This window comes from Cryptomeria japonica, chromosome 4, assembly GCF_030272615.1.
Source record: "Cryptomeria japonica chromosome 4, Sugi_1.0, whole genome shotgun sequence".
NCBI classification, from domain to species: Eukaryota; Viridiplantae; Streptophyta; class Pinopsida; order Cupressales; family Cupressaceae; genus Cryptomeria; species Cryptomeria japonica.
In genome coordinates, this window is record NC_081408.1 from 246,478,304 (window position 1) to 246,622,482 (window position 144,179).

The 144,179-nt window shown below is 37.4% G+C and overlaps 1 pseudogene; it reads right to left on the minus strand.

The window, feature by feature from the left end:
- Positions 1–13,237: 13,237 nt before the first annotated feature.
- LOC131875062 (sirohydrochlorin ferrochelatase, chloroplastic-like) lies at positions 13,238–70,572 on the minus strand (annotated as a pseudogene).
- Between the last annotated feature and the right edge of the window lie 73,607 nt (positions 70,573–144,179).

Genomic DNA, 144,179 nt, shown 5'->3' on the forward strand with positions numbered 1-144,179 from the left:
ATGTAGCCTAACTCGGAGACCGTGGCACTTATGGACAATCCGTTTGAACCTATGGGGTCATGTTGTCGCTGCCTACCAAAATCCTATCTTGGATTCGGACTATTCCTACTAGCCCTTCAAATCGGGTAATTCAATAATAACTCAAAACTTTCCCAAAACACTTGGAAAAAAAAATTGCATATTCATATTCAAAATTTGCAAATCAGCCCCATGGACACTTTCATATATAAAATTTGGCATCTTATATAAACTATCAAGCTCATTGTTGTTTATATTTACAAGATTTTGCATCTAAATATGCAAATTACAACTCACTATTTTTTAATACAAAACTTAGCATCTAGATATGCACATTATAACTCATTGTTGTTTTTTTATATAAAATTTAGCATCTAGATATGCACATTACAACTCATTGATGTTTTTATATACAAAATTTGGCATCTGCATATGCACATTATAGCTCATATGCATAATACAACTCATATACATGTAGAGCACATCCAAAAAAGCGAAGTTACAACGTTTCGCAAAAGATATATACAAAATTGTCAAAATTATTCTACCATATTGTAGAATTATTCTTCTAGATGGCCCAAAATCAATCAAGTGAACCTTCTGGATCAGCTCTAACCCTTAGTGTCTCAAGTATTACCTCGTGGTCTGATTCACGAACTTTCCACAAATCCTTGCTAAGAGGTCTACCACGATATTTAATCAAATGAATATTTGTTGCAACAAGAAGGTTTGAGTAATGAAGAATATGTCTATGTGTCTCAAAGTCCTCAAACAACCAGGCATTAGAATTTTTGATAGGGTACCTTCATTTTATAGAAGAATAATGCCAAAATCAATACAATGATTGCTAAATAAATGAGTTTAAGAGGTCTCGATACAACTCGACACAACAACGTGGTACCTTCTAAGCCATGTCCCTGTCACAACAATGGATCCTATTGGGTACTCGATACCCTCTCCATCAACCACTGTAGAAGTCAATTTCTTTTTGGCCTCAACACAACGACACAAAAAGTAATTTGTTCCTTCTTCGTTGTTCTCATCCGTAATAACTGCACTTAAAATTGTAGCAAATTGCAACCCTTTGCCTGGTTCAACTATGTTTGATACATGGTCAAAATCCACTGATGCTTCAATCCAGTTCATTTGTAGTGCTCTATGAAGTTGAAATGTATCTAGGGTTTGCAAAGGTCTACAAGACCATTGGTCAATCCACTCTTTTGATTCACATTCATCCCACAAAAAATGCATACACGAAGAGCAAAAGCATGCAATATATCTAGTATAAATAACTAGTGATGTTGCATTTGAACTTCTAAATGAATGCATGTCACTTGATCCAGTAAGTGTACAACAATCTAGATAGTTTTCAATGTTAGATTCACTTATTAACCAAAAATATCTAGAAACCATAGACTTATCTGCATTACCTGCTCCCATCGTAGAGCTACACCATTGCACAATTGTTTTTGCATCTATTAACATTGCACCACCTTCGTACTTCAATTCCTCTCTGGTAAGAGCTCTTTTCACACATGCTCCCACACCATCATGCTCTCCCTTTCCATGCCCTGCCTCAATGAAATTCCAAAAATGTTGCACACCACTTGTCACATGCATCCCAGTCAACCAGTAGAACATCCTTGCATTCTTGAATTGTGCGGTGTAATTGTCCGACCATATTAAGTGTTGGTTGTATCTTATATCTCTTTCCCTTAAATTATCATAGAAGACTGTAAAGCATCCTTGCACAAACTCTGAAGAATATGTACAATCATCACTGATATAGAAGTGATATTCTCTTATAACCTTTCTGTCCTCCTCGGTGCTATCATGTGCATGCATGAATGCTATGTGTACAAAAATTGTAACTTGTGTAGAGTGGTAATACATAGATTGTACTTCATTTTGCGGCTTTAGTGTATAATTCTCAACAAAATCAACGACAAAGACAATAGTGTCGAGGGGGAAAGTGTCCTTACACAACTTGAATCGCTCATCTAACCATCTAGCTCTATGTGTGTGACCTATGTACTCATATACTAGTTTCTCTTGAAACATTTTCATAAAATCGACTACGCATATATCCCTTTTCACTAACTCACGCCTCTTTAATTATTTTCCATCTTTAACACCATATGTTACTGACTTATATTTTCCAATAGAAACTAGTTCCTTACCAATTTCATGTGTGCTATCCAGATGTAGGCATCTATGCAACTGTTGTAAACCACCACATGTAGGACAAAAACCTCTCAAACACATCATCTTATAATAAATGCACCCGCCATCTCGTCTACATAGTACACTTGAAATAAATTCTCTCGGTGACTTAGGAGGTGCTTGTAGATCACATTCCTGCAAAACATCGTTAGTGTGCAAAGTACAATAGATATAGCGATAAATATCATAATACATGGAAAATTCAACATGGACCCTACAACAACATGTAGTATGTGCATGATTAATCTTAACATAAAATGGTTTTGTCATCTCAAAAAATATTTGACTAATTTTAATCTGAGGAAAGCTTTGAAAAAACCTTTCATAAAATTGTGTTTGAGTTGTATCTAAATGGTGTTTTGGATGTGGCTCATGATTACTAATTCCAATTCGCTTTCTAACAACATCTTCTTTGGTTGGGTGAAACCCTTGTGTTGTCATGCCAAAATCTCTCAATTAATGTTCTTAGTGCATCAACAACAACCTTGTCCTTGCGTGGGAGTCTACCGGAGAATGCCCAAAGAGAATTATTGTTAGGATCCTCAATTTTCTCTTGCCTCTCTAAGGCATAGTGTAATGTGGTTCTACTTATCCTTAATGACTTGCTTGTTTTGCTTATTAAATGAGATCTTTTCATTTCCTTTCCCATTATGGTTGATGTGAGGACACGACGAGTAACATTAGCATCTTTAGCGCGTGATTTTGAACCAATGGCTTGGTATGCATCAAAAAGATTTCTCACAATGGTTCTTTCACTATTATTTTCGAATGTTCTTAACTCCAAAATTTTCATTGTCTCTCTAAATTTCAGATTTTTAATCATTTCAACAACTAATTGGCATCTTCCACTTTGATTTAAGTTTTCAAAATAGTTATTCCAAATTCTTCTAACTGTTCTTCTACAAGTTCTTTCAAAAAATTTATCATGCATTGGCTTCACAATATTTTCATCAATATCTATTAGGAACTTTGGTTTTCTACGAATTATTCTAAGAGGTGTTAAGATTGGTGCATGCTCTTGGTTTTCATTAGGTGCATTATGTGCATTGATCACATCAAATTCAAATGGTAAATCATCTTCAATTTCATTAACATGTGCATTCACCGAATCATTTTCAAATGGTCTATGTTCATTGCATTCATTAGGTGCATTCATCATATGTATTTGAATTGGTGTATGTTGATCATTTTGATTTGGTGCATTAATCATATCAATTTCAATTGTTGAATTTTCATCACTTTCATTAGGTGCATTAGATGACGTACCTTCACGTAATCTCTTCATATGCTCCCTTTGTCTTTCCTTTGTTGCCTCTCTTTGTTCATTTGTTCCTCTCTTATTCTTTCCCATTGTCCTACACATAACATCATGATGACAATCCACAATCAAATAGCAAAAAAAACAACAAATGATCATCATTTTGTTATAATCTAAAGTAACAATAATAAAATAACTTCAAAAAAAACCAAAATACAAGACAAATAAATCATAATCAAGGCAAAAAAATAACAAATGATCATGATTTTGTTATTATCTAAAGTAACAATTATAAAATAACTTAAAAATCAATCATTCCAAAGCAAAAGTGACAAAAGAATATGAAAACCTAACTGTTACTGTCCCGGAAAATCATGTGCAAAAGCGAGTGGCGCCTTCAAACAACTTGCAATGCTGTTTTTTAGGCCGTTGGGACTAAAATATATAAAGATTTTCCCATAACCCGTACAAGTTATGGAAACCTTATATGTCAACGTTCACAATTTCTCATAACCCGTACGGGTTATGTAGAACTAGAAGTTTTGGCCTTAGTTCTACCCGTACGGGCTATGTAGAACTAGGAAAAGGAGAGGGGGAGAGGGAGAGAGGGAGGGAGACGGAGGGAAAAGGAGAGGGGGAGAGGGAGAGAAGGAGAGGGGGGGGAGAGAGGGAGATTGGGGAAAGGAGAGGGGGAGAGGGAGAGAAAGCGAGATTGGGAAAAGGAGAGGGGGAGATGAAGAGAGGGAGGGAGAGGGGGGAAAAAGGAGAGGGGGATAGGGAGAGAGGAAGGGAGACGGAGAGGGAGAGAGAGGGAGATTGGGAAAAGGAGAGGGAGAGAAGGAGAGTGGGAGGGAGAGAGGGAGATTGGGGAAAGGAGAGGGGGAGAGGGAGAGAGAGGGAGATTGGGAAAAGGAGAGGGGGAAAAGGAGAGAGAGGGAGATTGGGAAAAGGAGAGGGGGAAAAGGAGAGGGGAAGAGGGAGAGAGAGGGAGATTGGGAAAAGGAGAGGGAGAGAGGGAGAGAAGGAGAGGGGGAGGGAGAGAGGGAGAGGGGGAGAGAGAGATTGGGAAAAGGAGAAGGGGAGGGAGAGGGAGAGAGAGGGAGATTTGGAAAAGGAGAGGGGGAGAGGGAGAGAAGGAGAGGGGGAGGGAGAGAGGGAGATTGGGGAAAGGAGAGGGGGAGAGGGAGAGGGAGAGAGCGAGATTGGGAAAAGGAGAAGGGGAGAGGGAGAGAGAGGGAGAGAAGGAGAGGGGGAGGGAGAGAGGGAGATTGGGGAAAGAAGAGGGGGAGAGGGAGAGAGGGAGAGAGGGAGATTGGAGAAAGGAGAGGGGGAGAGGGAGAGAGAGGGAGATTGGGGAAAGGAGAGGGAGAGAGGGAGAGGGAGAGAGTGAGATTGGGAAAAGGAGAGGGAGTGGGAGAGAAGGATATTGGAGAAAGGAGAGGGGGAGAGGGAGAGAGAGAGAGAGGGAGGGAGAGAGGGAGATTGGGGAAAGGAGAGGGGGAGAGAGAGAGAGGGAGAGAAGGAGAGGGGGCATGAGAGATGGAGATGGAGAGAGAGAGATTGAGAAAAGGAGAGGGGGAGGGAGAGGGAGAGAGAGGGAGATTGGGAAAAGGAGAGGGGGAGAGGGAGAGAGGGAGATTGGGGAGAGGGAGAGGGGGAGAGGGGGAGGGGGAGAAGGAGAGGGGGAGGGAGAGAGGGAGATTGGGGAAAGGAGAGGGGGGGAGGGAGAGAGAGGGAGATTGGGAAAAGGGAGAGGGAGAGAGGGAGAGAGGGAGAGAAGGAGAGGGGGAGGGAGAGAGGGGGAGGGAGAGAGGGAGATTGTGAAAAGGAGAGGGGGAGGGAGAGGGAGAGAGAGGGAGATTGGGAAAAGGAGAGATTGGGGAAAGGAGAGGGGGAGAGGGAGAGAGAGAGATTGGGAAAAGGAGAGGGGGAGAGGGAGAGGGAGAGAGAGGGAGAGAGAGGGAGATTGGGGAAAGGAGAGAGGGAGAGAAAGCGAGATTGGGAAAAGGAGAGGGGGAGATGAAGAGAGGGAGGGAGAGGGAGGGAAAAGGAGAGGGGGATAGGGAGAGAGGAAGGGAGAGGGAGAGGGAGAGAGGGGGATTGGGAAAAGGAGAGGGAGAGAGGGAGAGAAGGAGAGGGGGGGGAGAGAGGGAGAGAGGGAGATTGGGGAAAGGAGAGGGAGAGAGGGAGAGAAGGAGAGGGGGAGGGAGAGAGGGAGATTGGGGAAAGGAGAGGGGGAGAGGGAGAGAGAGGGAGATTGGGAAAGGAGAGGGGGAGAGGGAGAGAGGGAGAGAGGGAGAGGGAGAGGGAGAGAGAGAGATTGGGAAAAGGAGAGGGGGAGGGAGAGAGAGAGAGAGAGAGGGAGATTGGGAAAAGGAGAGATTGGGGAAAGGAGAGGGGGAGAGGGGGAGAGGGAGAGAAGGAGAGGGGGAGGGAGAGAGGGAGAGGGAGAGAGCGAGATTGGGAAAAGGAGAGGGGGACAGGGACAGGGGGGTGAATTCACAATACTGGTTCCCACTTTTTGACCAACTTTGACACTTAGATGAACATTTTGCAAAAAACCTTCACTTTCGGACACCTATAACTTTTAAATCATTAAGAATTTGAAGATGATGTAAACTAGTGATTTGTAACATCCTATTTGTAGATTCTAAATATTTTTTTTTCAAATTTTTTTGAATAAAATTTTATTGATTTTTCCATCTCCCTCAAAAGTAGTTTTTTACAGGAAACAACATTTTTTAAGAGTGATGTGCATCCCGAAACATATAATTTTTTTTCTATAAATGATAAAAACTTATCTCTTTTAAATTTTGGTTTGTAACATCAATACCCAAGGCATGCAGTTGGTTTGATAGTGATATGTTGAATATTTTTTATTTTATTAAGTTTTGAAGTCCGACTAATTATAATTTAGATATAGGTGTACGTTTGAACACATAACTTGCTCTATATATATCGAAATGAAGTTTTATTTTTTTTGTTAGAAAGAAGACATCAATACCTAGGGCATAGATATTTTTCAGAATTTTTTTGAATTAGTTTGGTATTTTTCCCAATGCATTGAACAAAGAAGTTCATGTTCGGTGAAAAACCTACATTCATAAAAAATAAAATAAAAATATATTAATAAACTTAAATATATTAAAAACTATACTATTTGTAAAGCTTATAATAAGGACTAAATCCTTAAGAAAACAAAACTTCTAAATGAATTCGTTTGACCCCTCAAAAGCTAATGTAAAATTGGTTTTTTATCAGCATTTGATAGATGCAAAGGAGACTCCATTGCAAGTATGATTTAGAAGTAGAGAGGTTCTATCCAAGAAATTTTGATCTAAGAGCCTTTGATCTAACTCTCTTCAATTAATTACTTCAAATGGGACCTCTTAAAGCTTAAATAATTATATTTTCCAAAAAATGTATGATTTCAACAAAAATCAGGATGTACCAAAAAGTGGGAACCAGCTTTGTGAGTTCACCCAGGGAGAGAGAGGGAGATTGGGGAAAGGAGAGGGGGAGAGGGAGAGAAAGCGAGATTGGGAAAAGGAGAGGGGGAGATGAAGAGAGGGAGGGAGAGGGAGGGAGAGAAGGAGAGGGGGAGGGAGAGAGGAAGGGAGAGAGGGAGAGAAGGAGATTGGGGAAAGGAGAGGGGGAGAGGGAGGGAGAGAAGGAGAGGGAGAGGGAGAGAGGAAGGGAGAGAGGGAGAGAAGGAGAGGGGGAGGGAGAGAAGGAGATTGGGGAAAGGAGAGGGGGAGAGGGAGAGAGAGGGAGATTGGGAAAAGGAGAGGGGGAGAGGGAGAGAGGGAGAGAAGGAGAGGGGGAGGGAGAGAGGGAGATCAGGGAAAGGAGAGGGGGAGAGGGAGAGAGAGAGGGAGATTGGGAAAAGGAGAGGGAGAGAGGGAGAGAGGAGTGAAGGAGAGGGGGAGGGAGAGAGGGAGAGGGAGAGAGCGAGATTGGGAAAAGGAGAGGGGGAGGGAGAGGGAGAGAGAGAGGGACATTGGGAAAAAGAGAGATTTGGGAAAGGAGAGGGAGAGAGAGAGAGAGAGAGAGAGAGAGAGAGAGAGAGAGAGAGAGAGAGAGAGATTGGGAAAAGGAGAGGGAGAGAGGGAGAGAAGGAGAGGGGGAGGGAGAGAGGGAGAGGGAGAGAGAGGGAGATTGGGAAAAGGAGATGGGGAGAGGGAGAGAGGGAGGGAGAGGGAGAGAGGGAGGGAGGGGAGAGAGAGGGAGATTGGGAAAAGGAGAGGGGGAGAGAGAGAGGGAGAGAGAGGGAGATTGGGAAAAGGAGAGGGAGAGAGGGAGAGAAGGAGAGGGGGAGGGAGAGAGGGAGATTGGGGAAAGGAGAGGGAGAGAGAGAGAGAGAGGGAGATTGGGAAAAGGAGAGGGGGAGAGGGAGAGAGGAAGGGAGAGGGAGGGCAGAGATAGGGAGAATAGGAGAGAGAGAGAGAGAGAGAGAGAGAGAGAGAGAGAGAGAGAGAGAGAGAGAGGGGGGAGAGGGAGAGGGGGGGGAGAGAAAGAGGGAGAAGGGGGAGAGGGTGAGAATAGGATAGGATAATGTGTGTGTGTGTGTGTGTGAGAGAGAGAGAGAGAGAGAGAGAGAGTAGGAGGAGGAGAGGGTGAGAGACATGAGGTAGAGAGAGAACAAGGAGAAAAGGGTGAGAGAATCAAAAAATAGAGAAGTGTAAGGGGGAGAGAGATGAGATAGAACTCAAGGAAGATAATTAGGGCTCAGAATAGACAAAGACAATGATGGGGGTAGTAAGACGAGAGAGAGAGAGAGAGAGAGAGAGAGAGAGAGAGAGAGGAAAAGAAGAGGTACATGCATGTATACAAACATATATACATATATCTATATAAATATATGTATATATAACTATAGATATGCATATATACATACATAAACACATATTATCTAGGTATGTCTAAAACATGTGTAGTAAATGCTAAGTTTACAAGCATACATTATTATGTCTTCATAACCCGTACAAGTTTTGTGAAACCAAAAAAAATGTTTTTAGTTCTTCATAACCCGTACGGGTTTTGTGAAACAAAAAAAAAAATTCTAGTTCTTCATAACCCGTATGGGTTATGAAGAACTGTGAATAGTACTTTTGGTTCTTCAAAACCCGTGCGGGTTTTGGCTTGGTAAGAGGGTTGGAAAACAACCCTAAGGCTTGCAAGCCCATTTTCCCCCCTTTTTTGTTTCTTTACACGTTTTTTCATCCTCCACCATGATTTATTGACTTCATCATCATCAAGTTTACAAATGATGAAGTGGGTATCTCTAAAATTACCACCATAATCTCACACATCTTAGTTTTCTGACCATATAATTTTTTTAATTTTTGGACAACATTAGCATAGTAAACTTTAATTTTCTTTATCAGTGCCTTGATAGTCCTCACAGACATATGTCTACCTTTTTTTTAATAATTTTTGATATACTTGACCAAATTCAAAATATATTATATATTATTGTTCTACACTAGATTCTATACACTTTTTTTTTTAAATTGCATTTTTTATTATTTTGATGCAAGTTATGCCCAACGTACGAACAGGTACCAAATTTTCAGGATGCGGTCACTTCAAAAAATCATTAAAAAAAAAAAGTGGCCACTTATACCCCCTTTTTGTTCAACATCTTGGTGCACTTACCCATGTCAAGAAAGCTATTATCTTGATATACTCTCTTGTGGAAAGTTATTTCTATTTTGCAAGTTATCTTGGCATGTGCGAGCTCACTATCAAATATTACAACAATGAAAATTTCATACCTTGTATTTTTTCTCTTTATATCAAGCTCACTTTGACCCAATAACTTTATGCAATGATAAATATACAAGGGACAATTTTTAGCACATAGCTTGAGCTTCACCTAGCCCCATCTACATGTATTCATGTGGCCTTACCAAGACTTGTGCAATTTGTGAAAATGAACCCAAAACATTTCAAATTCAAATTCAACATTCTTAGGCTACCCTAATTCTTCAAATTAGTTATTATGCGTCAACTTGAAACATGAAAGGCTACACTTACCACCTTTTGAGTTGAATGTAAGAACTAAATGTAATCTATTTAAATCCTATAGCATCTAAACATCTTGAATCTTTAGTATTAAGCCTTCAAAGAGCAAAAATTGAGCATCTATTCTAGAACTATATGACAACATTTGAGCATTGTGCATGATTATTTGTTATTTTCATTTTTTTCTAGAAGTCATTGCATTGTTATCCTATGGTTATGCCTAAAGGAGAATTAAACCTTGCCTATCAAGCTCTGAAATAGTGCTCCTAAACACTCCTTATTTGCAAATATAGATTTTACAAATGTAGTGAATAAGATCTAAATAGCAAAAAGAAACAATTCAAATGGACATATTCAAATCCATGCACCACGTACTAATTGATTCTACACGTAAAAACTAACCCAAAATGACATAATAAATTTATAGATTCTTGAGCATTCATCTACTTACCCATATTTTCTAAAATCCTAACAAATCAAGTACAAACACCTTGTACTATACTTTTCATCAATTGAACTCTAAAATTCAAATTCAGGATTTTTAGGCTAGCCTAATCCTTCAAATTAGTCATTATGCATCAACCTAAAGAATGGAGTTTACACTTACACCTTTTGAGTTGTATTTAAGAACTAAATGTAATCTATTTAAATGTCTAGATCTAGCATATAAACATCTTGAATCTTTAGGATTTAGCCTTCAAAGAGCGAAAATTGAGCATCTATTCTAGAACTATATGACAACATTTAAGCATTATGCATGATTATTTGTTATTTTCATTTTTTCTAGAAGTCATTACATTGTTATCCTATGTTGTTGACTAAAGGAGTATTAAACTTTGCCTAACAAGCTCCAAAATAGTGTCCCTAAACACTCCTTATTTGCAAATATAGATTATGCAAATGTAATGGACAAGACTTAAATAGCAAAAAGCAACATAGTTCAAATGGACATAAATTCAAATCTACACGTGAAAACTAACCCAAAATGACAATAGATTTTTTGATTCTTAAACATTCATCTACTTAACCATATTTTCTAAAATCCTAACAAATCAATTACAAACACCTTGTACTATACTTTTCATCAATTGAATTCCACCTAAATACAATTTATTTATTTTAATCCCACATTTCTTTCAGTGTATTGCTCCAAATTACTTTATCCTCGCGTAATTATTTGATTATCATTGTTCAATTATTGGTGAGATGTAATTTTATTCTCTTAAAAAATAATAATTAAAAATCAAAATAAGAGAAATCATGGGACAATGGCAGAAGCAAATTGATAGCTTTTATTCTTGAATTAAGATAATAAAAAGGCAAATCACACACATTTGCAACCATTAAAGCAAGATGCAAAAGTACAGTCATCCATTTATAATACTTTCATGACCTGCTTATACAATATAAGCACTGTTCCACGTCAAGGTGATGTCCCCAACATATTGGGGACTTGCAGGGGCAAAAAAGTTAAAATCTCCTAAAAACTTTAAAATATTGTCATTGCAAATGCAGCACATTGTATTTACTTTTTAAAAATTTAAATGCTTTTAATTTAGATTATTTTAATAGTGATCCCCCTGCGGTCACCTTGCCATGCCCAAAATTTCGAAAAATTTACGCCATCCCTGGATGCCCCTACCCCAGGAACTCAGAGAAACGTTGCATATAGTGTTTAATACTTTGTTGACCCCATCTGATTATAATGCATAAACAAATTTCAATTTTGACCTAACATCAAGCATTGGTGTTTATTAATCATTTACTGCAAAAGTACTACATAAGTCAAATATCAACCCAGCACATATTTGAATAACCACAAAATGTTCTCAGATGAATCAAACAGAAAAACGTGTGATCTTGGTGTGCTTGACTAATTTTTCTTTCTCGCTGCAAATCCTTCCAGCTGTGTAATGTCCCCATTTTGAAATAGGATTTAATAATAAATACTAACAATAAAATTAAAATATAAAAGAACAAAAATAAAATTAGAAATAAAATATAAAGAATAAAATTAAAATAATTAAAATTTAGATATGTTTAATGAATGGTCAAAAGGCATGAAATGAAAAGTTGTGACTCCCTCAAACATGAGGTATAAAAGGGAGAAGAGAACTTGATTTGAAGGGGACCTTTTAAATCAACAATCAGAAGTGCAGATCTGATTTGAATGTGTTGATCTGATCTGAATAAGTGCAGATCTGATTTGAATAATAAGACAACAATAATGAGAGATGAGTTGATGACTCTTTAAATGGATGTCTCTGTCCAAAGAGATGTGTCTCCTCCATAAAATAGGACAGTATAAAAGGATATGGAATGGAGGAAGAAAGGAGAAAGGGAACATAGGAATTAAGGAAGGATTAATGGAAGAAGAAAAGAATGAGAGGAAAATAAGGAAGTGACTCATTCAAAGGGGAGACGTGTTGAAGGGTTGTGACTCTTTCAAAGGATGGTAATTGTGAAAGGTTCTGACTATTGCAAAGGGCAGACATGGTGAAGAGGTGTGACTCTTCCTCACATTGGGAGATATAATAAGGGGAAGGTTTCATTTGAGGAGGGCATCCAAGGGAGATCAATTTGGAGAATAATTTTTTATTCTCAAAGACAACAATGAAAAATGGTGACTCAAATCTTATTAAAGGTTATGAACCTTTCACCTAGAAAGTAGAAAGGGGAGATCACTCCTAGCAAAGCTCAATACATCATCACTCATCAATGCATCAAGAATCAAGCAATATATGAATCAGCAAAGGTCAAATCAAACAATCTATCAATTAGCAAAGATCAATCCAAAAAAGTGGATAAAAAAGCAATCAAAACATCATCAATCATAAATTCACATCTTGAAATCAGAAATCAATCATCAAATGTGTTTTAAGGAGTCGATCAATCTATCAAATCAACCAATTCATCATTCAAACATCACTCTATCAAATCAACATTCATAGAATCAATCATTCAACAACAATCCCTCAATCAAGGAAAGCAATTGAATTAGTATTGGTGCTCGTAAAGTGCAGATCAATCCATAATATATCAGCAATCAGGCCATAGATCAGATTAGAATAATATATGTTTAAATATGTATACCTGATGAATACAGCAATATGCTAATATAATATATATGCATTTAACACTCTGTGTATTAGGCATGAGTAGCAATATGATTTCCAAATAAGCAACAACCGATCAAGGCAAGGTGAGTGAGGAAATACAAGGGGAAACAGTTATGAGGTCCTCTCCTAAGCACACCACCTCATGGTGGTGACGGGTAGTCCCATGAGGCCAACAGGGTGCAAGGAGTGCCCCGCCCTTGGGCTTAGAAGGGAAGGATGTTCTGGACACCCTATTGTAGTTTCCCCAAACATCTGCCACGGTTGACCATTAGATTAAGTTACTCCAATCATAAGGAGGAGAATAAGGGTGACAATAAGAGGGGAAAGGCTATGGGATTCCTCACTAGGCACACCCCCTCATATGGATGGCAAAGGGCCACATGATGGCCAAGAGGGATGGTATCATGGTATATCCGCTCTTGGGCGTAGGGTAGAGGATCATTTATGGCACACTAACATGTCTCCTTATCCTAACTCTCTCCTATGGTTGAATTCCCTTAATGAATTAGATATATCATATGACTAAAATACAATTTTAATGAGCTTGGAATTGTGATTTTAGGGCAAAAACTAGGGCATTTACAAAAGGGAGGATTACAAACTGTAACTATTGTACGATTGAATCAATTTATAAAGTACAATCACCATCAGAAAATGTTTAACCACTTTGAAGCTTGTCAAAAGTGAATAGCAAGATTTCAGAATTAGCAATAAATATGTTGGTTCAAGCGTCAATTTTCTTGTGTAATTTCTATGCTGACCGTTGTTGGCATTGTCCACTTCCGGAACACATTTCACACTCACTTGAATCCCCAGCAACTTGACTTAAACAATACTTGATTCGATCTTCAACCACATTCTGCAAAGAAGTAACTTAATGAGAACTAGTGACTGAGTAAAATAAGCATAAGCATAGAAAGTCACAAAGAACTACGCGTAGCCTCAAAGAATTTGAAGCAGCAAACACATATAATCCTCAATTACATTATTTTTAATTCCTCCAAAGTTTTAAATTCTACATGCAGATATTCTTGGCTTACATGGTGAAGCATAATTACAAGGTAATGATATCTAAGGCCTTCACTAACGACCTCAAGGTTGTATCCTTACATGCATCTGCATAATCTGTGAATTATTTCTATTATTCTATCCAATTTAAAAAAATGGAAAAAGTTCTAACTTGTAATATACCACATTTCAATAACAGAGGCCTAAATGTTTGATAGATCTCATTTAGGGTAAAGGTGCCAGTGTTAAATGTAATTAACGGGCATAATTAATTGGAACATTTAACCCAAAAAACTTGTTTCAACCTTGTTTAGATTTTTTAATGTTACAGAATATGTCTGGAGATATGATAAATGTGGCTTATCGGCAGACGTGCTTATTCTAAATGGTGCAGCAATGACCAGCCCTGTTTGTTTATGTTTTGTTGGGAGAATGGAATTGGAGAAACATTATGAATCTACATGAGATTTTAATAAATTTCTAGGGTGCAACTGAAAAGTGATTGCAAGTTTGATGCAGAAACAAGCATTAATGGGTGCACCCAATAATAAATATAACTCCCTCAATAAAAGTCACTCATTGAAAATTAAGCTTCCAAAGAGTAGGGTGTGGTTTTTTTTTATTCATTACTAGCAGAGTTGATCTTTCAACTTACAAGTCAAAAGTGAGGATGCCTTGATATGGTTTAGTTTTTGATGGTCCATGGATCATGTCAATCATGAGCACACACTAGAAAGCATGGCATGAAGAATAGTGGATGTGGATGCCAATTGCACAGATGTTAACCTGGCAATAGTGATGTGATAAGGCCAGTGGTGGATGACATGGCAGATGTCTTCCAACCTGGAATGATTAGTTCGGATGTAATTTTAACAGCTAAACATGACTACAGGAAGGGCAACCATTATGTGGATTAAACCTACTTTGAAATGATCTAGAACGATGTGTCATGTGACTTGCCAAACTGAAAAGATTCTTGGAAGATTGGAGAGTCAAAGAACACTAAAGAAGATATCAGAGAAAGAGGAGGCATCATACGATAAAGAAGGACAAATGTGTAAGAATAATTTAGTGGGGACTGAACCATACTACATACCATTAAGTTACAAGACCTTGAGCTGACCTGTTAAAATATTCATCACTAGCAAATACCTACAGACAATGCACGAACTGAGGGAATGAGATACTGCCATTGGGTTCCTAGATGGACAACTACAACCATGACAAAGATTTTGTCCACAAAAGAAAGGAACAAGACTGTCCCTTATCTCTGGCATGACCTAAGATGGGATACGTTTAGATTTGGGAAAGACACTGAAGCAATAGAAGACAGAAATTGGACTGCAATGCTATTCTTTAGAAGGTTGAAGTTCAGCGAGATATAAGGCTTTCTCTCCATGTGTGTATTATAACTCTGGGTTGTGTGTACATGACGATATTTTGTGTTGGGTGAGTTTCTGATTTAGTGACCTATCAAGTAGGGTGTATATTCGTTGTTGTGTGTATTCTAATTGTCGAAACCCAGTTCAGACTCTAGGGAGATGGTAAATGGTAGTCATTTCTTATTTGTAATTTTGTAGAAATGTAATATGGTCTTCAAGTTGATAGTTCCTTGGTAGCATTCTCTACCTTCAACTGATAGCTCCTGGATGATTTTTTTTATTATTATAATGTTGCCCCTACAAATTTAGTATGACTAGATAGTATAGACCTAAAGGCATCATATTCAAACAGAAGTTACCTTCTAGCGTTGAGCCTAGCATAGAACTGATGTTAAGATAGTGTCAGATGGAGAGGTCCCACAGTCTCTCTGATTTTGCTTCTAGTAGGGTGTCTGTTATAGATGCTTGTAAGAGCGAGGTCATGCAACGAAGCTCAGATTGAATCTTGCAGTATTAAAGAATTTTAAGTCTCTTGATTTCATGGACAAACCAAGTGTGCAAAGGCAAAATATTTAGTATAATAATTGGTTTTGTAATTACTTTTTTAAGTAAAATAATTGGTAGTGTAATTACTTTTGTTCTCATAATCATAAATAAATTGTTAGTATAATAATTGGTAGTGTAATTACTTTTGTTCCCAAAAGATTGTTGGTAGTTGCTGACAGTTGGTAGTCTTAACCAACCACCAGGGTATTATATATACTTTGATTGTTGTATCAGGAAACATTCATGATTGTATACACATTACACTTTGATAATAATAAACAAATCTTTCTATCACGTTATTGTGTTGATTACTGTTATCTAGTGTTATTGTATGGTATGGTTTTTTATCTTGTTTACTTTGTGTATAGGGAGGAAGAAGAGAGGGATACAAGTAGACATCGTACCCTGGCAATTAATGCCCCTGTGACCAAACAAGGAAAGAAAACGTATTGCAAACACTCGGGAGGAGAGAGAGATCAATGAGAAGATCTCTCTGGATCAAGGAATAAAGTGACAGACGGCAGTGATTACGGAGAATAGTTGAGTCCCAGAGTCCAACAACTATCGAGCACTATATATACTTTGATTGTTGTATCGGGAAACATTTATGATTACACACATTATACTTTGGTAATAAAGAACACATTTTTTTGCCATGTTATGGTGTTGATTACTGTTATCTGGAATTATTGTATGGTATGATTTTGTATCTTGTTTACTTTGTGTAATCAATTAAGTTCCTTTCAGGAGTAAACATTTTCGCGTCATTGTCAATTCGAACTTGGAGATCTAAGTGACTAAGAATGACGATAGACAGGATAGCAGAGTAATGGGTCAACCAATTGAACGACCAGATTCAATTAAGGAAGAGGAAGACCCAAGGCAAGACAAGTTGACACAGAATTTGGTATACTTGTGAGAAGCATCCATCAGCCAGTACGTTTGATGGGAAGTTCGTGAAAACGAGGTCCCTAGGAGCAGTGTATAGGACAGCCTGACAGTGAATGGCGTCGTCGATCGTCTCCTTTTTAGATTGACAAGGTTGTTGGCACATAACCTCATTGCTCTCCAAGACTAGCACGAGGACAAAAACCAAAAGTAGCATCAGCAATAGATACTACAACCGTATGAGGAGAGAAACCATAGGGAGGAAGACAAGAGGGATAAGTGCAGACGTCGTACTCCTAGCAATTAATGCCCCTATGACCAAACATGGAAAGAAACACTTGAGAGGATAGAGAGGGATCAATGAGAAGATCTCTTTGGATCAAGGAACAAAGTGATAGATGGCAGCGATTATGGAGAATAGTTGTTGAGGAGTCCCAGAGTCCAACAAAGAGTAAGAGCAAAGTGTTAGCCGAAGCTATAGCTAGGAGAGGCAGAGACCACGAGGTCCCTAGGAGCAGTGTATAGGACAGCCTGACAGTGATGGGAAGTTCGTGAAAACGAGGTCCCTAGGAGCAGTGTATAGGACAGCCTGACAGTGAATGGCGTCGTCGATCGTCTCCTTTTTAGATTGACAAGGTTGTTGGCACATAACCTCATTGCTCTCCAAGACTAGCACGAGGACAAAAACCAAAAGTAGCATCAGCAATAGATACTACAACCGTATGAGGAGAGAAACCATAGGGAGGAAGACAAGAGGGATAAGTGCAGACGTCGTACTCCTAGCAATTAATGCCCCTATGACCAAACATGGAAAGAAACACTTGAGAGGATAGAGAGGGATCAATGAGAAGATCTCTTTGGATCAAGGAACAAAGTGATAGATGGCAGCGATTATGGAGAATAGTTGTTGAGGAGTCCCAGAGTCCAACAAAGAGTAAGAGCAAAGTGTTAGCCGAAGCTATAGCTAGGAGAGGCAGAGACCACGTCCGTGGAGTGAGTGGGCGGAAGTTGCTAGGAACCTACCACTCCCGTACGAAGTAAACGAGGATCTTGCCGACCAAGCAAATAATCAATTTGTACACTCAATGTCGGACGAAGGGACTGACTCCACAGAAAGTAGCCCATCTGTACGGTCTGTACGTGACAAAAATGACAACGAAGGTAGGGACTTCCAAAGCGAGGCTGCTGAAATTTTTGAACACAATTTGCACCGCATTGAGAGCCTATCCATAAGAGAAGAACTAAGAATAGGGGACCCTGAACCAAAGACCTTAGGGAGGAGGGAATCCAAAAATGAGGAAGGTAGCCAAGGTATCGAGGACGCTGACAGTAGACATGTAGAGGGCTCCCACATGGCCGAGAGCATAGTTGAACAACTCAGCAACTTAAAAAATTGATTAAATTTAATAAAGTGCATTTTTTTTGCAAAATTCAATGAGGAGATGCATCCAATGAGTATACAAAAGAAAAAAACTGAGTCTAGATATATTTTATTGATTTAAATGCAAATTGGGTACAAAATGGCATCCCCTTGTGGAATGTTGATGGCTGATAGACTGAAACAAAATGGAATAGAAAATTATTCTTGTAAAACTAAAAGTAAATACTACAAAAAATTTACATCTTCCTCTTCCTAGCTTTAGTGAAAACCAAGGGAGAGATAGAACTAGAGGATCTAGTCCTAGGAGTTTGATGTAGCTTCTCCACCTCGCCAAAATTAGGTTGAGGGTAGCACCCCTCACGGGGGTCTAAGGGTGAGAGAGGGGTAGAGAGATAGGTCTAGATCTTGGGGGAGAGAGGAGAGAGTGAGATAGAGAGTGGTAGAGATAGGGGATAGAGGAAGAGTGATAGGGAGATAGATACGTCTAAAATTTGGGGTAGATAAAGTGAGTTAGATAGAGAGAGCAAGAGAATGTTGATAGGAGCCTGCTGAAAACTGAAATTTGACTGTCTGAAAATTTAAAAGATCTAAAACCTAGAATTTGCATTATAACTCCTGGAGATTTGAAACCACTCTCAAACATCCTGTCAACACATACATGAAATATAACTTAAAATATAAAAAAGGAATAAAACATATACTTAACTGTTATATTAATTGTATGTATTCTGATGAAGAAAATGAGATTGACTTAAAAAAAATTTAGATAATTTTTTTACGTGTTTGGGCCTCTGTTTTTTATGCAGCTGAGTTTTTGCTGAAAACTCACCAAGTTTTTCCCAAAACTCTACGAGTTAATGGCATAAATACTCGACGACCAAAAAAAACACGCTTCAAAACTCCTCGAGTATTCCATCTATCGAGAGTGCAAGCGAAGCACTATAACATGGGCGAGAGCGAAACAATCCTATTATATGGTACATACTGACATAGAATGATGGTCCCCCGATGAGTCCAAGTGTGGAAATGCATAAGCTCCCTAAGTTCATAGGGAACAGATCAGAGGATCCAATATGACACTGTAAGACATATGAGACCATATGGTTGGCTAGCAATCAAGAGGATAAAGATTATTGGCTAAGGTCATTCCCTGCCACATTGCGGGGAATAGCCATTGATTGGTTCACAGACTTGGATGATGAACATACACGATCCTGAGAACAATTGAAGAAGGCATTCCAAGAGGAGTTTAAATTGTTGAGGGATAATGAAATTGTGGCAAAAATTTACAACACTAAGCAAGGGAAAAATGAAAATGTACGAGCTTACAATCGTAGACTCGAGGAGCTATTGGGTAAAATGGAGAACTAGCCAACCGATGGGCTGAAGAAACGGTGGTTCATCGAGGGGTTGATCCCCTTGCTAAGGAAGAAAACGAAGGTGGTACCCCCATCGTTGTACACCGATGCCTACAATCGAGCAATGGACATTGAAAGTGAAAACAAAACATCCTGAGTAAAGAGGAAAGGCAGTGATGATGATAGTACAAAGGAGAGTAGCAGCAACAGTGAAACTAAAACAGTACAAGCCCTCTAATAGGATACACTGAGAATGACGAAGGAATTTGAGGCCGAAAAGGAAAGCTCAAAGGAGAGTAAGGAAATGTGGTGCGCTGACTATAAAGTAGGTCAAACAAAAACCACTTGTCCAAAAAAATTATTTTGCGGCATCTACTAATAATTGGGACATTCCATTAAGGAATACCCGTACAACTTACAAACGAGGAGCACACAAGCGCTCTTTGCCCAAGTGGAACAAGCAACCCAATGACCACACCACCAAAACCACCTACCAATCCTAATGCATCACTTGGCAGGTACCATAATAATAGGCAAGGGAATAATGACAAATTGCTACAATAATAACAATACCCACGAAGAAGAATACAATAAGACGCGAAGAGAAGCATGATCCAGTGCCAAAAATGTAATGAATGGGGTCACTTTGTGCAAAACTGTTAGACGGTCAAAATAACAACACATGTTTTCTATGCAAATGGTATGGACCTGGAAATCACGAAGAGGTCGACTACTCGAAGTAGAAGGGGGTAAATATGATGGCCATGGAAGAGCCAAAGGAGGAAGGATTGGCGATCACCAAGCCACAAACAAAGAAAGCAATATATCTAGATCCCCGTACGAAGAAAGAAAGACTTCAGGTAGCCAAAGCCGATGTAGAATAGGCAATGGCGAATGAAAGCAGAGTCTCAAACGAAGCCGCCAATACTCCATTATAGTCAGAGTCAGAGAAAAACATTGTAGGATAGGTGTTGCAAACCACAATACCCGTAAAGGTAATTGACCTTCTACAAACCATGCCACAACTAAAAATGGCGATTACAAATATAATTAGTGTCGGTGATGACAACTATAGTCATCGGAAACAGTACAAGCCACGAGAGAAACTGACAGAGAAACTGCCATGTGAAGGGGATAGGGTGAGTGACTAAATGTTGTTGACGATGAGCATTGGTAGGAAAACACTGTCATGGAGATGGAAATTAAGGGAATGAAATTAAAAAACACAAACACCATCATCGATGGAGGCTCGAGAGTCAATGTACTACCAGAGGAAACTTCGAAGAGCCTTGGAAAACCTACACTCTGGCCGCCAACCTTCAACTTGGTGGGTGCCAACCAACATGGCATTAAGCCATTGGTGAATTTGATGGCACAGAAGGTAACAATTGGCACATAGTCCTTCCTGGATTTTGTTGTCATCCCATTACAAAAAAAGGCATACGAGGCTCTCCTTTAGAGAGGGTGGTTAATCACTACCATGATAGATCACAACTAGAAGCCGAACACACTCTCAATTGAGAGTCAGGGAAGGAAGTACATCATCAACCTAAGGAATCAGGTGGTGAGTGAAGAACTATCCTCTTTTAACTCAGAGTCTGAAGACAAAGAGTGGAGTATCGAGGAAGGAAAGAAGAGGATGGAACCAAATGATGAAAGGAACTGGAGCTGGAAGATTGCTCGAAGGATGAAACAAGTTCTCTAAGCGGGCTATTTCACTGATAGATGGAGGATTACAAAGTCTTCCACCCAGAGTACGACATGCTACAAATCATGGAGATCGAAGAAATCAATGAAGTTACAGAGAGTGCTACCTTCCATCCGGAGTATGAAGAATATAAGGAGTGGCATGAGTGGATGAAATGCCTACCCATTGTATTGAATAAAGTAATGAAGTATGAAGAGTTGAATGTGTACAAGGTAAACTTGGGTGATGAGGGCAAGCCGAAGGTGATTCTCATCAGTGACGATTGGAACTTGGTACTAAAGGCAATGACATTCAAAATATTCATGGAGTACAAGGACACCTTCATGTGGACATACAAGGACTTAAGGGGATACCACTGAAACTATGCATACACAGAATTCCCCTTGAACTAGGTGCACAACCTGTATAAAAGCGGCCCTACCGGATGAATAAAAACTACGTCGCCAAGGTACACAAGGAGATTGAAAAAATGTTGGAAGCCAACATAATATTTAAGGTGGAAACAAGTGAATGGGTCTCGTCAATTGTTATATCTCTGAAAAAGGAAGCAAACCAAATACTAATCTGTGTGGACTTCAAGTGTCTCAATCCAGTAACAATCAAAAACTCGTTCCCAATCCCATTCACTAACACCATATTGGAGGAAGTAGCAAGCCATGAGATGTACTCCTTCATGGACGGATTCTCCAGATAAAATTAAATAAGCATTATCGAGGAAGATAAACTCAAGAGTACCTTCGTGGTGGACGACAGGATGTATGCATACAACAAGATGTCGTTTAGCTTGTGCAACACCCCCGTCACCTTTTAGCGTATCATTCTACATATCTTTGACAAGATGTCCATAGAGAATTTCAAAGCGTTTCGAGATAATTGGCCAATATACAACAGGAAGGAGACTCATCTCACTGCACTTCGAGAATGCATGGAAAGGTGTTGAAGGGCACATTTGGCATTGAACCTAAAAAAGTGTAGATTCATGGTACCCCAAGGGAAGCTATTTGGCCACATAGTTTGTAAGGCAGGACTAAAGAAAGACCCAAACAAAGTAGGGGTCACTGTACAGATAGAGGCATTGGAAAATGTAGCAAGAGTCAAATCCTTTCTAGGTCACATTGGTTACTCTTGTGACGTACTCACACGTTGCCCCATTGCAAACGGGGACCCCCACTTTTTTCTGCTTTCTAGGATAGTGGTAGAGTCTTTTTCTATTAGCCTTTGGGTTGAAGAAGTGTAATTGGTCAAGAGATAATCAAGTCCAAGTCTCCCTCTCTAGAATAAGTGAGGTCAGTCAGTTGTCAAGGCTTAGGAAATGAATGATCATCTTTTGCTTGCAAAACTAGAGATGAAATGCTAAATTTGGCTAATGTATGAAAATTTCCTTTGATTGCTTGGATCAGCAACCAAGGCATTGACAACACTTCCTTTGCCCAGCCAGGGCATAATCCCTTCCACTTCTCCCAGCACTGCCAGTGGGTTCCCAAACCCGATCACTCCCATTTCCATTCCTCACCTTTGCCATCACCATTTCACCCTTCCATTCTTTCCATATCTCTCCCTCTTCATCTCACAGCCCTTCCATCTTCTCTACTTTCCACTTCCACCCCTCTATGCCTTCACCACATCCCTCACATCTCCCTTTCCACTTCCATTTATTTCCATTCACCCTCACCTTCCCTTCCACCCTTCCATCCCATTCACTTCCTTCCCTCTAACCTCTATCCACCTACCTTCCTACCTACCATCCTACCTTCCCACTCCCCTTCCTACCTTTACCTTTACCTCCACTACTACTTCCATCTCCCTTACCTTCCATCTCCTTCCACTTCCTCTATCCCCTCCCTTCCTACATCCCTTATCTCTCCATCTTCTTTCATCACCTACCCTTCTACCTCACCCTCACCTTCACCTACCTTCACCTATACCTTCACCTACACTTACACCTACCTACCTCTACCTTTGCCTACATCCTAACCTCATCTCATATTCTTTACCCCCACTAACCTCTTACTCCCTTATCTTACGCATTCACTATCTTATTCCCCTACCCACTTCCTACCCTTATCCTATCCTAACCACCGTGAACCCCTTGCTATCCTCTCATAAACCGGTCCCATCCTAGTTTACATCCTACCCCCTACACCCAGCCCCTGACTATTTCCTTATAACTCCTCATCACCCGTCACCTCCCTTATCACCTTCCCCAAACTCCCTTTTCCTAATTCCTAACCCACCGCAGCTCTTAACCTTCTACCCCTTACCGCCTTCCTCACCCCTTTATTCCCTTTCCTAACCCCTTATGTCTCCCTTTTCCCAACATCCTCTACTTCCCTTTCACCCGTGGCCTTTCTTTACCACATTTCTTCATCCCTCTTGGCCAAGCATGCTTGGGCCCCACCGAAACTTTGGAGAGAAGAAAAGTTTTAAGGCATTTAGAAACCAAAAAAAAGAGCAACCACCTCACCATCATGACACATGCTCAAGCCCCTTAAATCCACGATGAAACATAAGGCAATAGGTAGCAGTATTGAATAAGGAAGCTGGCCTTTGAAGTAAAAGATGTGTCACTTAAACAAAACCATTTGGGATTTCAATTCAAAATCAGATCATAGAGAGAGCAGATTGCAAATTCCAGTTACAGCAGTAAAGGGAAGGTCCAAACAATTATTCACAGTATGATGCAAATCAAGACAGATGCAAATACTAGCAGTAGAGGTGAATGTGAAGCAAGGCACTCTGGGTTTTCTACTCCATATTACATGAATCTCCTCAAATTTCCATCATTCTATACACAGCCTCTCCAAAATCTGAAAATGCATTCAGAAGTGAATCAGAGAAGCAGGTTACAGCAAAAATACAAATAAATCATGGCAGATTCTGAGACAAGGATATCAAGTTGCAGAACAAATTAGATTCAATAACAGAGCAGCAGATGTGAATTTTTGCCAGGTTTCAATAAAAGGAGGGGTTTATGAAGAAGTTTGTTAGAAATGATTTTGGGTAGACAATGATGGTCATGAATGTTGTTAAGCTATGAACTAACATTTCTCTTGTCTCAGTTACTTGTATCTTATTTTTATTCTCAAGTTTTGATTCGGGATGTTCTCTTTTGTGTGATACAATGAATACAAGATGATGACAAACTAAGAATGGGAACTCCTCAACACAAGGGAAAAGATCTACATACTCAAGAGGAATTGATTGGTGAATAAAAGAGGAAGGCTATTGCAACATACGGGATTTTCTCAATAAGACAACATGAAGGAAGGACCTCACTAACTTAGTGATACAATCACAACAAGGATTAATCAACAATGCACTAAGGATGTTGGGATTCACAAGCAAAGAGAGGTTTTGTTAAAAACAAAGGTGAAAGATGCCACTTTGTGCAAATAAAGCACAGAACACCGATTTGCCTGAGTGTAATAAGGTGAGCAATATTGGATCAAATAGACTTGCTTCTGCAAATGAAACCCAAAGTACCACCAGCATATAGTGCAAATGAGAGAAGAGCTGATCGAGTGTGCAAAAACAAGTGTGACAATAAAAATTCGGATAAGTGTTGGATCATTTCCTTTGCTCCTTGTAAAGTCTGAAATGACTTCCTTTGCCCTTGGAAAAGTCTGAAATGACTTCAAAATGACTTCCATTGCTACCCAAAAAGTCCGATTGCACTTCTAGTGGCAAGTCCGAAATTGTCCTTTGATCTATAAATCGCGAACTACTTCCTTTGCCAAGCAATGATTTTGACCTTTTCAATCACCGATCTGGCCTAGAATACATTTTTTTTTGACTTTTTAGAGGTCTAATTTGGGCACAAAGAGTTGTTTTGAAGGTAAATTGATAATGGTAAATGGAAGAGCATGAGAGAATGGAGCTAGAGACTTAAACATTTCTTGTGCCTCACCACAAATGCAACCTTTCCTTTGACATGAAAGATTGACATGAGGATTGAAATCAAAGATCGAGTTAAAGAAGGTTGGTAACAAGAAGCGGGAGATAACAATTTGAAATGACTTCCTTTGCCATTTAAAAAGTCCAATGGCACTTCCTTTGCCATTTAAAAAGTCCGATGGCACTTCCATTGACCCCCAAAAAGTACAAATTTTTCCTTTGTTGGGCAAAAAGTACAAATTTCCTCTTGTAAACAGCAATAAAAATGAACATTATCTATTCAACATCAGCAAAGAAAGCTTTCTGGACTGCAAGTTCAACCTCAACATCAGCAATCAGGACTTGGAGGACAATAGCACAATAAAATCAGGTGTGAAGTGTATGATTGCAAGGGAATACAAAGGAAGCATAAGGATGAAGGAGAAACAACAAAGACATGTTCTACACACTCAAGGCAAGAAATTTTCTACATTCCAAGGCGAGTCAACACCATCACAACTTTCAAGGAGGACAAATGCAAGACATTCAAGGAGGAGGATGCAAGAAATTTCATAGGATAACAAGAGGAATCTAAGCTCAAAACAAAGGATTTCACAACTAGACCAAGGAATTCAAGTCAAAGACTATCAATAAGGGAAGATCAATCATCATCACATTGAGAAAACTGAATAATGTTGAGTATCAAGAGATATTACTCAATACTCATTCATGATGATGAATCAAGTCTACAAGTGCAAGTCGAGATGGCATCCTTGTCATCACTCAACCAATCAAAAGGTTCCATGTTAGTATGTCTAGATACAATGCACTTGACTCATCATATGGAGGCACAAACTTTTAGCTACCTACCCTCATATTTCATTGGTTCACATTCAATATTGAACCTAAATGTAATTTTCTCATTGGCCGAAAAGGAGTTGTTCTAACAAACCCTAATTAGGGTTTCCATTTTGTAATCTCGGCCATTGATTGTGAATCAATTTGAGCCACTCATTGTAAAGAGTTGTCTATAAAAGGCTCGAATCTTCTCATTTGTAAAGGTTAATAGCAGAGTTAACAAGAATAGCAAGTTAATGGTTAAATAGTTCAAGAATAGTTTAGTAGCAGATAGCAGCTAGAGTAGAATAGGAAGAGAAGGCGGAAATTGTTGCCAAAGTTGTAAATAAACTTCTTTTTCATTGAAGTTATGGTGCAATGTGTTGTTTTTTATACAATAGCATGACTTATTGTTGGATCATCACGTTAGCTAATGATAATTAGATGAATGAAAGAACTTTGTGCATAATCAATGGTGAAATTCATATATCCATACCACTAACGATTTGTTGATTGTAAGTTTGCCTTGTGTGGTCAAGTGGAATCCTTAAATGAACTTAACTTCAATTACTATTCACACTTTGATATGCATCGCCTTGATGGTATCCTTGTTGTTGATAGTAATTTAAACATCATTTTGCTTTCCTTAGAAGATTGCACTAAGCTTTGTGGAGTTGTTGCTTTGCATGTCAAAGCAAGGCATAGTGGAGTTTCACCAAAGGTTGTCTATTGCTCTTGAATTCTTAGGATTAGATTAGCCTACTCAAACCTTATGTCTTTTGCCCTTTTTATTTCTAAGCAGATAGTTAGAATCTAAGTTCCAGCAACATCCACACATTCAACATTCAAGTATTCAATGTAAGTCCCCTTGGATTACCAGCAATCACATCAACCAATTGAGATATCCACATGTCATGACTTGACTATAGAAACCTTGGAGTCATCTTGGTTGATCACATCATTTAGTATCCAATAAGATTTTGATCAAGAGAGGATAGAATACATTTGGTATTTTATTCTGTGTTCAATTGTGCTATAAAACACATCAATAGTTACTATTGATGGTTTATAAAGAACTTTGCTCAGATTTCATACCTATTGGACATGCTGACCAGGAAAGGACAACCGTTCACATGGGGAAATCGGATGTTGGTCTCTGTGATTTATAAGTCCTATGGTGTCGAGGAGGAAGACTAGGAAGAGAGGCTTATGGGAATAATGTATAAAATTAAGGTGATGATAGGACACACTCCGTTCCAACTAATGTACAAGCAAGAGGCAGTGGTTCTAGTCGAGTACGTGGTTCCAAGTTTGAGGATTGTTGTTGAGAACTGACTCGATGACACAAAGAGTTTGAAGGAGCGCCTGTTAAATTTGAACAAGTTGGATGAGCAATGGGTAATGGCACAGTGGTCAACGGAAGTCATGTAACGCTGGCAAAAGTTATGGCATGATAAGCACCTTCGTAGAATGAACTTTCAGTTGAGATAGTTAGTTCTAAAGTATAATGGTCATAATAGAATCAAGCCCAAAAAGTTCAAAGTTCATTGGCTAAGACCCTATAAAGTGAGGAAAGTTGGACAGAATGGAGCAATCAAACTTGCAACACTCAATGATAAAACAATCAAAGACCCGGTAAATGAATCAAAGTTGAAAGCGTACAAAGGGAGAAGGGAAACTATTGCAGTAAACATCTTAGGTTATGCTATATGAGGAAAAGCCTGCAAACTGTAAGAAGAAGCAACTTGACAAGGAGTTTGTACACAAGGAGCACCTAGTTGTACAGGAAAGACCATATGTGAGCACAAGCGAGCCATACAAAGGTGTTCATAGCATTTGTGGAATCGGGAGGGTCATTTGGAGGTGGAAGTCAAAGATCCGGTGAAGGAAGAACTAGTGGAAGAGAGTCGTGCGGAAGCAAGGACGAGAACAAGGTCAAACTATATAGAGAACCCTACATGGAAAAAAGAAGCGAGGTCATACGCTAAGGTGAAGCAGAGCCGTATGGAAGCATAGGGCTTAATTTCAATATGTTACGAACAAGTTACAGAAACTCTAGCGGTTATCATAATGACCAACCGACAATGAATAAAAGCCGAAAAATTCATTTAGCATCCATTTCAAGCATGGCAACAAGTAACAATAAGGGGAAAAAGACTCGACCTCAAGTGCAAAAGGACGACAGAGTTCCCGTTGAGACGCACGTTTGAGAGCCTGAGAAGTATTGAGTGTTGCACATGGTGACAGGAGACACCTGAAGATAATACCGTCAAGGATTCACTGAGGAAGGCCAAGGTTGACAAGGCAATTCAGATGCCTGTATTCAACGTAAGGGATTTTGAGCCAGTGTTGAAGGCTATGGTAGTAGACTATGATCTCCATTGGAAAAAGTCTACCATAACCTTCCACAAATGTAAAGTTATTATATTGTTTTGGCCGAATGAGTTCACCAAGGTGTTTGGTATCCCCTTGAAAGGTGTCAAGGTAGCCAAACCCTTAGTAAAGATGACCACCAAAGAGAAAAATAGTTTGGTGAAATTGGTGTGTCAAAGTGACATAACACAAAAAAAAATGGGAGAGCGTTTGGAATAGCAGCAACAAAGGGGTTAAAAAGACCATAGCGATGGCTGAATGGAGGTGCCTCATGAATTTGATAAAAAGTTGTCTCACAAGAGCCAGCAGAGCCTCAAATATTTCCATATGGATGATATATGTGATGAACAGGATAATGAACAAGAGGGTTTACAACTGGGCAGTGGTGTTGTCAAACAGGATTCAAGAGTTTTTTAGCCTTGAGCATAAGGCATTTTATATGTCCCACCATGCCATTGGTCTTTTCCTCAAGGCACTCAAAACCTAGGTTCCCATAGATAAATGGGGCCACTTCCAACCCCTCAGCCAAGTGGACCCATCCAAGCCAACCATGTTTTACTGGATGCATTTGGACATGCTCACGGTTGGGAGTAAACACAAGCTATGAGAAAGAAACGGTGGCAAGAGTTGCAAGAAAGTATCAAGCAGAGTGTGGAGGGTGACAACAGTCCGAAGGAGACTATGGAGGTCTCATCCTCTAAGAGCGAGTGTGGAGGACAACATCAAGAAAGGTGGCCCATGAAAGTGATGAGGACAGCATGGAGGAAGTGGAGGAGGTGGTGAGGATCACTAGCACAGAGGCTCAGCCAACAAAGAATGTATCAGAGGAAAACCCATTGCCAACTCCGCTAGCCATGGGAGTAAGAGAGACTCTCATAATAGTTTCGAGAGCAATGGCCGAGAGAATAGTACCACCTCCGTCGAGGGCTGCAATGAGTGGCAGTGTCACATTTGTGCCAGTGATGCTATCCCCTATAGCACACTTAATGGCTCCAAACACGTCACTTCAGATCGCTATGCCACACGAAAAACAAGAAGCCACATGGAGTACAAGAAGCCACACCAGTGGCTATTGTGGCGAAATGGAAGACAATGTTGGCTGTCAAAACTACTACTACCGAACCTACCAATGACGTCGCACCCGCCACTGTCGTCGTGCTTGCCAATACCGCCAATGCTATCACATCAGTCAGTGATACCGCACCTATTGTAGAACCTGACAATGCTCCCATGGGGTTAGTTGAAGAGGTGGCAGCTGCTATAAGGATGGAAACTATGGGAATTGACAATTGGTTGAGCAAATTTGATGTGGCACCCACTGCCCCTCCACCACTATCACCGAGTCCTATGGAGGACACCAAATTTCAACCTAGAGAGGTAGGAGAAGCCACAAAGCCTGGTAAGGAGGAAGAGACTCAGATGGAGAAGAAAACGAGGCCTACCGAGGAGGACCTAGTGGATATTGAGGAATCAGAGCAACACGGAGAGCAGAGTGAGCATGACATTCTACAATCTAGGGCAGCAAGGGAGATGATGCTCAAGAAGGAAAGGTCAAAGGGGTCTAGTAGAGAGGAAGCCTAGGAAAGACACATATAGGTTTCATCCTCGAGATGCTTTAGGACCGGTGCGGAGGTATCTCACGGAGTTGGAGGAGTTCTCCTCAAGGATCCATGAGGTGGTTGAACTGGTACACCAATTGGACATGGATCTAGCACCACCTGAGGTAGAGAGGTTCCTAACCTTTATGCAAACCAACTGCGAGTAGGAGTTCTTCCACTGTCTTACATCTAGAGGGTGGCCTGCCACAAAGACTCCTGAGATGTTGGAAGCATGGCAGCCAGCACAACCGACCTCAGTTGAGGGATAAGGTGGCATACTTTCTACCTTACATGGTATGGAGATTTCCTTTTAGGAGGTATTCTACTGAATGTAGCGGGCAACTCACACATTGGAGGAGGTCAAGGTAGGTAGAGTGGTTGCACTACAAGAAGCAGCAACTACTTGGGAGGAGCTAGCAGTATACATATGCACCTCCCAAGAGCATTTAGCCCAACAGACACAGCTCACTACCCCAAAGAGGGAGCAAAGGATGGTTATGAAAGCCACATTGCCAGAAAAGGAGGGTCACTTGGAGGAGCAAAGGGTGGCCATGGAGGAGAAGGATGGCAAACTAAGGGAAATGGAGGAACACATGGATGGCCTAACTCAGTAGTTGGAACATAAGGAGCAAGATCTCAAGCAAGCATTGTACCTAGTGAAGGGGTTGCAGGAGCGAGACTTAGTAGCAAAATGCGAATTGTAGTTTCATGCAGAGCAGGTGCAACACCTCCGGCAGCAGCTTGTAGCATCTAGAGTCACACAGATTACAATGTCCTCAACTGATCCAAGGATGTCCTCCCACCCTCCCTCATCATAGAATTTTATGTACATATCCCCATTTTGTTTTGTCATCTAGAAGATGACTTCTTTTTGGGGGGGGCTGATGTAGGCAGCAATTATTCCATAATCAAAAATAAATTTTTAGTATAATAATTGGCAGTGTATTTACTTTTGGTTTTGAGAGGTTGGTGGTAGTTGCTGACAGTTAGCAGTCTTAACCAACCGCCAAACACTATATATACTTTGATTGTTGTATTGGAAAACATTCATGATTGTACACACATTACACTTTGATAATAAAGAACACATCTTTCTACCATGTTATTGTGTTGATTATTGTTATCTTGTATTATTGTATGGTATAATTCTATATCTTGTTTACTCTGCGTAATCGATTAAGTTCCTTTCAGGAGTAATCAAATATTCTCGATTGTTGTAGTTGAAGGACTCGTTAAAAATTTAATAGATTGCCGATCAAGGAGAGAGTATTTTTAATATTTGATCGTTGTAGCATATAGGGTTCCAATATTAAAGAAAATTGTGAAGTCTTATGAATAAGACAATTTTCTGATGATGGTAAATATTAATTTCTTATTTAAACTTCTTTTTCCTGACTTCCTAATATATACACAGACCATTTGATCAGAACTGACTTATGTTCCAGATCAGGACTTCATTTACATATCTACTTCTTTCCCCCATATCCTCTTCTCTCTCTTCTTTATACATTTATATATACTTGTGCCACTTCACAAAGTGAGATATCCCTTAGAAAGGAGACAACTGTTTTCAAGTAGTTGCAACCTTTCTTCAAACCCCATTGCTACCCTTGAAAACTTTAGTCTCTGCATTTTAAAACATATAATTCATGCTCTTTAATTACTTCCCTTAATTTTCCATCACTCCCTGTTATCAATCGCTCCACATTAGTTATTTATACACTGTAACTTCGGCACTTAATAAGTTATTTTTGTGGTCAACAAAAGGGTGGTCATCCCAATGTAATGTTATTTAATTTTTCTAACAGCATCAATTCTACAATGAGGGTCAGCCTAAACAAAATGGTGATATCTTAAAGGGTTGGCCTCATTATTTAATTTCTCCCATAATTATTTAGATGTAATATCCATGCTGCAATAACTTGAGTTGGTCATCCTTTGTATTGGTATTTTACCCTTGGCCAGCTCCTAGCAATTTCCCAGGTTTAAAGACTGCAATCTGTATTTATCAAGGCATTGATAATTTACAAGGCTGAAATTTATGTTAGATTGGCAAGGGCATGACACTCTTACAGCAACTGCAAGTGTTTTCTGAGATGATTTGATTTCCTATTGAGGTATTTTGTATTTGAACTTGTCAAATACAATGTTCTATAAAATGATGTATGCAACAAAAAAAAGAAATGAGTTAATTTTGGATTTTGTAATCAGTATCCTTGATTTAAATGATATGATAATGGTTACAGCAGTGGTTATTATATTGCAAAATCATTATTGTCAAATGTGACAAACTTTTTCAAACAAACAACAAAAATAATTCCAAGGGTGTTGCTACAATTTGGACTTGGTGGCAAGGACTTTGCCCCTCAAACCCCCCTGTATTGCAACCCAGAACGCGCTAGGGGTGCTGCCCCTCGACCTAGTTGGGGCATTGCCCCCAAACCCCAAGAAGAGCACTACCCCTTACCCCATTGGGGGTGTTGCCTCCAAACCCCCATGAGGATCACTACCCCTCAACCTCACTAGGAGTGTTGCCCCCAAACCCCCACAAGGAGCGCCGCCCCTTGACCCCACTTAAAGCATTGCCCCTAGACCCCCATAAGGAGTGCTTCCTCTCAACTCCATCGAGGTCTCCACTCCTGACCTGTACTGGTTATTGAGATCTCCTGTGACATAAGAAACTTGATTACAATGAGAAACTTGATTACAATGAAAGGGTCTAAGAGTGAAGATAACTTAGAAAATTATCTTTATGACTATCATAATATCATTGATCAATAATGAAGTATCATATTATCAAACATTCAAATCTCATTATTATTATAAAATATTATATTATATAATATATTTTAAGTTATCGGTTCTGGTACAGGTGCAGATATGGGTATTAGAACCTGGTATGATGGTATGACAAAAAAAAATTCCTTGGGTATGGGTATGGGAGTATATATACATACATTAATGACTATGACAACATGGCTGGCAAAAAGTTGCAGAAAAAATAAACAACCAAAAATTTCTAATAAACAAGAGGATGCACACAAGCGGAAGTAGTAAACAACTCCATCCTATGGCCAACATCAGCAGAAACAAACTACATCAACAAGTTGTATGACTGAACTCAGCAACAACAGACATACAATTAGCCATATGGCTACTGGATGTACAGTAAACTTGGACTTGCCATTGATTACCGGACATAGAGCCAGTTTTCCATTTAGAACAGAGATATCAGGAGTAGAATTTTCCAATTGAACATCTATTGAACAAGTACATATTTCGAGGATAATCAAGTTTTGTTGGAAGTATGAGCTTGTATGGTTTTCATTGATGTCAAACCTGGTTATCTGGACGGATTCTGGTCCAAATATGCTCCTGGTTGTTGCAGTTGTGTTTTGTGTTGCAGATTTAGTTTGGCATTTTGGTGTTGGTTGTGGTACTTCAATTCAAATAGTTATTTATGTTCTCTGGCAGTGTGTCTATTAGACGTCCAAAAATTCTTCAATGGCCTACGGATATGTTGCAGATTGTGTTGTGGTTTAGTGGACTTGATTTTATGGCTTGTGTAGTATTAGCAATATGCTTCTCTGATGGATTCTTTGTTCCGCAAGAGAGATTTGTTGTTTTATGTTTGGAATATCCAGTTGTGTTATGGTTTAGTGTGTCCATTTGGATTATCTTGATTGGATCATATTCCTTTGGTCCAAATATGCATTGGAGGATGTATTAAGGAGTTGTTATGGGTTTCACCATGGCATGTGGAGATCCGTGTGAGATATTTTGCATCGGAAGATGTTCTTTGGCCGACTGATTACTATGTCTACATGTTATGTTTGGTAACGACATTGGAGGATGTGTTAGTGTGTTCAGATCATTGGATTCATCTTGGAAGAATGTATTGTGATGTATTTGGTTTCTCTCTTTGTCTTGGAGTTGACAGCTTTGAGTATTTTAAATTTTTGGTCTAGATGGCTTATTTTGTGTAATAATGTTTATGATTTTCTTGGCCAACCCTAAATTAAGTTTTCAATGATCAATCTCATATTTAAGGAGTATGGTTGAAGAAATTGTTATGATGGATTGTGTGTGAATTGATGAGAAGAATATGTGAATAATGTGCAAGCAGATTTGAGATTGCAAAAGTGCAAAAGTCAGAGCTTTGAAGGTGAGATATTCAGTAAGACAGTGGTGGTTATCAGAGATGTTTGCCATGATGTTGGTCGCTTGATCCAGTTGTTCAAGGACAATTTCATGTTTAGGAGATCCTTCTCAGTTTTAGTTCTACTATTTCCTTTGTTGTTGATTGATAATGAATCCTTCGATAACAGATTATATCTTGCCCTGAAGCAATGAGCCTTAGTTGTGCAAGTCCTTATATCCTGCCCTAAGGCAATGTGCCTTAGCCTTGCAAATCCATCAGGCATTGTTTCTCCTTGGCAATGACCCTAAAACATTGTAATTATTCATATTCATATTGTGAGTTAGATTCACACCGTGGTTTTCCCAGTTTGGGTTTTCCACGTAAATGTGGTTTCCATGTGTTAATGGTTGATGTTCATGTGTTGATGATTGATATGTTGCCACTATGTTATTTGATGATGTTAATAATTAATTTGTTTTAAATTTTCGGACTTATTCCCCCCCCCCCTTAGTCTTGCCATGTGTTTAAGAATTGGTATCAAAGCGTTGGTTCCTCTTTGGAAAGTTTAACCACTTGAGGTAGATCTGGAATGGTGCAGGAACTTCATCTTAAAGCACTGATGTTTGATGGAACAAATTTTCCTTATTGGAAGGACAAAATGGAACCTTGGAAACTTTGCAGAATGGAATCTGGGATATTATCCAAACTAGTTATACACCTCCTCCGAATGAACCTACAACTCCAGATGAACTTATGGCTCAAGCGACAAATGCAAAAGCTAGAACAGTACTTACCAATTGTTTGAGTGATGCGGCATTTGGGAAGCTTAGAAGATTGAACGAAGCTAAGGAGAATTGCAACAAGTTGTGTTATGCATATGAAGGTGATCCTAAGACAAAGCAAGCTAGGTTGATGAATTTGAAACAGAAACATGAATGTTTGAGAGTGACAAATGATAAAGAGTTGGGAACTACATACACAAAGTGAATGATATTGCTAAGGCTATCCAATTTGTTGGTAGAACTTTAGAAGGTGGTGATACAATAAGAAAGATCCTATACACTGACTAAACCCGCCAAACCGAAGAACTGGGTGATTGAAGAATGTCATCATCTGAATAACTATTTGATTCATCAACTCATCAAAAGATTATCTGCATTTGAAATTGAAGAGATAAATGATATAAAAACCTACAAAAAAGAAACTGCATTTAATGTTTAAAAAAAATCAAAAGATGAATCAGAAATAAGTGAAAACTTGGATGAGATTTAAGCAAGCTTTGCAAGAAGATTGAAAAGAGGAACTAGAAAGTACAAAATTTAGTTACCCTTGAAATGCTTTATTTGTGGTAGAATTGGTCATTATGCTTCTAAATGTATGTATAAGGAATAGTACACAAAATCTGATAATAATGAAAAGAAAAGTAGATATAGAAGACATGATTTTAAGAAAAGGATAGATGATAGAGATAAAGGGAAAAGGAGTTTTGTTCCATGGAGACACATTCATTTGAAGATGAAGATGGTGAGGACTCAAATGAAGAATCTTTATTCTTGACTATAAAAGAGAAAAACTAGGATAGGTCCCGAAAACAAGAAGATGTTGAAGATAACAAAAAGATAGAAAGAGAGAAGACTGCATTGCATGATAAGATTGAACTGAGAGTGTGGATCATTGATTTTGGATGTTCAAATCACATGACTAAAGACAAAGATAAGTTCATTAATCTCAAGAAATATGATGGTGGATCAATGAAATTCGCAAGAGAAGAAGCTATACCTATTTGCTGAATTGGGAGTATCTAGATTGATGGAAAGCATAAAACTGATGATGTTTATTATGTTGAAGGTTTGAAACATAGTCTGCTGAGTGTTAGTTAGATGTGCAATAAAGGTTATGAAGTTTTATTTAGTAAGACCAGATGTGTGATTAGAAAAGGAAAACTAGAAGAATGATAACAGAAGGTATTAGAACAAATGGAAATGTTTATTTCATAAAGGTCAAAGAGTGGAAGTGGATGTATTCTGATATGGAGCAGCGAATATTGGTTATGGCAAAAAAAGAATGGGACATCTCAACTTTGATAACATGATAAAGATCAGTAATACTAAAGCAGTGAGAGATTTACCAAAGACTATCAAACGTACTGATACTATGTGCAGGGAATGTCAATTAGGAAGAGAGGTTTCAAAAACAAGGAGTATTCCACTTCAAGACCATTGGAGATGATTTATATAGATCTTTGCAGGCCTACAAGGAGAAAAGGACTTATTGGAGAAAGCTATTTCATATTACTTATTGATGATCATTCTAGGATGACATGAGTTACATTTTTGAAAGAAGAACGTGAATCTTTTGAAAGATTTAAAGTATTCAAATCAATGATAGAAAATCAAATTGAAGCTAAAATGAAGTGTTTAAGATTTGATAGAGGTAGAGAATTTACTTCAAATGAATTTGACAATTTTTGTGAGAAATATGGTATTAGAAGATACTTTTTTGCTCCAAGAACCCCTCAACGGAATGGTACAATAGAAAGGAAGAATAAGATTGTTATTGAGACGGCTAGAACTATGATGAAAGATGCTAACCTGACTAATGTATATTGGAAAGAAGTTGTGCATACTGCTGTTTACATTCTTAATAGGGTACAAATAAGAATAAATCATACTAAGACACCTTATGAGCTATGAAATGGAAGACCTCCTATTGTAAAGCATTTCAAAATCTTTGGGAGTAAGTGTTATATTAGAAGACATGAAGATGATCTTGGAAAGTTTGATACCAAAGAATATGAAGAAATATTCTTGGGATATGCTACAAACAACAAAGCCTACCAGTGTTAGAATAAGAGATTGAACAAAATAGTGGAAAGCACAAATATGAAAGTGTGTGAAGCATGGGATCAGATTGCCCCTAAACCTATAATGGAGACTAATTTGATATTAGTCTTGTTGCAAATGAAAAGACAGATCGAGAAGATAACAATGAGAAAGAGATAGATGAAATTGAAAACAAAAAAGAAGAATCTAAGCAAGTGATTAAGACCCCAACAAAATATGTACAAAAGAACTTCTTAGAAGATTAGATAATTGGAGACAAAAACAAAGAAGTTCAAACAAGAAGAAGTGTTACAAAGGCAAATGAGCAAGCAAACTATAGTTTTCTTCGCTAGTGGAACCTAAATCATATGAAGAAGCAAACAAAGAAGAAAGTTGGGTAAAAGCTATGGAAGAACTAAATCAGATACAAAAGAATCAAACTTGAGAGTTGGCACCCAGAATAGTGGACAATAATGTGATAGGAACTAAGTGGGTGTTTCATAACAAACTAAATGAACAAAGAAAAGTTACAAGGAACAAAGCGAGATTGGTATGTAAAGGCTATCCACAAGTTGAAGGTATTGATTTTGAAGAAACTTTTGCTCCAATAGCTAGGATGAAAGCTATAAGAATGTTTCTTTTTTTTTTGGCTTATAGGAACTTCAAGGTATATCAAATGGATGTTAAGTCAGTGTTTCCAAATGGAGAACTGGAAGAAGAGGTATATATTGAGCAACCAGATGGATTCTGATGCTCTGCAAAAAGGATTAGAAACTCTGTTTGATGTCAACACACACAAGAGCACAAGAAACAAACATTAGTGTTAGCAACAAAAGATTATCCTAAACAGGCATATCAAGAGAGATATTAAGCATGAAATAGAAAGCATATCAACATAGAATAAAATAGCTAATCAAGATGCTCATAGTTGCTCCTCCCTTGTTCCTCTCCTCTCCAAGTCCCAAATGAGTGTAGCTCTCAGCTTTTAGCACTAGCCATGGATGCCATATGGAGATTCAAGATGGTTGAATATGATAAGCAAATGCTATGCAAGTGTAGATAGTGATGCTATGAAAAAGCTCTATGCTAATGCCAGTATAACAACAATACTCTAATGCTTCCTTTTTTTGCTTGAGGAGAAGGGTTCTATTTATAGAAGAAATAGGGAAATGAAGGGTTAAGATTGAATAATCTTAACAAGGGTTAGGATTGAAAGATATTCAATCCATGTGAGACTTTCAACCCAATCCCATGTTGACAAGTGTCACCATGAGGAGGCTTGAGAGGAGAGATAAGGAGCATTAAATGCTTGAGGGGACATGATGGTTATCCTAGTCAAAGAAATAAATGCTTTGAAGAGACACATGGGTTACATGAGGGTTAAGTTAGGGGTCAAAGTCCTTAACCATGGGTGCAAGTGGAATTAACCATTAATGGTCATGTAAGAGCCATAAGTGGTTTGGAAGACTTTAGAGGTTAATTTGTTGAACACACAAATCATTAATTGCTTTTCAAAGACTTTGGAGTCTTTGAGAAGTGACTCCAATTTGCTTAGGAATGTGACAATATTTAGGGGATGGATTAGGTTAATTAGGAAAGGTTTAGAAGAATCTAGGAGGGGTTTAGGCATGCAAGTGGATTTTGTAGGAAAATGCAAGTGGGAGGAATTTTGGTATTTTCAATTAAAATAAAATCATTTATTTCAATTAAATGGTGTAATTTGCATTTGGATAAATATTCAAATAAATATTAATTTATTTAAATGAGAAAAAGGAAGATAAAGCATTAAAATGCTTGAAGACTTTGAGGGAAACCATTAAAGGCTTGAAGACTTTAAGGAAAACCATTAAAGTCTTAAGAAGACTTTAAGGGAAGCCATCAAGTTTGAAGACTTTAAAGCCATCAAGTTTGAAGACTTTAAGGGAAACCATTAAAGGCTTAAGAAGACTATAGAAGGAAGCCATCAAGTTTGAAGACTTTAAGGGAAACCATTAAAGGTTTCAAGTGGGTGAGGATAAATAGGATTTTAAATAAATAATTTATTTAAAATAGTTGTGCAACTTGCATTTGTAGGAAAATGCAAGTGGGTGGAGGATAAAGGTGATTTAAATAAATGATTTATTTAAAATAGTTGTGCAACTTGCTTTTGTAGGAAAATACAAGTGGGTGGAGGATAAAGGTGATTTAAATAAATGTTAATTTATTTAAATGTGAGAGGTGGGATTTTGGGGGATTTAAATAAATATTAATTTATTTAAATGCGAGAGAATATTTAATTTAAACAAATATGATTTATTTATTTAATTAATGGTCTGAATTTGGTTAAGTGAATTAAATCAAATAAATTGAATAATTTATTTAATTAATAGGAGAAGAGGGTTAGGATGAATTAATTAAATATTAATTTAATTAATTATTGATTGATGGTTAAATAATCAAATAAATACTAAATATTCATTTAATTAAGTGGACAGATTTATGTGACTACATTTGCCCCTCTTTGAGACGGTGCAGTTTATCGCATCGTTTCAAAGAAAGAAAAATAGGTGTGTGGGTGGTATGCCCCCTTGAGAGATGGGCCGAATTTTTTTGAAAAATCGGGCGATCTCTCGAAAAAGAATGAAAAGTGGAGGGGAGGTAGAATAGAAGAAATTAGAACTAATGATGAAAGAATGGGAGAAAATGGAGTGAATATGAAGAAACAACAAGCCAACGAGTACCCTGAGGTCATGCAAGAGATACATAGCAGATGTAGTGTGGGGTTTGGATTGATGCTATACAATTGATCAAAATTGGTTGGACAATCTGGTGCAATCAGTTTAATTGCCCCAGTCAAGTCAAAGCGTGACAGTTGATGTCAGTTGGTTGCTTGGACATGATAAAGTCTGAGTAAGTGAATCAAAGTGACCTGATGTGACCTAGACAATTGATATAATTGCCCAATGAAGTCAAGGTATATGAAGCAAAATACTTGTTGAGACGTAGACAATTGATGTAATTGTCCGTTGGATTGTGTTTGATTGGTTGATCAATTGATAGTGTGTGCATGTGATGGATGGTTGTGGGGAATCATGGTAGCCCCGTTGAGACTGGGTCATTATGATAAATGCCTGATGTAGTCTAGGATTACCATGATCGATTACCTGTTGAGACCCAAAGATACTTGATCAGAGTATCTGTTGATAGTCTAGGTGTGTGGGAGTCGATGTATCTATGTAGACAGAGTAACTGGCTTAATTTTGTGGATGAGTGAGGATGGGAAGCGATGAAGGGATTAGGATGATGTTGATGATCAAGATAGGGAGGGTGAGGGGGGATTCGATGTTAGATAGAAGATATGGAGGACTAGGACCGAGTCTTATGGAAGAAGAGGAGTAAAATAGAGTATGCATTATTATGACTATGTATGCATGATATGCAGCTATTATGAATGTATGGATGGGTGGAATGCAACGAAATGCAATATATATATACGAGATGAGATGACGATCCATAGTGCTCTATTTTCATCATTGAGCTTTTAAAATGTTGTAAGAAAATACAAGCAACTTGACATAAAGATTCAAGATGACCAGAGTATTTCTTACATGGATTTGATATAGCAAGTTAATACAAGCAACTCGATATAATGGATCAAGTTGACCTGAGTATTGCTTGCGGAACAAATAAGGATTATCTCCTTTCATGCATGACTTGGAATGTCCTCCTTGATCTTAGACTGATCATATCTTGAGACAAGTGCATACCATACTAAGAGATAAAACCTTTATCCAGTTTGGATGAGGTAGGAGGAACCAAAGAAAGAGCATTGTACCTGCAAACAAACAGTATATACATAAAGAATAAAGAATATGGATCCTTGGTAATGGTTCATGCTCATATGGTCGAGGTATACGCTGTAGTCAGCAAGCCGTAGTGATCTATGACTGAATTTTGCATAAGATCACGTAGCTTAGTGAACTTTCGATGTAGACACCATTAGTACATGCCCTAGAACTTCATCGGAAATAATGCGCAAACGATACAAAACAATGTTGAAAGATCCCGATACAGATAAACAAATGATTGTACTCATAAATCAACCAAGTATTTGATAGCTTAACATAATTTTCTTGTCAAAGAAAATGTCACTTTGTCTTTGTTTTGGTAAGGAAGGATGCATCCTTGTTTAAAGACAATTTCTGATTTGTTGATGTTGATTGTGTGGTTTGATTTGTAAATGGTCATCATGTGAGTATTATGTCAATGTTTGTTTTGTATCTGTGCGGATGAGTATGTACAAAGTGTTGCCATGTTTTTGTGTAATTTTCAATGGTTTTTCGATGTTTTGGATTTTGTGGAATAGTTTTGAATGTTTTTGGATTTTGTGAGACCCTTTTGAATGTTTTTGGATTTTGTGAGACATTTTTGAATGTTTTTGCCAATGAATCATAAGTAATGTAGAATCCACTTCCATCATCTAGATTTTAAGGGTATTGCCCCCAAGTGTAGACATGACTATGAAAAAAAGTGGGATGCAAGACGCATGAAGTACTATCTCTAATTACATATCAAATAACAAGCCATGGTTTGGATGGATGGATGTGTGTATGTATGAATGTGATCGCAATGAGCCTGAAAGATACTGGAGCCATTGTCTTTACGAGTGGCACCTGTTTGCCAGGTTATCACCATCGCACTTACCCAAGGTGCCACCGGAGTGGTTGTTCACTGTTTGGATGTATGATTTTTCTTTAACTTTTTTTTTTTTTTGAATGTTTTTGTATTTCTTCAGGACATTTTTCTGAATGTTTTTGGTATTTTCTGATATGTAGGGGAGTCTAATGCTCTGTACAGCTTATGTGTAAAACCGTTTGAGGTGCATGCTATTGATTGGATCAGCGAGCGGTTCTCCTTCTGATGTAGCCAACTGATATGCCCCGGACCCAAATATAGCAGTGACAACATATGGGCCCAGCCAGTTTGATTCAAACTTGCCCTGATGTTCTTTGTTTGGTTGGTTGTGAGGATTCTCTCGTAGAACAAGATCACCTACCTCAAATATACGATATCTAACTCGGTGATTGTAGCTTCTACTCATGCACTGCTAATAGGCTTTGAGATGATTGTATGCAGCTTGTCGCTTCTCATCTAGTAACTCTAAGTCTTGAAGACGGGATACTCTGTAGGCTTCATCATCTATTAGATTATGCAAGGAAACCCGTAAGGATGGTATCTCGACCTCAATAGGTAAGATAGCTTTAGCACCATAGACCAATGAATAAGGAGTTGCACCTGTAGGGGTTCGAATGCTAGTTCGATATGCCCATAGTGCTGGATTCAATTGAACATGCCAATCACGACCGGCATCATTGACTGTCTTCTTTAGGATTCTTAATATGTTTTTATTGGATGCTTCGGCCTGACCATTGCCTTGTGGGTAATAGGGGGTGGAAAAGCGATGTTGGATATGAAATTTCTCACAAAGTTCATGGACATCCTGATTTTTGAAAGGAAGACCGTTATCTGTGATGATGGACATGGGTACACCATACCGACAGATGATGTAGTTGAGGATGAATGAGGTGATCTGCTTGCTGGTGACTTGGGTAAGTGGAACAACTTCGATCCACTTTGTGAAATATTCGGTGGTGGTAATGATAAATTTATGGCTGTTGGATGAAGATGGATGAATCTTACCCACAAGGTCAAGGCTCCATTGACAAAAAGGCCATGGTGTTGTGATTGGTTGCAGTTCCTGTGCTGGTGCATGTATCAGGTTGCCGTGAACTTGACATTTCTTGCATTTTCTAACAAAGTAGTAGGAATCCTTTTCCATAGATGGCCAATAGTATCCATTGCATAGGAGTTTCTTGGCTAGTGATGGACCACTTGAGTGAGTCCCACAAATTCCTTCATGGACTTCTTCTAAGGCCTTTGTTATCTCATCTTGTTCTAGACATCGAAGGAGAGTACCATCAAGACTGCGTCGGTATAGGGTTTCGGTAATAATGGTATATTGAGCAGTTTGGCGAATGAAGGTTTTACGTTGGTTATTCGATTGGTTGGGAGGAAGGGTGTGATCGCAGAGATAGGTGTAGAACTCACCGTACCATGGGGATTCAGAACCGACAAGGTGACATATCATCTCGGATTTGGGGATATCATAAGCGGGGATCCAAAGCTGTTCTACCAAGAACTCATAGCGTGTTGAATTTTGTGGAAGATCCTGGAGAGATGCGATGGTAGCCATAGCGTCAGCAGCTCGATTCTGATCTCTTGGTATCTGCTCAAAAGTGATAGTAGTAAATGATGTCTTTAGAGTGTCCACCATTTGCTTATATGGCATGAGTTTATCATCTTTGGTCTGATATTCATCTGTTGCTTGTCGAATGACTAGTTGGGAATCGCCATATACTTGCAGTTCTTGTAATTTCCATTGTACGGCTAACTTGAGACCTGTGATCAAGGCCTCATACTCTGCTATGTTGTTGGTGCATGGAAATGTGAGCCTGTAAGACTTTGGGATGCTATCACCTTGAGATGTGATAAACAGAATGCCTGCCCCCGAGCCATGCCTAGTGTAGGAACCATCAAAGTATAGTTTCCAGGGTTGTGTTGTTGTGATCATGAATATCTCTTCATCTAGAAAATTGGAAATGAGAGGATGATCACCTATGAGAGGTGCATCGGGCAATTGATCTGCAATAACTTGACCTTTGATAGCTTTACGGTCCACGTACTCAATGTCAAATTCACTTAGAATCATCACCCATTTGGCCAAGCGACCTGTCAATGCTGCTTTGTTGAGTAAATACTTGAGTGGATCAATCTTTGCAATGAGTTGTACCTTGTGTGTTAATAGATAGTGCCTCAATTTAGTGGCTGCCAGGATTACTGCTAGGCAAGCTCGCTCAATAGGCGTGTAATTGAGTTCATATCTCACCAGTGTGCGAGAGATATAGTAAATAGCACACTCTTTTCCTTCTGTATTATGTTGTGCCAGTAGTAGACCCAATGCTGTACTTGTTGCTGAGATATAGAGTAACAATGGTCTACGTGGATCTAGTGGGATCAGCAATGGTGGATTCATGAGATAGTCTTTAAGTGTCTGAAATTCTTGCTGGCATCGGGCATCCCACTGAAAGCGGATGTTCTTGTGTAGCAGGTGTGTGAATGGGTGACACTTATCAGCCAATTGTGCAATGAATCTTCGGATGGATTGAAGCTGTCCTTGTAATGTCCTTAGCTGACTGATATTCTTTGGAGGTGGCATGTCCATGATTGCTTTTACCTTTGCTGGGTCGACCTCAATACCTTTGCTTGAGACAATGTATCCTAGAAGCTTCCCGGAGGTCACTCCAAAGACACATTTCTTTGGGTTGAGTCGAACATGGTATTATTCCAGTCTATCAAAGATTTTATCTAAGATGTGGAGATGCCCTTCTCTAGTGAGTGATTTTGCTAGTAAGTCATCAACATAATCTTCCATCATAGTATGCATCATGTCATGGAAGATGGTGGTCATTTCTTGTTGATAGGTCGCTCCTGCATTCTTTAGACCAAAAGGCATTACATTCCAGCAATATGTGCCCCATGGACATGTGAAGGCTGTCTTATGTTGATCGTCTGGTGCGATTTTTATCTGATTGTATCCTGAAAAGCCATCCATGAGTGAAAGCATGGCATGTCCTACTGTCAGATCGACTATGATGTCGATATTTGGTAGGGGGAAGTCATCCTTAGGACATGCCTTGTTTAGATCTCTGAAATTAGTACAAATGCGGATGCCCCCTTTTGGTTTGCCGACAGGCACAATATTGGAGATCCATTCTGCATAATCAATTGGTCTAATAAAACCAACATCTAGAAGTTTCTTGAGTTCTGTTTTGACTAGTACTGCAATCTGAGGATGTATCTTACGAAGCTTCTGCTTGACAGGTTTGGCTCCTTCTACTACTGTGAGGTGATGCATGCCTAAATCAGGATCAAGCCCAGGCATGTCTGCATATGACCATGCAAAGTTGATCTGACGCTTCTGGAAGAACGCTATAAACTTAGGCTGTTCCTCTGGAGTGAGAAGAGATGCCAGATGTATGATATGAGGATTTTCAGGAGTCCCCACATTGTATTCTTTGGTTTCCTCGATGAGAATAGTTGATCATTCCTGTTGTGTACTAGCAGGGAGAATGTCAAACCCTCCATCCTCAGGCACCTCAGAGAGGTTTTCACTATCAGATACACTCTTTATTTTTACTTGTGTGGGATCAAACAGTGCCACAGTGTGGTTTTCACTGGAAGATCCATGTTTTATTGTTATATTTTTGCAGCTAAAAGGTTTGGCATCTGCCCCGAAGTATGCTGCGCTATTAAGTTCAATGGCGAATCCAGCTTTGTGATCCCCGCTTGGTAGATTATCCCTTAATTCCAAAAATTCAATGATAGCCTCATCGTTTTGGAAGAAGTCAAGACATGGGGGATTTGGTTGGTTCCATTCAATAAGTTCAGGATGAATAATGGGCATTACTTCATCGATTAGGTTAAGTGTGTTAGATGTATCAGTGAGGGTTAAGACATTATGGTGAAGGTCGTTAATGGTACTCTCCCTGTCAGAATCAGGTGTAGGATGAGACGTAGGGTCTGTGGAAGATGTTTCCAGTTCAGGAACCCAAGTGGTCTTTATCTGTGCTTCTCCATAAACAGGGATGTCTTTGTGTGGCGGAGGTGGTGATGTGTCTTCCTCATCTGAAGTGTTAAGCTATACAGAATCAAATTCCCATTCATGTGAGTCGGTCTCTGAGTCACATTCCAGCATCTGATTACTATACCACACTAAGATGTCCTTGGAGTTAAATACTGCAGGTATGACTGGTTTATGTACCTTTGTAGTGATCGGTGCTGCAGGAAGTGTGATGGGGATCAAGGAATCTGGTACAGGGAGTATCGGTAAGATTGACTCAGTGGCTTTTGCTGATACTGTTGGTGCCATAGATGCTGCTGCGGGTTCTGATACAGTTGTTGTTGCAAATGGTGCTGCTGATGGGATTACTGGTTCGCTTGGTGGGATGATTGGCATTCGTGATAGTTGCATTGGGGTTGTGAGCCTTGATGGGGCAGTTGGGATGGTGCTTGATGCTGCTTTAATGATTAAAGGTGTCCTTTTTGCTGTAGGTTGACATAGTGGTTTGCTGGGTTTTCCTTTGAATTTGAGTTTAGGAAAGATCTCTTTTTCAAAGCCTAGGCCTGTATTGCCTTTGGGCTTTAATTCTGGCAGCAGAGGTTCATGTCGTCCTTGTTTGCAACATCCCAAAGCACTCTGACCATCATATCCCATTCTTTGCATAATGAGGAGACCTTTGCCATACTAATCTGTAGGAAGTTTAACTTGCGGTATATCAGTGGTGATGGGATCTTTATAGATCCATTTCGCTAAGTCCTCATCTTGGGTTTCTTCTTCTTGACTCTTTCCAAGGATGAAAGGCGTCAAAGCACATGCTGACATGATCAGTGGTTGCTGGAGTAACTGCTATGGTTTACCATGTGTTCTAGGAGAAAGGGGCATTTGTCCCACACAAAAGAGTTGACTTAAGTTGTATTCTCCAGGACCTTCCTCTGCCATCTTCATCTTAAGTTTTTCTTGCTTTGGTATAGTGGTGTTCGAACTGGCAAGAGAAGCGAGACTTATATATGATGTGGAGGAAATGGCTTCTCTATTATTAGGAACAGTAATCTCTGGTTGATGGCTGATATTATGGCAAAACGCAAAGGGATTTGCATCGCCCAGGATTGTGATCTCTACACCGTTATGTGGGAACTTGATACATTGATGGTAGGTAGATGGAATGGCTTGCATGGCATGTATCCAAGGTCTCCCTAACAATAGATTGTATGGCAGAGGAAGGTCCAGAACCTGACAGATGATGTGTTTTACCACAGGGCCCACTCAGATTGGGAGTACCACAGCTCCTTTGGATGAACGCTCTGCATCGTCATAGGTTTTGATTGTGATCTTCTTGCGAGGATCCACTGATTCTATTGCATATCCCAATGTTGTGACCAACTGTAGTGTACAAATGTTCAGGCCAGCTCCATTATCAATCAAGACTCGCTTGATCCTATGTTGGTTAATAAATCTTTCGATGTGGAGTGAGGCGTTATGAGGTTGCTGGAAGGAAGAGTTGTCACTTTTGGAAAAAGTGAGACAAGGTGATGACTTTAGACTTCCAACCATGGCTTGAAATTGGTCTATATTCAGGTTCACAGGGATTGATGCCTCTTGGAGTGCTTGATCCAAGATAGTTTTATGAGATGGTGATAGATGTAATAGTTCTAAAATGGATATAAGCGCAGGGGTTTTGTCTAATTGTTCCACAAGATTGTATTGCTTTGGGATGGAGGTGGTGCCTTGTGGAGCTGCCTTTATGGTGACTTTGCCACGACGTGTAACAACATTGCAATTTGAGTTGGGATTTTTGAAGGTTATAGTTGCAACTTGTTTATTGGCATCATACAGATGATTTACAGTGTAATTATATGCAGCCTGTGTATAATCAATGGTATCAGTGCCTCACCTAGAAGTGGAAGGACCCCTTTGATCTTGTGATGGAAGTGGATTTTTGAACATCAGATGATCATTATTGGTTGTTTTTGGGTCATGTCCTTCAATTTCAATTTCTCCTCGATCAATAAGATCCTGAATGAAATCTTTCAATCGGTGACAATTACTTGTCTTGTGTCCTCTTCCTTGATGGAATTCACAGTGTTCAGTATCCCTCCACCATGCCGGTTTGACCTGAGGCTCATAGTTTGATGTTTTAGGTAGAGTGACCAAATTTTGAGAAATGAGTTGTCGCAAGACAGTTTCAATGGGTTCCCCTAAGGGAGTGTATGTGTGTTTCTGTTTTTGCTGACGAGGTCTTGGTTCATCATGAGATGTGATGAGACCTTGATTAGAAGGAACATTTGTGTTGTTCTGAGGTGGAGGATTTTGTCCTGCAAACCGAACCACAAGTTGTGCATTTTGTATAGTCCTGGCATCCACAACCCCATCGTTGACGATATTCTTGTTTTTGTTCCAAAAGCTTGGTTTATCACTATTGAAGCGCGGGCGAGGAGCATCTTTTGGTTCATTAAAGATTTTGATGAGTCCTTTCTTGATGAGTGCCCATTCACATTTTAAACCCTTGGTGATCATATCATTAAAAGAGTCTGTGTCTTTGACATCCAGATGAAATTCCATTTCTTCATTTAAGTTGGAAATGAATATTTCCACTAGTTCTCGTTCAGGTAACTGAAGAGAACGTCTGCTAGACATTTGGTGCCATCGTTGTAGGAATACTGAGAATAGTTCATCTGGTTTTTGTTTAGTGTTGCACAGATCAGCCATGGTGATGTCGCGTTCAATGTTATGAGAGTAATGAGCTAGGAATTTTTGGATGAGTTCCTCAAATGTTGTAATACCACCTGGTAGTTGGGAAAACCATGATGTGGTTGTTCCTCCCAAGCTTTGGGGAAAAAGGCGCATTAGGTATGTGTCTTCATATGCTACTTCGAGACAAGCGGAATGAAATTCTCGGACATGATCGCGGGGATCCCCCTTTCCTCTATATTTTTCAAATTTGGGTGTTTCGAATCCTCGTGGAAAGGGTGGCATATAAAGATTCCTATCAAAAGGATAGGGACAGATGTCGTTAAGTGAGAATTGATTGGTCTTGACACCACTATGAAGTTGTTGGGCGAGATTCTCGACTTGTTGCCGCAACATCTCCATTTCATTTGGAGGAGGAGGTGGTGGGTTACCTCGGGGAATATTATATCTGATGGGATCTCTACCGCTTTCCTCTTCATGGCGACTTTGTATTTCTGATGCTTGTCTTAATTGGGCAAGATCAAAGTCAGAGGGGAGTTTTGCTCCTTCTTGAGCGAGCTTTAAGAAGTGAGCATCCGCATTGCTCCTGAGTATTTCATCAAAAAGTTTGTTAAAGAGAGGTTATGCTGGGCCCTTTCTATTGTTGCAGGAGTAGAGTACTTGGGTTTTCGTCATTCGCATTTCCTCCAAGTGCTTCTTGAAATTCATTCAGATTTCCTCTTCTTCTTCTTCTATTTCGATTTCTCGTTGCCTTGACTGTGATCGGGTTTGAGCCATTTTGCTTGCAAGCTTTTTTTGAAGTTGTGTGAAAATGATGATGATTTGTTGATGAAATGAAAGATGGATGGTTGGTGTTTTTGTGTTGTATATGGATCTCTAGCACTTTGAAGGTAGATGTAACCGAAATTTATTTTTTTGAATTGCTTGCTTGTTTTGATAAGTTTTGATGTGATAAGGTGTAGAGCAATCTGAGATGTGTTACAGATTGAACTACCTAGTAATGAGAGGATTCACTCATGAACTAGTTTTAACCTGCATAGATGTGTCTCTTAGGATGAGCTTATCCTAGATGTAGAAACAGTCTAAAAAGTGATGTGATGCGTTTGATTCAAGCAATATCTAAAAAGAGAACTTGGGACAAGAACCTCTTAATGTTTTGAGAGTTGGAATGGATTGATGATGAAATGATGATGTATGAGTAAGATGATGGATGAAAATGTTTTCAACTTTCAATAAAAACTTTGTGTTACAAATGGGACAAACTCTACCTCTTCCCTTTCGAGTGTTGGTGGTATTTCTCGAGCTGTGTTGTATGTGATACAGACATTTGGGAAGAAGTTGGGATTAATCTTACCTTCTTGGTTTTTGTGATAACTCAGAGCTTTATATTGCATAAAATCTCTGCGGTTCAATGATTCTGAATTAAATTCATTTGTTTTGCCTTGAAGGTAGAGGCGCATGTGACGCAAAAAAACTCCATGGGAGACCAAGATTTGTCTATTTATATAGAAGAATTTCCTCCTTTTGATCAAAGCCTTTGAGCTTAATGGTCTTCTTTTCAAGTTGATATTCTGATGATGCTTCTTCTTTCGCAAGATGTGAAGAATGGTCATAAAATTTTGACTCTTTTTTTTTTTTTTTTTTTTTCTTTTTTTTTGCACTTTGGTTTTTGGTGTGTTTGGTTGGATGAATACTTTGTTTTTGGAAAGTGATTTTCTTTTGGATGTTTCTTTGACAAGAAAACAAAGCAAGCACACAAACACAAAAATGTTGCCCCCAAAGGCACAAATGAGTATGGGTCTAAATCAACCCAATCCTTGGACTTGTATATGACCCTTCCTTTAGATGTGTTTTAAGGTGTATTTCCAAAGCCTAAAGTCGAGTCAATTTGCACTTGGTCTTTAAAACAAACACACTTCAAACACTTTTTATCCCTAAGGTCAAATGGCCAGTTGTGATAAATTTAGCCCACATCCTGATATTTCTTCGACTTTGGTACTACATACCTTATGAATCCCGCCGTGGCAGGTAAGGATGTGATATACTAAGTCTTGCACGAGCATAACAAATAGATGATCCCTATGATGGGGGAGTCACCACTTTTATCAAGCCACAAGTGACTTTTCAAAAAGCTATGTTTCTACTCAAGGAAATATGTATGGTGAGTATCTTGGGAGCAAAACCATCTATGCTCTTGCACTAAATTATATCTCAAATATCCTCAATCAATAGAATGGGTGGGCTACTACTTAAAGGTGTTTAGTCATGTTCGATGTTTTTGGACATAAGTTCATTCTGCAGTGACTCACTTAAGAGCCTTGTAACTGGTGGTGGGGCCCATTTGTCCTTTCGGCCAGTTACACTGTAGGAACAGCTATACCCAAGGCTATAGTTTTCGCTCTCACCTGATTTCTATAGTGGCTCGAAGGATTTACCACTCGAGGTCGTTCCCAAGAGTATCGATCCCTTGGCAGGCCTCTCTTAAAAAGATAAAGTTTGAGTGTTACTAACACTTTTCTCTTGCACCTAGGACCACGAAAGCCAAGGGAGAGGATAGTGTGTGTTAGAGGTAGGACCACTCGACTGACTTTTTGCAGAAGTGTGCCAAGCACAAAAGACACTTGTTCTTTTTAATCCATCATTGCAATGTGATCTAACTATTTGGAGATGTTGCTCCAATAGTCATGGTGTTCTTTTTAACTTCAAAGGCAAAATATTTTGTAAACTAGGAACTTTTGAAATCCTAGTCAACTGAATTGAAAACACATCTTGCTTGAAGTAAAATTGCTTTAAAAAATGAGACAAGTTGATTGTGAATTTTATTTGCACCAAAAATGGACGTGTGGATTGTGAGTTTTATCTTGATACAAGAAATAAAATTTGCCTTATTGATTTTAAGCACCAAAAGAATTTGTTCCTAACTTTGCAAAAAAATAAATTTGCGTGTTTGTGTTTGTGTTTGTGTTTGTGATTCTTTTTAACTTTGAACAAGTGTGATTCTTTTTAGAGCTCTAAATGAAAGATGTGGTTCTTTTTAAAACTCTAAATGAATGTGTAGTTAATTTTAAACCAAAATAAAAAGTGAATTCATTTTTAAAACCAACTTCAAAAACAAGTTAGTAAAAAATATAAATCTACTTTTTAATCTAATTTAAATCTGCACAAAATAGAAAAATAGTTAGTAAAATCTGCCTATTTGGTAGGCTTCTACAAGCCTAATTTTTTTTTTGGTTACAAGGTGATTTGTACAATGTTCTGTTACAATAGCGCTAGTCTGCGTTTGAACAGAGGCACTATTTAACACAAACGCACTAAAAGAAAGGGAAAGACAGAGAAGGAAAAAGTGCTGAAATAGGGGGAATAGCGCCAAAACAATGTCAAACGCGCCAAAACAGTGTCAAAAGTGCAACCTGTGTGACATTTTCAACATTCAAACATGTTATTGGTTAAAAAAAAGTTGATCTTTTTGGTGTTTGGATTCACATCGGGTTCACCAAATGATGCTCTGCAAAAAGGATTAGAAAATCTGTTTGATGTCAACACACACAAGAGCACAAGAAACAAACATTAGTGTTAGCAACAAAAGATTATCCTAAACAGGCATATCAAGAGAGATATTAAGCATGAAATAGAAAGCATATAAACATAGAATAAAATACTAATCAAGATGCTCATAGTTGCTCCTCCCTTGTTCCTCTCCTCTCCAAGTCCCAAATGAGTGTAGCTCTCAGCTTTTAGCACTAGCCATGGATGCCATATGGAGATTCAAGATGGTTGAATATGATAAGCAAATGCTATGCAAGTGTAGATAGTGATGCTATAAGAAAGCTCTATGCTAATGCCAGTATAACAACAATACTCTAATGCTTCCTTTTTTTGCTTGAGGAGAAGGGTTCTATTTATAGAAGAAGTGGGGAAATGAAGGTTTAAGATTGAATAATCTTAACAAGGGTTAGGATTGAAAGATATTCAATCCATGTGAGACTTTCAACCCAATCCCATGTTGACAAGTGTCACCATGAGGAGGCTTGAGAGGAGAGATAAGGAGCATTAAATGCTTGAGGGGACATGATGGTTATCCTAGTCAAAGAAATAAATGCTTTGAAGAGACACATGGGTTACATGAGGGTTAAGTTAGGGGTCAAAGTCCTTAACCATGGGTGCAAGTGGAATTAACCATTAATGGTCATGTAAGAGCCATAAGTGGTTTGGAAGACTTTAGAGGTTAATTTGTTGAACACACAAATCATTAATTGCTTTTCAAAGACTTTGGAGTCTTTGAGAAGTGACTCCAATTTGCTTAGGAATGTGACAATATTTAGGGGATGGATTAGGTTAATTAGGAAAGGTTTAGAAGAATCTAGGAGGGGTTTAGGCATGCAAGTGGATTTTGTAGGAAAATGCAAGTGGGAAGAATTTTGGTATTTTCAATTAAAATAAAATCATTTATTTCAATTAAATGGTGTAATTTGCATTTGGATAAATATTCAAATAAATATTAATTTATTTAAATGAGAAAAAGGAAGATAAAGCATTAAAATGCTTGAAGACTTTGAGGGAAACCATTAAAGGCTTGAAGACTTTAAGGAAAACCATTAAAGTCTTAAGAAGACTTTAAGGGAAGCCATCAAGTTTGAAGACTTTAAGGGAAACCATTAAAGGCTTAAGAAGACTATAGAAGGAAGCCATCAAGTTTGAAGACTTTAAAGCCATCAAGTTTGAAGACTTTAAGGGAAACCATTAAAGGTTTCAAGTGGGTGAGGATAAATAGGATTTTAAATAAATAATTTATTTAAAATAGTTGTGCAACTTGCATTTGTAGGAAAATGCAAGTGGGTGGAGGATAAAGGTGATTTAAATAAATGATTTATTTAAAATAGTTGTGCAACTTGCTTTTGTAGGAAAATACAAGTGGGTGGAGGATAAAGGTGATTTAAATAAATGTTAATTTATTTAAATGTGAGAGGTGAGATTTTGGGGGATTTAAATAAATATTAATTTATTTAAATGTGAGAGAATATTTAATTTAAACAAATATGATTTATTTATTTAATTAATGGTCTGAATTTGGTTAAGTGAATTAAATCAAATAAATTGAATCATTTATTTAATTAATAGGAGAAGAGGGTTAAGATGAATTAATTAAATATTAATTTAATTAATTATTGATTGATGGTTAAATAATCAAATAAATACTAAATATTCATTTAATTAAGTGGACAGATTTATGTGACTACAGATTCAAATTGTCAAAAGATCTGGATGTTGTTTACAATTTAAAGAAGGCATTATATGCACTCAAACAAGCACCCAAAGCTTGGTATGCTAGATTGGACAGATATTTGTTACAGCGAAACTTCACGAAAGGTACTGTAGACAGAAATCTTTATTTTAAGGTTGAAGGTAACAAGTTGTTGATTGTTGTTTTCTATGTTGATGATATTATATTTGGAGGAAGCAATGGTCTATGTAAAGCATTTGTTGAAGAGATGCAAAAGAAATTTGAAATGTCAATAATTGGTGAGATGTAATTTTTCTTGGTCTACAAAATACTCAGTTGGAAGATGGAATCTTTATTTCTCATACTAAATATGTCAATGTCATGTCCCCATATCAAGTTGATGTAATAATAATATTTATTTATTTATATACATTTGATTAATAATGATATTTGATGTACACACACACATATATATATGATTTATAAATAGTTGTTTATTTATTTAATAATTAAAAGGAATAATTGTATTTGATTAGATCGATATCTAAACTAATGCTAAACATGCACTAACTTAAGAGACATGATATTAACTAAGTAGAAATTCTTTCTATGTTATGAAAAGCCAGCAAATATGAATACTTACGATTGTTATGAGGAGACATTTTGAGAAAGACTTGTCTCTAATTCTCAAAGAGACACAACTGCACACATGGGAAAATACATATAAATATTGTCTCATACAAGAAGTAAGGGGGTACGAAAAAGAGGAAGAGAATCAGACTGGAAGTCTAAACCAAACTGGAGATCCATTCACAGAGAATTTTCTGATGTCTTCTGCTTTGGACAGAGGCTGGTATGTTATTCTGTCCTAAGAAATAATACTTCATTTTCTTTATGATTATATTAAGAAATTAAGTTACTGAATTAGTGTTTCATGACTACTTATAATAGTAGTAAGATAGTCATTAAATATGACTGAAATCTTTAAGTATTAGAGAATCTGGGCTGCATTAGAGATGGTATCTGTTGTCACAAAAGTTTGCACCCTTGTTGAGCTATCAACTCGGCAACCTTGTGAAACATGGAAACAACCCTGAAGTGTGGGACCTTGCGCAAGGGGGTTGAATCTCTAGAAAAGGCCGGATTACTTCTCAATCCAAGTGCAGATGTTGAACCAACTCAACACTCCAAATTTTACTTCTAAACCTATCCTAACAGCTTGCAAAGGAAAAGGGAAGAGAGAAATGCTTAAAATGAAAGGAGGTGATGCACCAAGATAAGAGATGTTTCTCTCCCCACCCAAAATGGCACAAAGAATCAACTGAAATACCCAGGAGATGCACAAACTTTAGTTGCATGAATGACCTCAATGCATGTATGGAGGTGATGTGACCTTTTCACACATCGCCCCATTGCTAATGGGGACCCCCTCTTTCCTGCTTTGTGCGTTGTTAGGTTAGGGTTTTTGGCTGCTTAGTGGGCAATTTTGTGTTTCTCGTGCCCGAGTCTCGGAGTTCTAGTCATGCCAAGTGTCGTTTAGGGGTTTGAGGTTATAGGATCAAGTGCGTGAAAATTGATTCCAGTCTGCCTTAGCCGCCAGCACTATGAATAAGGAGCTTGCATTCTATCAATTTGCAACCTTCAAGAAAAGAGAAAGATTCGATCCTGACAAGAAAGTTGGAAGGATCAGGGGAGAGAAGTTCATCCACAAAGTAGACATAGAAGATTATTGGGCCAACTTGATGGATGAGCATGCAGTGAAGAGACGAATGTGGTCCAGAATGTCAATGGATTTCATGAGGAAGTGTGGACTTTTCCTCATACCTGATCAGGTGTTAGATGATAGGGATCGTACGCATCCACAGTATGAGAATGAAATGAAGAAGGCAATCTTATTTCCTAATTGGTCAGAATCAAAAGAGATTAATCAAAATGTATTGATGAGAGAGGTCTTGAGTTTCTCCCGTACATGGGTAAATATTCAGTTGAATAAGTTAGTTGATATGGGTGTTTCCTTCACTTATGAAAAGATGAAGTTGGAAGAGACTACTTCCGAAGATGATCAGAGGACTATCAGTGATGTCAGGATTCATGCAGACGAAGAGAGTCAAGCTCCTAAGAGAAGGAAAAACACGCTAGGAGGAGTCAAGGTCAGAGGGAAGAAGATTGAGGAGGTGAAGAAGAAGAAACAAAAGATTATCATTCCTCCACCTATCATTCCTTCACCACCTCTTAGTGTCTCATCAATTAAAGAAATTGAAATAACATAACAAAATAAGGAAACCCAACAATGTTCCAACACAGTGATAGTACCAGAGAATATTCAGGAGTTACATGCCACAGCGGCATCTGCTCCACCAAATGAGAAAGATGATCAGCCAGGATCCCCTACAGTCCTTTTGGAGGTTAGTTTGGGAAATGAGATATATGATTTGACCAAGAGCAATCCTGATGATGATGATGATGATGTTATCTCGGCATTGAGAGGACTTGATCAAGATATGTGTCTCGATGATGGTATGGAGATGGCTGCTATTCCTAATTGGCTGATGAGAAGTATGGAAAAGAGTAAGAAAATGATAGAGGTATATTCTGTTGATAACATTGATGATTACCTAACTAGGAGCAATAAGGAGAAAGAACCCAAGAGAGTTGAGATTTTGTCGCACATAGCTAGAGATGAGACAAGAATGCGGATTGCACAGGTCGTTGTTCCTATTGGAGGTGTGACAGCAAACATTGCTACTCCTATGGATTTCTAGATTACTTCAATTGCCCTTGGTCGTACATCAAGAGAGCAAGAGTTTCAGGAGGTTGGTGATAACCTTAAGGCGATCAGAGCAAGGTTAGATAGAGAAATTGAAGAGAAGGAGAAGTACAGAGAAGAGAATATCAGACTTAGAGAGTATATTGCGGGGATAAGGCGTGAGAATCCTACCCTTATTTCCCCTATTGTGGTTGATCATGGAATACATTCACACTATGAGATAGCAAGAGATACACTCTTGGAGGTGGAAAAATAGATTGAGAGTGTAAGAAAACAAGCAGATGATTTCCTTACTCAGTTTGTCCAGGCATATGATAGGACAACAAGGCTCGTGTTTAGAATCCAATATTTGGAGGGAGTTTGGGAAGAATTCCGACCTATTCAGGAAAAGACTATTCCACGCCTCAAAGCTTTGAAGAAGATTCCTAACTCCACTTAGATCAGCGAAAGCATTGTGCACAGTGGAGACAAATATGATTTCCATGGTTGGTATTGTTCATTGGCCGTGAAGAGATCAACTTATGAGAACGCCCAGTTGAGTTGTATGGAGATGGAAGGATTGATTCAGGACATTCAAATGAAGATTCTTTCCTCAATTGAGAATTATTGGGTGTCGATGTTAATGATGCTAGTGGTTTACACTTAGCCAAATTGAGAGACAAGATGAAACTTACGTATTTTTATCAATTGGACTCTTTGAAGAAGAGTCAGATAGATGATTTGGTCTCTTTGTTGATTCATGTTCATAGTTTGCAAAAGCTCATGCCAGATTGGGAGAACACTTTGGATGCTTGCTCGGATTCATTGGACGTGATTGATTTGCAGCAGGATACCTTGCCTAGCATTTCCATAGAGGAGTTAGATTCGGTATTGGCTAGATTCTTGGAGTATGCTAAGAGAGAGAGATGCAGGGAGGAATCTTCTAGAAGATTCCCTATTTGATGACTAGGTATCTTTTTATTGGGCCATATGTTGGTGGCACCATTTTTTATGTAAACCCTAATTAGGGCAATTCTAGGGTTTTGTTGGCATGATCTTGGCCGTTGATCTCGTATCAATCTTGGCCATCCATTTTTGTAAGAGACTCTATATATACCTCCTTGTCTCTCATTTGTAAGAGAAAGTTTTTGTAGAATTGTTGGTATATGCTGCAACTGTTTGAATCTAAATCATTGTTCAATTGTTGGTGATTTTGCTCTTCAAATGTTGTCTTTGCATTCATGGTTCTCAATTCCTCCAAGTTAGATTAAAATTTTAGATTAGAATTTGTTTTCATGTTTATTAGATTGAGTGAAAGACTTGTTGAATATATTTGTGTGGAATCCTTAATCCATACCACTAGCCTCTTGCCGCTGGTAAGTGCGCCTTGTGTGGTCGACTAGAGATTTGAGTAAGCTTGACTTCAACTATTATGCGTCCCTTGACAAGCATCAACTTGGATGGTGTCAACGTTTGATGGTGGTAGTCTAAAAATCCTTGAGTATAACTTAGACGATTGCACTAAGCTTGTGTCAATACCTGTTTGTGAGACCTCGCCTAGTTTGATTCCACTAAATTTGTTCATCATTTCCTACATTCCTAGGCCTAGAATAGACTTCCTGAACCCTATTCCTTTTGCCCATTTTTTTAGTAAGAATTAAGTCTGGAACTACATTGCTAAATCTTAAGTTGTCAGCACACCTATTCCGTATATTCCATAATCAAAGAAGATAATCCTAACATTTGTGTAAGTCCCCAAGTGAACATAGCAATTCACATCGACCATTGAGTTACCCACTCGTCAAGACCTGACATGTAGAAACCTTGGAATCATTTTAGTTCATCTTACCCTTAGCATCTGAGGTGATTTTGTTCAAGAGAGGGTAAATTACTTTGGTATTTTATTCTGAAATGTTATGTGCATAAAACACACATCAACAGGAGGTTAGAACTTGTTGAATGTCAAGAGGGGAGAAGGTTTCCCACAAGTCACACCCAGAAACAGGTTAACACAACATATATGTGAAAGAAAGCCACAAACATACACTTACAATGAAGGTAAGAACACATACACAACATGCATTAGTTGAAGTAAGGCAGGAATGATGATTTCAATTCATTATAAGGCCAATGGCCAAACTTACAGTCGCAAAAATGCAAGATAAATACAAGTCTTCAAGAGAAGTGAAAGAGCATAGAATAGCTCAAGCCAACAGGGAGAGAACCCTTTACAATGAGGCTTAATAGCCTTTACATAGAAAATTGGTCACAGAGGAGAGACTATTGGTCAAGGAAGAGAAGCCTTAACCTTGTGTGTGCAGAGTAATGTCAGTCAGGTAAGTGCAGGGAAGTGCACGCACCTGACATGGTGTACATGCAAGCAACCCGACCATACCTTGACAAGGCAATCCCAAAAAGAAAAGTACTTCTAGAAGGTGGATTGCCTGACATTCCAAAGTCAGAGCATGTAGGCATGACATGAAGGTCAACAAGTAACCATAAATAAGCATGTCCTTGTACTCCACCTGATGGAAATCCTGCAAAAATCATTAAATGCTCCCCTGTAGCTCCACAAAAGAAAGTGTACAAGTCGCAAGAGTTGGTGGAGCATTAAGAGCTTTGAGTGTTGATCACGCCATCTAGAAGTGTTGCAAGCTGTCGGAAGTCAAAAGTTGGAAACTTTGGGGTCACGGGATTCGAAAGTCCCAAGGTCAAGGAAAGGCAAAGGCTTGGGAAATTGGGAACTTTGGGGTTCTGAAGTTACAGAGTTCTGGGAAAGGGAAGACTTAGGAACTTAGGAACTTCGGAGTTCCAGAGTTATGGAGTTCCGGGGAAGGGAAGACTTAGGAACTTGGGAACTTCGGGGTTCTGGAGTTACGGAGTTCCAGGGAAGAGATGACTTGGGAACTTGGGAACTTCGGGGTTCCGGAGTTACAGAGTTCCGAGGAATGGAAGACTTAGGAACTTCGGAACTTCGGGAATCTCTTACGGGGTTCCAAGGAATGGAAGACTTAGGAACTTGGGAACTTCGAGGTTCCGGAGTTACAGAGTTCCGAGGAATGGAAGACTTAGGAACTTCAGAACTTCGGGAATCTCTTATGGGGTTCCAAGGAATGGAAGACTTAGGAACTTGGGAACTTCGAGGTTCCAGAGTTACGGAGTTCCGAGGAAGAGAAGACTTGGGAACTTGGGAAGTTCCAGAGTTACGGAGTTCCAAGGAATGGAAGACTTAGGAACTTGAGAGCTTCGGGGTTTCGGAGTTACGGAGTTCCAGGGAAGAGAAGACTTGGGAACCTTCCTTCTGACAAGACAACACTTAAACACTTCACACCTCCATTGGTTTTCTCCTTGATCAACTGGGGCAGCACTAGTCCATGGAACATATCTCTGATCGGTTCTCATTGATGGACCAAGGGTGTCATAAAATGACAACAGTATCATTGCGCCTTAGACAAGCAAGTCTCCCATCCAAGACTACTGTACTATGAGCAACCTAGTTATTTAATATGACAATTAATGTAGCATGATAAATAGTAATGTATGTTTCCCTTTGGGAATTGACAACCTACAAATAGGGGACATTACAGTTAAAGAGATGTTAAAGAAGTTTACTATGGAGAATTGTAAACCAGTTACTACCCCTTTAACTATTGGTTGTAAATTGAGCAAAGATGATACATCACTGGATGTTGATCAGAAAAAGTACAGATCTATGATTGGAGGACTATTATATCTAACTTCCTCTAAAACGGATATTATGCAAGCTGTATGTTTAGTTGCAAAATTTTAGGCTGATCCGAAGCAATCACATGAACAAGCAGTGAAGAGGATATTCAAGTACTTGAAAGGGACTCAAGATTTTGGTCTTTGGTACAAGAAGCATGGAGATTTCATGTCAGAAGCATTGATGACAAAAAAAGTACTAGTGGTGGTGTATTCATTTTGGAAGATAGATTGGTTTCATGGTTAAGTAAAAAACAAGACTCTGTATCATTATCTACTATAGAAGCATAATACATTTTGGCAGCATCATCTTGTTGTACTCAAGTTATGTGGATGAAGCGGACTCTCAAAGATATCAATGTGGTATATGATGAAGCTATTACTATTATGTGTGATAATACCAATGCTATAGGCAATTCAAAGAATCTGGTAATGCATTCAATAACTAAACATATCTCAGTCAGATATCATTTCATAAGAGAGAAAGTTGCAAAAAAAGAAGTCAGACTGGAATACATTTATACAAAAGAACAAATAATAGAGATTTTCACTAAGGTATTGGCGAAAGATACTTTTGAGTTTCTCCAGCAGAAACTAGGGATAATTTCCCCGCCTTTCTCTAACTAGATGCATTATAGATAGTGGTGCATCTTTCCAAGGGGAGATTTCAATGCTTATCCTTTATCTCCTTGATTGATGTTGTTTAGCTCTTAGGGGGAGCAGTGGTATGTGTTGGTCAATACGTCATGCAAATCTCACAACTACTCTCTCCCCCTTTGTCATTGATGTCAAAGGGGGAGAGAGTTGTTGTGAGATTTGTGGAGAGAGTTGTGAGATTTGTTCGAATATTCAAGTGTTGTCATCAATGACAAATGGGGAGATTGTTGGAAGTATGAACTTGTATGGTTGTCATTGATATTTGACCTAGTTATGTGGATGGATTCTGATCCAAATATGCTCCTAGTTATTGCAGTTGTGTTTTGTGTTGCAGATTTAGTTTGGTATTCTAGTGTTGGTTGTGGTATTTTGATTTGGGTAGTTATTTTTGTTCTCTGGTGGTAAGTGTGTCTATCAAATTGGTCCAGAAACTCTTTGGTGACTTTTGGATATGTTGCAAATTGCGTTGTGGTTTAGTGGATGTGATTTTATGGCTCGTGTAGTATTATCCATATGCTTCTATGGTGGATTCTTTGTTACACAAGACAACTTTGTTGTTTATGTTCGGAATATCCAGTTGTGTTATGGTTCGGTGTGTCCGTTTGGTTTATCCTGATTGGATCATATTCCTTTGGTCCGAATATGCATTGAAGGATGTATTAAGGAGTTGTTATGGGCCTCACCATGGCATGTGAAGATCCGCATGAGATATTAGGCATCAGACGATGTTCTTTGGCCGACCAATTGATATGTCTACACGTTATGTTTGATAATGACTTTGGAGGATGTGTTATCATGTGCAGATCATTGGATTCGTCTTGGAAGAATGTATTCATTGTATTGTAATGTATTTGGGTTCCCTCTTTCTCTTGGAGTGGACCGCTTTGAGCATTTTTGGTCCAAGTGGCTTATCTGTGTAATAATGTTTATTTTGTTCTTGGCCGACCCTAAATTAAGTTTTCAATGATCTATCTCATATTTAAGGAGTATGGTTGGAGAATTTGTTATGATGGATTGAGTTTTAATTGATGAGAAGAGTATGTGAGTGATGTGCAAGCAGATTTGAGATTGCAGAAGTGCAAAAGTCAGAGCTTTGAAGGTGATATATTCAATGAGATATTCAATGAGACAGTGGTGCTTATCAGAGATGTTTGCCATGATGTTGGTCGCTTGATCCAATTGTTCAAGGACAATTTCATGTTCAGGAGATCCTTCTCAGTTTTAGTTCTACTATTTCTTGTTGATGTAATACCTAGGTCGGATCCCTTCTAGGACTGACCTAGGACGTGTATGTGACTAATTGGCCCTTGGCCTTAGTCACACCTTATATGCAATAAACACAATGTAACTTGTCATGTGTGGGACTGACCCTATATTGGGCACCAAACTTAAGATATTATATTGTAATTAAATTGCTCTCCTTGAAGGCCGACCTAGGGTGTATTGGAAGGCTAAGGCACATATATATTCAAAGCATCCATCATGCATAACATACATTACATTACACAGCGATCTTACACCAGCAGTGATCAGCGAATATCAATCAAGGTCAGCAAACTTCATTCCAAGGGCAGTGAACTAATTCCAAGGGACAGCGAATCCATTCAGAGGCAACAAACACTCGGTTATCAGCGAATGGTTTTTATGAGTTGTCTTTCTTGATCAGCGAATAAGTACATTGTACTATTGTGCCCTAGTTTGGTTTCATCTATGCATATGCTACTGTTCTAAATTCTTCAAGTGTTGAATCAAGTTTGTAAAGACACCTACTGATTATTGCATAATAAGATCTGAGATTATTGCTGGGTTTTTCATCTCCAAGAGGGAGGTTTTCCTAGGGTATTTTTGGTGTTCCTTGTGTTCATTATTTTGATGCTCTATTATTGCTATCAGTATCTATATCTAACAGTCTGATCTAAAATTAACATTTCCTTCGTTGTTGATTGACAGTGAGTCCTTCAACAGCAGATTATATCTTGCCCTAAAGCCTTAGTTGTGCAAGTCCTTGTATCTAACCCTAAGGCAATGTGCCTTAACCTTGCAAGTCCATCAGGTGTTGCTTCTCCTTGGCAGTGAGCCTAAAACATTGTAATTATTCATATTCCTATTGTGAGTTAAATTCTCACCATGGTTTTTCCCAGTTTGGGTTTTCCACGTAAATTTGGTGTTCATGTGTTGATGATTGATATGTTGCTGCTATGTTATTTGATATTGTTTATAATTAATCTATTTTGAAGTTTCAGACTGATTCACCCCCCTCTCTGTCATGTCGTGTGTTCAATAGTTTCTTATGTGACAAACCTTCATGACGCATGCCATTTTCACAATTTTATCACTTAAGGGTGAAATTATATCAGCCGTACCCAGCCATATTGTACCCACTAGAAAAAAAATTGTCATATTCGCCTACCAAAACCCCTTACCCATACCCACCCCCATAATGAAACCAGCAACTTAGGAATAGTGAGATGAAACACACTAAGCAGTTTTATAAGGCAGTTCTGTAATCTAAATTCCATCAAAAGAGAATAAAAGGAGACATTTCAGAACAGGATATGGGCATCACTAAATATATGTTAGTAACAATCTCGATTCCTTTTCAGTTCAGAATTATCATTCATCTTAAATGCCATTTCTATCTTCTTCAAAAACAGGTTTCAAGAAGTAAGGTTCCAGTCATAGTTGAAAAACTCAGACTCGGCAAGCCCAAATTTTTTTAAAAACTCGAGACTCACCAAAACTCGGCAATACTCGGTAACTTTATCGAACATTTGAAAATACATTTTTTTAAAATATATTATTCAAAAACACACATTTACACCAAATTTGTATAACATATATTGATTTCCATGATACATAAATCAAAGTCTAAGTTAAATACATAGCATAAACCTAAAACAAGTGCAACATGTGAATAAGAGTTCAATACATATCAATGTATCATAGTGACATAGAGTTATAGACCACAAAACAACAAACTCTGAAATTTTGATTACATATCAAGTTCAAGTTTTGGTATCAATGAAAATGAGAAATCATAAATTGCGCCTAGTACGACTAAAACTCAAAACAGATTGTTGTCATTGGGGGGGTGGTGTTGAAGTAATGGCAACATCCTCAATAGGTGCCTCAATAGGTACCTCTGCTGCATGATCAACCTCGCACTCCTCCTCGTCACGTGCTGCCACTTCCGCATCCCATTCCTCTCCCGCCCTCTCCAACTCATCTACCTGCTCATTAGTAAGGAATGGATCCAAATCATTATCAACATCATCGGGAGCAACAACCCATTCTGCTAAATATGGATCAATGTCATCCAAGTCAAGTGCCTCATGTCAATCTTGCCCTTTCACCTTCTTCTCATGCAATCAAAGGTTGTACCGCACATAGACAAGATCATTCAAGCGTTGTTGAGTCAACCTATTGCGCTTTTTTGTGTGGATGGCCTCAAAAACACTCCAGTTGCACTCACATCCAGAAGCACTACAAGGCTGCGATAATATGCGGATGGCAAGCTTTTGAAGATTAGGCATTGTGGCACCATAATCTTCCCACCACAAATCTGCAAGGATAAAAAATGTCATTTATAACCTACAAAGATTTTAATAATCTTAAAGAGAGAAGTAAATGGTAAAATAAAATTAAACATATGTTTTTTTTACCTGGTTGTAGGGTGTCTCCCCTATGTTTGCAATCAGGTGAAGAAAACAATGGCCCTGTGGCCTTCTTATAGCTCTGCAACTCATCAAGTATCAGGTCTCGAAGGTTCTCATCATCAACTAATCTCCGAATGCATGTGTCGAGGCCAAATTTAACCTCTGCATCTACTCTGAAACTCGGGGAGTAGAAAAACTTGGGATTCAAGTAGTAGGCAGCAGCATGAATATGTTGGTGGAGTTGATGGTTCAACCTTCGATCAATTATGCACCATATGGGTTCATACTTGGTCTTGTTTGACCCATACAAGTGTTGAATCGCCTCTTTGGCCTTATCCATGGCCTCATATAGATACCCCATGGAGTTATGATCCCCATCCACCATTCGTAGAACCCTCACCAGCGGTTCCGACACCTAGATATAAAAAAATTTAACAAAATCAGCATATTGTAATATTAGAAAATTAAATAATAAATCATCAATTAAAGTTGCAAAACTTACATTGATGATCTCGTCCACCATCTTGGCAAAATTAGAATCAAAAATGGCAACCACAACCTTCTCTGCTTCAAGCTTCATAGCATAAGGACTCCCCAACCATCTTTCACTCACGAACATCCGCTTCAAGTTGGGCAATGCAGCAAGTATGCTTTGCAAGGTGAGGAAATTGGTAGCAAAGTGTGTGACCCCTGATCGCACAACATCCTTACCATCAGTGTGCTCTCTCATAAGATTCAGGACTCATGTGTGATTGTAGATGTATTTGGTGATATTCCTTCCATCTTCAACCACTTTCTTCACCCAACTTAGTTTCCCTATGTCTTCAAGGAGCAAGTCAAGACAATGGGTAGCACAAGGGCTCCAAAATAATGTCAGATGCCTAGCCATTAGAAGTTTGCCGACTGCCACATATGCAGCTGCATTATCAGTCACAACCTAGATGACATTCTGCACTCCCACATCCATCACCACCTCATCCAACATGTTGCACAAGGTCTCTGCATTCTTCACTTCATTAGAGGCATCAATTGATTTTAAAAATACTAACTGTCCCCCTAAAGCAACTAGAAAGTTAATGAGTGTCCTATTCCTACCATCCGTCCACCCATCAAAAAGAATGGTGCAGCCATTCTTTTCCCAAATACTCCTTTGCTCTTCCACTAATGCATGAATGTTTTGGACCTCATCCTGCAATAACGGCCCACTCATCTCATAACAACTTGGGGACTTGAACCCCTTACTTGCCACAATCAATGCGGTGATCAAATGGTCCCAATATGGACTGAAACAACATTGAACAGAATATCATTGTAGATCCAAAATCTAGCACATGCCACCTTTGCCTGTTGGTGAGCCTCTTTATTCCATGCAGTGCCTTGCAATCCAGGTTATGCACCAGGAGTGTTACGTGGAACAAAGTAGTTTTCCATATGGCTGCCCACACTTCTCGTTCCTCGTATCCATGGCCCAAAGGAAGAACTTGATGCCCCCACATCTGTATCAGTATGTGACCCTAAAGAACTCAAATCTGCCCTTGGGGTTGCCATTGCCTCTGCTGCTCTCTTTTTTGTTGCCTTCCTTTGATCATATGCTTCAAGCGTTGCTATTGCATCCCTTGTAGCCTCTTCAGGACATTTAGCACATGGTCTGATATCTCAGCATTCAATCTTTGCAAGGTGATATTTGAGTCGATTAATGCCACCTTTCATAAGCTTAGTGCAATGGATACAAATGACTTCTCCACGTGTTGGACCTGGTGTCGCATGTTTCCAACAGGGGTCTCTCTTCCTGCCACCACCTCTACCCTCAAAAGCCATTTTCTTTCAAAAAAATAGGAAGATAACCTAGCAAAAGAGAGAGAAGACATTTAGGGAAAATAAAAAATTTGATCATAAACTTATCACACAATGAAGATCTAAATATTGACTGTTAACTGTTTAATTATAAAAAAAAAAAAATTGATCATAAATTATTGACTGTTAACTATTTAATTTACAATCACAGAATCAATATTAACTGTTTGATTATAATTTATATTCTGTATTTTATTATAATTTATAATCTGTATTTATTAAATACAGAATCACAGATTATAAATTATAATTTTCACAAAAATAAATCTGCTGTTGAGTTTTAATCGCCATGTTTTATTTTATTTTTTCAACCTAAAAGAAGCCTCTTGTGCCTATATTTAAAAATTAAAACTACGTTCTAACTTCTGAGACTAAATTTTCTAAGTTAATAATTATTATTTGGTTAATAATTTTATAACAAATTGGGATTTTATGTTGCAAATTACTTTCTCAATATATTGTTTGATGAATATAATATGCCATTCAATATTAAAATTTAAAATCGTATGGATGGTTTTAACTTTTTATTTCAACACTTAAGAAATGTAAGTGCTTATTCCGTTAACTGCGCATAAAGTAAATAAATAAATAACTGTTAATTTTTTATTGAAATATGCTTGCTATTTGCTAAAAACCTAAATCGAAGACTCAAAAGAGTGAAGACTCAAAACCTTACTTGATCGATGAGGACCAAAAACTATGAAATCGTATACTATCGTGCAGGTTTATTTCGCATCCAAAAAAGTCAGAAACATCGTCGCGCAGCAGGAAGGAATAATCGCACACAGTCGCACAGGTTTATTTCACGTCCAAAAATGCTGGAAATATTGTCGCGCGGGGGGAGGGAATGATTAAAATCTTTTAGGTTTTTTGTTTAAGTGAAAAAAAAATTTAAACTGTCGTTTTTATCCCCGAAATGCACGATTTTCAGGCAAGTATTGGCAGTTAAAATCACGGCGAGTCAAGGCAAAACTCATTCACGAGTTTTGGAGTCACTCGCGGCCAATTTCGACCCGCGAGTACTCGCGAGTTTTTAAAAAACTCGCAGAGTTTTTCAAGTAACTTCTAGTAATACCAAATTCTACATAAAGTTACTAATTTTATCGGTTTTAGCAGAGGCCTTTGAGATAATTGGATTCTCTTAGTGATCAACTTGCCCAACCTAGAAATCTGCTACACATGCAATTGTTCAAACCCAAATATCACATTTAGTTGAAAAAGTGTTTGCACTTCAACATAAACTTGCATACATTATTATTATTACCTTAAACATACATTATTTGTCATGACCCATTCCCAGCAATAAATGAAACAACAGATCAAACTATGAAATTGTCTTATGCCAGTAAGACTTCACAATTTCATGATCCTAGGGCACTCTTCACTCAGTCGTAATCAGCAATCCCAATATTAATAAAGGCAGCGAAACATCGTAGGAATGAAGGCATCAATAATCAAATAGTGATAATGATAATTACAGTTCATGCCTTAAAAATTGTTACACCTTGAATAATATCTGATTGTCCCTCCTAATGGCAGCAATTCCCCCAAGCAGCAATAAGTATTAAGAATAGTAAGGTGCGATTTGACTAATGATAAGAAGCGTTTCAAAGTGTTAAATCAGCAATTTATAAGACAGTTTTTAGTTATGAAAGGGAACAGTCATACAAGGAAGAGTCACTCCTCTTTCAAGAAGTTGTAACCGCATAAGGAGACATGATTGTTCACCATCGATGGAAGGTACACGTATCCATTACAAGCATCTATCAAGGGGGCATTGAAGAAGCAATCATCCGGCAGTAGATCTGAAAACAATCTGCAGAACTGAAAAAACATATATTGACCAGCAGAATTTATAATTATTTAACAGAGTGGTATGAAATATAATGCATAATGATTGGTCTGTTATTTTACTCAAAGATGAAAAACTCTTAATCGACAATAAATATTTTGGCCCAAATTTTTTTTTAAATCGGGAATCGGGAAAAAATCGCAATAAATCGGCAAATTTATTGAACATTTGAAAATATATAATTTGTTAAAATATTCAAAAAAAACACACATACATTAAATTTATAGAACATATTAACATATTACTGATTTCCATCATATAGAAACCATAGTTTGACTCAAATACATAGTTAGCAATACATCAGCCAATTATAAAGCAATCATTTTAGAAATGTGTGATTGGTGTAATAAGATATGAACACAAATTCCATCCAAGAAAACCTTAAATTCTCTTCTGTTTGGGTAAATTATAGTTCTCCTAAATCCATTGTTTTAGAGATTGAGAGTCAAGGTTTTTTGGAGGAAGGAATTGAGGCCAAGTTGAAGAGGTATGCCTCTTTACATGTGCAATAGATGGTTAAACCGCAGTAGTTAATAGAACATTGGTGCATCTCTTAAGGAAGTAAACTAGAACGCATCAGGGAACATGCCAATGAAAATTTTGCATTTATATTCAGGAGTCACTTACAATAGAGATACACATATATCGAAGACCTATATTGGCTAAATATCTCCTAATCCTTTCATGTTCTTTTGGGACAGCCAAAAGAGAATTAAAATCATCGATCCCATCGAATATCCACAAACTCATTACCAGGTAGAAAATTAAATCATTGATCCCGTCGAATATACACAAACTCCTGTCGATAGATAATGATCCCTCGAATCCACACTCAATCCACAAATTCCATCGGCTGTCATTCTAGAGAAAACGAAATTGCCGAAATCGTTTTCGTTAAAAAATAAAAACAAACTCGGTTTTTAGGGTTGTGTAAAAAAAACGGCATCGCTTTTTTATTCACGATTTTTTGTTCCATTTCACGCAATTTTATTGTGATTTATTCTATTTAAACATTGCAATTTTTCCAAAAAATACTTCGCGATTTTTTGGAAGATTTAATCGTTTGTAATATAGACTCCCAATAAATCGCGATTTTGCCGATTTTTGGAGGATTTTTTCATCTATGATTTTACTGATCTTTCATTTAATAAGATGTAGAATAATGTATAAATAACATATGAATATTGTTATATCCCTTTCTATGTTTATTATTGTTCTAACTATGATTCTGCATAATAGACTGGTTATTAAGATTCCCCTAAATTTCTCATCCAATCAATCATCTCATTTTGGAGGTGAGACATAGTAGATACGAAGGGTTGCAAGTAGCTAGGAAGCCACGCTGGTAGAGACACCCCAAGTGAGGCTGGGAGACAAGAATGGAGGTTGCTACTCCATACTCCTGGACTGGGTGGAACAGCTCGAGGCGCCTTGTATGGTCAACCAACTGGTACTCCCTAATGATGATGAGTTGGTTGAATGGAATTTCAAGAGGGAAATCAATATGTATGTCGCAGCAGTAAATCTGAACTATAATTGTACAATATTGGTGTTATGTGTTTATTTATTTTGTGAAACAAACCTGTTTGCAGGCCCTATATTAGAATACTGAGATACAACTTCCATTTCCAAGCATTATTTAAATTCTAACTGAAGAATTTTGGGCAGATTTGGTCAAGTCCCAGGAGGGGACATTACATTATTCATTTCTGATGACTAATGTAGTTGTCAACAATATGATGAATTATAGAGTAAAACTGAGTCACGAGAGTGGTTTGATAGATTCCATACAAAAATCAAGAAAACGGAAAAACATTCCCTAGAGAATGATGCGAAAAAATTAGGCTATAAAGAGCAAGTTTATTCTATACCAACTCACCAGAAACAAAGAACAATCTAACAAGGAAAAACGACAAAGTAAGAGAATATTGCACCTCTAGGATATAAATCTTGAGACCATGAAGCCGAATGTAAACATGACAAAACTGTTCTAAAGGGGCATGTGTGCATCTGGATATGTATAACAAACAATTAAAAGGAACTGAAGCTACAATCTTCATTTATGGTTGAACTTGAGACACATAAAAGATGCAATTTTCAGGATGACCAGCTTCACAGCAGTTAGTGAAGATGCAAGAAGGGGCAGTCTTTAGCACAACTTTCATAAATGGTATTCAGTTCTAGTAGAAATGTTAATCAGATGAACACAGAGACATAAAAAAAATAAGAAATGGTGACTCATATTGTCAAAACACCAAGCTAAGGAAGGGGATGCAAAATAACACTTCTGCTTACAAAGCAAAAGAGAAAAATTCTGAAAATTGCATATGCTATAATTATTAAATCATTGCTTACCACCATTAGTTCATGCAGACCAAGTGGTGCTGTGACAATGTATGGGATACCGGGATGCTCCTTTGCTGCCTCTGCAGCCAAAGCTGGGATATCCTGCAAGGATGGTATACCTTTTAATTACATCTTCCATCTCAAGGCTTTTTGCATTAACTCCCGATTATAGTGATATCTCTTTTTTGGATTGGACACAGACTAATGAGTAAATACCCTGCAGAGGTAGTGAATTTTTCATCAATGGATGTGCTTATTCCATGGAAAAATAACCTCTAGAATAGTTGTAAAGAGAAAACAAAATTATTTGTAAAGAGAACCAAAAGTGAAGTCACACCTGTTTCCAGTGGCGTCCAGGAGATAGAAAGTAAGGGCTTATAATAACTCTGGCAGCACCTTGATTCACACGAGTCAAATGCTTCTTTTATTGTTGGCTTTGCTATCTCCTGAAAGCATTTACAACATTAATAACTGCATTTAAATTTTCAAATCAATTGGATATAAACCAAACGTGTAGGTCAAAATCAAAATGTGAACAAGCTCCTTTGGAATATACCAGATATGCCAGTCCAAATGTGGGCTTGAGAATATAAACATTCTCCACTATCATCTGAATTTAGATCATCAGTTTTATTGGGGTTAGCGGGTTTCAAAAGTATTCGTTCAAATTTCTGATGTGTTAAAGATAAAAGACTAGTTTAGCAAATCCTTATGTGTTCAATTGTTAAAATGCGGAAGATGTCATTTTAACCGCAAAAACTGCTATCTCCACACAAAATGGATACATTTTTGTTGGATTTTTTTAAGTTTTAACAACATTGTGAAGGTCGATTATGGGGATTGAAATGGTGAAAACTGTATAAAAATCTGTTTAGTTCTGCAAATTCTAACAGCATTTTTGTGTGGAGATTAGTTATGTAAAGACATTGAAACTTTTTGGCAACAAGTTGGTATGCAAGTGAATGTTATAAAATAAAATAATAATTTTCAAAAGAAAGAAACAAATTAACGTTCTCTTTGAAGACAACCTTTTGGAAGTAGTGGAGGAATAAAGTATCTTGAGCTTGATTTCCACAACAAATTCAATTGATAAACTTGCATAGCAAAAAGAATTCAAGGAGGGTGGAAAGCGTTATACTCTTTGCAAAATAAATGTAGAAATGAAGAGCTATGAGATTAGAAGACCAAAAGAACATCTTTTGGCTTGCTTGTTACTTTGGTGATTCTTTACACCCATGTGAAATTTGGGGCAGCAAAAATGAAGGTAGATAGAAAGAATCCAAAAGCATCCAATCATTGGTAGTCTCAAAATTAAAACTATTGTTTTGTATGAAATCTTAGTGGTTGGAATTGTTCTTTTGGAAGCATCGATGATGGTTCTATTGCTAAGTTACCTAAAGGAGGTTTAAAGTATGGGATACCACTCTTGGCCTAGGTTAAGTATAGAGAAAGAGCTAACAAGAAGAAAGACACATGGATAAAATAGAATGACAAATAGATGAAGAAGTGGGATGTCAATATGCATGATTGTCTGAATATTAACGAGGAAATAAAAAAAATTCATGAGAGGAAATTTTAGGAACGTCATATGGACAAAACAGAAGGACGTAAAAAAATTTACTATATCTAGGAGTTTAACTCTACATGGGACCATGAGGAAAAATCTTATATAGGAACATATACTAAATAGAAAACAAAAATGTTGATAATTCAATTAAGGACTAGTTCACATCATTTTAGATGTAAGATGGGCACGTGGATGATACCTAAAGAAGAGTTGGAAAAGAGAATATGTTAATTTTGCAACAAGGGGGTAGTGGAGATAGAATGGCAATTTGTCATGGAATGCTCGGCATACAAAGACATATGTATCAGGTATGAAGACACCTTGAAAATTGTATCTAAGCACTATGTTTGAGAAGGCAAAGTTGGACAAACGTGTTAACTTCCTTATTGAAATTCATTGGAAAAGGTTAGTTCTTGTGAGGAGTTTGAAAACTTTATAAGGTTGTTGTATTGAGGGGTTGTGTTAATCTTGGTTCCCATAGTTTGATTTGGCCTTGTAGACGTTATTAAAAATCGTTCATTCATTCCCTAAATTCCTCATTTAAACACATTTGATAAGTTTTTTTATATTTGTGAATGAATAGATCTATATATTTGTACAAGTGCTTGAATAAAATTTTATTTAAGTTATTTAGATATATACATAAATAACAATTAATTTAAATTAGTTTAATGATAGATTATATATAGATATAAGAAAGAAAAATTTGTAAGTATAGAAAGTAAGTGCAATAAATGAAAGTGTTAAGTTTTGTATTGGAAGAAGATGAATAATTTTGTTAATTCTCTATATATCTCAAGATTAGAAATGGAATGTGGCATTATGTAATTTGTTCTAGTTTCTAAACTATCAATCTACACTATAAAGGGTCAAATCTACACTCACACAGAAAACCCTACAACCAGATGAATCATCTAGTAGTCTGCTCACTTTTTATTCTTGGTGTGTCTAATTTGCATTCACTTCTTTTATCCAAAGTGAAAGTGTTGAAGAATACCTTAGAAAATTGTTATAATATTGTAAGGAGGCATGTTCACCTAGGTCAACCCAAAATACAAGTCTTAGTTGTACAAACACTACTAAGATGGTTGTAGAATCTAGATTTGTTTTAGAGCACCAAATCCAAGTGTTTCCTTAAATACAAATTTAATATACAAATAATGTTGGGAAGATGATGAGATTCCTTGGATATGAAATGAATACAATTGAATACCTTTCTAATACAATAATATAACAATAAATTGAGAAAATATGCCTTAAGTCAACCCTTGGCAAGAAAGGAATGGGTGGGAGTTGATCAAATTATGAATTTGAATTATAAAATTTTGAAGGTCAAATACCCAACCATGTGGTCAACCCCATGCGTTGCATGACTTTTCCCCAAAGTGAAATAATGTTATTTTTCCATGAAATAACCCATTCAAATTGGAAGGGAGATAGAAAAATAAAGGAAATTATGTGTATTTGGTTACAATGAACATTAATAAAGATCATTTATATAAATCATTTAAAAGGATAATAATCATTATATTTATTTAAATAATAGTAAAACATTTGTGAAAAGGTGTGGTGATCTGAAAAACACCCCCTAGGGCTTCTAAAAAGCATTCATGTGAGACTTGGAAAGGGACATGGAGATCACTCAAAAATAAATTTGTTTGGTGGACTATGGGCATTGGAGAAGGGGGCAAACTTATAAAAAGTATTCATGTGAGACTTTGAAAGGGACATTGAGATCACTCAAAAAAGAAATTTGTTTGGTGGACTACGGGCATTGAAGAAGGGGGCACACATAGTGTGTCCAACTCAAGGTATAAAGTACACTTGAGGTTGTATTGGTCACAACTATGATGTGTAAGCATGGTGCAAGTAGGCACATGTTACGTTTTACATAAATTCTTCAAAATTTGCCATAACTACGAGGGTTAAGACCATTGTAATCTTCTTAGGGTGAGAATGATCATTTCAAGTGCTTTGATAGATAAGTATTAAACTTACTATTACTCAAATATGTTTTGAATTATAAATAAATGAGATATAGAGTTGATTTAATTAAATCTTTAAAGATTTTATTCATTTCCTTTTGATAATATTCATAGTATTGGAAGTAACTTTATGTATTAATGATGACATTTTGATGAACAATCGTCTTTATAATTTTTTCTAAATTATAGATATACTTTATGATCTTTAAACTCAAATAATAATAATAATAATAATAATATTCACATATAAAATGAACTCTAATATATATATTATCTATTTAATTTTATACCATGCATCATAAAATTATAGTTCCCATGGAAATGGTCAAATTGAGTGAATAGAAAAATGTATAGTGATATGTGTATAAGTAAGTATGAAATTGAGGCAATATTTAGGTGAATGTATCAAAATATGTGTGGGTATAGATAAGGTATGAATAAATGTATTGGGATAAGCATAAGTGGATAAGTAAATAAGATGCAAGAAGGGACCTACCTTTGCACAAGACTGCACTATTTGTGAATGTGTAAATGCATCAAGACACTCTCCTCAAAATGGGAACAAAGTGAAATGGAAATGACATGGGTGTGCAAATTTCACTATTAAAGGTTTCCCCCAATTTGAGGTGCACTTAAATCCTAAAATTATCATGCATCTCCAAAATATGTAAGAATCACAAATATTCATGTAAAATATTTAGACAAAAAAAGGTACAAAGGAGTCTATGTAAAATAATGGACCCTTTAATATGTCATGATGTAGTTTTGGTTTTATATTGTACTCTTTGTAGGAACTTGTAAACACAAAGGAACAATATACAATGAGTAGCTTTAGTAGAGTAAGTAGGAACAACTACAAAATCATTTTGAATGTCAATAATCATAAGATAAATAGGAGAAATGACACCTATGTGGAAAGTGGAAATGATCTTCCTCACTTGGTAGTTGATGGGTGCTAAGCATGTCACATACTAAAGATGAGTATAATTTGTAAGTACTTATAATATCCATGAAATTCAACATGAGATGTTACCAATGGAATACTCCCCCTCCTAAAATCGATTACATCTATGGGATAAAATGAATTGTAGGTTAGGGAAAAAATACATGAAAATTTTATGTTAGATAAGCATATAAAGTAATAATTATAAAGAAATTTATCATGTGAAAATCATGTAAAATAGGTTGAATAAAAATTATAGTAAGCTCATCAATTAGAGTTGATATCAAGGAATTGAATTTACTCTAACGTGGATATGTAAAAATAGTGATGTGACCTTTGGTAGCCAATAACACACACAAGGTGTATAAAACACTAGAAAAGGTATATACCCTTGGTGCTACAGTATGAGGTTTTAATAATTAGAAGTTAAATGAAAATATAACATATAAATTTCCTCAAATTCTGATCTAAGAAAGTAGTTTTAACATTATCTCAATCTCAAAATCATAAGATACAACAATTTATAAAAATAAGATTTAATAGAAGACACATTAGCAACAAGAGATAAAATTTTACTAAAGCCAGTACTATCTTTCTAAGAGTACCCTTGGTCACCAATTTGGCCTTATACAATTCAAACTTATCATTTACATCAAATTTTTGCAACCAATGGGCTTTCTTCCCTCATGTAAAATAATAAGATCCTAGGTGTCAAAATTTTTTAAGGTCATCATCTCCTTTGTGTGACATTCATCCAAGACTCACTATACTCCAAAGAAAAAGCCTTTCTAAAAGAGATAGGTTCATCATCAATACTCAAAAAAAAATACACAACAAAATATTGGCAAGATATGCATGCAACTAGATTTTGTTCTCTTGTAGGTCTCCTCAAGGTAGTGCAAACACCTAAAATTGACCACTTTTGGTCAATTTACTCTTATGTCGTCTAATTCCCACTTATCTAATTTAATTAAATAATATCCCATTTTTTAATTAGCATTATCCATTTTCTTTTAATTTTCCTAAGTCCTAACCTAAGGTAAATAATTACCTTTAATCATTTACCCTCATATTTAGTCCCCCTTATTCAAACAATTAAATAAATAAATCCTATTTATTTAATTAACCTCCTCACATTCACATCCTCAATCACTTGTTATTATCTCCTAATCTTCACTTAACCCTTCCACTAGTAATTTGCACATTCCCTAATCCTAATTTAGTGGAGTTGACCCACTTCAAATCACTACACAATCTCCTCCCATCACATCAGACACATGGACCCCTTACATAAGCACATGTGCTTGTCCCCTCGAGTACCCTATCCATCTTGTCAATCTTGCATCTCTCTCTCAACTCACCTTATGGAACCACTTGGCACCATCCCATGAGGAGAGAGGACCAATCCATCCTCTACCATAGATATTCATTCTCCAATCTCAACCATCCCATCTTTTATCATCCTCAACCTATATATCCAACCTTTAACAATTTTTATCTCTCACTCCTTTTTCATTTGAGCATCATTATGCTACCAAAATTTTATTAGAGCACACATCCATTGATCATAATGGTAGAATGAACTTAGTGGGAGACTTAACATAGTTTGATTTCGTTAAATTATATGCTTGTTTGACCTATTTTGCCTAATCTTGATTATTGCATTGTTTTGCATTTTTGAGTTGTTTTTAATGCTAAATCAATTCCTTTGAAATTCACATTTCACTGCACATAGGTAGGAGTATTGGTATGTGGTTTCTTCTATTTTCTTATCTTAGACATGATCATTTAAAATCTCATTTGAACCTTCTTCTTCTCCATCCTTTGATTTATCAAATTGGTCTTCCACATGTGCATCTTCTTTATTTTTTATTTATATTCTATATTTTTCCAGATACTACTATCCTTGAGAAATGAGCTGTGTGAGATGATGATAAGCGGATTCACACTTAACCTTGAATTCATGCAACAACTTCTCTTGGTCATCTACTCTATCTTTCTCGTATTTTTCTCTCAGTTTCTCAGCATGACTGCTCAATGAACTAATCAACATTTTGCATTTATCTGCATTGGGGGTGTCCAGATCTAGCTGATACTCTAGCATTGCAGTGTGGAGTGATGCCAACATATTCTCAACAATCTTATCCTTTTTCCAAAAATCATGTTTTGCATATGAAAGAGACGCCTCTCTAATTTCAAGCTTCTCAACTGAATCAATATTAGAAAAATTAACATATTGTATAGAAGAAGTGAGAGGTTGAATAACTAAGGGTACATAAAATAGTTTCTTCCAAGTATCTTTAGTAGTACCGTAGCTAGTACCAACTATTGTCACTAATCCATGTACACACTCACTAGACCCTTTAACTGGATTAACTACCTTATCAACCAATGAAACCTTGGTCTTAGATTCATTCATTTTAGGCTCAACAGACACTTGCTCAACATGACCTTTATCAACAAAATCTTCAATTTCTTTGCATTTAGTAGACTCAAAATTAATCGGAGGAACCTCATAAATTCTAAGAATATCCATAACATTGTCCATATCATTACCCATAGCAGATGAATCATCAACTAGGTTATCATCAGTATTGTCAATATGGGTATTAACAAGATTAATTGACACATTTTCAAGCATGTCGATAGAAGTACGGGAGTCAATAGGAGGGAAAAAACCAAGGTTATTAGCATATGTCATTACAGTCTCCATGATTTCACCTTGAAGTTTTTCTTTAGCATTAGCTTCTCCTAACATGAGACTACCTAAACTCTTCTTGGTTCTTAATTCGGTTTTGCATGCTTCAATGAGAGTAGCCTTGTTATTTTGGGAAAGTGTGGAACCAAATAACTCAAAGACTTGGTCCTTAATGGATTGTTCTTCTTCCCTATAAATTTGTCTGATTCTAATCAATTTATCATATAGATCTTTTGGAATATCATTCCTAAACTGATTAGTTGTTGCTTCAAACTTCACACAATATAACAAAAATACTTTAATTATGCTATTTTGACCCTCAAAATTTGCTTTAGAATAAAGATGGCCTACCTCATTTGGACTTTTACCCTGAGTCAGAGCTTCACACAGGCTCTCTGCATCGAGTGACATCTTGACTTTCTTTCCTTTATACTTTCAAACATGTATCTGGTATTTCTCTGCATCTTCATGTTCTTCAAATTCAAGAACTGTTGTCTTTCTTTTGGTTTATGCTAGTTTCTTTGGGGAACTAGAAGAGAGAAGCTCCTTCTGAGCAACCTTAGATGCTCTAGATGCATTGGCAAGCCTTTTGAAACATCTAAATTCAATATTATCTTCCTTAATCAACTTAGCCTTATCCAAGGACTCCTGAATAACTTTCTTCACAACCTTTTCATGATCCTTCTGGGTGTTTTCCATGTGGACCTTCAAGGACTTTTCATCTATTTTCACCAAGCATTCTTGAGACTCATCAACCAAACTCTATAATAGGACTTGTGCTACACCTTCAAGCATATCCTAAGTAGCTTCATATCCGAACAGAGGGATCCAAACCTTTCTCAGCACAACAATCTCCATGAAGCATTTATTAGCTGTGAGTACAAATATAATGTCATTCTTGTATTTGACAATTACCTCCTTTGGGATCCTATCCCTTCTCTGCATTTTCACCTGAAGGACGGTGAAGAAGGATGCAAATGCTCCCTCTCTAGCATTATCATTGACGAACCTTTTTAACCTATTTGCAATCTGATGAGCCACAGGGGTATTCAGAGACCGGAAAACCCTACCTCATTTGAGTAACTCTTATAGAAAGTAAAATAGAATACACAGTGCTACGGTTCTAAATTTGAAATAATGCTTCTTCTTCCTTCATTGTGCAAGATTCTCTAGGAACTGTTGACATAAGATCTCATAGAGATCAAAAAATTTGTTCAATTATGCCATTTGTGTATTGCCATATTGATCGTCATGGCCGAAATAGAATTTTCCCTATTAGTGAAACAAACCTTGTTTTCAATCATCATTGATAAATACTTAATCTCCAGATTTTGGATGGAATCAATTGCCAGAGAACATTTGTTGAATGTCACACCAGTTAGTTCCATGACTTATTTGTTCTTGGTGGATTTCAAAGTTGGAATACTTCTAGAATCACTCAAACCCATAATGAATTTCATTACATCTTTTGTAATGAGGCGAGTTTGCTCCAACCAAAGGAATTCATCATGATAATTTCTCATAGCTATCCTAATCCATCTTTCATCATATGTCTAGAAAATCATTCCATGTGTCAAGTTTACTCTCAGCTAGATTAGCAAATTCAGGTCTTACTTGGCAATGCTCATTGATCATCTTCTTAGTCCACAATTCTAACATTTTCTTGTGATGATTGAATTCTTCTAGCTTCACATGGATGAAGGACCAAATGTCCTCTACTAAAACTACACCAATGGGAATATTTGAGAAAGCTCCATCCAGATTAGTTTCCATTGCCTTGTATAGAGTCTTCTTGAATACAGGGTGAGGCTCAGATGCAACATCAACTACAGTTGAGGTAGCCATGATCATTGATTTAATAGATTGATAGCTTTGAATAAATTCACCAAAGAAACACTAGGTACTCTAATTTCCTCAACAATACTCTTAACGCTTCTTTAAATTGTAGTGAAATAAATTTTATCGAAGTGTTGTCCTTATATTCCTTCATGTAATGTTTTGCATTAAATGTGTGTGATCCATCTTCCACTTTCTCAAGTTTCACAACATCATACTGAATCTTGTGATGAGTTATGACTATGATAGCCAGACTTCTTCATATTTTTCTCTGTCAGTAGTACAGCCTCACATTCTTTGGTAGGGGATAAGGATATATCTTTTTTATTTCTCCCCTGGGCCAAAGCCACAGATTCTTTAGTTTCTGAATGAAGTGCTTGTAGTGAAGCTAGGTGTTGATGCGTCTACAATCTCTTTCTTTCTCCAGATCTTCTTCATCTTTGCTTTCACATCCTCCACATTGATCTTCTTTGCCAATTTGATTGGATTTTGATCTCATTTCTTCTGCACTCTCTTGCCATATGTCCAAATTTGTTGTAGTTGTAACACCTTATGTTCGCCAGATTTTGTCTTGACCTTTCACTGGTTAGCTTTGTGTCCAAAAATATTGCATGTATAACATCTTCCTCTAAAATGATTATACGTACTTTGATTTATAATCAAATTTCTACTTTGATTAGTGTATGTGAGAATTAGTGTAATCAGTATATCACAATTAAAACTAGAAACTAACATACCAATGAAACTTTTGAGTATAAAGACTAACTAAGCTTAAACTAATTTAAACAAGTTAATCCCCAATATGTGTCTCATTATTCTCTATCTCACGGGATTCTTCAAGTCAATGGTTTCTCTCAAATCATTGAGCAACTAACTTTTGGAATGACAACTTCAAGAATGAGTGATAGTGAATGATAATGATTTGTATGCAATGCATTCTAGATCTATATGGATTATTATGAGATAACTAAGATATGATATTATGCTATGATAAAGAAACTAATTATCTATGCTAACATGATTCATGAGTAAAATTCTATGTTAATGTGCTCCTAAATGATTAAAATGCTATTATCAAAGAGAGGCTAAAATATTTGTTAAAATTTAGACTATAATGTAGATGCATGAAAACTTGGATGATGAAAAATGAGAGAAATGAGGCCTATTTATAGAAGAAATGCGCAATTGGATGGTTAAGATTGAGTAATCTTAACAAGGGCTAGGATTGAATGATCTTCAATCCATGTTTATAATTTTCACCAATGAAATGGTGACAATTGTCAACATGCGATGACTTGAGAGGAGAGAGAAGAGGCATTAAATGCCTAAGAAGACATGAGGGTCACCCTAGGAGGTTTGGTTAGGGTTGAGTTATTGGATAATCCTTTTACCCAAAGGATAAACTCTCGTGCAAGGGTTCATAGGATAACTTAGGTCAAAGCAATGAGTGCTTGAAGAGACCCATGGGCTAGATAAGGGTTAAGTTAGATAGAAAGTCTCTAACCAAGGGTTGAAGTTGAGTCAACCATTAATGGTTATGAAGACTTTGAGGGTTAGCTTGTTGAAGACATAAAGCCTTTAATGGTTCATGAAGACTCTGAGAGTTTTTGAGAAGTGACCCTTTTCTTAAGGAATGTGCAAATGTTTAAGGGGAATGATGGTTTAGAAGAATCTAGAAGGGGTTTAGACATGCAAGTGGATTTGTTAGGAGAATGCAAGTGGGAGGATATTTTTGGATTTAAGTTTGAAATAAAATGATTTATTTCAAAAAGGTGGATGACAACTTGCTTTGGAAAGATATTTAAATAAATTTGATTTATTTAAATAGGATAATAAAGACTTTAATTAAATGTAAATTTAATTAAAATAGGAAATGGGGATTTTAATTAAATAAAGGTAATTTATTTAATTTAAGGCTAGACAGTGGCTAGATGAATTAAATTAAATAAATTGAATAATTTATTTAATCAATAGAGGACTGTGGGGGGAATTAATTAAATATGATTTAATTAATAAAGGAATTGATTTTAATGGATTAAATAAACATTAAATATTTATTTAATTAGATGGTCAGATTTATACATCTACATTTTGCACCTCTTTGAAGTGATGTGTGTGCGCACATTAGTTCAAAGAAAAATCGCTCGATATATTAAAAAAATGATTTTTCCCTAGATGTTGATTTGATGTACTGATAATGTAATGATGCTCCCTTAGGAGATGAATTGGGGATTTTTTTATTTTTGAGAATTTTTTCGTCAATTTTTTATTTTTTCAATTTTTGGATTATGTTGATGACGTTGATGATGTGAAATTGTTGGATGTTCATAGATTGATTCATCTCTCGAAAAAAAAATTGATATTGGTTAGAGAGTGGCTAGATGAATTAAATTAAATAAATTGAATAATTTATTTAATCAATAGAGGACTGTGGGGGGTCCAAGGGGTTGAGCTTAACTAGTTAAAACACTAGGTTCTCACTGTGGAGACCCAAGTTCAATTCCCAATAGGGACATCTGAAGTGGAATTCTAAGTTGTGACTCTTGGCCTTCCATAGGATGGGGAAGGTCTTGGGGTCAATCTAATCAAACATAATAATAATAATAATTCAAAGATATGTAATGGGGATGGGGCCCCCTACTGTGTCCCCATTGGTTCATAGCTCCAGTCAAAAGCTATTCAGGCTTCGGCCAATTACCGATCAAAAAATAAAAATAAAAAACAAAATAGAGGATTGTGGGGGGAATTAATTAAATATGATTTAATTAATAAAGGAATTGATTTTAATGGATTAAATAAACATTAAATATTTATTTAATTAGATGGTCAGATTTATATGTCTACATTTTGCCCCTCTTTGAAGTGATGTGTGTGCGCACATTAGTTCAAAGAAAAATCGCTCGATATATAAAAAAAATGATTTTTCCCCAGATGTTGATTTGATGTACTGATAATGTAATGATGCTCCCTCAGGAGATGAATTGGGGATTTTTTTATTTTTGAGAATTTTTTCGTCAATTTTTTATTTTTTCAATTTTTGGATTATGTTGATGACATTGATGATGTGAAATTGTTGGATGTTCATAGATTGATTCATCTCTTGAAAAAAAAAATTGATATTGGTTAGGTGAATAATCATGAAAAAAATGGAAAATACATTCCCACTTATTTACCCTCCCTTTTACCCCCTTAAAAAGGTAAAAAGTGAAAAAGAAGATTCATTTGTACACTTGTCTTCTTGTGATTGGTGATTTTGAGCTTTGACAAGAAGATGTCAATTTTGTACCACACTCATCGATTCGAGCACGTCAGGCGGTACCAACGACCTGCCACATATGGACCATTGGTAAAAGACCGAAATCCACACGTTTTTGTACGATTTTGTTAATTTTTGTCACGTTTTTCATGTTTTGAGTGCGGAATTTCATGTTTTAGCGCTTAGGTTTGAACTCTTAGTGCATACGCAATGATATTTAGCACATAACAAACTAGGGTTTTAGTTTAGCACATTGGCTTGATAGGATAGCACATCACCTTGATAGTTTAGCGCATAGAGTCAAAATAGCATATACGGAAAGGATATTAGCACGTTCCCCTTTTCTGTTAGGGCGTGATGGTATTTTAATGCATTTAGGCCATACTTTAGGGCTTTGGATTAAAATTTTAGCGCATAGTTTGGTTTTAGCATGTCCGTCGTAGTTTTTAGCACATTTGATTAAAATATTAGCGCTTATGGGGCAGTATAGCACTTTTGAGGTGTGTTTTAGTGCATCCAAGTTGTAAGATGTGAAATTTGCTTTATTGGGGTGATTTTTGATTTGGATGAAATTGGAAATGATTGGTGTAGATTTGTTTGATGTTGATATGGGGTTGATTGCTTAAATTTCCTGTTATGAGTCACAAGATGGGATTTTATTCTTGATTGCTTGATATGGGTCTTATATGAGTTACGATATGGTTTTTTGATATGATTCCTAATATGGGTCACGATATGGTTCTCTAATATGATTCTTGATATGATTGTTCTAGAGATTGATCAGATTGAATTAATGTGTGCTCTTTAATCGTAATTGATTCTCGATATGATGCTAATCTTGAGGATTGATAGTTGGATTCTAATATTAATTTTTTGATGCGATTGATATGTTCTTGATTGATCAGACAAACTTGTTTTGATATTTTTTATTTGATTGATGACTGATGGTGGATTTTGGTAATCGGTCTATGGGATCTTGATATGGTGCTTGTTGATTTTGATATGGTATTAGATTCTGATACGGTATTGTTTTGATTTTGTGATGGAGATGATCTTGATTGATAGATTTGATTTGATAAATGTAATTGGATCAATGATTTGTTTAACTTGATATGGTTTCAATATGCAGGCAAGATTAGGTGTCCTTTAGTCTCGGGAGTGATTCTTGAAGACATGGAGACTGATCTCCCAGTTGTCACAAGAAGATAGAGATATTATCAAGAGATGTGGATTATCATCTCTATTGGATATACCCTGATATATGATTAACAAGGGTCTACTGACAGCTTTGGCAGAGAGGTGGCATAGCGACACCAACACCTTCCATCTGGTGATAGGGGAGATGATGATGACACCTGAGGATGTGTATAGGATCTTGCGGATTCTTATTTTTGGTGACCTTATTCCATATGAGCATACTGAGGAGGGTAGTACTGAGGCTTTGCGATGGGTATTCCAAGATGAGCAGATTAGTGTATGAGATCCCATGGTAGGAGATAGCAAATAGTTATGCACCACTGCCTTCTATTCTTGCAGGTTTTATTGGAGGAGTCTTGTGTCCCGACCATAGGTCAAAGGGACTGGCAGTGGGATGGGGATTAGTGCTAGAGTACAGGATGATAGAGGGTAGGATATTTGCTTGGGGATCATGCATGCTAGCTCATTTGTATAGAGAGCTCCATCAGGTGGTGTACCTCGAGTACACGAGCTTATCAACAGGGGTTACACTGCTACATGTATTGGCTTGGGAACATATAATAGTTACGCAGTCGCTAGCAGACATTGACAGACTAGTCAGCTGCCCTTATGTTTTTTAATACATAGGTGTTGTTGTCCAGCGTAACCTGGGAAAACTATAGTATTGGCATCGAGTATTAATTGATTTTGATATAGTCATCTGGAGGCCATATATGGAATGTGAGGCCTAGCCCAAGGATGCACGAGAGATGCTATATGCTTTTACGTCATAGTATTTGATTGGTCGGATGCCCTTCATCATTGAGAGGTTCTTACATAGTCGGGTATACCAACAGTATGGCCGATAGAAGGGTATGCCACAGGGAGCTTGCTTATATGCTAGTTGCCAGTAGGATGTTGCAGAGTGGGGTCCTACCATCTCTTTTGGTGTAGCAGTTGCATAGTATCTAAGTCTTGGTGTACAAACTTGGGATTATGTCATTACGGTTATTGATGTTGGTATGATAGAAGAGTTTTCACATTTTTGGATATCCCATGCAGTGCCATGGTTGTCCAATCGAGCTAAGAAAGTGCTAACCTTTGATTATGAGGATGAGGATAGACCACATGGCAATGGAGGGCAAAGATGCAAAGATGATGATGCTGGAGATGAGGAGGAGGAGGAGGAGGAGGAGGAGGAGGAGGAGGAGGGCGGTGATGGTGGTGGTGGTGGTGGTGGTATGAGGGTTAGCCGAGAGGTAAGGAGGGCAAAGATGCAAAGATGATGATGCTGGAAATGAGGAGGAGGAGGAGGAGGAGAGCGGTGATGGTGGTGGTGTGAGGGTTAGCCAAGAGGCAAGGAGAGTAGTTCAGAGGAGGAGATAAAAGATCCTCCCTCCACCAGTTCAATAGACAGGGGCAGTAGGTACCTCTTCTCAAGCTCCTAGTTAGATTTGAGTGCCCATGCAGTAGTAAGATGCACAAATAAAGGCATTACAGGTCTCTTTTCAATGGTTATAGGAATAGGTGACACAATAGCAGAGCTAGATTGTAGCACAACAAAGACAGATTGCCCAACTATAGACACAGAGGGATACTACACTTGAGCAATGGGGTCAAGCAGAGGCCTTGGCTGATAGCTTAGATAGAGCAGCAACAAGAGCCCCTCTTAGAGATACTTTGAGAAAGATCCAATACTCGGCCAAAGAGGTCAAGTACTACAAGCGATTATATGAGGATCTGGTCCCTAGAGAGTGGAGAGCACCAAGCTTCATGATTGTGGCTGCTACGAGATCAGGAAAGAGTCACACTAGGACTAATAGTAGGGCTATGACAGGGCCATTACAACGAGACCCACCTGACAAAGATCCTAGGGAAAGGACATCTGGTGGTGATATTGGTGTTGCGAGACCTTTCGCATCTGGAGGTAGTCATGCCCGATTGTACCATTTGTGATAGATATCATTCTTTTTTATGCATCTCATATACAAACATGATATCATTTGTATACTTGACTTTGATTTGAGATTTATATAAGAGGAGACAATGATTTTTCTTGGTTCCACATGTGATGCTTATACATGATGATGTGTGTTTTATATGATAATTCTTATGGATGTCATGATTTCTATTTATATGCTTACAGATGTCTATATGTGATGATTCTTGTTCATGAATGCATATGATGTTGTGACTAATTTGATGATGATCGTACATGGTCTTTTTAATATATGTATGATGATGCATGATCTGATGTATATATTGATGATGATTTTTAGATGTTTTATGTGCACATCTAAAGGATTTTTATGGTTATGGATGCAGATGGTGCTTAATGTGGTGTGTGCTTTATATTTAATAAGTGATTTTATGATGATGTGATCTATATGTTTTGAAGGTGATATATCCTTTTATGATGAGTTTATGATGTATTTATGATGATGCATGATGTGATGTATTTTCCCATGGATGAATGCTTATGTGTTTTGATGTGATGAATGGATGTATGATGATGTTATGATGCAAATGCCCCTAATGTTATGGATAAATGATGTTTGTGTACTAATGTGATGATGGATGTGCATTTATGTGAATGAATGCATATGTGGCTAAAATGATAATGGATAAGTGTTTATGAATGATAAATGCAATCTATATGGTATGGAATGAAATGAAATGTTATTAATGATACGATATGTTAAATGCAATGATTTGAAATGATATGCAATGAATGTAATGTTTAAAATGATATGCAACTAAATGCAAAGATAAAAATGATATGCAACTAAATGCCAAGATAATGATATGCAATCTATATTAATGCAACTAAGTACAATTTTTGAGCAATTAAATGCATTAATGATAATGCATGTAACTAAATGTACTAAGGATAATGATCGTTGCAAGTCTAATTGTGCCACGTTGTCATTCTGTCAGTCAATTGTTTGTTCCTTTTTATCATCATTGAGATTTTAAAATGTTGAAAGTTAATACAAACATCAATGGTATAATTGAACCATGATGACCTAAGTATAACTTACATGAATTTGGCAAATGCGTGCATTATGGCCAACATTTCCTTATCATAAATGCTAAAACTATGCTTCGGTCCTCTGAGCTTCCTGCTCTCAAATGCAATAGGGTTCTTATCCTACATAAGCACTGCTCCAATTCCCTCACCAGATGCATCACATTCAAGCTCAAATGGTTTATTAAAGTCTAGTAAAACTAGGACTAGGCATGATGTCATTAATTGTTTGAATTTATCAAAACACTCCGACGCCTCAGGAGTCTATATAAATGTGCCCTTCTTCATCAAATTTGTCAAGGGTGCTGCATGACATGAATACCCATTAACAAATATATGGTAGAACCCACACAAACCAAGAAACCCTCTCAATTGTCTCAGGGTCTCTGGAGTAGGCCACTCAATGATGACACAAATCTTTTGAGGATCCATATGTACACCCTCCGCACTGATAATGTGACCCAAATATAGTAATTTTGTCATATCCAAATCACATTTTGATTCGTTAGCATACAATGAATCCTTATCTAGATTGCCCAACACTATGTCCAAGTGTACCAAATACCCATCCCATGATTTACTATATACTAAGATATCATCTAAGAAAACCAATACATACCACCTCAACTGTGCCTGAAATAACCTATTCATCATGGACTATAAATTACTAGGTGCATTGGTTAGCCCAAATGGCACAACCACAAACTCAAAGTGTCCACAGTGGCATCTGAATGCAGTCTTTTCTATATCTTACTCTTTGACCTGGATTTGGTGATAGCCAAATCTCAAATCAATCTTTGAGAAGTAATAGGCATGAATCAACTCATGAATTTGTGGGATAGGATATCTATTTTTTATGGTCCTCTTATTTAGGACCCTGTAATCAATGAACATACATAAGGTACCATCTTTTTTCTTCACTAATACAACTGATGAGGCAAATGGCAACTTACTTGGCCTAATGTGTCCCATAACAAGCAACTCCTTATTTTTTTTTCTATCTCATCTTTTTGTTGCTTTGGGTGTCGGTAAGGGGTAATCATCATGGGTTTTGCACCCTCCTCCAACTCTATAATGTGCTCGATGCCCCTATTTGGAGGTCTACCAAGTGGAATGTCACTTAATACCTTCTCATTCTTAACTCTCAACTCTTGTATATCTGGATAGTATACTGGTTTATGTTGCTCCCCCTGTGATGGCATCAACATACACTCTACTGCCCATTCAACCATGTCATGGCACATAAGTATCTCCATCCTCCTAGATGATATCATCTTGAATTTGTTGTCTCTGATGGCTTTCAACACATGGGTTATCCCATCAACCGTGAACCTCATCTCCATCTCTTGAAGGTTGAGAGTGAAGATTCCTATGTCATGAAGCCATCTCATTCTGAAAACTACATCTATATCTCCCATAGTCACAACATAAAAATCTGCCTTAAAATCATAATTATTTTTACACATAGGGAGTCCTAAAATCATCCTATCACACTTAAGAGTGTAACCATTTGCCACTCTCACCCTTATGCCTTCAAATTATTTAGTTTGTATGCCACACCTCTCCACCAATCTAGCATCAATGAAATTGTGTGTAGCTCCTTTGTCCAACAAAGTGATAACCTTTTGTCCAGCCAACACCCCACGCATCCTAAAAGAGCCCTCATGTTGAATGCTTGTGAGGCGTGCCTCCTTAAACTTAACATCCTCTTCATGTGCATCCCTTTTTTCCAATTTTTCAGGCTCAGATTCAACCTTCTCTGCATCAAATTCTTCTTGATCAGTGTTCTAGTCAGAATTTTCAGATTCAAAATCCTCATAAAAAGCCCACATAGTATGGTTATCCTTGCCCTTAGGCCTCAAAGGAAAATCATGGTTAGCATCATAAGGACCCTTGCAGTAAAAACACAACTTTTTATTTCTCAAATCATTAAGAGTTTCCCTATCAAAAGGAGATACTTATTTCCCTTTTTGATTACCCTTAGAATCTGATTTCCCGTGTTTCTTAGGGAAAAACTTGTTGTCCCTAGATGAAGAAGATCCCTTAGATGTGAAGTTGCATTGTGGTGCTACGAGTTCCATAATCCTAGCTTTCCTCATGGCTTTCTTTGGTCTTGGTGGGTCAAATGCCTTCACCCAACCTCTCAAAGGTTCCAAAAGGCCCTTAATAAACAGTACAACTAGTCTCTTCTTGGAAATATTGGAAACCATGACTGATAGCTGCTGAAAATCTCCAATATAACTCTCTAGGCTCCCAACTTGTTTAAGCTGAGCAAGTTCCCTAAAGAACTCCAGATCTTTCTTATGAAATCATTCAACCAAACAATCAAAAAACTCCTAATATGTAATGATGAGATTATGTTGCAGGGTGACCATTCCATTATGCCACCAATCATTGGCCACTCCACAAGATGCAATGTAGCAAATTTGATTGCATCTCCTTCTGTCATAGGTTGTAAATGAAAATAGGTGTCCAAATTATGTATCCATGACCATGTTGTGACCTTTCCACTTCCATCAAATAGGGGTATGGTCAATTTACTAGTAGCATATTATAGATCCCTATTTTGATTTCATGGCCATCTATCCTGCCTAGCTCTAGCATGCTCCCTCTTCTGAGTCAAGAACCTATCAAAGTTTAAATTTTCTCTTACATCATGGGGTAGTAAGCTCCACTCATCATGCACTATCATGATATTGTCCACAATCATAGTGCATCATCTTCCCCTATGCCTCCTTCTTTTGGCTTATTCCTCGGGAAAGTAGGCCTAGTAGGTTGATCAACCGTATGTTTAGGAGTTCTATGGGCCTTGGGAGTTCTAACCACATTCCTATTATCTTCCTACTCATGATTCTGCCTTATAGGATTAGCCAACTATTGTATATCCATGATGAGTTGTTGCAATGTCTCTTCTATACGCTATTGCCCATCCTATAATCCTCTCATGGTTTCCCTTATTTCTCTAGCCTCGTCACGTGGTAGACTATTCTCTCTTCTATCACCCATGGTATCCTGTCAAATGTCTAAATTATGATATCTTTGTAGTAATGCCCTTTTGCATGTATAATACCTGTGAGGACCAACTTCTTGGGGCTACATGCAAAGCCTTTAACCCTCTAGGATGGTAGGATCAAGGCTTTGATACCACTGTGAAGATCCCTTTGCCCTCTGTGTCGGTTACTGTTGTTTTGTTTGTTGTTGAAGGTTTGTTTGGTTTTGAATTTTCTGATTTTTATTTACTTTTTTGAGAATTTTTAGATACAATGAATGTGGAATATAGACAAATGCTCAAATACATCAAACTTCAACTAGATGCATATATAATTACATTAAATTCATAGATATAGTATAAAACTAACTTTTGAAACCCTTTGAACTAATTGGAATAAAAAAACAATTACAATGGAATAATAGGTACTTGAAATGCTGATTCGAAATGTTGCATAAACTTTCTTAAACTCCCAAAGGCTACATTTTATTTCCTATAGTAAGTCGCTGCCCCCATAATTATTTCATAATTTTTGAATGCCTCCTTATACAAAATCGCCCAATCCCTAGATGGTATGGATAGGTAAGTAGTACGATTGGGCTGAGAGGGAATTGTATAGCCTATAGTAACTGCAAATGATTGCAAATATTCATATTTTGATTCAGCTATTTTTTCAATACCTTCTCAATCTTTCAATCGTTGAAAACTTGAAGAAATATCCTGAAATTTGAGCACAATTAGAACTCCCGAGTGAAGCCCTCCTGAAAACCAATTTCAATGGGTATTCCACCACTTCAATTGGCTGCACATTGAAGATTTTCCCGCTCTCCAATGGTTGTTGAAATCCTAGAACCCTTGTTCTTTGTTCATAGAAAATAGATGCAACAACAATGACTCGAACTTCTCATTTCAAGCTTATATATTCTCCAAGGAGGAGTTTGAACCTCTTCCAAAAAAAACCTTTTAACATTAAAATGTAATAATGTTTCATTGGCATCATTAATGAAATAAAATTTGGGTTATGTTCTCACAAATAATTAATAAATTTGCTACCCTCCTCATGATGACTAGACCCTTAAAATATAAAGTTTGCCTTATTTAATGATTTATTATTAATTTGGCCACATATACATATCTCTCAAAATACTTAATAATTTGCTATACCATTTGAAACGTAAGTCCACCCTGCTATTCCCCATGTGACCATATGCTCCTACTAAAAATAGAAAGGGTCCTTCTCGAACATCCCAAGACTTACTATAAATAGTAAGTATAGAAAATGAAGTCCAAATTTACTATAAATAGTAAGTTTAGCTGTATGCCAAGAAGTGTGGAATCCTGCAAATGAGAAACAATTCAAGCACACCAATGAAATATTATATTAGAGGTTAGAATGATAAACAAGTTAGTGAAACAAAATCTCTAAATCCGTCTCATTGTTCTCTATCTCCAAGGATCCTTCAAATCAAGGTGGCTCTTAGCTTGGAAGAGCACTTGATCTCTAGGATGACTACCTAAAGAACGAGGGATATGTGATAAAAGATCTAAATGTAAATGCAACTAAGATCTTAGCATGTGAATGGATATTGAAACTAAAAAATGATATGGTGCAAGATGATGAGATTGATATGAAGCTAAACTAACGTAAAAATGATATTAAGATGAAGCTAATATGATATGCTATCCTAACATGATGATTCTATGATAATACTAAGATATGATAAAGAAACTAACATGCTATGAAAATGTGATTGTTATCTAAAATTCTTAAGCTTATGAGAGAGGCAAATGCAAATTCTTGATAACCTAGATGCATAAAAACTTGGATATGTAAAATGGAGGAAATGGAGCTCTATTTAGAGAAGAACTAGTCAAATGGATGGCCAAGATTGAATTGTCTTGAGAAGGGTTAGGATTGAAAGTTATTAATCCATGTGGGGCTTTACATCAAATCTCAAGTTGACCAATGCCACCATGAGGAGGGTTGAGACGATGTTAAGTAAGCATTGGATGCTTATTAAGCTTGGGGGATTAACCTTAAGAGGATGAGCCATTGGATAAAACTATTATCCAAGGAGAAGGTTATTGTCCAAGCGTTAAACTCTTGTGCAAAGTTGAAAGATGGTCAAAGGGACAAACCATCATGGGTTAGCATGATGAAGAGATGATGTCTTGTAAGAACAGTAAAGGCTCTTTGAAGACTTTGGAGATTTAGCTTGTGTGAAGGGAGAAACCTTCAAGGTTTTGTAATAACCTTTAATGGTTTGGAAGACTTTGGAGACAAATTTGTAAGAGCCTTACAAATTTGGGGAACTCAACAAGTTAAGTTGTTGAAAAGGATAAAGCCTTTAATGCATTTAGAAGACTTTCTTCCAAATTTGGAGAAGTGACTTCCCCAAATTTAGGGATGTGACATGATTAGAAGAATTAAGGCTAGTTAAGTGGGATTATAGGGATCCTAGAAGGATGCTTAGGATGCAAGTAGATATTGTAGGAGGATGCAAGTGGGAGATACTGGGATTTTAATTAAAATAAAAAAATTTATTTCAATCAAAGTGAATGCAACTTGCATTTGTGGGAAAGTGCAAGTTGGGGGGGGGTTATAAAAAAAATTGATTTATTTATATACAAGAAATGATTTTAATTAAATGTAAATTCAATTAAAATATGGAAAGAAAATTTAATTAAATAAATATAATTTATTCAATTAATGGAAAAAGGGGGATTTAATCAAATGTTGTATTTAATTAATGGCTAGATAAAAGAAAAGGGGATATTAATTAAACCTTAGTTTAACTAATAGGTGAATAAAAAATAATTAAACAAAAAAAATTCATTTAATTAGATGCACAAGTTTTAGGCATCTACATTTTGCACCTCTTTGAAGTGACGTATGAACACATGTTGATTCAAAGAAAAACCATTCGATATGTCGCCAAAATTTCTGATTTTGTTGTCGTAGCTAAAATTTTCAATATGATGCCCCAAATATGGATATTGATATTGATATGACATTGATATGATAATGATGCCCCCTCAGGAGATGAATTGAGAAAAAATTGTCGCTCAGGGCGATTTTGTTGATTTTTATGATTTTTGGAATTTTGTAAAGAAATTTCCGTTTTTTGGATTTTAATTTTTTTTCTTTTTAAATTTTTTTCAATTTTTAAATTTTTTCGATTTTTTTTTTAAATTTTCGTTTTTTGGATTTTTTTTAACTTTTTTTTGATTTTTTTAATTTTTTTTAAAAATTTTCGATATTGATCTGCTGATAAAAGTTATTTAAAATGGTGAAAATACGGTATGAGCATAGCGCGAACATGCCCCACACGTCCATCTAGGCAACACACCCTACTAACATCACCATGTGCTATATAAGCCTCCAAGGGTCCCATTCCAGCTCATTTGTGCACTTGGCATTTGGAGATTGGAGCTTTGGAGAGGAGAAAAGAAGAGAGAGCAAGATGGCGCCACCCTATTAGACCACAAATTCGAGTGACTTTGATGTTATGAGAGGCCAGCAACGCATGGACCTCTGATAAGTGGATTTTCTAACCTCTTTTGTTTTATTTTTGAGCATTTTTGATGGATTTTTCAAGATTTTTAGTCGTTTTTGGCCTGTTTTTATGCCCTAGCTTTTCAGTTTGTGGTTTAGCGCATTTGAATTTTTTTGAAGCGCATATGATTTTTTATGTAGCGCATTTGATTTTTATCATAGTGCATAAGATAGTTAGTGTAGCGCATGTGATGTTTAAATAGTTAGTGTAGCGCATGTGATGTTTAAATTAGCGCATTTGATAGATGGATTATCACATTTGATAGTTGGATTAGTGCATGTGCTGACTATTGTGGTGCATATGATAAGTTATGTAGTGCATACGATAAATTATGTAGCGCATACGATAAATTATGTAGCACATATGTTTTTAGCACATTTAACACAGTGAGAAATGTTTGATATTTTTCAAAAATTTTGAAGTTGGCAAATTTGATATTTGGGATGTAGATGATGTTTGTTACGTAGTTTGATGATCAGTTTGTCATGTTTGTGTTTGATTTTGCAAGGATGTTAAATTTTTAATATGGATAAGACTGGATAAAGTGTCTGTTTGTGTTTGGATAGATAGAGTTTATGATCGAATCTCTACATTGATAGTGTGACTTTCGTCACTGATAGGAGAGATTTGCTTGAGAGTGTATGATCAACACTCTAGTAGTGGATAAGTGTGAGTCACTGATAGGATAGGTTGAGTTGAACCTTCTCTTGTTGATAAGAGTTTAAGATTGAAACTCTAGAATGATAGTGCGACACTCGTCACTAATATGGGTCAACTTCATTGGTGTTATGGGACAACTGGATTTCGATATGGAATCATAATGGGTTTGTGGATTTGATATGAGTCATTGATGTCGATATGGGTCCCTTGAGTCGATAGGAGATAACTTTGTGTTTGATATGGGATAATTGTGATTTGATATAGGTCACTTGTATGTCGATATGAGTCATTTTGTTACTGATATGGGTTGACTAAATGTGATAGGATAGGCTAAGATGAACCCACCTGACCGATGAAAATTTTTATTATTGAAACTCCTGAATGATAGTGTAACTGATGCCATTGATTGATTATAAGAGTGGTTGATTGTTGCATGTCGATTGATCGATTTGATAGATAGAATTGATATGGTGTTTGATATTGTGATGTAGGCTCGACGTGGTGTGTTGATGCTTCGGGAGCGATACCCGAAGACATTGGCCATGCGGGGAGCTTTGATTGATGATGACAGGGTTGTTATTGGTGTATGTGGTTTTTCACATATTTTGCACATGCCTTCCTATCAGAAGAACATATCTCTACTGACTACATTAGCGGAGAGGTGGCACAATGAGCATAACACCTTCCATTTTCCAACTAGAGAGATCACTGTGACACCAGAGGACATCTATAGGATCTTGTAGATTTCGATTATTGGTGAGATAGTTCAATATGATGTGGAGGAGCAAGGCGAGACTTCTGCATTGCTGGAGGTTTTTGTTGATCCACAACTCAGTGGTTATTCAGTGGCATGGGCAAACATGGTAGATCAATATGCCCCATTGCCCTCTATATTAGCAGGTTTGATTAGTGGCTTCCTCTATCCAGATAGGAGGTCTCATGGATTTTCAATTGGATGGGGCCAGATATTACGACAAATGATTAGACAGAGGATCCAATATGCATGGGGTATCTATGTTTTGGCCCATTTGTACCACGAGCTACACGAAGTTGTTTATGATGAGGGTGCGAGCTTAGCAATAGGTGTCATACTTCTACAGATCGGGCATGGGAGGACATAGTAGTGACTTGTCCAGTGGTGGAGAGATCACGATTGATAGGGTTACCTTATTTATTTATGTACCGACAGACAACTTCCTATCCCATGCTTGGGAAGTTGGATTACTGGAGACAGATTATAGATGACATGGATTTAGTGATATGGAGATCGTACATGTACTGTGAGGCCTGGGCCGAGGATGCTATAGAGATCCCAGTGCTATTTCAGAGCAGGTACTTGATAGGGAGGACTCCATATATTATTGAGAGATACATTTTGACACGTGTGTACCGACAATTTGTTTGTACCCAGGGGATACCTCAGGGTGTGACCATAGCTTGAGTGCACAAGGAGAGAGCAGACTGGGGCCCTACATTGGATTTTGATATAGCACATGCAAAGTTTGAGGCACTGCCATGGGTATAGTGGGAGATGCGGATAGGGCTAGCAGATGCAGGTATGACTGAGAAATATGCTTATTATTTTGCGGAGCATCCCTTCCCATGACTAACAAGACCTAGGGAGCCAATACCACCCTTGGAGGATGTAGATGATGATAATGAGGGAGGGCCTGGAGGTCAGAGAGGTGGGAGACAAGGGAGGGGCAAAGGGAGAGGTAGGAGAGGTGGTGGTGTGGGCAAAGCTTGAGGTCAGATTGGCCAAGGCAAATAGGGTGGAGGAGGTGATGGTGGGTAAGGTCACAAGGTTATTGAAAGAGGAGGAGGATGGCAAGAGGACATTTGTCATGGAAGGCCTTTGCAGCTAGAGGAGGCGGTAGGGGGGAGGATTCTGAGGAGGAGGATGGTTCATCCGAGGAGACTGAGTTGGAGGAGTTGGGGGAGGAGGTGATGTATGGGATGGGTGGTATGGATGAGGAGGAGGAGGAGGAGGAGGAGGATGTGCAGTTCTTGATCAGGCGAAGGAGAGTAGATATGCCTCCACCTGCTACCCTAGTACAGGTTACGGTAGCATAGGTTGGTCAAGATCCACAACCTTTATAGCTACCCGCAGTTCAAATTACCATGCCACCAACAATAGGCACATATAGCTGCTCTTCATTCCATGGTACAGAGCTTATGAGCACAGTTGGTTTAGGCACAGGGATGGATAACATAGTTATAGGGTGTACAGGGTTAGCTAGTGCAGGCTCAAGCACAGATTGCCTAGCTATAGGGGTAGGTTGCTTAGTTACACATACAAGTCTCTCAATTGACAGTTGAGCGTGATACAAAGATAGAGTGATAGGGCCATGTAGAGAATCATGTACAGATCGTCCAATAGACTGCTTCTTGGGGGTTAACTAGTGATAACATTAGGGATCTTATGTAGTAGTCGGAGAGGGTCGAGCACTATAAGAGCTTATATCATCAGGCCATGCCACCCGAGCGATGAGCACCATCATTTGTACCTAGCTTGCGACTTTGGGGCTCTCAGAGATGAGAGGGCAGCCAGGGAGCTACGTGGCCTAGGAGAGATCCTAGAGGTGATGGTATAGGTGTAGGTCCTACAGGTGGAGGTGATCCCAATGCCCAACCGACAGATTAAGGTGGCAGACACTCTTAGATTTATCTCTGATGATGTATTTTGCTCATGTGGATGACACGATGCACGTTTTGATATCCTTTTGATCATTTGATATGATGTACCTATTGATGTATATTGATCTGTGGATAGTGATGATCCCGAGCCCTTGTTGATGCACATTTATTGTTTGATATGATATGCAGGGACATTTGGAGATTATTCTTTTCATTGATTTATCTTGACATGTATCAATTCTTTCTTTGGATTGATATGGGTCACGCATGCATGATGATATGATACTAACATGCTTAGACATGATATGGATGCATTTATTTTGATGATCTAGATGCTTTGATATGCAAATCTACATGATTTTGTTGCAATGGTTTCTTTTTATGTGATGTGTGTGATGATATGATTTTTGATGAGATAATCTATATGTTTTGAAGGTGATATATGCCTATATGATGATTTCTTATTGAGATGTTTATGATATGCAAATGATAATGTAGATGTGTACATGTGTTGAATAAATGTCCTATTGTGAAATACAGATGTGATGTTGATATAATGATGCTTTTTACATGTTTTGTGAATGTTTTAAATGATATGATAAATGCTTTGATATGGTACTAAATGACAATGATGTTAAATGAAATGTTTTAAATGGAAATGATGCTAATGATTAATGACACGTAAATGAGGATAATGTAAAGTTAAAATGATATGATAATGAAAAATGACACTAATGCAATGTTAAAATGATATGATAATGAAACTAAATGCAATGAGATGAAATAATATTAAAACTAAATGCAATGATATGAATTATAATGAAACTAAATGATATAAAATGCAACTAAATGTAATTGCAAATGATATGATATGAATGATAATGTACCTAAGGATATGGAATTCCACTAAAATGATTAATGATATGAAATGCACTTTAAATGATATGTTTAAAATGACAATGATAATGCAACTAAATGCAACCCTTTTAAATGATATGAAAAATGACAATGCACTTAAATGCAAATTTTTAAATGATATGAAATGATAATGCACCTAAATGCAAATTTTTAAATGATATGAAATGATAATGCACCTAAATGCAAATGTGAAATGATATGTAAATGATAATGAGATGTATCTTGAAAATGAGATGCAAAATGATACTAGTGCAACATTTAAATGAGATGAATTGATTAATGATATGCAGCTAAGTGGTAATGACTAATGAATGCAACTAAATGATCCCTCATTGCTGATATACTCATCCTTTCAATCAATTTTTATCGTGCTTCCTTTTTGTCATCATTGAGCCTTTGATATGTTGAAAGTTGATACAATCATCATGGTATAATTGAACCATAATGAAACAAGTATAACTTACATGGAGTTTGATATTGCAAGATGACACAAGGGTCGAGGTATAATTGAACCAAGATGACCTGAGTGTTCCTTGCATAAAAACAGACAAGAGTTAACCTTTTCCCTATACAAATCCAAAATTTCCTCAGTGATATGTTACCCAACTATGTTGTAAGAAAAACTTGCATAGTAAAAAGGCTTCACTCTCAAACAATAGACAAAGAAAATATCACACTCCTTCCTTGGTTCTCTAGTTTCAAGACATCCTTGAGTTGCTTAGGAGATATGATAACAAAAATAAAAAATCACCATAGGTAAACATGCATGCTATTTTATGGATTGTGTCAGATAAAACATCTTGCAAGTAGATCTGTGTTTAGTTTGTTCAGTTCTTGGTTTTTGAAGTCTACCATTGATAGTCATGATCTTTGTTTTTGTTCAAAATGTCTCTGTTTTGATTGTTATCTATTTTGTTTAAACCTCTAAAAGGAGAGATGCCCCCAGTTACAGTCAAGATTTTTGCCCCTAGCTATGAACACTTATTTTGATATGGATATTCATTGATCACCAAGCCATGGTGAGATATGATGCGGATAACTATTTGGATAATCAAGGACAGTGACTATGCTAAGTGTGTCCAAGATTGTGCTGCATATTACAAAGCTTTGTGATGGCCATAGGATTAGTTCAAATGTAAGAAAAAAGATATGATATGGGTAAATATAGATGGAAGAGTTGATCTATCACAAATAGCACCTGTTGCCAAGTTTTCACTACTTCTATTTATTGAACTTTTTGATATTTTTCCCTTATCCCTGCATTGGAAAACTCATGTATAGAACTTTTTGAGATGCATACTTTTGATAGGTTTGTCAAATAGGCCCCCTTCTGATGTAGATAAATGATATTCTCCCGATCCATAAACAGATATGATGACAAAAGGACCTAGCCAATTTGGTTCAAACTTGCCCTTCTTTTCCTGATCCTATTGATTGCAAGGATTTTCATTTAGTACCAAATCACCAATTTGAAATGCTCTTGGTTTTACCTTGTGATTGTAGGTCTGACACATGCGTTGCCGATATGCTTTGAGGTTATCAAAAGCACGTTGTCGGTGCTAATCTGGCAGCTCTAACTCTTGCAGTTTGTTTACCTGATACTCCTCATCTAGAATGAGTCCTTTCAATGATACTTTGAGTGATGGAATCTCAACCTTAATAGGTAGAATAACCTCTGATCCATACACAAGTGAGTATGGTGTTTCTCCTATAGGTGTGCAGATGCTAGTTCTGTAGGACCATAATGCTAGGTTGAGTTGAACATGCCAATCACGACTAGCTTCGTTCACTATCTTCTTGAGGATTTTCAAGATGGTTTTATTAGAGGCCTCTAGTTGGCCATTCCCTTGTGGGTATTAAGGTATGGAGAAATGATGTTGGATATGGAATCATTCACACAGTTCTTTCACATCTTGATTCTTTAATGGTCTTCCATTATCCGTGATAATGAAACTAGGAATGCCATACTGACAAATGAGATAATTCAGGATAAAAGAGGATATTTGCTTGTCGGTAACAATAGTTAATGGGACGACTTGTATCCACTTTGTAAAATACTCTGTGGTTGTGATGATAAACTTATGTCCATTTGATGAGGAAGGATGAATCTTGCCCACTAGGTCAAGTCCCTATTGACAAAATAGCCATGATGTAGTGAACGGTTGTAGCTCCTGAGCTGATGTATGTATAAGATTGCCATGAATTTGGCATTTTGGGCATTTTCTGGAAAACTGGTATGATTCCTTTTCCATGGTTGGCCAATAATATCCCATCCTTAGAAGTTTCTTGGTGAGAGTAGGACCACTTGAATGTGTACCACAAATACCTTTGTGAAGTTCTTGCAAGGCAGTTTGAGATTCATTACAATCAAGAAACCAAAGAAGAGTACCATCGAGACCTCAATGGTAAAGTGTGTCAATGGTTAGGGTATATCAGGCTTCTTGGTGAATAAATCTGCATTTTTGGTTTCGAGATAGATCTAGTGGAAGGATATTGTCTTTTAGGTAGGCGTAGATCTTTCCATAGAGGGGTGAGTCAAAACCGACTATGTGGTAGATGACTTGGGATTAAGAATTATCATAGGAAGGGTAAAACAATTGTTCCACTAGGATCTCATAATGATTTTGTTTGCTTGGTATTTGTAGGAGTGAGGCAATGGTTGTCATGGCATCAACAACTTTGTTGTCCAACCTTGGAATCTGCTTAAATTTGATGTCCATGAAGTATTTCTTAAAGTCATCCACCATTCTCTTTTAGGGCATCAACTTGTCATCCTTCGTCTAATAGTCATCATTAACTTGATTAATGACTAATTGTGAGTTTCCAAAGACTTTCAACTCTGTGATCTTCCACTCTACGACCATCTTGATGCCTGTTACCAGAGCTTCATATTCAACAATGTTATTTGTGAAAGGAAACATCAACCCATAAGATCTTGGAATAGTGTGTCCTTCTGGAGTTATGAATAGGATGCCGACACCTGATCCATGCTCTGTGTATGATCCATCAAAGTAAAAGACCCATGGTTTTGTTGATATTGTGAGAATACCTATATCTAGAAATTCAACTTAGATTGGATGACTGTCTTGTAATGGTGCTTCTGCCAACTGATCAGTGATAGCTTGACCTTTGATAGCCTTTATGTCTATGTACTATATGTCAAACTCACTTAGAATCATTACCCATTTAGCTAACCTCCCTGAGAGAGTGACTTTGTTGAGTAGATATTTTAATGGGTCGATTTTTGCTACCAGCTTGATTGTGTGAACTTACATATAGTGGTGAAACTTTTGAGAAGCAAAAACCACAACCAAACCAACTTTTTCAATGAATGTGTAGTTGAGCTCGTATCCATTCATTGATCTACTGATGTATTATATTTCCCTTTCCTTGTCCGCTAAATCCTCTTGTGCTAACAATTCTCCTAATGATACCTCTATAGCTGCTATGTAAAGAATGAGAGGTTTGCCTGCTATTGGTGGTACTAGGATAGGTGGATTCATCAGATATTGCTTGAGTTGGTGGAATGATTCTACACATCGATCTTCCCATCTAAAAGGGACATTCTTGTGGAGTAGATGAGTGAATGAAAGACACTTGTCAGCTAGTTGAGAAATAAATTTTCTATGGATTGTAGTCGTCCTTGTACAGATCTTAACTAACTAATATTTATAGGAGGTGGAATCTCCATGATTGCTTGTACCTTTGTGGGGTCCACCTCAATTCCCTTTTCTAAAACTATGTATCCCAAGAGTTTGTTGGATGTTACACTGAAAAACACACTTTTTAGGATTTAGTCATACATTGAATTGTTCTAGCCTCTGAAATTTTTTGTCCAAAATATCCAGGTGTCCTTCTCTTGTAAATGATTTGGCCAATAGGTCATCTACATAGTCCTCCATGAATGTGTGTATCATGTCATGAAAGATTGTGGTCATTGCTCGTTAGTAGGTCGCTCCTGCATTCTTCAAGCCTGTAATGTCCCCTTTTTAGCAGTTATCAGATGATTTGTCGTTAGGCCTTTTTGTCATGATCCAGAGGGATAAGCAAGACCTTGTAGGGATCTATGTTGGATTTGGCCTAGACAAATATAGTTTCGAGCCAAACAGAATTGATTTGACAGGGTTTCCAAGAACTTACTATTTATAGTAAGTTAGTTTGGGCACAGTGTTGGGAAATTTTTTTGTGCGATTTTGGTCAACTTCATTTTGGTGTACTAATATTTTAAAATATTAAAAGTAGCCCTTCTTTTGGAGACATAAGGGGATACCAATATTTTAATCTATTTTAAATTTATCCCACATTCGTGATGCATTGGGATTGGAGCCAAAATGAAGTAATAAATGAGAGCATTGAAGGCTGGAAAAAGGCATCTTGGGAATTGAATATTTGAAGTTTGGAAAATGTGGAGATTTTCTCTATTGGAGGACAAAATCCCTCTCTTGCAACACTTTCCACACCTGTGTAAGATCAAGCCTGAAAGGTTCATAAAATAAATCAGATTTGAGAAGGAATCTCAGTGGGAATGAAGAGGATGTTTGGGAATGGATATGTATTTCTCTCAGTATAATTTTGCTTGCCCAATATTGGTAGAAGACTGAAATAAGAGGTTTGGCAGACATTTTAGATGTCATGGTTATTAGCAGCAAAGAACTGAAATATTCTACATAGCTTGAACCTATCTAATTGCTAGACGTGGGAAATATCACTACTGGTGGAGTTAATTGGTGTAGGCGAAATAAGCTTGAACTGCTAGGCATAATTTTTATCATCTGTTGGACACAAAGTCACCTTCAACAGAAAGAACTGTACCACAAAAATGGATGGGAAGAAATCCTTGGCTGGTCGTAGTTGCCAGTAATGCTAAACAATAAGTTGTTGCAGCTGAGCGTGTTTGGAGACACTTACTAATTTTGTTTTCACGGTGTGCTGGGCGTAACATTCCTTGTGGCTGAGTGTATACACTTTGTGGCTGGGCTAAAGACATTTTCTGGCTAGGAGTGAGTGATTCAATTTATGTTGGGCGTGAATACTTCTATTGGAAGCCATGATACTCCTCACTATATGAGTCACCAATCCACCTATGCGTGAAATACAATGCTTGTTGTGTTAGCTGGTGTGGTGTAGGAGCAACTCCAACATTGTAGTGTGGGACTAAGAAGTTGCAAAATTAATGAAGGAGAAGAGAGTTGCTGGAACATGGAGACTCAAATAATTACACAATGAATCAACCATTATCCCAAGTTCTCAGTTTACTTACCTACAAACCATAGTTGGTTAGTGAATCGTATTAAACTTAAGTATTGTGCTCATGTGAAATGGTAACCCTATATTGTTGGTAATAAGAAACATTTCAATTTATTCTATTGAATGCTCTGTTTTAGTACAACAGTGTTGTAAGGTGAATTCTCAATATACTTTGGAAGTGTTTGTTGTCAATTATCTATACATATGACTATGTGGATAAATGAATGAATTCAAAGATATATGAAACAAATGCACCAAGTTACAACGAAACTTGAGTAAACTCAAAAAAAGGAAAAAATTGAATGCTTGCAAACTGTTCGAATTAATTCCAACAACAGGGCTAATAGGGAAATTATGACAAATCATTGATCAGGGACATGTCAGGGCCTTGGCAGCAACCTTACACACATCATTACAACACTAAGAGAAGAGCTTTATTGAATACAGGTACAACAAAACAAGGAGGACCAAAGATTCCAGTTTATCCATTAGATCACGGTAATACAGGCGAACAACCAGCTAACAATATGGGTGAGAGAAGAGACCCAAGGGAAGAGAGGTTCTTACAACAGCTGTTAGACACTCTAGTACAGGGTCAACAACTATCAGAGCAGTTAGATGGGTTTAAATGTGATTAATCTAGGAGGTGGTATGACTGGAAATAATCCTCTAGGAGGTGCTAACAATCAGCCAGGAGATAATAATGGTCAACCTAGGAACAATAATAGAGGTAATAATGGTGGGGTAATGGAAATGGAGGAGGACATATGGCATATAATTTTGGACATGTAACGTAGCCCATTAGGACAACGAGTTCTAGACCTCTTATAATATCTGTAGACAAATAAAATTTGCCATCTTAATCTTGGGTGAATCCACCTCATTTTTCATGCATTATTCCACCTATTGTCATTTATTCATCATTTATCCATTATTAATATTATCATTAATATTATCATTAATATTATTATTATTATTATTATTCATCGTTTATCCATTATTAATATTATCATTAATTATTATTATTTATCATTTAATTATTATCTATCACCTATATATTTTATAATAATATCATTTATCTATTTTCACAAATACATGCATTTGCATTTATACTTTCTCCTCTACCCACTTACATTCACCTCACACATGTGGGATCAAACTCTCAAGTCCAATCTTTTATCCCACATTCATCACATAACTTGGATTATCTCTTGTCTATGCTCCAAAATTTTGGTGTAAAATTTATGCACTTTCAAACAACAACACATGCCTCATCTATCACCTATATATTTTATAATAATATCATTTATCTATTTTCACAAATACATGCATTTGCATTTATACTTTCTCCTCTACCCACTTACATTCACCTCGCACAAGTGGGATCAAACTCTCAAGTCCAATCTTTTATCCCACATTCATCACATCTCTTGTCTATGCTCCACAATTTTGGTGTAAAATTTCTGCACTTTCAAACAACAACACTTGCCTCATCTTTGCTGTAATTTTTTTTTTCAGTTATAAGCACTTCACATACCTTGTTTGTGTCTAATCTTGTTTGCATTCAAAATCTGAAAATAGTCCCCACGTATTGCATTCTTTTCTAAAAGTAGTGGAGAGATGGTTTTAGAAAAAAGTTTTTGTTTTAATTTTTTGCTTTTGATTCTTTCTTTAAAAGTAGTTTTATTTTTTAGTTTTGAATGTGATTTTTGTTTTTTCAATTAGTTTTTAGTTTTTAGTTGTAATTTTTAGTTTTCTTTTCTTTTTAAGATTAGTTTTAGTTTTTTTGTTTGGTTTTAAATTAGTAATTAATTTTTATTTTATTTAGTTTACTTTTAATTTTTTAATTAGTTTTTGGATTTTGATTTAGATTTGTTAATTTAGATTAAGTTTCACTGGTTGCAACGCTAATGTGTTCTTCTTCATCAAAATGATTAAGGTTGTCTGCATCTTGAAATAGATGATTTTGAAACATTTTGATTCTCGAGTTAGGAGACATAAGTGATTGTTATGATCTTTGACCTAAGGTTTATGTATATGACAATGAATGAGACTCAAGGTATGATGAAAACCCTAATGTGCAAAGGGGGAACTATATGATATGAGTGAGATTGGGATGAAACTAAGGATCAATGTAAAGATGCAATCTATGTGATATGACTACTAAAGGATTTATGCAAAAATGCGATCTATATGATAGGAAAGTGACTTGCAGCTAAACCTTAAATGGGATATGAGGTTGAATGATGTTTGATGCAAGGACTAAGGATACTCTAGGTCTGAAAATATTAAATTAGTTTGGATTTTGATTTAGGTTTGCTAATTTAGATTCAATTTTAGATTAGTTTATTGTTAAATCAGATTAATTTGTGTTAATTTAGATTAATTTTGTTATTATAGATTGGTATTATTAATTAGTATTTTTGGTTTCTTAGAAAGTTAGTGTTTTTTAATTTTTTGTTTTAGTAGTTTTATTCAATCTTATTGTGTCTTTGTTGTGGGTCTTTAGTTTGTTTTAGTGTGAGTAGTCTTGTCAGTTAGTTTTTAAAAAAAAATTTGAGACTAATCTTATAGGGCTAACGATTTGTGCAGGGCATCCATCCATTGCTTGTCAAAGATCACATTTTGAAACTACTAACTTGTGTGATGCTGGATGCTTGTTGAAGAATTTATGATTTGAAACAGATTATCTGATTTTTTAGCTTAGATCACATTTTGAATTGGTGCTTTTAAATTAACCAATGTCTTTTGTGGCTTCAGCAATAGGCTCTTTTTGTTTTACCTTTTAGAGGGCCTGCCTCTCAAGAAGCCCTTAAGGCTCGGTGAGAAGGAATGAACCAAGTGGCAACGAGATAAAGCCAATCTCTTTCGAGCCACTATAATCAAACATGTTTGTGACGAAAGTTGCAAGCAACGGGTGCTGGAATGGCATAATGATGATTAAATTTGCTAGATCTATGCCCACCCGAATGGATGCCCTTACTAGACACCTTTTATGTTAGAAACTAAAAACCTTCTAGTTATTGATGCAGGAGGTCAAAGTAGAGATATAAATTTTTCCATGGGGGGTTTTCGTAGGGACTGGTGCTTGGCTGCCTTGGAGAAGTGAATGTCGAGGGTGGAGCCATTGGGGTCAAGCATCTAGGTATCTGCTCTGAATTGCGTAGCTCAGGGTAACCCCCAAGTGATATTCAACAACTATTGTCTTGGTCAACCTTAGGATTTTGCTTGAATGTGTTTTTATTGCAAAATCAAATAAACATTATGTTTGCCATGTTTTTTAAGTGTGTGCAAAACAAACAAGAAAATTTCACAATCAACACCACACTTGAAATTGAAACACTTTACAAAAACCTTGGTCTAAATTTTCAAGTATCAATCCACGTTGTAAAAACAAAAACATTGCAAAACAACATTGTCCTTGAAACATTGAACCTATGTTGTCAAAACAATCATTTCAAATCTCTTGAGACATCACTTTTGGAGTTATGATATTTTAGGTCCTCACATAGTCACATCATTCTAGCTTGCCATACCTTTTAGCTCCTTGCATAGTCTTCACCTAGTTGCACCTTTCATCATTTTATATCTCATTTAATTATATGTAGTCCTTTGCATACCACCCTTAGATCAAACCTTTGCATAGCACCTTTAGATCAAACCTTTCCATACCACCATTAGGTTATACCCTTGCATAATTCCCTTAGATCATACCTATAATCTTTGCATAGCCTTCTATCATTCCTTTAAGAAATAGTCTTAAACCTTGCATAAGTGCCTTAGGTCATTTCATCATTGGTCCTAGCATTTCATTATTATTTGCATGCCAAAATCGAAAAAAAGAAATTAAAAAAAATCAAAATCATTGCTTGCACTTAGGATTTCTCGTCTTAGGTCTGACATCAACTTTTGATAATAAATTACCATTATCACTTGAAGTGCATATTCCTTGAGTTATAGAACCTATCAATGTCTTTGAGTTGGTATTTTGCTTGGAGTTCATCATCTCCTATCATAGTATGCACTCTCTTTGATCACTTATCCTCGTGTCTATCCATCATAGCACAAGTCAAACCTCACATTGCAAATATTTTCAGACCTAGAGTATCCTTAGTCCTTGCATCAAACATCATTCAACCTCATATCCCATTTAAGGTTTAGCTGCACATCACTTTCCTATCATATAGATCGCATTTTTGCATAGATCCTTTAGTAGTCATATCACATAGATTGCATCTTTACATTGATCCTTAGTTGCATCCCAATCTCACTCATATCATATAGTTCCCCCTTTGCACATTAGGGTTTTCATCATACCTTGAGTCTCATTCATTATCATATACATAAACCTTAGGTCAAAGATCATAACAATCACTTATGTCTCCTAACTCGAGAATCAAAATGTTTCAACATCATTTATTTCAAGATGGAGACAACCTTATTCATTTTGATGAAGAAGAACACATTAGCATTGCAACCAATGAAACTAGTGACACAAGGGAAACAAGTGATGAAGAAATAACTCAATCCATCATTGATGAAGCATTTCACGATCATAGATTTACTAGACTTCTTAAAGAGGTGGTTAAGTGTGATCCACGAGCATACTTCAAAGCCCTTGTTGATGAGGGAATTAAATTGCCACCTAATTTTGACATATCATTGCTCATAGTTAAGGACAAACTAAGAGTTAGTAAATTTAAACCTGCAAGAACAAACAATGAGGAGAGGATAAAATATCACAGACCTTTCTACTTAAAACCATGATACAAGAGACCTACGAAAGCATCAAAACCTATGCCTACCAATGATCCCGTTTTGAGTGAACTGAGAGCATTGAGATAAGAAATAGACACTCTCAAGAATAATAAGGCATCATCACACAAATTTTTCATTGAGGACATATGTCCTTATCCTTTTGATCGAAGTATTTTGATGCCACCTTTTCCTAGTCAATGGGAGATACCAAAATTGGATAGGTACAGAGGAAAAGGAGACCCTAGAGATCGCTTGAGAGAATTTTGTGCCGCTACCTTAGAATTTGCAGTAGATGACACATACCTTATGAGACTCTTTTCTTGTAGTCTTGGAGGAAGCGCTATGGAATGGTTCCCTTGATTACCTCTGACTATCAAATCTTTCTAAGAATTGGCTGATAAGTTTGTCTCACACTATGCTTACAATTGCGAACATGAGGTGACCATGATGGACCTCTTCAACACAAAACAAAAACAAGGAGAATCCTTCATTGTAAGGAAAACACAGTGCGGAAACGTCTTCCTAACGTCGATTCAATAAGGGAATAAAGAAATTATGCGTTTTAAAATTCTTTTGCAACACATTAAGATGACATAGACAGATGATTTTAATATCCAAACACATAGAGAGTAAACATCAAATTTACGTGGGAAAACCTTTATAGGTAAAAAACCCACCACCAAAGAGAAATCACTTTATTCACAGTAAACAATTGATTACAATAAAGCTTTCAGATTCTCTTCTCAGTTATTTGTTCTTAGAATCTACAATTTGGATTATAGTCATCACCAATACAGAACACTTAGGATTATAGGACTCCAGACATACATCACACAGTAACCTCTCACACTCCTCACACATCAAGCAAGGCAAAACATCTCAGAGTTCCTATCATAATTTAATGACACTCCATGCCTTCTTCTATGTGCAACTCTGAGCTTCTAACTCATTTCAGTTCAACCGTCATTCAACCTCTATCACATTGGTTACATTTCTAGCAACATATATCAGCCATTGAGCATAACCGTTATGGAGTCCAACGACCTAACCAACATTGCATTTGGTTTCCTTAGGCAATTCCCATTACATCTGTCGGATGTGGTTCAGACAACAATTAGTCACTCCAACCGCCAAGAACTCTAACCATCTATGTCGGTCTGCATTCACGACTTGTCCATTATCCCACATGCACTAGGAAGTTGGGTTGGTTCTTATTAATATACACCAACAGTCTCATCCTTAGTGTCTGAGTGTTCACTTTTTTAGATCTCAATTTGATCTCACATCCATAGTTGGTCTCTGCTCCATCGACCATCGGTATAGATTTCAAGTGGTAGAGCCGATCGCCCGATGATACCCGATCGTCGAAGGCGACTCCATCAGGTCATCGACACAACCTTCCTGTTGTCTCCCTGATCCCCGATCACTCTAAGGATGTCAAAACCAAACCATTAGGTCTTCGGCCAAACAATGAACAAGTAATCCCGATCCCCCGATACAACAGTAGACAACTCCACAAATGCGCTCCAAAACAAGTCAACTCCATAGGCTCTTTGGGATAACCTGTTGGGGATAACCTCCAACAGGTAGACCTGATCTCTGGATAACCAAGAGAAGACCTCATCAGCTCATTGAAACCAACACTACAATGTTACCCCGATCTGCATTGTTATCTCGATAACCTAAGGTGGTCTCATCGGGTCATCGACTCATGCCCAAAACTGCTATCCCAAAAAGTGAAGCACTCTGAGACAAAACAGAGAGGACTCATCGGGACTTCGTCGTAGCCTTCATCACGTTGACCTAATTGCCGATATCAACCCGAAGCACCTAAGATAGGTCCATCGAATCATCGACACAACTTTGATGCAGTCTTCCCAAAAACCAAAGTTATCTCGATGACCAAAGTCGACTTTGTCGGGTCATTGGGATGACTTCAAAACTCCTATGCTGATATGAGAAACATCAGCCTAAGTCATACTGATCAAAAAGTGTTCAACAACCAAGAAGGTAACACTCTGCTGCTCCATCGGTGCAGGCTACTCCGATCAACCTGAACATGGTCAGGAGAATTAGAGGCACATTCCCAACAATCTCCCACTTGCCAAGGAATCCATTGGACCTGTCTACCATGCCGAACACATACCGACACCACTGAGAACCATGGACTCAAAAGCCCATCAATGCTGATATACCACTCAATCATAAACCATCAGAAAATACAATTTACTTTGTGCACCACTGAGACACATGTAGAGAAGTCTCATCCCATTCATGGATACTCCCACCTTCTATCATGCCACTGCCACTAGGCACACATAGAAGCTATCTATTGAGAAAAACATAACTCTGACTCCCAGAACACAAAAAACTCACATTCCCACGGCTACTCAAATGTGCCAACATTAGTCACAATCATAGCTAGAATAGCACCACCCACAACAAGTGCTAGTACATCTAACTATACATACCTTCATGGTATACCAAGATGAATTTTAAAACATCCACATATACAACCTGTTACTTACAGTCTCAATCTTCAAGTGCAAAATCATGTGCACACCAAGGAACTCCCACTGCACAAGTAATGTCAGAATTGAAAAAGATCCTTCTTTCAACATTACATAGAAGTAAATAAACCTTTGTACTAAGGGCACTCACAATGCTAACTGTATACAAAGAACCTACAAGCAAGTCTTCACAACACCCTATATCATACCCTTTCTTCACTTCTAAATGCTAACTGTGTTATCACGGATGAATGCCTTTCAGCTGAACCTATTACCCATTCCAACTCAGCACCATCTATGTTTCCATTTTTCCAAGAGCACCTGTAGCTGATCATCCCATGCCAAAACTTCAAATGCAAAACCACATTATCATGAAGTACCAAACAAATAACCAGTGTACTCCAAACACAAAAAATAGAACCAAGATCATTGTAAAAAATTTCAATTGTAGAATCAGGAACTCCAACATGACAACCATGATCTAAAACATCTCACCCAAAGAGATAACATGCTCCATATGAACATAAACACATTATGTCAAAACTCTAAATGCATCTCAAGAGTATATCCTAACATAAAAATATCCTAACTAAGGATTGCAACATCTCTACCAAAGACCCCTTATGAGTCCTCAAGATGTTAACATCTTTAGTTACATGAAGAACTTTCACCAATACATGATGAATCTGCATCACTGCCAAAGACCCAAGGTACCCAGTCTTAATGGCATCATGATTGAACTAGACATCGACAAATGTTTGACTTGCCAAAGTAGCTCAGAAGGCATCTCCATCCTCATTCTGAGAGGACCCAGAATCAGAAGAACCTTTACTTTTCTTCTTCTTCTCTCTGCAATCCTTTTGCATATGACCAGTCTACCCACAATTCTAGCACTTCACTTTAGAATTCTTTCCAAGAGTCTTGGAGCTTTCCTTCGACTTGGATTCCAACTTCTTGTTCTCTTTCTTGCCTCTAACAACAAGAGCATCCTTGACCATCTCAGGAGATTTTCTTTGAGTTTCTTTTGACAGCAACGAAGCAACCACACCTTCCATAGTGAGCTTGGTTGTTGTACTCCCAATGGTCATTACGAGATGATCCCACGAGTCAAGCAAAGAACATAACAAAAGCATACATTGTTCCTCGTCATCAATATAGACTCCTAAAGAGGTTAACTGAGCAACGATCATATTGAAAACATTCAAATGATCTGCAACAGATGTACCCTCGTCCATCTTCAGGGAATATAACTTCTTCCTCAGGAACTACTTGTTTACTAGAGACTTTCCCTGATAAATGTCTCCAAGCTTCTTCCACAGAAGATTAGAAGTCTTCTCCTCATGGACATTCAATAGAACAGAGTCTGCCAAATAGAGTCTGATTAACCCTCTAGCTTTTCTATCTGTAAGATCCTAGTCTTCTTACCTCATGCCTGAAGGCTTAGCGGTTACAATCATAGCACCCCAAAGATCTCTTTCAACCAACAAGTCTTCCATCTTGAGTTTCCACAACTCAAAACTTGCACCATTGAATTTCTTGATCTCTACTCACCCGGAAGCACTGGCCATCTTAATCACCAAATAAGACAAATAGACTCTCTGCTAAACTCCCACTGAAACCAGAATTGACACAACAATAGCCCTACCCACACAAGGATAAAAAAACAAATCCAAGCTCTGATACCACTTGTAAGGAAAACACAGTGCGGAAACGTCTTCCTAACGTCAATTCAATTAGGGAATAAAGCAAGTATGCATTTGAAAATTCTTTTGCAACACATTAAGATGACACAAACAAATGATTTTAATATCCAAACACATAGAGAGTAAACACCAGATTTACATGGGAAAACCTTTACGGGTAAAAAACCTACCTCCAAAGAGAAATCACTTTATTCACAGTAAACAGTTGATTACAATAAATCTTTCAGATTCTCTTGTTAGATATTTGCTCTCAGAATCTACAATTTGGATTATAGTAATCACCAACGTAGAACACTTAGGATTACAGGACTCCAGACATACATCACACAGTAACCTCTCACACTCCTCACACATTGAGCAAGGAAAAACATCTCAGAGTTCCTATCATACTTTAATGACACTTCATGCCTTCTGCTCTGTGCAACTCTGAGCTTCTAACTCATTTCAGTTCAACCTCTGTCACATTGGTTACATTTATGGCAACATATATCAGCCATTGAGCATAACCGTTATGGAGTCCAACGACCTAACCAACATTGCATTCAGTTTCCTTAGGCAACTCCCATTACATCTGTCAGATGCGGTTCAAACAACAGTCGGTCGCTCCAACCGCCAGGAAGTCTAACCATCTACATCGGTCTGCATTCATGACTTGTCCATTATCTCACATGCACCAGGAAGTCAGGTCGGTTCATATTCATATACACCGAAAGTCTCATCCTTAGTGTCTGAGTGTTCACCTTTTTGGATCTTAGTTCGATCTCACATCCGCAGTCGGTCTCCACTCCATCGACCCTCAGTATAGATTTCAACTGGTAGAGCCGATCCCCCAATGATACTCGATCGCCGAAGGTGACTCTATCGGGTCATCGACACAACCTTCTTTCTGTCCCCCCGATCCTCGATCACTCTAAGGATGTCAACACCAAACCATCGGGTCTTCGGCCAAACAATGAACAAGTAATCCTAATCCCCCGATACAATAGTAGATGGCTCCACTAATGCACTCCAAAAAAGGTCGACTCTGTCAGCTCTTTGGGATAACCTCCAACAAGCAGACCCAGTCTCCCGATAACCAAGAGTGGACCTCATTGGCTCATTGGAACCAACACTGTGATGTTACCCTGATCTGCATTGTTATCCCGATAACCTAAGGTTGTCTCATCGGGTCATCGAGTCATGCCCAAAACTTCTATCTCGATAAGCGAAGCAATCTAAGACAAAACAGAGTGGACTCATCGGGACTTTGGCATAGCCTTCATCACGTTGACCCAATTGCCAATATCAACCTGAAGTGCCTAAGATAGGTTCATCAGATCATCGACACAACTTTGATGCAGTCTTCCCGAAAACCAAAGTTATCCCGATGACCAAAGTCGACTTCATCGGGTCATTGGGATGACTTCAAACTTGCTATGCCGATATGCAAAACATCAGCCTAAGTCACACCAATTAGAAAGTGTTCAACAACCAAGAAGGTAACAAGGTAACACTCTGCTGCTCCATCGGTGTAGCCTACTCCGATCAACCCGAACATGGTCAGGAGAATTCGAGGCACATTCTCAACATTCATATCATTTTTGCAAAGATGGAGACATTTGACAAAAAAGAGCACCTTATGACATTTCCGATAAGCAACTTGTTGACCTCTTTTGTCGCAATTTAAACAAGGAAATTGGAAGAGAACTTCACCTCAAGTGTTTGGACACCTTTGATGAGGTCATAGACATGGGATTCTGCATAGAAAAAAACCCTTATTGATGATGGTACTATAAAGATAAATGATGATAAAAATCACAAAGGATTGAGTTCAAATAATAAAACACCCTTTTGGGCTAAGAATAAGAATGTTGTTAATGATAGAGTGGTTGATGCGAAAAATGTTAAAACATCATCACCTGTTTACAACCTTAAGGGTTCATCCTCAGGCAAAGGAAAAGAAAAACAAAGAATCTTCGCTAAATGAAATTTTACACCATTGGGACAACCGCTCGAATCAACATTGAAAGAACTCCTTGAAAATAATCTTATAGCATTGCCAGAGATAAGGGAATACAATCCTCAGGTTAAACCCCCATGGTGGATTATGATCACTTTTGCGAGTACCATAGACACAAGGGTCATAAGACTAATAGTGGTAATAAACTTCGACATGTCATACAAGACCTTCTTGATGAGGGAAAAATTTTGGTTGATGGACATACTCCTTCTAGTAACTCTGATCATGAGATATTCAAAAATCCTTTCCCTAAGCATGATAAGGATAAAAGGAAGGCCCCAAAATCTGGTGATGGTGTGAACTATACTAATGCTAAATATGAATATACCATAAACAACATCAGTGAGGCCAATAACCATGTGACCACTTTTATCATAAAGGGAAAAGAAACTGATTGCAATGTTACCACCTACAGAGGCACATTTATTCTTAAGGGCTCTAATTCTGAACCTGCTACACCATCTTTGCAATACAACCTTATAGAGTATTTAAGAAAGACACCCGCACAAATTTCTATACTTGAGTTACTACACTTATCCCCTAAGCATAAATCTATCATTGATAAAGCACTCACTACCACTACCGTGCCTATAGACCTACATGTAGATCAATTTCAAGCTATGGTGGGACATATTGCCTCTCCTCCTACCCTCACTTTTACCAAGAATGATGACTTTTCCATGCAACAACCCCATAATGCACATTTACACATTGAATTTTGTGTCCATAGAGTTAAGATCAAATGAGTTTTGATAGACGAAGGAGCAAGTCTAAATATTTGTACTCTAAAATTGATTAGAGAGCTTGGGTCTGATGAAAATGCAATTGATCCAAAGAAAAAGATTACAATAAAGGCATATGATGAAGAGGAACGCTCATCTAAGAGATTAGTTACATTGCCTATCAAAGTGGGACTTGTGGTGAAGGATGTGGTTTTTCAAGTCCTTGATCTACCCTTGACCTATAGCATTCTCCTCAGAAGGCCTTGGATCCATGTAATGCAAGCCGTACCTTCTACTGACCATCAATGTATCAAATTTTCGCACAATGGTGTCGAAGTAACTATACCAGGAGATCTAAACCCTTTTATGTATTGCAACAATTTGAGTTCTAAGACTGAATCCATCATTCCTAGTAACCGTGAAGAACCTCCTTCCCAAGCATACATTGATCTTGAATCCTTAAAAGCATCCACTTCTAAAGCCAACGAAGCCGAGATTAGAATAAAAGTAAAAGACCATGGAGTAGGGGAATATTCTATGAGTAGTGCTCTCTACATTGGAAAGCTACCTTTGCCCCCTCACACTTGTGGAAAACCAGAAATGACTGAGACCATATCGAACACCACTATTATAGTCTGTAAACCTACTATTTTTTAAAAATGGGGAGCTTTGTATGATGAAATGGAAGAAGAGGACCTATTGAGATGGTTATACAAAGATGAAGATACAAAGAAATAACAAATTGCAGAACATGAAGTAAAAATACCAGCTGAGCAATATGGAAAGGGATTGAAGATAATAAAAAGATATGGCTATGATGGTCACAGTCCTCTTGGTTTACACAAATAAGGTATACTTGAACCAATCAAACCTGATGGTGGATGTAAGGTTCCTAGTCTACGATATGATACATAGAAAGATAAGACCTTGAGTATTAAGGGTAACTTGAGTAAGGTAGGGGAGTCTTCTAATGCAACATAGACTGACGAGGAAGGTACAATTGATGACTCTAATGATTTCATTGATATATATGACTATGATTCTATTTGTACCCTTAAGCCTATTCATAACCTTGAACCTAATCATGATCCTTTACCTCTTGTTTACCCGCAACTTATTGATTGGGACCACGAGGGACAACCCCAGTTAGATGTTTTTCAAAATGATGAGGCAATCATAAAATTTCTCGGAGCACGAAGTGATTAGGGCTGGATTCACCATAGAACTAAATAGTGAGGCTTACTTTGGAGAATGTGCCAAGACTTTCAGTCACAAAATTATGGAAAATATCAATAAGTCTTCTAGTGAAAACCGCTTTGCGGTGCTATTAGACCCCAAAAAAATAAAAATAAAGGACGTATCTGAAGGTGAAAATCTCTCTGAGGTGCTTGAGGATGGAAGGCTTGACACACTTCCCCTAGTATTCTACCATGATAAGTCTTCTATGTTAGTGGAAAAGACAGTACCAACAAACTTGGGCACAAAAGAGTAACCAAAGATTATACATCTAACAAAACCATTGACCCTTGAAGAGAAAACATAGCATATCCAGTTTTACAAGGAAAGGCAGGTTAATTTTGCATGGTCCTATACAGACATTCCTAGACTTGACCCTAATTTAGTTATGCATCACTTGTCTTTACCACCGGGGGCAAAACCTATCAAACAAAAATTGAGAAAAATGCACCCTCATGTGGCACTATTGGTAAAAGTAAAATTACAGAAGTTGCTAGATGCTGGATTATAAGACCAGTTGATTATGTTGAATGGATCTCAAATTTGGTACCTATTTCAAAACCTAATGGGAGTGTTCGTGTTTGCATAGATTTCAGAGATTTAAATAAAGCTTGTCCTAAAGATGACTTCCCACTTCTAAATATTGACATGATAGTGGATTCCACAATAGGACACAAGATGTTATCCCTCATGGATGGGTTCTTGAGCTATAATCAGATCAAAATTTCTCTTGAAGACCAGATCAAAACAACATTCACTTGTCCTCGGGGAAATTTTTATTGGAATGTCATGCCCTTCGGATTGAAGAATGTTGGAGCTACTTATCAATGCACAATGACCACTATCTTTCATGACATGATTCATATATATCTGGAAGATTATGTAGATGACTTTCTTGAAAAATCTTACACCAAGGAGGGACATTTATAAATGATGGATAAAACCTTTATAAGGTTGGACAAATATAAAGTCCAACCAAAGAAATGCGTCTTTGGGGTAACCTCTGGGAAGCTCCTTGGTTACATTGTATCATCTAAGGGAATTGAAGCTGATCCTGAAAAAGTAAAAGCCATACTTGAGATGCCACCACTGAGGAATATTCATCAATTGAGATCTTTACAAGGGAAACTCCAATCTATCCGCCACTTTATAGCACAACTGACAAATAAGTGTCAACCATTTCAACACCTGCTACATAAAAATGTTTCATTCAGATGGGATGACAAATATGAATAATCTTTTCAACAGATCAAAGAATACCTAATGTCACCACCAATGTTAGTATCTCCCACATATGACAAACCTCTACTACTATATATATCCACAACTACCATAGCACTGGGGGTACTTTTGGCTCAACATGACTCTAAAGGAAAAGATTGTGGAATATATTACATCAATCATACCATAGTGTGACATGATCATTAATTATAGTCCTATTGAGAGAGCGTGTCTTTCTATCATTTTTGTCTCACAAAAACTGTGACATTACATGCTTACATACCAAACAAAGCTCATTGCAAAAATTGATTCACTTAAATATCTTCTGAGTAAAGCAGCTCTTACAGGATGACTGGCTAAATGGGTCATGATTCTTAGAGAGTTTGACAATGAGTATGTAGAAAGAAAAGAAATAAAAGGGCAATCTATAGCCGATCAAATAGATGATTCTCCTATCACAGATGATCATCCACTTACTATAGAGTTACCTGATGAGTCAATCTTCAACATGGAATTTTCAAGCCTCTAGGCTTTATATTTTGATGGTTCCTTCACACATGGTGGCTCTGGCATTGGCATTATCTTTGTCACACTGCAAGGGGATTTCTTACTGAAGGCTTATAAAATACAATTTCCTTGTACAAACAATATTGTAGAATACGAAGCATTACTTTCTGGACTCCGTATGGCTATACAGTGGAAAATCTTAGATTTGCGTGTTCTTGGTGATTCCTAGTTAGCGATTAGATAGGTTAATGATGATTATAAGACAAAAAATGAAAAGCTTATGCTATACAAGAGAATGGTGGATGATTTCAAGCCTTACTTTATCACAATTACATTTGAGCAAATTCCTTGGGACAACAACAAAGCAATTGATGCAATGGCTACAATTGCCTCCCTTGTAATAATGCTAAGTAATGCTGAATGCTGTGAGTTCTTGGTTGAATTTCTCTTAGAGCCTGCCTACAATGTACCACAGTCTAAAATGATATGTCTCATCATTGGTCCTAATTCCCAGTGGTATGGAGATATTTATGCCTACTTACATTATAATACCTTACCTCCCGATCTACCCAACAAAGCTGGAAAAACTTTTATTTGCCAAGCCTCCCATTATGCCATTTTAGCTGATACCTTATATCGTCGGGGTCTTGATGATACCCTACTTAGATGTCTTGAGTGTGAAGAAGCCAACACTTCCTTGCGAGAGGTGCATGAAGGTATATGTTGGGCACATTCGAGTGGTCCTACCCTAGCTAAGAAACTCTTATGTATTGATTATTACTGGCCTAATATGGAGAAGGATGCTTATTTGTTTGTTAAGAAATGCAATCATTGCCAAATACATGGACTTGATACATGCACCAGCACAGGAATTGTAACCACTTATTACATCTTGGCCTTTTTATTAGTGGGGACTTGACCTCATGGGAAAAATCCATCCACCCTCATCCAATGGGCACAAATTCATCATCACTACTATTGAATATTTCACAAAATGAATTGAATTCATTCCCCTTACCCATATCATTGGAAAAATTATTGCAACATTTATTTTGAATTACATCATATGTCGGTATGGTGTCCCCCTTTCCATCATTACTGATAATGGTCATCCCTTCAAGAATCAAGATGTCCGTGAGCTTTGTGAGAAATTTCATATCTGGCACCATTTGTCCACACTGTACTATCCTCAAGGTAATGACCAGTTTGAGGCCTCTAACAAAAACATCCTTATAATCCTCAAAAAGATGGTCAATAAAGTTAGTTGTGATTGGCATATTCAATTGAACCCCACCTTGTGGGCTTACCGCATGAGTGTCCACACTCCCATAGGTGCCACTTCATATTCCCTTGTCTATGGTGTTGATGCTATATTGCCTATTGAGGTCAAGATACCCTCCCTATGGGTCTCTTTGCGCAACCTGATTAGTGATGAAGACTACAGAATCTCTCGCTTGCATGACTTAGAATTGCTGGATGAAAGAAGACAAAATGGTTTTGATCACCTCAAAACATATCTGCAACGCATGTGCATAAGTTACAACCACAGAGTCAGATCTCACACATTTGAGGTTGGTGATCTTGTCCTTAGAGAAAATCCAAAGAACCAACACGATAGAGAGAAAAGGGGCAAGTTTGAACCTAATTGGGTTGGTCCATATATTATCACTGCTATGTATGGATCAAGAGCATATTAGCTGGCAACTCTTGAGGGTGGGCCGCTTGAAGATCCAATCAATAGCATTCACCTTCGCAGATTCTATGCTTGAGTACTTCAGAAAATTTTCTTTAAAAGATCCTGAAAAAATACAAAAAAATGAGAAAAAGATCCTCACCTTGGTGAAAACCTGGTAAATAGACACCTTGTAACACACAAAAAGTGAAAAATAAAAAAAAATAAAGAGAAATAAATTCGTCCACTAGTGAAAACCTGGCAAACAGGGGCCTTGGGCAAGTACCATGGTGAAAATCAGGAAACCAATGCCATGTGTAGAGATTTCGCTCCTCTTTCCTTCAGTACTCTACTTGATCATGCCTTTTCCGTATCTTCTCTCCCATTCCATAATAGCCTTTCCACCCCCATCATAGCTTGTGGATTGTTTGCATACCCCGCGTGCAACGCTTCTCCTGCATACTACACTAGTCTTATCCCTCACTGGGGCATCTCTTAACCTTAGGAGTGGGTTGGGATAGTTGGCATCTCATGGTCAGAGGAGCTATCTTCTAAAAGCTCCTAAAAAAATCATAAAAAATAGTAAAATGTCCTTAAAAAATCTTTAAAATCATAAAAAGTCCTGAAAAAACCCTGAAAAATCATGAAAAACCAAAAACATGTAATAGACATTGCAATGACACAAACACTTCAGACAAGCATGCAACTTTGCACTTCAACAAATTCATGACGTGATGAGACTTCTATTGAGAATACATAACAACATCTGATCAACTTATACACCCAAACCCATTACCTATGAACACAAATCATTTGGCATGAAACATATTGTTTGCTTGTTTGCTTATTTTCTTTTGAATGTTTCTGATTTTCTTTTTTGGTGACATGTCTTTTAGCTTTTCTGGGATGTCTTGGACTAGAGATTTTATCTCCAGGATGTCTTCAAGTAGAAGGCCGAGGATGTGGCATATTCACCTGTTTGCTGCTTGTGGATTGTTCTTTAGTAATATGATGACTTGTCTTAGGACATGATGATCTAAGATCATTGAGGACATAATAGTCTGATCCAAACTGAGTAATTCCTTCTTGTCTAATGTGTTTTCTTTCATGCAATTGGTATGACAATTCGTTTAGGTCTAATCTGTATCTAGATGAGTTTTTCCATTTGCTGTAATAAGCTTGATGATGACTTTAACACTTCAAAAAGAACAAGAATCCTCATCACCTTCATATCCTCTTTCTCATCACTCATTCTTCTTTCTCATCACTTTTCCCCTTTCATCACCCCTTTCATCTCTCTTTTTTCATCACTTCTTTCATCATCTTCTTTAAGCTTCTCATTGCAGCAAGATCAACCAATGCTTTATCCAACTGATGCATGTATCTAAATCTTCAATTTCTTTATCAATCACCTTGCTTCTTGCAATCTCAATGCCCTTGAATCAATCAATCAATCATTGGATCACCTTATCTTATGCTTGCATCAATCCCTATCAACTTAATCAACTTGATCAACTTATCAATTTGACTATACTGTTCATTTCCATCAATTGTTCAGTTACGCCTCATCAACTGTGCATTTCCATCAAATGTACATCTCAACTTAATCACTTGCACAATATCAATCATCCAATATTCTTTTTCTAATCTATCAAGAGATCGATCTCCATAAATTATGTTTGATCAATCTCTCGAGGGGGCATAACCAATCAATCATCACCTTTATCAAGATATCTCTTGGGCATGTATTAGTTAATCATTTTTTAAAACAATGCGATAGGCCGCATTGTCTCAAAGAGGGGCAAAATGTAGACCCATAAAATTTTCCATCTTAATCTTGGGTGAATCCACCTCATTTTTCATGCATTATTCCATCTATTGTCAATTATTTATCATTTATCCATTATTAATATTATCATTAATATTATTACTATTCATCATTTATCCATTATTAATACTATCATTAATATTATTATTCATCATTTATCCTTTATTAATATTATCATTAATATTAAAATTCCATTTATCATTTATTAAATATTATTATTATATCACCTATTTATCATCTATCACCTATATATTTTATAATAATATTATTTATCTATTTTCACAAATACGTGCATTTGCATTTATACTTTCTCTTCTACCCACTTATATTCACCTCACACATGTGGGATCAAACTCTCAAGTCCAATCTTTTATCCCACATTCATCACATAACTTGGATTCACTCAGAAAATGCCTATAAAAGTAGAAGCCCTCTCCCATTTTGGGATCCATGACTTTGCATTCAAACTCTTTGCATTCATCTCTTTCTGATATCTTGTGTAGCGTCCTAAAATTGCGACACTTGCAATTTCGACTGCATTTCGGTCTTCACGATGGCGATGCAACATGCAACCTGAATGGAGACCCCGAAACCTGATTATGACACTGAAAACTGCATTTTTCAAGCACCCTGGCCTGAACCTCCTTGCACCCTGCTATCCCGGGAGGTGGGACCAGAGTGCCCAGTGCCTTGGTCCTCCAGGACCATGGTGCCTAGCGCCCTGGTCCCCAGGACCATGGCCCCTAGTGCCCTGGTCCCTGGGTCCTATTTTGGGCCTGGTCTCCTAAGGAGATTGCGGGTCTTTTTGTTTGCAAATTGGAAATTACATTCCTTGGTCGGCCTAAGGTCGGGAAAATCAGTCTATCAGCCCTAATTGACAAGTATATAAACTACATTTTCCTCTCTCATTTGGAAACACAGATGAATGACGGAAAAGGCGTGGAAACTATACTCAAACATTCAAGCATTCAAGCATTCAAGCAATTGATCATTTCAAGTCTCCATTCAAGGCTAAGTGTTGCATTCAAGTCAAGGATTCAACCATTGAAGAGGAGATCACTTACTACATGCTACTACAACATACAACAAACAACAACATCTAAACCTTCGCACATAAGGATACAAACATCCTTAGAACAAGGTATTAGTACTTGTTTTACATTACAGTCATTTACATTTACAGCACTTGCTCATTTCTTGGTTAATTCCAAAACTGGGGTTTGACCTAAAGGCAAACCCCTAATCCCTAACCCCCCAATCATCTTCGCTTTTCTGTGTGTAGGTTGCAGGTACGCGACTGAAATTGAAGATCTGGAATCCTTGTGCAGAGATGAACAGATCCCCCTTCGTTTCGCAGATTTTTCGAAGGATCGTGGCACCGGGCGCCATCGTCCTGACAACTTTCGCTCAAATTTGCAGGACAGCGCCGTATCGACATTTTACTACTAATTCCAAGTCCGCAGCTTCATCCTATAACCCGAACTCAGTTTATAAGCGAATCTTTGTCACTTTCTATGCATTCCTAGCTCAATTTCTTTTATCAACATTCTTTACAAAAGAGGGTAGCCTTGTTTTCCTAACCCTTGAAACTCATTTAGCATCCAATCTTGCATTGTGTGGGATTGGATCTTGTGGGTTTCAACCCCTCTTTTGAATGTAAAGTCTCTCCCTTAAGTGAAAACCATCAACCCTAGCGAACCTCCCTTCTCTCTCCTCGGAGTTGGAAGAGGGGAGAGCAACTAGGGTTCGATCGCGATTTTCCGCTTTACATTTTGGTGAACCCGACGTGAACATCCTTTCTGATTTTTCATGCTTAGATCTGAAAATTGGATTCCTTGATTATATTTCCATGTTTGATCTTTTGCAAAATTTTAGAGGTGATTGCATAAAAACCCTAAAATTTCTTTTTAGTAATTGAACTTGTGAAATGTTTAATTATTAATGCTTGTTTCAGATCTGCCCTTCTATTACAAATTATCAATTTATATTTGTGCTTTAATTTTGAAAATTAAGTGGTTAAGTGTCAAAACCCTAATTTTTGAAACTCTCTTGATTCAACCTTTGTCCGACAATTTGACCGATCAAAACATCTCCAAATCAGCTGTAACTTTGGATTCTGCAATAAAATCACAATATCTTTCATCCCTGAAAATTTGGAAAAAAGTTGCGAGGACCGTGTGCACGAGCACCATCGTCCCCGACATTTTTTCCGAAATTTCGGGAGCGAGATCTTACTGTATTTTCCTGCTAAAATCCAAAATTTTGGCTACTTTTATCAATTATAACACTTTCAAATTTACAGTCAAAGTTGGTCTTGTGATTGCTTGGATTAAGGCTCCTAAACATTCAAAAATTGTTGAAATTGAAATTCATGTCAAAATTGTGTTTCTTACTGTCCTAAATCTGAAAAGTGTGTTTGCATTCATTCGAAATTTCAGTGCTTTATTCAAATTCTTGCATTTTGTGACTTTTGAAATTAAGTGCTTAATTATAACAACTTTAATTTCCGCTTTCAAAATTGAATTTTGCGTGAAATTGAGTCAATTTTTAAAATTCAAAATTTGCATCGCTTTTGACATTCCCTCTAAAATCATAAAATTCAAAATTTAAGTTTCCCTCTCTTTTTCAAAATTCAAATTTTGCATTTTTCGACAATCTTGATAGGGTTCAATTTTGAGATTGCAACTTTAATTTGGCCTATCTGCAGATCGTAAAATCCCTCAATTTTTTCAGATTAGCTCTAAAATCATCATACCTTTCATCCCTGCAAATTTTGAAAAAAGTTGCAAGGACCGTGTTGCACTCCGAGCGCCACGGTCCCGGACATTTTTTCCAAAATTTTGGGAGATTGTCGTGATTGCATTTAACAGCTTAAATCTAGAAGATTGGCTGATTTTATTGAAAATTGCTACCTCTAAATTCAAAATTTTCTCTTTCTCTCTAGTGCATGAGTTTTACAACAACAAGCCCTACTTACACTATTCCCGTTAGACGAAGCCGTAGAATTAAGTCTTTCCAAGGTTTAACTACCGAGGAGATGGAACCTAATTTGAACAGCCTTTTTAACGAGGACATGGGAAATTCCTCTAATCCTCCTAATGATGAAGAAGCTCTCCATGAGGTTTCTGTTGAACAACTTTCGAAATTGGATAACCAATTTGATGATTTTCACCAATGGATGTCTCATGAGTATCCCGATAGTCAAGCTCTTCCTTTAATTGAGGGTCTAAAACGCATGCTTCAAAGTGATAAGAATGGAATTGATATTTTGCGTGGCATTGCACACATTGTGGATTCGAATGTAATGCCTATGAAGAGTTGTGTTGAATCTTTAGGTTATACACAACCTCCTACACAAGACAATCATTCTATTCCTTTGACAACTTCTATTGCTAGCATACCTACCTTTACATCAAACATCATGGCTACTTCTATACAAGACATTCCTCCTGTGATTACCAGTCATGGGGGCAATCCCTCTTCTTCAATTAACCCTCTTCCTTCATTCAATCCAACTTCATCATTCATTCCTTCAATGAGTGTTCCTATTATATCTCCACAAATGAACATGACGCAAGGGGGCAATTCATTTAACCATTCTATTCCTCCTTGTAGTGTTCCTCCTATCCAAACATCTCCTATGACTAACTATCATAGGGTCCCACCACCTTACTCTTTACCTTCTTTCAATAACATAACACCTCCATCTCAATCTAACACATCTAATATGAATTCTTCGACTGAAGCTACCATTAACAACCTTGCACAAACTGTCTCTTCTTTACAGCAACAAATTGCCTCTATGAATCAATCCAAGTTTAGTGTGCCCACATTTGATGTCGCGAGCCCACTTTCTCTTGACATTGTTCGAGCTATCCCTCCTAAACATGTTGAAATCCCGCATTTGGAGCTTTATAATGGTAAAGGAGATCCTCTAACACATGTTAAGACTTTTCAAACAATTTGTACTGATTTTGCTTATGACCCAAGGTTGCTTGCAAAACTGTTTACTAGAACATTAAGAGACAAAGCCCTACTATGGTATTGCTCGTTGCCTTCTTATTCTATTACTTCTTTTGAACAACTTGCAAATGCTTTCATTCAACAATTTCAAAACAATGTAAGTCCTAAAGTTACTTTGATTGATTTAATGCATTGTAAACAAGGTGTTAAAGAAAAAGTGACTGATTTCATTCGTAGATATAAGCATTTGTATGCTCAAATTTCTTTTCCAGTGCCTGACAATGATATTCAATGAATTTTTATTTCTAATTTGCAAAAAGATATTCGAGACAAACTTCTGTTTTCTGAGTTTACTTCTTTCCAACAGTTGTGTGCAACTCTTCACAATTATCAACTGACTGTGAGTCAAATGGAACAATCTCATCCTATGGCTCCGAGTGATAAGGGTGATAGCAGTCAACAACCATTTGGGAAGATTAAACCGAATAGAGATTCCATCAAATTCAATGAAAACATCATCAACAACAATGTGAATGCAGCATCAGGTGTGCCTCCTATTTCTAAATTTTTCAAGAAAGAAAGAAAGCATACTCCTTTGAATGAATCATTGCATAGTATTATGAATAAATTATTGGAACAAAATGTGCTTACTCTTCCTCCTGTATGAAAAATTGATCTTGCAAAGATTACTTCACCTTATTTTGATCACAAAGCTTTTTGCACTTTCATCGTCAGCCTGGTCATGATACTGAAAAATGTTTTTCTTTAAAGGGTAAAATTCAAGATTTGATTGATAATAATACTATCTCTATTTCTAGAGTGAATGATAAAGGCAACACATCTGTAGCTCCTCCTAACCAAAATCTTCAAATTTTTACTAATCCATTACCTTCTTATACATCTAATGCGATTGAGGCTAATGATTCCTCTCTCTCATCTGATGGTCTTGTGTCTATGACTCCGAATGTGATTAACTTTGTAGAGCAACAAGAAATCCCTAAAGAACCTTCCATCACATTTGATTCTAGTGAAACCATTAGGGCACCTGATGGTCCTTTATACATAGTTGCAAAAGTTAAGAATACACCTTGCCGTGGAGTGCTTATTGATCCTTCGTGCATGGTTAATGTTATTACTGAAGAATTTCTTTTTACTTTGCAATTGAATCAAATGATCTATGACAAAACAGATGTGATTGTGAAATTATTTGATGCATTTTCTTCTCCTGCGATTGGTTCTATTACATTGCCTATTGAAATCCATAATAAATCCCTTGATGTGAACTTTGCTATTATTCCATCTTCTGAACAATTTCGTGTGAAGCTTGGCTATCCTTGGCTATCTTCCATGAAAGCTATTGCTTCTCCTATACATAAGTGTTTGAAATTTCCCCATAATGGTGAAGTTGTTACTGTCAATCATAGTCTCTTTAAACCAGCTGAAAGAACCTCTAGCGTTCCTATTGATTACTTTTGGCCTAAACAATTTCAATCCCTTCCTCCGCGAAGTGATCATCTTTTCAAATCTTATCAAAAGTGGAAAACAGATATGATCCTATCTCTAAGTGAACCTAGAACACCTAAACTTGACATTCCTATCATTCTTGAGAAGGAAGTTCTTCCTTTGAAAGATAAAACTAATGTCTTTCCTCAAGAAGATTCCCAACCCGTCCCTATGGATGTGGCTATGTCTATGCCTAATAAATCTTCTAAAAGTAGACCTATACCTCCTCGTCATGATGGACTTGGTCTTCTTCCTAAACCAAAAATTCCTCCTTTATATGGAGCAGTTCCTCCTCCTTCCTTCTATAGAGAGAAGAGACCTTCTTCTTCTCCTATTATTCAGCCTAAGAGACCACAACCTAAACACCCAAGTGATAGGGATGAGAATATTCCTCCTCCTCAATCTTCTCCACTTCCTACTAAGACTAGACGTAATCGTTCTGCACGCGAACGTTGACGAAAGCATCGTCTTAGGGCTCAAGCAGCTGCTTCTCAAACTTTGCAATCTCCAAAAACACCTTCAACAAGCATTATTCCATTTTCTCCTCAGCCGAAAATTGAACCTACATCTCCTAAACATAAGATGCATGATGGTCTTGATCCTGTGCGAGTTAAAGATCCTATTTTTATAAATCTTGATGATGATATAGATGAAAATGTTATTCATGATGAAAATGTTACTCCTCTTGCTTCTGATAGTGAATATGAACTTGTTGATATTGATAAACATTTATCTAATGAATTTTCTAAAGCACTTATCCTAGCTCCTAGACAATAACAACGTGGCTCAGAACATGAACATAGCCCTTGTTTGGATCTTGTGATAGCTCCATCTGCTATGTTGGATGTTCCTCCTCTAGCATGTTCCCTGCCTCCCCGAAACATTGATCAGCAAGATCGGGGGGTAGATGACGTGCTAGACTAGTTACATTAGCATAGAAGATTCTCTCCTCCTCTCTTTTGTTACTTCTTCTTTATGTTATTCTCATTCTTCTATTTGTCGTCCTTAGTGTTGTCTACTTGAGGACAATGCAAAGCATTGAGATCTCTTTTGGTCTCTCTCATGTTGACTCAAAAGACACATGTGTTCCCTTCTTCTAGGTGACCTTCCTTGATTGAGGAATGAAGAACAATTATGCATACATACATATGATATATATACATGACTTATCATATAGCATACTGACCCCAAGGAAAGCGAAGTCACCTCGTGCTTTGTGTTTGTGTCCATTATCCTTGGGTTTATCTCACATTTGGGGGCTAAATCCTTGTGATAACGTGCTCCTTTCCTTCTCATTTCTTATGTGTATCACTACGTTAAAACAATCACCCCCGTTGAGGTGTGTGCGATCGCTTTAACGTAGGGGGGCATACACCCTGTCTATCCCTTTAGGATACTTGAAAATTTCTTGGCGAACTTAGCTTTGCCTTGAAAATTTTCGGTATTTCTCTTGCATGACTCATAGTGAGGGAACCTTACTACTGACAGTCATGGTTCTCCCTCGTGATCTTCCCTTTTACTTTGTCAATCGAAGTCGTAAGGTCCTTAGTCCACTGGGGGCTTGGTGTATCTTGCCTCCTTGACGTGGTGAAAGTCTTTCAATGTTGTTTCCTTGTACTTTACCGGAAGTATGAGTATACATACTCCCACTAAAGTGGGGGCTAAATGTAGCGTCCTAAAATTGCGACACTTGCAATTTCGATTGCATTTCAGTCTTCACGATGGCGATGCAACATGCAACCTGAATGGAGACCCCGAAACCTGATTATGACACTGAAAACTGCATTTTTCAAGCACCCTGGCCTGAACCTCCTTGCAACCTGCTGTCCCGGGAGGTGGGACCAGAGCGCCCAGCGCCCTGGTCCTCCAGGACCATGGCGCCCAGCGCCCTGGTCCCTGGGTCCTATTTTGGGCCCGGTCTCCTAAGGAGATTGCGGGTCTTTTTGTTTGCAAATTGGAAATTACATTCCTTGGTCGGCCTAAGGTCGGGAAAATCAGTCTATCAGCCCTAATTGACAAGTATATAAACTACATTTTCCTCTCTCATTTGGAAACATAGATGAATGACGGAAAAGGCGTGGAAACTATACTCAAACATTCAAGCATTCAAGCATTCAAGCAATTGATCATTTCAAGTCTCCATTCAAGGCTAAGTGTTGCATTCAAGTCAAGGATTCAACCATTGAAGAGGAGATCACTTACTACATGCTACTACAACATACAACAAACAACAACATCTAAAACTTCGCACATAAGGATACAAACATCCTTAGAACAAGGCATTAGTACTTGTTTTACATTACAGTCATTTACATTTACAGCACTTGCTCATTTCTTGGTTAATTCCAAAACCGGGGTTTGACCTAAAGGCAAACCCCTAATCCCTAACCCCCCAATCGTCTTCACTTTTTTGTGTGTAGGTTGCAGGTACACGGCTGAAATTGAAGATCTGGAATCCTTGTGCAGAGACGAACAGATCCCCCTTCATTTCGCGGATTTTTCGGAGGACCGTGGTGCTGGGCGCCATCGTCCTGACAACTTTCGCTCAAATTTGTAGGACAGCACCGTATCGACATTTTACTGCTAATTCCAGGTCCGCAGCTTCATCCTATAACCCGAACTCAGTTTATAAGCGAATCTTTGTCACTTTCTATGCATTCCTAGCTCAATTTCTTTTATCAACATTCTTTACAAAAGAGGGTAGCCTTGTTTTCCTAACCCTTGAAACTCATTTAGCATCCAATCTTGCATTGTGTGGGATTGGATCTTGTGGGTTTCAACCCCTCTTTTGAATGTAAAGTCTCTCCCTTAAGTGAAGACCATCAACCCTAGCGAACCTCCCTTCTCTCTCCTCAGAGTTGGAAGAGGGGAGAGCAACTAGGGTTTGATCGCGATTTTCCGCTTTACATCTTGCTTTCTTGTATTTATCATTTTTATGTTTCTTTGCAAGCATTTTAAATCTCCATCTTTCATAGCTTCTTGTGCATGTGCTTTTGGAGAGCACTTATTATTTGAACACAAGATCTTGATAGTAGGAGGGCAATGGAGTAGGATTTCGTAGATGCATGTGTGTTTCAGTTTTTATTTTTGATTTGCATGTGTATTTTGGAAGGAAAAACTCCATTATTGGATGTTGGAAGATTGAATCTTGTATTCAATCCATTTTCTCCATCTAAAATATCCACCTTTACACCTAGAGTTCCAATGTAGCTAGTAGTTGAACCGCAGATTGTTGACTTATAGGATCAGTTTCAGAGAGATTGGGAGAGTGGTGGTCCAAATTTTCAAGCAGCTATAACTCTTCGAGACTATATTGATGTGAGGATGAGACACATACCTCATGTAGGTGACAGGGACCAAAATTATGAGTTAAGGAAGAAAGTGGGAAAGTTGTCCTTACCTTATTTTGATGTTTCTAGAAAGACTACAATGCGAGCTTGGGTCCAAAAGGTGGACACTTATCTACAGTTGAATCCTATGACTGAGGAGGAAACCATTAAATATGCTTCTATACACCTTGATAGAGTTTCTCATGAGTGGTGGAGTCATGGTATGGTCACTATGGGGCATGGCAGATTACTTATTATGTAGAGTTTATAGAGTAGTTTTTTGAGAGATTTGACACCAAGTATCCTGAGTTGCACTTTAAAGAATTAACACAACTTAGACAGTGGGGATAAGTTAATGTTTACATTTCAGAATTTCAATGGTTAGCAGTGCTAGTGATAGACATTTCAAAAAGGAGACTTGCAGTCTTATTTATGGATGGACTTTCAAATCCTTTACGAGGTTGGGTCGAGGATCATAATCCTTTGACATTGCAAGAGGCCATTAAAAAGGAAAAGGATTTAGCATCCTCTTCTTACAAGAGGAAATTTAAATCTAAGGACTCCCGCTACAAAAAAGGCAAAGATAAGAAAGCATATCATAAGGATTCACATCAGCAACATGAAGATAATAAGAAACTTGATAGTGATTAGTTGAATAAGCTAAGAAGAAAGAAAATATGTTTCTATTGTAGAAAGCCTTGGAATCCTTCACACAAATGCCCCCTTAAGGCTAAGGCTAAGCAGAATGAGTATTTTTCTGCTGAGGAGACAACTTCTAAGAATTCAAATAGTTCATCATCTACAAGGGAAAATGATAATAGATCAATTTCTGGTGAGAACAACAGTGATGACAAGGTGATTGCATGATTGTCTGGAAATCAGAAATCAATTACCTTCAAGGTGCAAGGTGCAATTCAGGGGCAAAGAGTTATATCATTGATCGATACTGGTGATACTCATAATTTTATTGATACTCAGGTTGTGGAGAAATAAGGATTACATATAGTGGAGCATGATGGGTTCAGAGTGGTTGTGGCTAGTGGAAATAAGATCCTATATACACCAAAAATTTCTTATTTGCATATGAGGATTGGTGATTACGATTTGGTTGATGATTTTTATGTTGTAGACATGGGAGATTATGATGTCATACTAGGTGTCGTGAGTGTGAAGTAGGGTAACTGCAGTTGCAAAACAAACACTCAATAGATCATTACAAGCATGGTTAGAAAATTAAAATTGAATGAAAGATAAACCATGACAAAGCGACCTATCGCCTCCTAAGATATGCGAGTGTGGATTTTCTCTTAGATCTGGATAAGCAATCCCAGTGACTTGACTACACCTAGACGGAGGATTTAAAATGATATGATATGCAAGCTAGATGATATTGATTATGCTAGATTGATCCAAGAGGCTAATTAAGCCAATGATATGCATGATTAAGCTATGATGATGGTGCAATTAAGCTAGAATAGAGATTGATTATGCTACATGATTTAACAATTATGCTAGAAAATAATCAAATTAAGCTAGATCTAAGATGCAATTGCCTATAATAACAATGCTTAAATGATATGCTAGAATGGATATGCCTATAGTAACAATGCCTAAAATGATATGAGATGGGATCCTTTGTGCTCCAAACTTGGGGATATTTATAGGATTTTCAAGGCCAGGGGTGAGGTGGCAGGAATCAACGGTCAAGATTGAGTCCGAAGATATCAAGGGTGAAATTGGAGGAGGTTGGAGAAGAGGTTGGAGGGAGGGACACTTGTCATCTCTATGGTGACAAGTGTCAAGGAGCCTTTCTCCTAAGAGGTCAAGTGTCCAAGGGAGGAGACATGTGGCATAAGTGCCATGTGTCTCAAGGGGAGTATATCCAACCCATATGATGTTAAAATAAGGAGGTTATGATGTGCAAGATAGGATAGGGTTAGTTAAATCCAGGGTTAGGTGGAATGGTTGAGGTTAGAGGATGGTTAGGAGGCAAGTGGGTAATTTGAATTTAAAAATTCAAATAATAGGAAAAGGCTAATTGACTTTCAACAATTCATAAATTGATTTTTTTTAATTAATTAGGGGATTAGAAGGAATGAATCAAAGGGGACTATTGAAATGAACCTATTAAATAAATCCTTAGATTTATTAATAAGTAGATGAATGGGAGAATTTAATCAAATTGCTAATGAATTCAATTAAATTGGGAAGGGGGATTAATTAAATAATTGCTTATTTAATTAATTATCTTCAGACCCTTTTTAGGTGTATACATTTTGCCCCTCTTTGAAGCAAGGTGTGATGACACGTTGATTCAAAGAATAATCTCAATTTGATGATGTTAATGTGATATTGGTTCAATACGATTCCCCAACCATTGATTACTAAATTATGATATGATGATGCTCCCTCGGGAGATCAATTGAGATAATTGACCTTTGGAGTTTTTGGATCTTTGCGAAATTGATTTCCCAATAGATTATTGGATGATTCTTGCAACTGTGGTTGATGAAAGTGCAAGTTTTTAGATCACTTTTATGTGGTTCTTGATGTGATTATTGATAGAGTTTGATTGAATTGATAAGATTGAGATCAAGTCTAGTTTCAGGAATGGCACCTCCTGTATAAGACAAAGATGATCAAAGTGTTTGGTTTTAGGAACGCTATATCCTATATAAGACTTGATCAAAATGTCTGGTTCCAGGAAGGATTCATCCTATATAAGACATGATAGAATAGATTAGATGAGATGGATTGATGGAATTGATAAGATTGATTGGATAAAGAACCAAAATTTTGTTGATATCCTGTTGCAGGAAGATTTAGATGCACTGATGTTGGTGCATTCGGGGGAATAGCATAAGATTTGCTTGTGTTTACAAAATCTAGAAAGAGATGAGTCATCATTCTAATTATGTACACACCTATGATGATACATTGATGATTCCTGTGATAGATTTGGCTTTGGATATGATGAGCTTGTGTGATCCTATGCAAGCTAAATGCAAATGCAAATGAAATGTAAAGCTACGATCAGACTAGTCACTGGGTGATTACGTTTTTTCCATTATTGAGCTTTTTAAAATGTGGGAAGTGAGTGCAAACATTGATGATATAATTGAACCATGATGACCCGAGCACTACTTTCCTAGATTTTGATATTGCAAGTTAGCTCAAACATCAAGGTATAATTGAACCAACATGACCTGAGTGTTGCTTGCGTTAAACAGGTAGTATTAACCATTTCTATATACAAATTGGAAATGCCTTCAATGATACTCTGATGATCATGTCTTGAGACAAATTTGCACATATTAATGATTAATTTACAGACAACAGACAAGAAAAATATCATGTTCCTTCCTTGTTCCTTTAGTCAAAGACATCCTAGAGTCACTCAGAAATCATGATAGCGAAAAATCAAGATAAAATAGTCGAACCATTAGTGTCAAAGTGTTAAAATCATTAGTCAAAAGATATCATCCATTGATATGTGTTTGTCATGTTTAGACTGATATGTGATAGATGATGGTTGACAATTTGACCTTGTGTTCAACGTCAGACATGTCTCAGTTTTTGTTTGACAAGAGTGTTGCCTAGATGTTGTTCTACCTATTTGATGAAGCTCAAAACGTTAGAAAATTTTGACCCCAGCTAGGTGCAAGATTTTGCCCCAAGCCTAGAAACAAATTTATTATGATATATCCAATGATCCAAACCATGGTGATAAATCACCTGCAATGCCTACGTATGTACAAAGGTTTTATTATGGATATGAACAACGCTGATGGAAATGAATGCAAGCGGAAGGATGCATGAACCAATAGATGGAAGAGCTAGCTTATAGATACCACATGTTGCTAGGTTTTCACCGTCTGTTTTTATTGCACTTTTTCTCATATTTGATTTTTTTTGTTTATTTTTCACTATTTTCCCTGTTTTTGTATTTTCCTATTTTTTTTGTTTTTATTCACTGTTTTTGTATTTTATGATTTTCCACTGTTTTTTATTTTTCTTCTTTTTCACTGTTTTTGATTTTTCACTATTTTTTGGATTTTCTTCTTTTAGACATTAATTTTTTTCAGATGCATGCTATTTATGGGTTCGTCGAGCTAATCCATGTCCTGTGTTGATAGATGATATGCTCCTAACCCAAATACCGCTATGACCATAAACAAACCCAACCTGTTTGGTTCAAACTTCCCTTTCTTTTCTCGATCTGATTGGTTGCGTGGATTTTCCTTTAGTACTAGTTCTCCAACTTGAAAGGCTTTTGGTTTGACCTTGTGATTATAAATTCAGTACATTCTTTGTTGATACACCTTCAAATAATTGAAGGCATTTTGTCATCGTTCATGGATCAATTCTAGCTCTTGTAGTCTAGATATTATTTGTTCTTCATCTAGGATAAGACCTTTTAATGATACTCGTAGAGAAGGTATCTTTACTTCTATTGGTAGTATTGCTTCCGATCCATAGACAAGAGAGAATGGTGTGGCTCCTATTGGTGTGTGGATACTAGTACAGTAGGCCCATAGAGAAAGGTTTAATTGAATATGCTAATCTCTGCCATCATCATTTACTATCTTTTTGAGGATTTTTAAAATTGTTTTGTTTGATGCTTCTACTTGTCCATTCCCTTGTGGATAATAGGGTGTGGAGAATCTGTGTTGTATCTAAAATTTCTCACAAAGCTCTTGTACATCCTAGTTCTTGAATGGTCACGCATTATCTATGATAATGGTCATGGGTATGCCATAACGACATATACCGTAGTTCAAGATAAATGCAACAATTTGTTTTCCTATGATATTTGTGAGAGGTACTGCATCAATCCATTTTGTAAAATATTTTGTAGCTAAAAGGATGAATTTGTGACCATTGAATGAAGGGGGATTTATCTTTCCTACTAGATCAAGACCCCATTGGCAGAATGGCCAAGATGTTGCCAAAGCATGAAGCTCTTGTGCTGGTGAATGAATTAAATTTTCATGGATCTGATATTGTTTGCATGTTTTAGCTATCTGAAAAGAATCTCGTCCATAGTTGGCCAGTAATAGCCCAAGTGTATGATTTTTTTTGAAAGGGTAAGACAAATTGAATGAGTGCCACAAATGTTGTTATAGACTTCATTTAAGGCCTTCTTAGATTCTTCTTGCTTGAGACATCTTAAGAGAGTACCATCTAGACCTCATTTGTAAGGGGTATCCATGACAAGAGTATAATGGGAAGATTGGAAAATGAAATTTCTCTTTTGGTTCTTTGACAAGTCAGGAGGGAGGGTGTTATCTTTCAGGTATGTATAAATTTGGCCATAGTGGGAAGAATCATGCCCAACAAGGTGACAAATAGTTTTGGAATCAATACAATTATGAGTAGGGTAAAACAACTCTTCCACTAGGAATTCATAACTCTCTTGATTTTCCTATGTCTAAAGCAGAGAAGCAAGTGTTGCCATGGCATCTATTGCTTTGTTATCATTTCTTGGAAGCCCCTCAAAAGTGATTTCTACAAAATACTTCTTGACATCATTAACCATCTTCTTATAAGGCATTAGCTTTTCATCCTTTGTTTGATAATCGTCATTGATTTTATTGATGACGAGCTTAGAGTCTCCAAATACCTGTAGCTATGTAATGTTCCACTCTATGGCCATCTTTATTCCTGTGACCAAATCTTCATATTCTGTTGTATTATTGGTGCATGGAAAGCTTAATTTGTATGCCTTTGGGATTGTATGACCTTGTGGTGTGATGAATAGAATTCTTGCTCCTGATCCATGTTGTGTTCCATTTTTGATACCTTCTCCTGGACTGATATTCGGGTGAGGTATTACAAGATCTGGATCTAACCCTGGAATGTCTGCATATGACCAAGTAAAATTTATTTGCCATCTTTTGAAGGGTTCCAAATATTGCTTCCCTTCATGTTCTGATAGAGAGATTGCTGGATGTAGATTAATTGTGCCAATGGTAACTGCCTCTATTAGTTCTATTAGGCTATATGACCTCTCTTGATAGTATTCAGGTAAGGTGTCAAATCTCCCATCTTCCGGCGCCTCGAGGAATTTTTCACCGTTAGATGCGTCCTTTCTTTTTATTTTTTTGCAGTCTAATGTTGCCAATAAATGGTTTTCAACATTAGACCTAATGTTGTTTTCTTTATTTTCATTTTTGCGACTAGGAGATTTGGCACCCACTTGATTGGAAGATGCGCTGGAAAAATCCCTAGTCAAAGTTGTTGCGCGTTTGATTGTATTGAGGTATAAGGATATGGCATGGTCATTAGGAAAGGTATCAATGGTGGTATGTCTTTCATTTTACTAGTCCATCAGTTTAGGATGGATTAAGGGTAAAGGATCCTCAAGTTGAATTGTTTCAAAGATATTAGAGGTTATGATAGAGATGTCAAAGTTTTCGATATGTATTTCAATGTTTGGAACAATACTCTCTTCATAATGACCTCTTGCAAGTAGCTCATGATCATCCTCAATTAAGTCTAAGTCAACCAAATGTGATCTTGATTCAAGTGGGCTCCTAACATTTATCTTGTATACGCATGAACTATATTGACATCTACATCTTCTTCTTCAATTTCAATTGCAAGCTGCTCTTATTGGTTATCGTGTTCATCTTTTTTTTGCTCAGAAGATGTGTCCTTTTGTAGAGTAATTCGTCCATATCCTAAGTCTAATTTGTCTATATCCTATTGAGTATGAGGTTGTATAGGTTCTTAGAAACCTTCTTTTCTTTTTCCTACATGACCTGTTCTAGTGTATCCCATTTTTTGAAGAATGTTAAATCCTTTTCCATATTTTTCTATAGGTATTCTGACATTATTGATCTTTTGTTGGACTTCTTCATCTTTGTATAGCCATTGTAGCACATCTTTGTCTCTTGTTTCCTCTGATAAGGTCCCAACACTAACAAATGCTCCATCAAATATTGGAAGATGTTTCACAATTGGTTGTGTAGTCACACAAATCTATCCAGCTTAATTAAATAAATATTTTCTATTAATTTGATTTGAAATCCAATAGCCATCAGTTAATTAAATTAATATTTAATTAATTCATCTCCAAACATTCTACTATTAATTAAATAAATTATTCAATTTATTTTAATTAATTCATTAAATCAAATTCCATTCAATTAAATAAATAAAATCAATTTATTTAATTAAATCCCCCTTTTTCCTCTTTTAAATTAATTAACATTTATTTAAATCATTTTAAAACCCCCCCCCACACTTGCATTTTCCTACAAATGCAACTTGCACACATTTATTGAAATAAATGAATTTTTATTTTAATAAAATCCTATTTTCCCTCACCCACCAAATCCACTTGCAAAATCTTATCCCCTTCTAGATTCTTCTAAACCCTTCCTAATTAGCCTAATCCATCCCCTAATTATTGTCACATTCCTAAGCAAAATGGAGTCACTTGTCAAAGACTCCAAAGTCTTTGAAAAACATTTAATGCTTTGTGTGTTCAACAAATTAACCCCCAAAGTCTTCCAAAACCACTAATGGCTCTTACATGACCATTTATGGCTCTTACATAACCATTTATGGTTATTTCAAACTTGTCCCCCCAAACATTTATTGTTTTGACCATATTCGTCCATTTCACATTTGCACAAGAGTCTATCCATTGGATAAAAGCTTTTATTCTTTGAATAAAGAGTTTATTCATTCAACCAACCTTGACTTTAACTCCCAAGGTCATGTCAAGCATTAAATGCTTATTCCCTCTCCTCTCAACCTATCTCACATTGACACTTGTCATCCTGGGATTGGGTTGAAAGCCCTCACATGGATTTGAAATCATTCAATCCTGACCCTTGTTGAGATTGCTCAATCTCAAGCCCATTTCTTCATAATCCAAATCCTGAAAACTTGTATGCATTTAAGCTATAGGCATTTTGAGAGAGCATTTTAGCATAATCAACTAATATCTTGTCATTTTGGGTTAAAATCAATCTTTTTAATATCATCTAGTATTTTAGCTTTTTATTTTACATTTAGAGCAATAATACAATCTCAATCCTCCATAAGCATCCATAGTGCAAAAAGCTGCTGAGAGCTACACTATTTTGGAACTTGGAGAGGAGAGGAACAAGGGAGAAGGAGCTAAGACCATGCTAAGAGGCATTTGGAGATGTCTTATTATCTTTGTTTCATTGGTTAGATATATTAATATGTTTTTAGTGTCTCTCTTGATATGCCTGTTTGGATTAGTTTTTGATTGACTAACACTAACGATTTTCTAGTTTTTTGTGTTGTTTGTCATTTGCTAAACTTGTCCGTTTAGGAGGGCATCATTTGGTGAACCCGACGTGAATCAAAACACCAAAAATATCATCTTTTTAGCAAACTAACATGTCTAAATGTTGAAAGTGTCACACAGGTTGCGCTTTGGCGCTATTGAACACGTTCTAGCACTACTGACACTTATGATTTTAGCGCTATTGTTCTTACAATAGCGCTATTGTCTCAATTTAAGCGCTTTTGGAACTGTTTTGGCACTTTTGAAGTTGTTTTGGCGCTATTAACCATTTTTCAGCGCTTTTGCCTCTCTGTCTTTCCCCTTCTTTTAGCGTTTTTGTGTTTAATAATGCCTTTGTTCAAACACAAACTAGCGCTATTGTAACAGAATGTCGTAAAAATCACCTTGTAACCAAAAAAGTGAAAATTTTAGGCTTGTGGAAGCCCCCCCTTGGACATAGATTTTACTAACAATTTGTTGTTTGTGTAGGTTAAAACTCACCATTAAAAATCACAAATTTTCCTTTGGTGCATTAAAACTTGAACAAACAAAATTTCATTGCTTTCTAGTTAGGATCACTTGTCTTTTGGTGCTTAAAATCAACAAACAAATTTGATTTCCTTGCATCAAACAAAAGAATTTATAAATCCACACTTCAAATTTTGGTGCACATAAAATACACAATCCACTTGTTTTGATTTTTGCAAGCAATTTTAATTCAAGCAAACGTGTTTTTCATTAAGTTGACCAGGATTTCCAATTTCTAGATTACAAAACACATTGCTTGTGAAGTTCAAAAGAACACCATGGCTGTTGGAGCAACATCTCCAAATAGTTAGATCACATTGCGATGATGGGTTAAAAAGAACAAGTGTCTTTCATGCTTGGCAGTCAGTCGAGTGGTCCTACCTCTAACACACACTATCCTCTCCCTTGGCTTTCGTGGTCCTAGGTGCAAGAGAAAAGTGTTAGTAATACTCAAAATTTTATCTTTTTAAGAGAGGCTTTCCAAGGGATCGATACTCTTGGGAATGACCTTGAGCGGTAAATCCTTCGAGACGCTATAGAAATTAGGTGTGAGTGAAAGCTATAGCCTTGGGTATAGTTGTTCCTATATTGTAACTGGCCGAAAGGACAAATGGGCCCCACCACTAGTTAGAAGGCTCTTAAGTGAGTTACTGCAGAATGAACTTATGTCCAAAAACATCGAACATGACTAAACACCTTTAAGTAGTAGCCCACCCATTCTATTGATTGAGGATATTTGCGATATAATTTAGTGCAAGAGCATAGATGGTTTTGCTCCCAAGATACTCACCATACATATTTCCTTGAGTAGAAACATAGCTTTTTGAAAAGTCATTTGTGGCTTGATAAAAGTGGTGACTCCCCCATCATAGGGATCATCTATTTGTTATGCTCATGCAAGACTTAGTATATCACATCCTTACCTGCCATGACGAGATTCATAAGGTATGTAGTACCAAAGTCGAAGAAATATCAAGATGTGGGCTAAATTTATCACAACTGGCCATTTGACCTTAGGGATAAAAAGTGTTTGAAGTGTGTTCATTTTAAAGACCTAGTGCAAATTGAGCCGACTTCAGGCTTTGGAAATACACCTTAAAAATACATCTAAAGGAAGGGTCATATACAAGTCCAAGGATTGGGTTGATCTAGACCCATACTCATTTGTGCCTTTTAGGCAACATTCTTGTGTTTGTGTGCTTGCTTTGTTTTCTTGTCAAAGAAAAATCAGAAAATCACTTTCAAAAAAACCAAGTATTCATCCAAACATCTTTCAAAAACAACCAAAAATTACCAAAAACAAAAGTGCAAACAACAAAGAGTCAAAACTTTATGACCATTCTTCACATCTTGCGAAAGAAGAAGCGTCATCAGAATATCAACTTGAAAAGAAGACCATTAAGCTCAAAGGCTTTGATCAAAAGGAGGAAATTCTTCTATATAAATAGACAAATCTTTGTGTCACATAGAGTCTTTCTGCATTGCATGCGTCTCTACCTTCAAGGCAAAACAAATGAATTTGATTCAGAATCATTGAACCGCAGAGCTTTTATGCAATATAGAGCTCTAAGTTATCACAAAAACCAAGGAGGTAAGATTAATCCCAACTTTTTCCCAAACATCTGTATCACATACAACACAGCTCGAGAAATACCACCAACACCCGAAAGAGAAGAGGTAGAGTTTGTCCCATTTGTGACACAAAGTTTTTATTGAAGTTGAAAACATTTTTCATCCATCGTCTTATTCATACATCATCACTTCATCATCATCAATCCATTCCAACTCTCAAAACATTAAGAGGTTCTTGTCCCAAGATTCCTTTTTAGATATTGCTTGAATCAAACACATCACATCACTTTTTAGATTGTTTCTACATCTAGGATAAGCTCATCCTAAGAGACACATCTACGCAGGTTAAAACTAGTTCATGAGTGAATCCTCTCATTACTAGGTAGTTCAATCTATAACACATCTCAGATTTCTCTACACCTTATCACATCAAAACTTATCAAAACAAGCAAGCAATTCAAAGAAGGAATTTTGGTTACATCTACTTTAAAAAGTGTTAGAGATCCACATGCAACACAACTCACCAACCATCAATCTTTCATTTCATCAAACAACTCATCATCATTTTCACTCAACTTCAACAAAAGCTTGTAAAACAAAAATGGCTCAAACCCGATCACAGTCGAGGCAACGAGAAATAGAAATGGAAGAAGAAGAAGAAGAAAATCTCAATGAATTTCAAGAAGCACTTGGAGGAAATGTGAATGACAAAAACCCAAGTACTCCTACTCCTGCAACAATAGAAAGGGCCCAGCATAACCCTCTCTTTAACAGACTATTTGACAAAATACTCAGGAGCAATGCGTACGCTCACTTCTTAAGACTCACTCAAGAAGGAGCAAAACTCCCCTCTGACTTTGATCTTGCCCAATTAAGACAAGCATCAGAAAGAAAAAGTCACCATGAAGAGGAAAGAGGTAGAGATCCCATCAGATATAACATTCCTCGAGGTAACCCACCACCTCCTCCTCCAAATGAAATGGAGATGTTGCGGCAACAAGTCGAGAATCTCGCCCAACAACTTCATAGTGGTGTCAAGACTAACCAATTCTCACTCAATGACATCTGTCCCTATCCTTTTGATAGGAATCTATACATGCCACCATTTCCACGCGGATTCGAAACACCCAAATTTGAAAAATATAGAGGAAAGGGGGATCCCCGTGATCATGTCAGAGAATTTCATTCTGCTTGTCTTGAAGTGGCATATGAAGACACATACCTAATGCGCCTTTTTCCCCAAAGCTTGGGAGGAGCAACCACATCATGGTTTTCCCGACTACCAGGTGGCATTAAAACATTTGAGGAACTTATCCAAAAATTCCTTGCTCGTTACTCTCATAACATTGAACGCGACATCACCATGGCTGATCTGTGCAACACCAAACAAAAACTAGGTGAACTATTCTCAGTATTCTTGCAACGATGGTGCCAAATGTCTAGCAGACATTCTCTTCAGTTACCTAAACGAGAACTAGTGGAAATATTCATTCCAACTTAAACAAAGAAATGGAATTTCACCTGGATGTCAAAGACATAGACTCTTTTAATGATATGATCACCAAGGGTTTGAAATGTGAAAGGGCACTTATCAAGAAAGGACTCATCAAAATCTTTAATGAACCAAAAGATGGTCCTCGCCCGTGCTTCAATAGTGATAAACCAAGCTTCTGGAATAAAAATAAGAATATCATCAACGATGGGGTTGTGGATGCCTGGACTATCCAAAACGCACAACCTGTGGTTCGGTTTGCAGGACAAAATCCTCCACCTCAAAACAACACAAATGTTCCTTCTAATCAAGGTCGCATCACATCTCACGATGAACCAAGACTTCATCAGCAAAAACAGAAACGCACATACACTCCCTTAGGGGAACCCATTGAAACAGTATTGCGACAACTCATTTCTCAAAATTTGGTCACTCTACCTAAACTATCAAACTATGAACCTCAGGGCAAACCTGCATGGTGGAGAGATACTGAACACTGTGAATTCCATCAAGGGAGAGGACACAAGACAAGTAATTGTCATCGATTAAAAGATCTTATTCAGGATCTTATTGACCGAGGAGAAATTGAAATTGAAGGACATGACCCAAAAACAACAAATAATGATCATCTGATGTTCAAAAATCCACTTCCATCACAAGATCAAAGGGATCCTTCCACTTCCAGGCGCGGCACTGATACCACTGATTATACACAGGCTGCGTATAATTACACTGTAAATCATCTGTATGATGCCAGTGAACAAGTTGCAACTATAACCTTCAAAAATCCCAACTCAAATTGCAATGTTGTTACACGTCGTGGCAAGGTCACCATAAAAGCAACTCCACAAGGTACCACCTCCATCCCAAAGCAGTACAATCTTGTGGAACAATTAGACAAAATGCATGCGCTTATATCCATTTTAGAGCTTTTGCGCCTATCGCCATCTCATAAAACTATCTTGGATCAAGCACTCCAAGAGGCGTCAGTCCTTGCAAACTTGAATACAGACCAATTTCAAGCCATGGTTGGAAGTCTAAAGTCATCACCTTGTCTCACTTTTTCCGAAAGTGACAACTCTTCTTTCCAGCAACCTCATAACGCCTCACTCCACATCGAAGGATTTATTAATCAGCATAGGATCAAGTGAGTCTTGATAGATAATGGAGCAGGCCTGAACATTTGTACACTATAGTTGGTCACTGCATTGGGATATGCGGTAGAATCAGTGGATCCTTGTAAGAAGATCACAATCAAAGCCTATGACGATGCAGAGCGTTCATCCAAAGGAGCTGTGGTATTACCAATCCGAGTGGGCCCTGTGGTAAAGCACATCATCTGTTAGGTTTTGGACCTTCCTCTACCATACAATCTATTATTAGGAAGACCTTGGATACATGCCATGCAAGCCATTCCATCTACCTACCATCAATGTATCAAGTTCCCACATAATGGTGTAGAGATCACAATCCTGGGCGATGCAAATCCTTTTGCGTATTGCCATAATATCAACCATCAACCAAAGATTACTATTCCTAATAATAGAGAAGCCATTTCCTCCACCTCATATATAAGTCCAACCTCTCTTGCCAGTTCAAACACCACTATACCCAAGCAAGAAAAACTTAAGATGAAAATAGCAGAGGAAGGTCCCGGGGAATACAACTTGAGTCAACTCTTTTATGTGGGATAGATGCCCACTTCTCCTAGAACACATGGTAAACCATAGCAATTACTCCAGCAACCACTAAACACACCCGCATGTGCTTTGACACCTTTCATCCTTGGAAAGAGTCAAGAGGAAGAAACCCAAGATGAGGACCTAGTGGAATGGATCTATAAAGATCCCATCACCACTGATCTACCACAAGTTAAACTTCCTACGGATCAGTATGGAAAAGGTCTTCTCATTATGCAACGAATGGGATATGATGGTCAGAGTGCTTTGGGATATTGTAAACAAGGATGACATGAACCTCTATTGCAAGAATTTAAGCCCAAAGGTAATATAGGTCTAGGCTTTGAGAAAGAAATCTTTCCTAAACTCAGATTCAAAGGAAAACTCAGCAAACCATTATGTCAACCTAATGCCAAAAGGACACCTTTCATCATTAAAGTAGCCTCAAGCACCATCCCAACTGCCCCATCAAGGCTCACAACCCCAATGCAACCATCACCAATGCCATTCATCCCACCAAGCGAACCAGTAATCCGATCCACAACAACAAACCCATCACTAGTACCATTAGCAGCAGCAACTGTATCAGAACCCGCAGCAGCATCTATGGCACCAGTAGTTCCAACAGAAGCCACTGAGTCAATATTACCAATACTCCCTATATCAAATTCCTTGATCCCCATCAAACTTCCTGCAGCATCGATCACTACAAAGGTACATCAACCAATCACACCTGCAGTATTTAACTCCAAGGACATCCCAGTATGGTATAGCAATCGGATGCTAGAAAGTGATTCAGAGACCGACTCACATGAATGGGAATTTGATTCTAAACAGCTTAATACTTCAGATGAGGAAGACACATCACCACCTCCGCCATGCAAAGACATCCCTATTTACGGAGAAGCACAGATAAAGACCTCTTGGGTTCCTGAGCTGGAAACTTCTTCCACAGACCCTATGTCGCATCCTACGCCTAATTCTGATAGGGAGAGTACCTTCAATGACCTTCACCACACTGTCTTAAACCTCACTGATACATCTAATGAACTTAACCTAATCGATGAAGTAATGCCCATTATTCACCCTGAACTCATCGAATGGAACCAACCAAATCCCCCATGTCTTGACTTCTTCCAAAACGATGAGGCTATCATTGACTTTTTGGAAATAAGGGATAACGTACCAAGTGGGGATCACAAAGCTGAATTCACCATTGAACTTAATAG